We start from the raw sequence: 115,061 nt of genomic DNA on the forward strand, positions 1-115,061 counted from the left end.
CTAGATTTCCAGCCGTGGTCCATTCATCCCAACTTAGTAAATTTTCATCCTCTATTTACCAATTCTGCATTAGAGTTCTAAAATACTACTGCAAAATAGCATGTTTGGATCATCACAGTAAATTACTCCCATGCGGGTGTTTACAAGTGAAAACTGAAACAACAATTTAAATGCTTTTTTTCCTCCTTTCTTCTTTGATGCAAGTGCTACACTGCTTGAAAACAATGCCAGACTTAGCATTGGATGGAGTCCTCCATTGCGTAGAGACCAAATCATGGGAGAGGTAACAAAAAAATTTCAGTCCCTTGATAAATTAAATCCTTGGGCTCTCTGCTCAAACAGCCAGCAAGGATCTCAGCTAAAGCCAAAAATAGTAGCAGAGTTTCTCTGTGATGAACATTCATCTTCCTGATCATCTGGATCAAGACCATCTAAGATATTTTCAGTTAGCTACAAAACGAACGTTTTGAAAGAAAAGAAGTCAAACTGAGATGAAAAAGGTCAATAGATGAAAGAACTACAACACAGTCCCTGCAAGAAAAAGCATGGTTTCTGGAGAACTTGAGAGCTCATCAGCCTCTCCAGTGACTTGGAAAGCACCTGAATGATGTGAAGTGGGTTAGCAGTTGACTAGCACCATTCGTAAATGCGTCAGGAAGTTGCTGATAAGTGAGTAGTAATTTTATCACCTAGAAAGGTTAAAATAGGTGGGTTGTGGGGGCAGAACTTTACACTGTACCGGTGTGCAATGCTTGCACTGAACTGACCAGGTTTCTCCTCTTTTGATATGCAGATGAGAAGTGGACTTCTGCACCGAGATCTGTCCACATTATCCCAGGAATGAGTCCTCCTGTGGGAAATGCCATTTTGACATAGCTTTTACTGAGATCCTTGCTTTGCAATGTCTCCACTGACCAACTGAGCCTCAGGCTCACTCTTCTGAGTACTAGTAACCTTCATGCCGACATATGGAGACCTCAGAGGGGATTAATAATGAGAGAGCAGTCAAGATCCATTGATGTCTGATAATCTTTCTTTATTGGAAAAGGAGGTTTCCTACAAGTAAGCTCATTGCTTTGACAGATCATGTAAAGCCAGTGGAGGGTAGGGAGTATGCAAACTAGGCTGCTCCCAGTTGAAGTATATGAACAAAAGAACGACAGAGACTATGATAAAAGTTGACCGTGTGAGCAAAAAGGCCAAACCACTACCACATGCCTGATGAAAATGCAGGAAAGATGTTGTCCAAACCAGGACTCCCAGGAGAGATGAGATCACACTAAGCGGGGGAGAAGGGTACATACAGGATGTTGTTTTGTAACTGTCTAGTGTTTTCCAGAGTAAAAGTGATTGTGGCTTGGCTAAGGCCAAGTTCCTTTCCTGCTTGCTACTTTATCCCTGAAGACTAAAAACAAGAGCTCCACCACCAGGTAGGTTCTCCGGAAATGTATCCAAGCAGGATACTGGAAATGCCTATCGCCAGCAAAGTCTCTGGAAGACCCAACCCCTCTATGCAGATGGAGCTGACTGCCCAAGAGTTGTAGTACTGCCTCAGAGTCCTGAGGCACAGAACTAGACTGCCCAGTACCCAAAACCCCAAAGTTCAGTCAAACTGATTTTGTCATCAAAGGTCTACTCTCACAGGGAGGAAAGGGCTTCGCCATAGCATTCTGCTTCCAAGCTAGGTCTTCATTCAAAAGAAGTGAACTCATCTTTCTCACTGAACCTACAGGCTAACAATTATGTCACTCTGAGTCAGGAGCATTTTTACATAATATTTCTAGTGGTCCATAGTTTGCTAGATTCTTTATTTGTGCTGATTTCCTTGCAAGGGCACAGCTTTAGAAGAGACTTTAGCAATTTCTAGCTTTTCTGGCAGTAAATAAATCCAGGCTGCTCCTAGAGGCCCTTTTCCTACCTTTACTGACTTCTCATCTCTCATGCGCTAGCTGCTCTCCTGGAAATTCTGTTATCTTAATCTCAGAGTATTCATTTCATTTGCCAGTATTGCTTTTCTTATCTTTTACATTCTCGACTTCACTATGTAATCATTCTATTTCTCCTCCGCGTTTAATGTTTGGTTCCATGGCTGTATCTCCTCCTTGCTCTGGACAACTTTTGCTAGTTCTGTTTCACAGGGTCTTCTAGTTTGTTAGTTTTTACAGAGTCAGCTCTCTTGAAGCTACTCAGCCTCCAGTTCCATCACTATCAATGACAAGCTCTGGCATTCTACTCAGAGTATGAGGGCCAGCATGCACTGATGGTTATGTCAATCCTCTTGATAACAATTATGCCTTTATTCTACATCTTCTGCTTATCCTTTCGAACATTTTATTCCATCTTGGTAACTTTTCTTTCCTGCTACTAAACTTTCCTCTAGCACAATGTAACACTCTTGTTTCATTTATTTTCTTGTCTCACTAATGGCTTAATTATAAGTCTAGTTAAGTTCTAGAAACAAAGCAGTCTTGTACTCTCTCTTACTAATGGTTCTACTTGACAGTATTAGGAGAGCTTCTCACTTCAGTTGGAAAACTGTATCACAAAAGTGAGACAATGATCAGCTAAAACAAATTGAATATCACCTATTTTGTAAGCAAACTGATTAGCTTGCCTTGTATAAAAGATATAACCCTCTGAAACCTCTCTGTTCCCATATTTTCTAAAGTTGTTACTACACATTCTCTGATAACATAATGCATTAAGACTAGTGTAGGCCTTGTAATTAGGCCTTTGAAGTCTGCAAACTTAGAGACATCTGCGCATCAGGATTTACGATTTCTGTCTTTGTTTCTTAGCCCAGTTTCCTATAGAGACAGTATATACTACTAAAAGCTATTTTCCTTTTCAATGCTAGTTCTTACTCTCTTTCTTTCAGGGTTCCACCCACCTCTTGTTACTTTTCATCTGTAAAGGTTCTCATCTGTCTCTGCCTGAATCATGTATTTTTTATTTCTTTGCTATTGATGCAACTTTTGTAATTACAACATGGGAGGAAGGCATTGTATTATTTTAGTTTATGAACTGAGCTGCACCAATAAAGTATCTGCCTGGAAAAAGTCGTTTAGGCCAGAAAGTGTCTTACACTTTTCTTTAACTTACTATATCAATTTATTTCTATTATGCGAATTCAACCAAATTACCAAACACTTTCAGTTATAACAGCTCAGTGATTAATTGCTTGGGATAATCAGAGATCTGAGAAAGCTATTCTGTTTTCTCACACCCTATCCACAAAACAGCTTTTAACAGTCATCACACACAGCCTACCAATGTTTAAAAGCATCTCCAAAGTCCACTAGGATGATCAGTTCCTTAAGTTGCCAGGAAGGTCTCTGAGGTCCTGCACATGACGTATGCCATTCTCACTGCAATCCTGGTATCTGTTGACCTAGGGACCAGAGAAAGCCTAAGGATGAGAACAAAACTACTCAGTGTCTTGTGTCCAGCTCTTGCCATTCTACACCAACCGGAAATTAAACGTCACTTGGCTAAGGCATCAAGTTCATTGAGGGGGCAGGAGCATCAAGAAACACAAGCTGTTTTTTATCCAGCTGACTTCCTAAGAGCATGAAGAAATGGAATAAGTGTTTTGCTAGCAAGTTATATCCAAAAGCAGGTCATCAAGACATACAGAGTGCATAGAAGGATAGTCTGTATTGAAGAACAGAGTACTGTTGACATCATTAGGACCACATTATACATGTAATCACCTAAACAGGTGAATGAAACAGCACAGCGGAATCATACAAATATTAACTAACCCATACGCATTTTTTTCTGGTTGTGTCTGGACTCTTTGCAACAAGACTCCAAAGCATAGAGTCATCCAACAGAAAATGCACATAAAAATCATCACAACTTATCTACTGCTCTGACTTAGTCATCTGAAGGTAATTTTATAGTGCCATAATAATCCTTTAGATTTATAACTGAATATTTTTGCCAGACAGTACAGCAAAGAGAAAGTATTTGATGAGCATTTATGGGCACAACAGCATGTAAAAAGGAACAGGCTGCAAATCTCAGAGTCATGTGGTATTACACTGCGGTGAAGATTTTGCAAACATCCAAATCAAAGAACGCAGCTCCCTTGGGCAGTTAACAGACATACCCAAACTGGAAGAAGGGCTGAGGAGGAGCAGCATGTTTTCAGTAACAGGAGTCATCTTCCAAATCCATTATCAGCTGTGACCTGTATTTTCAGATTTTCAGTTCCCACTGAAGTCACAGGGGACAACAGAGCTGCAATTCAGAGCCTTTTACATGCTGATGGGGCAGGGGAGAGAGAGGGAAGAGGAGCATAGAGGGAGAGAAAGGAGCTTAGAGCATAAAGTGGATTCCTACCCTTTGTCTTATTTTTCACTACCAACATGCACAAATAAACTTTATTGTTCATTCTTTGAATGCCTCTTAATGCCTAATCAAGATAGAACCCCATTTTTTCCAGTGTCGGGGAGGGAGTGCATAGGGTCTGAGTGAGCAAAGGGCAGGGAGCATTCAGACATACTGTGCTGGAAGGTCACTCACCATAGGCCACCAAACAGGAGAGTGACACTGCTGAGGATAAACCTGAACATCCCAGCTCAGTGCCCTTTTCCACACCATGGGACATCCCCGAATTAGTTTAGTCAAGCTTTTGACACAAGAGGGCATTTAAAAATGAGAAAATATATCTACAAGAACAATGTAACTTTCTTGCAACCCAGGCTCTAATGAACTCCTTTTTTTAATCCTGAACTGAAAGGTCAATGTTTTTATGTCTAAAAACTGGCTAGAACATCTTGCATTCATGCAAGACTAACATTTTTACTTTATCTTTCTTTAAGAGAAAAGCATATACCAGGAATTAAACTTAGAGATCTTAAAGTAGAGAGAGACAATTTTTCCAATAGGGCATGAAAAGAAACTATCACCACAAAATTACTTTATTTTGAAGCAGGATAAACAAAGATTCCATTTTTTTTATGATCACATTTTTTAATGATGGACTTGGTAATGTTCTGTACTAACTGTTGTTAATGGCTACAGACACAATTTTCTACTTTGCTGGATGCCCGTAAAATCAGTGGCATTCATTCAAAGACAGCCACTCAAAAGCACTGCTTTACATTCACACAGCCCGTAGGCTACCAGGTTTTTTGTCCCAGCTGCACAGATCTCCAGCACAGCTGCGACAGCTACCAGTAAGAGACACAGCATCATAGAAACCCTTGATTTCACCATCAGTTTGCACTTGTTGAAGACTTGTTTCATCCTACTTTGGAAGAATTCCCTAGTAAGAAGTGAAGCCAGTTGTTCTTTTGCTTATAAGTCACATCATGACATAAAGCAGGAGAGGAAGTCATAACTGATAGCAAATTATTTCCACAGATGTGATCAGCAAAGTGAGCAAAGACAGAAGCCTCAGTTCTCAGTGACATTGTATCTTCACTGATCTACATTTACCTCCCATGGACACTGACAGGTTTTCACCTAAAAGAGTGGTATTCTTTTGTACTACATGTCCTCTTTAAGTTATGTGAGCTGCTGTATGTTTCTAATGCTTTGCTTGATAACAAGAGAGTTTGCAAACAAAAAGTCTTTTTGGTCTTTACAACATACTGTGCATTTTTCTTTCATCTCTGGATGTCTCTAAAGAAATTGAATGAGCAAGGCAAAGCAAATCAGCAGAGCATAATATGGCCATTAGCCTATCCGCTGTGGTGTGTGAGTTTATGAACCTGTCACTCAGAGATTAGACTAGACTTGTTTCTCTCATCAAAGGCTTCAAAGTCAAGTCCGAATACTGAACTGACTTTCTCAAGACGGGATTCTCCTACTCTTAAAACAAACATGTCCTTTCTGTCTGTGCTGGAGAACCCTCTCATATAATGCCACATCAAGTATAATTTGTTGCATTATTGAATCCAACTGCTCTAGCATCAGATTCAGCATGGCTGACTCGATGCCTTGTAATTTGCTGACAGAAGACATTCAGGCATCTCTTCCGTATGCGTTAGGACTGCTCTGAGTTCATTTCCAGTTCCAGTGAACCGTAACCTAGTGCAGGCTAACAGCTTAGAGCGTTAACTGGAGAGCTGTATTTCTAGGGCAGGCACTGGGTTACTATATGACTTTTGGCAAGTTGCTTAAAGTTTCAGATAATCTTTCTTCTAAACTTCTAAAACATTGCTATATTTACTGTGCTTACTTCACAAGAATTTTGTAAAGCTCAATTAATATTTATAAGTATTCCGGCTTAGATAACAGGCCCTGTTAAAATGCAAAGTATTATCACACCTATTAAAGCTGCTTCACAAATCACCATTTACAGCTATATCTAAAGTAGTGTTGGAATCATGTTTAGGCACTTTTTAAATCTTGTCAATAGAAGTTAGAATGTTTGCACAACAAGTAAAACTACCAGTGTGATGAACTTTCCTGCTTATAGGTCATGAAGATTCATTCTATATTTTAAAATGCGGCAATTTTTTTTCCTTCAGCTCACAGCTTATTTAGGGCGAGACAACGCTTTTCATCAGTTAGAAGAGAAATTCCGTTTTTATTAGTAAGGCACAAAATATATTCTTCTCCAGCTTAGTGGAATGTTCCCCTGTTTGGATCCCTCTTCTTACTTCTGTGTTTGAAGTTCATGCATAAAGTCAAAAGATTAAGTCATTGGAGGTGTGACATACAGGAAAAATGTTACAGGCTTTAGCTGTTCATAGGACAGAATACAATGTTAGCAGTGATACAGTAGCTAACACTACTATGACAACTTTTACAAGATAAATTTTATCCCCCTTACCAAAGTTATTTCCTATTGGAAAGACAGAGGCTAACAGCTGAAGGTGCTTGACTCCAGCATTGCCCAGATAGTCAGGGACTGAAAGTAGTAACTCAAGGCAAATGATTAATTCTCAACCTGTGAAAATTCCTGCCAGAGAAATAAAAAATAAATAAGTGTTGATCTACACTCACAGACCTCAAGATTGATTCACTTCTATGATAAATTACGGGTAAACATCCTGTCTTACCTTTACTGTCTGTTGTTAGCTAAACTAACATGTCACACACATTCAGCTCATAATCACAAATGATAATTAAAAAGATCATTTTAGCCTCCAGGTGGGGGGTAGAAGTACCTAATGATGTTAGCTGATAGGAGTCAGAAGACTCTGAGTTCCCATTTCATTTGTGAAAGGCAGTGATAAGCTTGCGAAGACTGGAAACAACTGCATTGCAAATTCCTAGCAAGCTCTCTATAAAACTCGCAATAGTAAGAATATCCAAAGGCACATGACGAGCACAATCCAATGTGTCCATCCAGTGTGATGGATGCAGTCGGTAACCATCTTTCTTGTTTATAGACACAGTGCAACGTTCCAAACCAGTTCATCATTTGCACTTTGAGAATATACTGGAAAATCAGCTTATGCAGGATAGCCATGTATGCACCTACTTCTGCAGTATAGTTTGTGGACTGACAATTAGTAGTATTTCATCATAATATAACAAAACTTTTAATCCTAATTTGTGATTAAGAAAGAAGGTAAGGAGAAGGTAAGGAAACTCTATTTGCAGTTGTAGGCGTTAATGGCCCTAAGTAATCCAAACAAAACTCTATTGTTGTTCTTATCTGCTCTCTCATAGCATTATCAGCTTGCAGAATTTTATCAAGAGTACTCCAGTACATTATTCTCTTCTTAGAATCCCAGTTCATGAATAATCTGTTTGTGGCTTTCAAGCAGAAGCATTTGGTGCTTACCGTAAGCACTCAACTTGCATGGAAACCCAAAACCGCACAAAGAATCCATCCTGCCTGCAGAATTTAAGCAAACAGAACCTCTCTCTGCAGACCTCCAAAGACACCTCCTTCTCTCCCTTGAGAAAGGGATCCTAGAGGAGTGTCCTGATGTGGTCAAAATGAAGACACAAGTTAGCTGGCCGGGGTACCAAACGAAGTTTCTCATGCTGAGGTTTGAAGATGCACATCACCTCTCTAAAAATTCAAAGTCCAAAGGCAAAGCATGGTACGTTTTATGACAAGATAAATCATGATTTTTAAGTTGTCCTCATGATTTTTGAAGTCTGATTATTTAATATCCAGAAGCACTGCATAGACTCTTGGATAAATATGGTGGCTCTCAAGTATGGCCCGTCATGTGTCTTCCTCTTTAAATGAAGCCCAAGCAGCTTCCTTCGCTTTCTAGCATTAATGGCAAGCATGCAAAAGGCTGTCTGAGAGTAGTGAGGGCTGTGTGCGTGCATTCATGCACCCTTCAAGCTGAAAGGGAATTCAGTGTGTTTGGATGAGCTGCAGTGGTTGATATTTATAGCCTGTACTGTGTGAAGAAACAAACTGTGCGTTAAATACAGAGGAATTTTCTTTTGTAACCTCAGCGTTGATGATAGGGATTGCAATGCTGCCATGTGGCTGACCAAAGTTTCTGCTTATTATGAGCGTGCATAAACAAAAATGCATGTATGTGATGCTTTGCAAAAACCCTGAGCAGGGATTTCGTTTTACAAAAGTCAGTAAACTCACAGGTGCACCTTAAACTCTTCTGAGAGTGTCTCTGCTACTCAGTGCGTTTTCAGTACCAACAACAGCTTTATGTGTTTTGCCTGCCTTGGTCATAAAGTCCCACAGTACAAAGGCCTAGAATCTCCCCATTTTATGATGATAAAATTGAACTGTCACAAGAAACTTTGGTATTATCAAACAGGGAAACTGTGGAGGCACACAGCTTTGAAGTAGCCTGGAATCTTTTTTTGCTGAAAAGCCACGGTGTTTGCAACAGTGAAAACAATAGAGGGCTGTGGCTAGGAGGAAGGCACAGAGTCTGCTGCAGCTTCAATACAAAATATTTTTTATCCAATTCTTTTCTTTTTATAGTTACAAAGGTTTCTCACCAATAGTCTTGAACATCACAGAGAACAGCAGTGATTAGAAAAAAAAAAAAACAAAACAGTGTGCTAGGAGCCTTGAAAGGAATTTGGAACATACTGTTTACTGGATGTTAGCAGCTACTTGAAATTGAACTTTTTCTGTGTGTATACATTACATCCTCCAATCCCACAGGAATTATACACAATTATCCATCTCTACTGATGGAAAACATGACAGGGTGCATTTGGCAAGGATTTTTCATTCAGAAATGACTTCCCTGCCAGGAGGTTTTGAGGCTCATGCAGCATTTTTCATGTGGCACCTACCCTTCTGCAAACCATCTTGGTGTCTGAAAAGGCTTCCTGATTACATCACTTCATTTCATTTTCTTACCATTGAGTAAAAGTTTCCTCTGGTGAGAAAAAGGTGGGATTGTTTGTATCAGCCACATTAAATAGTCTCACACAACCTCCTGTCCCAATTAAAACAGATTCATTGGCAAAAGTCATAATGTGAGCAAGAATGGCCCATAACAGTGATTTTTGCCTTTTTCTACTTCTGGATCTTCAACATTTCTGCAGGACATGTGGGAGACATGTATAGCAAAGATAAACTGAGCAAAGCCTTGATTTCATTAGCAGTCTTTCTCAGTCTCCTCATAGAAAAACACTGTCCTAAATCATTACATCACAGAGTTTAGTTTTTGCAGTGTTTGCTTCTACGAAGCCAGGAAGCTAGTTCTGTGCAGGATTACTGTCCATGATTTGGCCCATGATGCCTTTGCAGCTAACTATTCACAAAATCTATCACACAATAAAGGAAAAGACCTCTTCTGTGCAAAACAAGACATCCGTCCATGTGACCACAATCTCAGAGTACCTCATAGTCTGTAAGGTGTATATGCATGCTGTATGTATGCATAGTGTACTCATTTTTAACAGTGGCAAATTAAAAAGCAAAGTAATACCTTTTCTGGTATATTCAGGTACTTAATTCCAGAGGTTTTTCACTTCACAGTGGAGAGAAACGAGCTTCACAAGGTGTGATGCAGAGCAAGATGCTCACATAGGTATTGTCAATACAGTACAGAATCCTGTATTGGCCCATGGATGACCCACACTGCAGCAGGAACACCCCTGTGGGACTGCAGCCCACAGGGGATCCACAGAAAGACAGGGACACCTCTCAGTGACTACAGCCCACAGGCAACCCACATCAGAGGAAAGGTACTAAGAAACAGCATAGCAAGAAAACCTGAAGAAGCAAAGAGCAGTAGAGAAGATGAACGAGAAGTAAATGGCAGCAGAGGAAAAACAGTAAAAAGCAAAGTGCAGCAGAACAAAATAAACAAGCAAAGAAAGAGGCAGAAAAAACAGTTAGCACACAAACCCAGACCTCCTGTGTCACCCGTCACCTGACCAGAGTAATAGGGACAGAGTGAGTTCAACTCCCAGCCAACACAGGGGAAGTGGAGCCTGTTAAAGAGGGAGGGAAAAGTGTTTGGCTGAAGTGATCTTTTGATTGCTGATGTCCTCTTCTTTCTCTATACCCAAATAAATGTGATCAGAAGTTGGTGCCACTTGGACATAAATTAAGTAAAAATACCCTCAGTAAAGATGGTTTGCCCATGGCGGGTGCTCAGACACTCTTGACAATAAGGTGTGTGCTTCCACAGGTCAGCTCAGCCCAGCAAAACTCCTGTTCCTCCTTGTGGGAGCACATATCTCTCTCCAGTAAAAACTGACCAGGACCCACAGTGCCTGGCTCCCATCAGTTGTCCCAGCCAACTACAGCAACATAAAACATCATAAAGAGCTTATTAATCAGCCAAGCCTAAAGCTACAGGAGTATTTCAAAATATTCATTATTAAGTTTGGAGGGAAGGGGGAATAAGGAGTTATATTTGGTGGTAAAGAACTACAGCCCAATATTAAAAATAAATTAATTAACTAATATAGATATTATTTTACACACAGTTAGGTGATTGTCATGCTACAGGTGAGGTTTTAACGTTCAATTTTTCTTTCACTACGGTCAGTAGTAAAACATGCTTTTACTTCAATAGGAGGGGAATGGAGCCATTAAGTGGAGTTGAATTGTTAGGCCATATGGTCTCTCTCCTTGTATTTTTTTCCATGTTGCAGGTATTTGTTTCTGTTTTGTGTTTGTATTTACATTTTCTTGGCCCTTTTAGTGCCCTAAGGAGCCATTTATAAATAGTCATAACACAGTAACCAACAAAAATACATCCCTATAAATGTTCCCCTCAGGGATTAAAAGAGCTTGGGAAAATACAAACACAGACAGACTCAAAACTTTTATTTAACAAAATGTAGGCCATATTGGGGTGGGCTGGTGGGAGCAGAAATCATAATTTCAAAAACTGGAAAATTACTTGTCTTATAGACAGATGTCATTTGCTGGGTAGCATACAACAAATATAAGAACTAGGCCTTCCTTAGCTTACTGGATCAAAACTGATGTTTTTATTAACGGGGAAAATTAGTTTTATATGAAAACAGTGAATATTGCTAAATGACAGTGTGCTTACTTATCACAACATTTACAAAGTGAAGCACTTAAAGACCAGGAAATGAACAGAACATTTGAAATCTTACACTTGCCACATAAAAAAAGAAAATACATTGATGGCCTCTGTTGCAATGGTAACCTAGAGTATCACACTCATTCATACATTTGTTCTCAAAGCTTCTCTCTGAGTCAAGGAGATTGTATTTTTAATCAGTGGGAAACTGAGGCACAAAGCAACAGATTTGGAAAGATACCCAACTTTGCAGACCCAGTTGGGACACGTGACTTCTCTTAGCTTCTACACCAAAGGGAGTCCCTGAAGTGCCATAAAGCTATATTTGAAGACCGTATGAGTACAAGCAAGGGGTTGATGAACACACTTGTGTTCTCTGACTGATTTCCTCATGCAGGTTCCTGGAAGCAGAGCATGCATAGCTCAGAGATGCACAACCATATGTTAGGCAACAGCTCAGGATAGGCCCAGGCCCCATAATTTGGGGATCCACTCAATAAAAGACCCACGACCAGTTTACATAGTGTCTATCATATGATATTTTGATAAGCACAAGTGTAGCCTGGACCCAAAGCATTCTGCCACACCACTGAGTCCCCCAAAAACTTGGCAGCTGAACCTGGGCATGTGGCCAGATACTCCCTCACTCATACTGAGAAACAAGAAGTTGCATGAAAATCTGAGCACAAGACCAGGAAAGCTACGACAAAACTTGGCTTGCAGATTGCCAGTAAATTCAACTATAAATTCTCCTCAGAAGTTTCCCAATATGCCCTACCCTACTTAGCCTGTCAGATTTGGCAAGATCCCATAAGAAGGTGGTGTGGCCATAGGCAGTTTCCATTTTAAGGTCTAGTCAAGTGATAGTAGTTTCTTCATAAGAAGATTTGGACTAAAGATGTAATCACAGATCACTTAGCACTAATGCTTGCAAGAAGACGAATGTCTCCATGTTAATCCCAGAAACAATAACAACAAGAAAATGCCTCTGTCAGTTGTTTCCAAACTTTTTTTTGACCTTTTAGTCCTAGAGATTATGAATTTCAGATGGATGTACTGGATGCCAAATATATTAACTCAAATAATCAGTGCCCTGGGGACCCACCTCTCTGGGAGACTGAATTCATCAGTAGACTGTGCTGCAGGACCCGATTCTGGCACACACTAATATGAAATCAAGCAGAGGGAAAAGAATCTTAGAATTCACTTTAATATTTTATGGACTAAATTCATGGTTATACGTTGTTTTTCTGGCTACAGTACTGCTATCATAGGGTTTGAGGAATGTTTCTTTCCATTTTTCTTGTGAAAGGGATGAAAAGTGGCTGAGAAACCATGTTTTTCACTATGACGAGTAAGTGAAGAGACAGGACTTCTTCTGGAGACATAAATGGAGCTGTCTGTCCACCTGTGTTTATGGGGAGACTCTGCAGGGTAATATGCTGGGGTATGTTAAGTCTCCACAATCTGCAAAGAAACATCTCCAGCTCATGTCAGTGCTGAAATAAGGCCCAGAAGAGCAAGGAAAAGATACATCGCAGTTTCTCAGAGAGAAGGCTTTGTGCAGAGCAGGGGAAAGACGGGCTGCTAAGGAGCAGATCTCTGCTGAACACACCTCTCTATTAAAGCACCGTGCACGTTTTTTTTCTGGGGCATAACAAAATTTCCCTCTGGCTGTTTTTCCAGAAGTTACAGATAAATTGTTCTCGCCCATAGAAGATTTTCCTGACAGGGGAGAATCATCAGTTCAGCCTTGCTAGATGCTTTGGTTATATTCACAACAGGCCCGGAACTGTTTACTGACCCTGAGGCCAACCAGCCATGCACAGAGCACATCATGTGTGTCCCCTTCCCCTTCCAACAACAAAACCAGGGTAGCAGCACCCAAACTAGGTTCTAGGAACTGGCCCTGTATGATCTCATGGACAGGCCTCCTCTGTGAATGTACGAGCTGGCTTGGGCCACAGCCAGGAACTACACGAGCAGCTTTACTAACACAGCTATATATCTTACTAATGTAGCTATAGCCACCTAGAGCAAACTTGGACCTAATGAAGGAAAACCTGATCTACTTAAGACCCTGGTTCTTATAGACATAGTACTGTCCTCCTCAGTGAGATAAAAAAATCCCCTTAACCATCCCATAAAATTTTTTTCTGAGTCCAAAGCAAAATTCCTTACAGAACATTTTGTTTCTAACAGTAAACAATCTTAAAACTCAAGTTTTTACATTCACAATAATGAAAGGTTATGGGCATCATAAATTTTATGACATTAAAACTTATAAACCTGTTTTCATATTGAGTGCAGATAGTGCCCAAGTGCCGAGTATACATTTTACTGAATATTTTCATAAAAGAAGTTATTTCAGCAGATATGAATTATCAACATTTGACAGCTGTGAGTTAATTTTTGTTTGTAAGGGTATGTTCAGTAAAATTCACAGAAAAAAGATGTGATTTACTGGAAACTGTACATTGACAGCTTTAAATGACTGCTTTCATTGGAGAGGTTCCATAAAGAAACTAATCAACAGTTGTCTGAAACTAGAAAACCACACGTTATTATACTTTGTAAAGAAAAATTAAATTATATATGAAGTAATATATTAAAATTAAAACCCTGAATTCCGAAGTTCTCAGAACAGACCTCCATTAACCATTTTTAAACTAAGTTATCAGAATATTTAAATTAGTGTTTGTTTTATTTGTCAAGTGTCAACAACCCATTTTGCATTATGCAAAATAAAACCTGAAAACAATCTAGTCCCCAAGGAGATTTCAGTCAAAATGCTGGATATTCTCACGCTACATAGATTCTTACAGGGAAGCACATTGTGCAAGTAGACACAGCAAATACACTGCTTTACTGGAGGAATATGCACACAAAAAGTTGATTTATCTCCAGAGAATGGACTTCATTTAGGGGTTACCATAGAGAGGCAAGTGCATGAATTTAAATCTTTCTAACTTGAGTTTTCTGATTTCTATCAGAGTTTTCACTGGCAGCAGGAGCATATGTTTCAATTCTACATCCATCCTAAACCCGAACGCTCATCAGCCTAGGACAGCTAAGGCAATCTATAGGTAAGACCACAAAGCAGAGCATCGTATTTACTTGACTTTGCTTCCAGCAGCTTGTTTGGCCACTTGCATGATGAGGCTTTCCTGCCTCTTACAGAAAAGTTGTCTTTGGCCCTCCAACCTCTGACGCTCTACCTGAAGAATAAATTAATTGTTCAGAAGAGATTCAGTTAAATACTCTTAACATTAGTGTGGAATCTCCACTAGTCTGTTGGAGGAATATGCCAGTTGGCTACTGGAAAGAGATGAGTACCTGGACTGCACATGCTAGCTGTCTCAACCAGTGCCACGGCTTTAGAGAAAAATGTTCTTGAAGGCTATCCCTAGAAAATGGTTTCTTTCCATTAGAAAGTTATTACAGCTCAAAGCATGTGACTCAATTTATGTAAATAATTGGTTCCTATGTCTGGGTATAATTTTAAGATGATACTGTCTTTCATTCATGGCAATAGTTCTACTGACGAAGACAGGAGTTTTGTAGAGAAATCTAATACCAACTCCTGCCTCAGTTTAGAAAATACGGAATTTAGTTGCTATTGTGAACTGCTCAGTCCCCAAATGCTACGGGCAATACAAGGAGAATCATCGTTTCACAACTCACAGTTATTGGCATTCTTATATATTTCTTATGTTTACATATTTACATTTTTTCTTTTTTCTTTTCACTATCCTTTACCATCCTCTTCTTATTCTCTGTTCCCATGCCTTCTCTGTTCTCCTCAACTGAGTAAAACCTAAGCTTTTTGTGTGTGTGCTTTTCTCCTTCTAGTAACAGTATAAACAGTACCCTAGTCTTACTTTAGCTGAATGAGGGTAACCATATTTGAAACAGACAACATCCAAAACATGAAAGAGTTCACTGCCAGCAACCTTAATTTAAAACCTGTGAGCTAAAGACTTCATTTTCAACCTCTTCATGTTGTATCACATTCAATCCCAAGACAGGTTTAATCTTTTGCTTTTGTTGCAAGACAGTTTTCACCAATGGTTGTATTTCAGTACAAAATAAACCCATTTTATTGCGTTCTTTTGAACTGCCCTTGAAGAGAGAAATCTTGCAAGCACCATCCTGTCCTGTGATGCAGTCTGATAGTACTTTCTTTGCAGAAGTTACATTCAAACTTTCTATTTCAATACTTCAGATTTCAACAACAGTCATTATCCAAGATGACAATAAAATATACAGGGCTCTTAGCAGGCTGCAAAATGTTCCATAAGAGAAGATACAGCTCCACAGCCCCCTTACTCCAGCCAGTTCTGGTTTATATCTACCCGACATTCTTTATTTGCATGCACTCTCTTTTATACATTGTTTAAATATACAGTAAGGTTGCTGCTTTTGTAGCCGTGTAAATATACAACCTAGAGTAGGTAGTCTCAGCCTCAATTCATTATTCAGTTGCATACACTGGATTAGCACGGGATTTCAGTCAGCAGCCAAGGAGTCAAGGAGCATTTTACAAAGAACTTTTTATCCTCCTTTAGTGATGATTTATAAATGAAAGAAGGAAAGTAACGTCTTTTTTAAGGCTTCATTTTAAGCAGCATTTTGAGACTTGGATTGAATACACAGTTCATTCAAAATGGTAAAATTTTACTCAAAGGGTACTTCTATTTCTAGTGGCCCAGTTAGGTTTTAAGGGGTTTTTGGCTTTCTTCCATTGTCAGGAAGTATTGTTTCCAAAAATTATCATTTATTAGAGCAGTAAGTCTTTAAAAAGTACAAAGACAGGCAGAGAGGTGAACACCATATCCCTTTTAAAAGTCTTCTAAAGAGTAAAGGGAAGGTAGTTCAGTCTCCATCATCATGCCTGGATCTATATTCCTTACTTACAAACAGCTTTATTGATCTCTGTGTCGTTTCTCCCAAAAGAACTACTTAGGTGCCTCGGAAGACCTCTCATTATGTAACATGCCATAACTTCGAAAACATGTAGGAGAATAGCTGCATCATTATGCAATGTACAGTACATTCTGTGAATCAGGGCTCCTTTACAATGGCAGTGCTCACAACCGTTTGTTTTAGTGTCTTCTGTAGTATCTCTCTGCTGGTAACTAAATATTTTAGAACAGTTTATATTGACTCCAGGGACAGCTGTTGAGGAGAAAATTCCTTATTTCAAGCCAAATATGGAGTTCATGGCTTAACTCAGGAATTGGACAGTACCCAAGAATTTGTTAGGTTTTCTTCCCCTTTGCTCTGAATTGTCCAACATCCCCCCTGCCTCTCCCTCCCCCCAAAAAACCCTCTACAATAATAAAATTTAAAGCATATCCAGAGTGCTTACTCTATGCTGACATTTTCTTAAAGGGACGGTGTCAGGATAACTTAGGCCTAAGTGCTGGATTTAATAAAATCTTTTTAAACAAAAACATAAAGTTAATACAAAATTTAAGATTATTTTAAACTGTCTCAACAAAAAGAGCAATTCATATTTTAAGAGGCCTCTAATGTTGTTGCATTTGTAAGAAACGTCTCACTCGATAAAAGCTAGTAAGTGAAACCAAATAGATTTTTTAAAACTCCAACACACTGGTCTGCTCTCACTGCCTAAGGAGAGAAAAATGCAAGGAATAAAATAACCCTAAAATATTTTTGAATTTTCATTTTGTAATGCTTTGTCTTATATCAATCAGATACCATAGAGATACTAGGCTTTATTACAGTGCTTACAACCTGGTAACGAATAGCCCTTTAAAAGAAAATATACATCTTTGTCCTAACACTTAAGTTACAATTGGTAATGAAAACAGTAATGTATCTTCCATTTCCACTAGCCAAAGGTCTAGCTACTTCTCCTATGACCAATAACAAATATACCAAGACAATTAAAATACAGGAAATACTGACCAAATTCCTCTGCAGAACAAAAGGAAATACGTTTATAAAATGATACATATTTGTTACAGGAAACATCTCCATTTGAACTTGCTGCACAAAACCTGTGTTGCACATTTCGTTTCTGTCTATTTTTAGCTTCCTTCTAAAACAGGACAACATAAGATAGTTACAAATTCCACAAGGTGTTTGGAAAATGCAGCTTGTGAAGGTAATATTATCCCCCACAGCTAACACCTACAAAGGTTTTCTCTGAATGACAACTTATGTGTCAGAAAAACAATGTGACAAGTCTTTTGAGAATGACATGATATATCAGTGCCAACAGAAGAGGAACTTGTTAGCAAGAAAAAAATATTTTTTTTCAATAAAGTAAGGCACTATCAAGAGTGAAATCAAACCTGTAACTGCTAACCTCCAAGGCATAGGTGATTCAAAGCAAATAACACTTAATCCTAGTGATATGCAAAGTATTTTGAAGATTTGCAACTGGGAACAGTTGAGGAGTTACGATCTTAAAAAAAAACTTTTCTTGGGTTTTATTGAGAATTCTTGGTGGAGGCGATGCACCTGTGGGATGTTAGTCCAGCAATAACAGCTTTATTGTGACCACTCATCATGGCCAGACAGGTCTGCCGCCCAAAAGGATGAGTAGCAGGGGCAGCTCAAAGTGCTTTCCTTGGCCAGGTGCTGCAGCCTCAAAGGCTGCGTTCAGCACCCACTGTAACCATCCAAATTGGCAGAAAGGCTCTGCTCCTCTGGGAGGAAATGAATGTCAGCCCTTTAGGCAACAAGCAGTGACAAACAAACCTGCTGCCCAGAGCTCTGCACAGTGAGGTATTAAAGAAGAACGGTTACAGAACTACAGCGTCCTCATGCAGGGCACCTGTGGAGGATGTAGTATAACGAAGCCTTATCTTGGACAAATGGCTACAGCTTAGCTTTTCAAGGAAGATTTTTATGATGCTAAAACCAGCCTACCTCTGGATGGATTTGTACTTCTGGATGGATTTGTATTTCTGGGCAACTGTAGGGCTAGAAAGTACTTAAAATTTTGAAGTCCAGAACTTCCAGACTGATGTTTCTCTAGGCTGGTCACTTGAGATGCTTTACCTTTCCTCAGGGTATGCCTTATATATGTTTATTTGCTCAGAATCAGTTTAGGATATCTCCAGATATGGCCAGCAGAAGCAATAAATGTGATTTCAGCACTACATTCACCAAAGGAGGAGAGGATCCAGTTCACTCCTCTTAACTGAAACTTGTCCACCGCTTTTCTAAAAGTCTGTGCCTGGTACTGTTAAAGAGTCAAGATTAATTAAAAATAGGAAAAAAATAAAAGATGTTTTTTAAGTCCATGAGTTATGGAATTTCTTGGACACATGTCTTAGTCCTCTGAGGAAGAAGATGTCTGCTCACGGCTTACACCCTCTGCTTCCAGAGTCTGTGCTCTGAGCAGCAGGTTATTTTATACAGGTTATTTGCTGACACTTTGTATGCTAATCCTGTTTTAAAATAAAGTAGCAGGGAATTGGGGTTATTTGAGATTTGGCTTCAAATGTTTTTGAATTTGGTTCCCTGATGCTAGTTCTGCCTCTCTAAATGAGGGACAACAGAACAGAGAATTAGCACCACCTTCAGTGCCAGGGCATAGGATGTCATCCCTACGTCCACATCTTCCTGGTGACCCTTGGATATGCCACCAAGATAAAGAAATCTACAGAAGTATTATAACCTCTGTTTGGAAGAGGCTGGCACCTTTTTTTTCCCCCCCAGCTGGGGAGGGTGGGCTTTAAAGAAGATAAAGAATTCATTGGTAGGCAGTAACAGAATTCTTGGCACAATAAATGTTAGGAGGCTTGCTTTAAGCATAACAGGCCTCTCAACGTTGTTCTGTTATTCTGCAAAAAGAAGGGAAACAATCAAGGCTGGATGTGTTTCATGGATCCCATATTCCCACATTCACATCAAGCCTGAGCTCCTCAATCCTGTTCTGGACTACTCTTCTAACACGGACGTGGTAAAATTTTATTTTCTCTGTAGTGCTCCTGTTTAACAGAGTACTTTTCGTAACATCTACAGGTTATCACCTACTAGTGCTTTGGCTTGTATAAGCATGGGGCCATGATAAAAAGGTCACAGCTTACACATCAAGGAAAATAAAAACATGTAAGTGTTAGCGCAGTTTTTTCTAAAGTGGAGTCCTGGAAAAATTCATGTAAACTGTGCGTAGCTGTAATGTGAAAGGGGACATTTGTTTCTTCAGAAGAAATTACTGTGCTGCAAGAATTGTCTTGGCAGATAAGCAGGACGTATTTGCCCAGTGTGTAAATAACTTTTTCTTCTGTAAAACTTTACGTGAATAAGTAAATTTTTGAAAGGCAAGAAGACTCTTTCTCTTTGTCTTCTGTACAGACTTACCTGTTCCTTTAAAAAAAAAAAAAAAAAAAAAAATTTGAATTCTACCTTTTGACCTCAGTGGTTTCAACACAAGTTTCAAATGTCAAACCAAAGAGCATTACTCATGAAAAGAAATCCGCTGGCAAAGGTAACTCTCCTATTGAGGTCACATTCTAGAGTTCAAAGTGTGGGAAAATTGATAGGTTTTTTCCCCATTTTCCTAAGAGATTAGTCATATAAATATTTTCTAATTACAAAAAAACACTACATATGACTTTGCTATTGAAATGTATTCATTTGAGTGTCTATTACGCAGTTTCACTAGAAGGAATGCTTGCCTTTCGCAAATTGCATGCAAACAGGTCCTTCCCTATTGGCTGACCCAGGGAGGAATGAAACCTCTCCAAACCGTATCTGCTATTTGGACAGAAATTCCTCTTGAGTTCAAACCACGGGAGGTCTGTGCTTCTGGAGACACAGTATGCAAATCTAGCATTACAAGTTTTTCAGCCATGGACTATTTCTAAGCAGCAGCATATTGGCCGTGTTAACATCATATGTTAAAGCCAGGCTGAAGCTCTCAGCTGGACCTGCTCTGTTGACCCAGAGCCATAAAGGTTTTTGCCTGGAGAGGGGTCACTCATACAAACGTCAGAGAGTTGATGCCAAAATCTGCCTCACTGGAGGGAGCAGGGTGGGGAGAATAGAACTCTGTGCAGCTCAGGCAAGAATTTACCCTTTTACACTAAACTATGGTCATCTAACCAACCTGTATCATTTTAAGACTCAGACAGCAGATGCTCAGACTCCAGATAAAGACTTTTTTTCCAATTTCATGGTGAGTCTATCAGGGCATGGAACCCAGGGCTCTCCTGGGTGTTAGCACGGAGCACAAATGTGCCCACTATTACACCGTGAGTCATTTTGCCATTTTCCAGAACTCAGCAAAAAAAGTCATGTCTTTTTGCCCCTTCTCTTTGGACAAAATGACTTCCATCTACACTATTTTACCCGGATTTTTTTCTCTCTACTCATTTTGCAAGTTGCCAATGGCAGGACTGTTTCATTATTTGCTGTACATGAAAGGAAAAAAGGTTGTCATTTACAGCTTACTAGGAGCTTAAAGTATACAGGCACACAAGTTTTCAAAAGAATGAACAAAACGAAGCCTAAATGAGTTTTTCTACCATTTTTAGACAGATTTTGACACTCAGCAGGTTGGAACTACTTAGTCTTCTCTCATGATTCACAAGTAGGTCTACCATACACTTTAAAAGAATGAATGAATGAATATATCACCCTGCGGAACACTAATGCATGCATTATTCATTCTGCCTCAGCTTGTTTGAAATGTTTGCACGAAGAGGAACTCTAGTAGGTACTGTTTCATTTCATCACTTACAGTGCCTGCAACCTGACTGCAGTAAAATTTACAGCACTGGACTCTCATGTAATTAATATACTACTGCCCCAAGAATCTGCTATGGCTTTGGTACCATTATACACATGAGTTTCTGTTGGATACCAGTCTTTGTGACTTCACATATCATTAATTTAAGCTGTCAAATGTTTCCTTAAAGTATGTTTTAATCTTTGTATACCAGACTTAGGAGACATTCCATGAAATTTGCAGAAGACCTCCTTTGGAAGAAGCTGATACAATTCAAGCTAAGCGAGCAACCTAAGATTAATCTGCTTGTGTCTACTCATCTGTAATTTAGAACTAGACAATTCCTCAAAAATACCCTTGGGGCTCCTAGACAAACAAATAAATTAAAACACCCAGTGAGGTCTCCCTCGCTTAGTTATCAGGCAAAGCAAGGGAGAGATGGAAACTCCACAACATACATCCTGACACCTCCTTTTCACTCTTCTTCTTGGAATTCCTCATCATATGAAGTAGAAAGTGGAACAAACAAATGAAAAAAAAAAAAAACAAACACCCTGCTTGGAATGGCTCGTTTGTGGTGGAATCCACACTGCTCAGAGGACAGAAGGAAAATGGGGAAACAGGACACGAAGCCATAATACATGCCATTGGCTACCTGCAGCAGCCCTCTGCCCTCCTCCCCGCATGTGAAACAAAACACCAGGCAAATACTAGTGGAGTCACAATAGAAAGCAACGACCTATGAATATGGCTTCTTCTGAAAACTGGGATGGAGACCTACCTCCATGAACAGCCATGGTGGAAACAGCTGTCTCCTTCCTTGTATGAATTCTATCGGGAACATTTGAAATTTCATGGTATAGCTGTCATAAAAAAAAAAATTTATTGATGTGTACAACAATAAGTTAAAGGTGAATTTTTTATTTCTTTTCATTTTTCCATTCCTCACATGTGTGTGATTACAAAAGCTCCAATCATATTTTTAATTAAAATGTTCAGCTCTAGAAAGCAGCTGACAAACAGCTTCAGCTCTTGTAATCCGTAGCACAGTCCTTTAGGGCATCATTTGCCAAATTTGACCAATATGTTTAACTGTTAAAACAAAATTAACAAGGGTTTGTATTACACATTGCTTGAATTGTATGTAGTTAAGAGTAAACAAGCTCTTTTGTCTCCATTGGTATCTAACGTGGTTTTATAATAACCAGATAGAGGCAGCCTTTGCTGTTAGGAAATTAATTCTATATAGAGTAATGAAAAATTGGGACTGAAAACTTCACAGTAGAGTTTTAAGGTACAACAGAACTGAACAGGCAAAACTTTTTTATAAAAGATGTGATCAAAAACCAAACATGAAAACACTCAGATTGACTAAAAGACCCTTGGAAAGAGACCATTCTTTAACAAAAAAGCCTGTAGAGTTTGTAATCAGCAGCCAGCTGAGATCCCACCATGTAGTGACCCGTACTTGAGTTATAATAGCAGATGATATCAGATGACAAAAACACAACTAGAAGGGAAAAAAAGACTATCTCAGTTTTAAACACACTAATGAGATGCTACTGTAAAAACTGAAGTTTTCCAGAGCACTAAATAAACCTTTAAGACAGTAATTTTCCATAATAGGTGAAATATAATGAGAATTTGCAAATAAAAACATGTTAAAAATATATTAATGTATGCTGCAAAGACACTATCACGTGTTTATATCATAAATTTCAGGGTAATGACAAGTGTGAGAAAATTGTTAACAAAAATTGTTAAGTTTTAGTTTGGATCCATGCTTGAACTTCTACTATTTGAAGTCAAATGTACAGGATTTTGTAAGATACAACAACAGGTTTTTCATTTTGAACAAAAAGTTTTGGTTAGAAACAACAATTAGAACTGATTTTTCACTGGATGATTTTATTAAGTGTTGTTTCCCAGATGACAGGGGACAGTTCCGTTTGGGTTGTTTGGTGGGTTTTTTTTTTCAAGAATACCATAGGACCTCAGAACAACTCAGTACACTGGGAAAAACTTGTTCAATCTGAAGTCCTTGGAGGAAGCAGACCTCGCTTCACTAAGGACAAGGTGTCGTTCTACATTCTAAATATCAGCAAAATTTTAAGAGCTGACAACTAGACAGGAAACTTCTCAGTAGGAAAAAAAACCCAAACATTCTGACACTACAGCAAGTCTGTATTATTAATATTGTAAACATGGCAATGACATCAACTCATAAATTATGGGATTTTTTAATATATTGCTTATATTATGCATTTTATCTATTTTATATTTATTTTACGTATTTTATTATTGTATTTGATTAATATATTTAGAACATTATTTATATTTTACACATTTACTAGAAAGATGATAATTTAGCCCAGAACAGAAAGGAAGTGATGGGACAGTGTGCTCTGGCTGAGGGTTACCTGTGTATGCACTGATTCGTAAGTGAAAAAGACTTACCACAGTTCTCTGTGGCTTAGTCAAAAGAAGACCCTTCTTCCTTTTATTTCAGTCTTTTGACAATGCTGCCAGACACTGCAGTTAAGACTGACATAACAGACAGGTTGTATACAATTCTGTACACATGATCAGATCAAGTGTAACTACACACATCAATACACAGAAGGACAGTTAGAATTTGACTGGTGTTGACATTACCCACACGTTTTTTTTTCAAGATGCGAATTTCCTCAGCTAGATATTCTGCAGTGAATGGTCACTACCTCAAGAAGAGAGTACTTCCTCAAAGGTTTTGTTCCTTTCTGTATTTTGTCTCTTTTTTTTTTTTTCTTGGCTGCATCTTTCCTTTTTCTGCCTTTGATGTATCTTTCTCTACATCCACATTTTCATCTTTAAGACAAACCTACAAATGCGCAGAAGATCAAAAGCACTATTGTGAAAACCACATTTCTGTTGACTCAAACCGATGGTGCAAGTCAATGCTTACACTACCAGAGGGGATGGAGATCAGCATAGTAGTGGTAGAAATAGGACCTTCCTGATGGCTGTCTCATGGTTACACATTACAGGAAAAGCCAACGTCTAAATCTCACTTAAGAAGCATTACAGGGTAACATTGGCAAAAGCCAGCCACAAGCAGCTTGTGCTCCAAGGTAACAAGATGTCACTCCAAATTAACCTCTCCTGATTTTCAGATGAAAAAGTGTAAGGCAGAGAAAAAAAAAAATCTGCTGCCTGTGCTCAGCTAGGCACCACTTCCATGTTCACAACAGGCATGCAAACTGTTTTCTCTGATGCCAGACTAACTTCTTACACGTATTTATGTGGAACAAGTGACATCCAGTGGCTGGTACAGTCAATTACAAGTCAATTCTAGAGCCAGGTGCTTCAGCATCCGTGTCCTTCTCCCTCCGTTCTTCTGTTCCCTGTTTACTCCAAGTGCCCATTGCAAGTCAACCAGTCTGAGGAGAACTTCTTCAGGACCCTCACTAAAAAAAAACCACAGGGAAGAATGACATACGGATTAGGGAGGTAGACAGGAAGACCAGATCAAATTTAAATGACAATTTTGATGCTGAGGTTTGCAGTGGTAAAGACGTTTATGTTGCAGCTTATCTTAATCCTCAAAAAAGCAAAATTAAAATTGTTTTCCTAAAGGTACTCCAACGAAATTTGCTACCTCTCTGATATACACTGAATCTCAAAGTGCTGCATAGAATAGTCTCTAAAAGCACATATTAACAGATGAATTGAGTAAGCATATTTAGAAACTGTTTCTGAAAAAACCCAGGAAGACTCTGCTAGGACTGTGAAAGGAAACACAGCAGCATTATAAATTTTGGCTGGGTAATACTGTTACAAATATCTGATATCCAAAAGTCCTTTCACACTTAAAAACTAAATTGAACCTCATTTTCATGAGCTCAAAAAAAAGCATGTCCATACTCACTGGCTTGGCATAGATAGTGTTACATAAAGATCCGGGAAATCATCTCCTTAACCTGTTTTTACTGAACACTTCTCACAGTACCATCACATGGGCAGAATTTATACGTCAGGAAAGACGGGGCTGGGCAGATGCCCAACTTGGACACTCTGGAATGATCCCAAGAAAATGGGAGATCTCCTATGACAGTGTTAAGCATAAAGCCTAGTGATAGCATTAGGGACTTACCAGACCCTGCTGTTGTTCTTATCACTGGTACCAGAACTCACTTAAAAAGGACACAGCACAGAAAAGAAGCTTGGGTCCCATCAAAACACAGCCACTGACCATTTGTGTAATAAAAACTGCTATAATTAATATATTCTATGATTACAAAACAGCTTTGGGAGAGAAGGCATTTATTTTACTTTATATTATTTTATTTTATTATCAGTGAGCAAGATACAGACTCAAATCCAGTTAAGTGATAAGACAATGCTATAAACTATGTAATTGTGTAACAGACTGAAGTATTTTAGTTAATTTTAAAGAAGTATTTTATAAAATATTAAAATCAAGTACTCTGAAAGACATCAAATGCTAGAAAATACCAGTGGTTTTTTTAATTGCTTTTTTTTTACCTTGAAATATCCTCTATACTTACCATGCCTGTATAAATTCTTATATTTGCTGTAGCTTAAAGTAAAATGCTTCATTTTTTTGCTGTGTTAATAGTAATATTTGCATTCTATTTTAAATTCTTGTCTAAGAATTTTCAAGATTTTATGATTTAAAATGAGAAGGTTAACAAACCTGCTAGACAAAAAGAAAAACAGGCAAAGTCATTTAAGAACAAATGCCAGAAAAAGACACCAGATAGCTTTAATACCACATAAATACTTAACAATTTTAGATCTCACAGCAATAAGAAATGTTAGAAGGTACAGGTTCACCTGACATACCACAGAAAATAAGTTTCACAAGAAGAATGAATGCAAGATCAAACCACCATAGAACCATAGAATGGTTTGGGTTGGAAGGGACCTTAAAGATCATCTAGTCCAACCCACCTGCCACAGGCAGGGACACCTCCCACTAGACCAGGTTGCTCCAAGCCCCATCCAGCCTGGCCTTGAACACTGCCAGGGAGGGGGCAGCCACAGCTTCTCTGGGCAACCTCTTCCTGTGTCCCACCACCCTCACACTAAAGAATTTCTTCCTAATATCTAATCTAAATTTACCCTCTTTCAGTTTGAAACCATTACCCATTGTCCTATCACTATACTCCTTGATCAAGAGTCCCTCCCCACCTTTCCCATAGGCCCCCTTTAAGTACTGGAAGGCTGATAGAAGGTCTCCCTGGAGCCTTCTCTTCCCCAGGCTGAAAAATGCCAGCTCTCTCAGTCTGTCTTCATAGGAGAGGTGCTCCAGCCCCTGATCACCTTCATGTCCCTCCTCTGGACCCGCTCAAGCAGGTCCATGTCTTTCTCATGCTGGAGGCCCCAGTGCAGGACACAGCACTGCAGGTGAGGTCTTACCAGACTGGAGTGAAGCCCTCGACCTGCTGGCTGCATTTCTTTTGATGCAGCCCAAGATGCAATTGGCTTTCTGGGCTGTGAGCGCACATTGGTGGCTCATATTCAGTTTTTCGTCTACCAACAGCCCCAAGTCCTTCTCCCCAGGACTACTCTTGATCCACTCATCACCCACCCTGTATCTGTGCTTGGGATTGCCCCAGCCCAGGTGCAGGACCTTGCACTTGGCCTTGTTAGACTTTATGATGTTTGCATGGGCCCACCTCTCCAGCCTGTCCAGGTCCCTCCGGATGGCATCCCTGCCTTCCAGTGTGTCAGCCACATCACACAGCTTGGTGTCATTGGCAAACTTGCTGAGGGTGCACTCGATGCCACTGTCCATGTCACTGACAAAGATGTTATACAGCACCAGTTCCAATACTGACCCCTGAGGAATGCCACTCAACACTGGTCTTCAGTCAGACATTGAGCCATTGACTGTGACTCTGAGTGCAACCGTTCATCCAGCCAATTCCTTATCCACCAAGTGGTCCATCCAACAAATCCATGCCTCTTCAGTTTAGAGACAAGGATGTTGTGTAGGACAGTGTCAAATGCTTTGCACAAGTCCAGGTAGATGACACCAGCTGCTCTTCCTTATCCACCAACTCTGTAACCCCATTGTAGAAGGCCACCAAATTTGTCAGGCACAATTTGCCCTTGGTGAAGCCATGTTGGCTGTCGCCACTCACTTCCTTATTTCCATGTGCCCTAGCATAGTTTCCAGGGGGATCTGCCCCATGGTCTTGCTGGGCACAGAAGTGAGACTGACTGGCCTGCAGTTCCCTAGGTCTTCCTTTTTCCCTTTTTAAAAACGGGGGTGATGTTTACCCTTTTCCAGTCAGCAGGAACTCCACTGGAGTGATACGACTTCCCAAATAGGAGAGATAGTGGCTTAGCAACTTCATCGGCCAGTTCCCTCAGGACCCACGGATGCATCTCATCAAGTCCCATGGACTTGTGCACCCTCAGGTTCCTTAGGTGGTCTTGAAAAAGATGCTGAGAAAAGAAACAGACAAGCTTTCAGGCTAATGCACACTTCAAAGCGGACTACAAGCCCATTTCCAACTGGAAGAAGAAAATGAGGTCTGAAAAATGTGACTATTTTTTTCTCCAACTACATCAGTTGCCTAATAAAAGATGTCAACTCTCTTTCATTTTTAGGCTGTTATGACAACAGGCCACCAAACAATAGCAACAACCAACCCCCCGAGAAGGAAAGGTCGTTTTCAGAAGGCAATGTTATAGCGGCTCCATTACACATTCTGCGCAAGGATTATGTATCAGTGGTAATGGGAACGCAAATTAAGCCAAAGAGAGCCAACTTTGACATTTCTGGAACAAGCTTTCAAAAAACTCTCTAAATGCACAACCAGGCAGCAGAGCACATAGAAGTCTTAGATGTTCAAGCAAAATCTGTTTGCAAGATAAATATCAGCTGAAACCTACACTTTGACAACTCAAATTTACATATAAACAGAGCTTTACCCCCACTGTTTGGATGTCAACAGTATTTATTCCTACAGAATTTTAAAAAATGACGGCAAAACAGTAGCCTTTAAAGATGTTCTTATTCTGTGGCAACACATATTTGATACCCTGAACACTTACATAATGCTTATCGTGACAAAGATCCTAAGTCCTCTTATAAAGTAGAGGTATTACCATCACAGGGTTGTCACGAGGCAAACTGGGACTCCCCTTCTCAGAGTATCAAACATTCTCTGGGACACAATGGTCTGTATCATATTGTTCTTCAATGGGCTTTCTTTTCAATAATCCCTTATTTTAGGCCCCCAAAGAAATATAATCCAGTAAGGGGACAATAGTTTATTTTCTCTATACTTTAATCAGAAAACATTAATTTTGTATTCCAAAGACAAAAATCTCAAAATTTACATTTCTTAAATGCCTTTTTTTTGACAGCTTGTAAATACTTACATAAATCACAAATAATTCCTATTAGGAGCACTGAAAATTGTGGATACAGCAACAGACTCCGGCTGGATAAAGTATCTTCCTGAGTCTTTATTTTGATTAAACTTTAATATACAAAACGTAAAATTTTTGCAAAAAACCCATAAAAGCTGCTTTAGAAGCCAAGCTCCTATTTATCTCTCTCCCCTTCCTATTATCTTTGTATTCAACACAATTCAATGCTTGCAAACCATGGTAATTCTTCTCCACATTTCCACTCCTATTAAACATGGCCATCACCTCCAACTCAAAATGCACAATAAAGAAAATAATTGAAACTAATTTTCACCTGTGAAATGAACCAAATAAAAGTTTATACTGCAAGTTCATCAGAGTAATTCCCAAACCAATTACAACTACTCTTAAAAGTAAAAAGCCATGACAGAAGCAATTTTTGGAGCTAACTAGACAAAAGGGAGTTGATACTACCTCTGCTTGGAAACGGAAAAATATTAATGAATTTATACTCTGGCAGAATGCTTTGGTATTTCCTGCAAAGAACATAACTCTTCAGGTACGGTAAACTTAATGTCAAATTGATCAAAACCTGAGCTACTTCCCTGTCCTAACCTAATATATTATTAGTTAAGTCTGGCTGAGAGTCAAATCAGTATATTTTGAAGATAAAATAAAAAAGATACTGGTTGGAAACTAAGGCTCAAATACTGACTTTTGCACAATATCAACATGCTTTTTTGAGGCGGGGGGTGGGGGGGCCGTAAAGTATCACCTGCAGGAACAATTCTAACAAAACACCTTCTCAAAGACATATCTTCCAAATACTAGAACCGATTTCTGAATCAAAGAGACAGGCTAAAATGTTTTTACAGCTATTTGCAATGAAATGTTATCTTACTCATGGAAAAGTAATGGCAGAGTATCACCTAACAAACACAAAAACCAACATGGGAGAAGTCTGGAGACCATGTGTTCCAGGTTCTGGCTGGTAAAAAATCCAGTTTTCTTCTTTTTAAGAGCTGACAATTTTAAAGACAATTATCTTGATAAGAATCCATGCACAGAAACAAAGTGTTGCTAAGACTACTACTTATTTTATTTTAAAAATGGTTGCTGTTTGTAAGCCATTGTACATTGCCCGAGATGGAAGGATATCACACCCATTCAAACACTGAGATTTAACTGTTCAGCCCAAAGCCACAGAGCTGGTTCCTGAACAGAATGAAAGAGAATTGATTGTTATAAAAGTCAAACTCACCCTCTTTTGAAAATTTTCTCATTTGTCATGCCATCAACAAAGGACATAAAATTTCAGATGCTGCCTTCTTATCCAGAGAGTTGCATTGCTATTCATCAGGAAGACCAACCCAGCATTATCTGCAGGACAACCAACATAAGTCTTTTTACCTCCAACATTACACCAATTGTTACACTGAGCTCTTTGAATGGTATTTTGGTCTTCACTGTCACCTCAGCTTCACCTCAAGACTGTTTTGCTCAACCTTTTAATAAAACCCTTTTTAATACATCTGAGGAATTGCAACATGTGTCTAACATGAGGACTACGGTAATCTCAAGGCAATACGCTAGGTTATGTTTCCAAACTAGAACTGAAGTTTCTCATTCATATCATCTCCCATTCAGGCCATATTCAGATCTTTAACGAACATAAGGGATTTACAGCTACCTTAAAGAGCAAATGAATCAGACTCACGGAACAGTTTGGGTTGGAAGGCACCTTAAAGACCATCTAGTTCCAACCCCGCTGCCATGGGCAGGGACACCTTCCACCAGACCAGGTTGCTCAAAGCCCCATCCAACCTGGCCTTGGACACTGCCAGGGAGGGGCAGCCACAGCCTCTCCGGGCAACCTGTTGCAGTGTCTCACCACCCTCACAGTGAAGAAAAATGAGCAGGTTTATATTTGAAAACAAATGTTAGAGCAGCAGAGTAGCACTTCAGGACCAACTACAATGGTCAGTCTACAGCAGATGGGAAGCTGTCTCTCTTTTCTAGCTTGCCAATGGTTATAGATACAGGACAGTAAGTTGGGGCTACTGTATGGTTTCCTGTAAGATCAACTCCACAAAAAATGCAAAGGTGATTACCTCCGGAGGAGGACAACAGAAATTAGATCCTGCAGCAAGAGTTAGCATTTAAATATCAAACGCCAAAATGGTTTCAAACAGACCAAAATAGCAACAAAGTAGGTAAAAAGGCAACAGACACCTCTTGCTCCATTGCCCTGAAGAAAAAAAATAGTCCTGAGGTCTAGACAAAATTCAGCAGCTCTATGGGTAAGCTTAACACTGTTCACAGATCAAATTGAGCAGGTAGAAAGAGTGGTTTATGATATCTCTGAAAGTTTAAAAAAAAAGAAGACAATGTTACCTCAGGAATGTAACATGAAAATTATAGCAATAGTTAGCACATTGCACTGTTAATTACAATTCTCTGATTTTAACATTAAAATATGATTAGATCACCTTATATTATATGGTTCACTAAACTAACTTTCAATGGATACATTTGGGGACAGAATGCTGATGAATAATAAGGACTGTTGATGTGCTTACCAATTAGAGAAAAGCCAACTTCCTGTGTTGTGTCCACACATTAACAAATTCTCCATAAAACACTTGAAAACTTCAAGTTCATTGTATCATGGCCTATGACAACAATGAGCTGAGAATGTAAAATCAGAAAACCAAATGATTTTTCCTATCCACATCTGTAAGATTTTAATACGGAGAATGGGCAACTGCTAGTTATTACTGCATGAGACAGCTTTAACATCTGCTGGAGCTTTTTATGTTCGCTAGCTGTTACTTTCCATTCTGCTAGGGATTTTTTGAATTATGGGTTAGACTGACCATGTAATAGAATAACTTAATTTCATGCTGCACTAGAGTTCAACCGCAATCTTCTTTCAGAAGACACTTCTTACTGAGTGTGAAGACCCCTCAAGCCCTTTTGTCCTTCAGTTCCTTTGTTGCTCCCTTCCTTTAATAGGGAAAGATTTGGATAATAACCAGTTTTATGGGTTTTGTCAACAAGGGACAGGAAAAGAAAGTCAAAAGACACACAGGGCCTCTTCCTGGTCTCACACCTAATTGCAAAATATCACACCGTTAGTAAATGTCATATTCAGCACATCTAACAGAACTGCATCATGTATAACCTGATTTTCTAAGCTATGCTTGCATGTGAAGTAAAGGTCTATCTTTGCAGCATGATTACTTCTCTGACATAAAATTTCTCGCTCGTCTTGTCTGACTCACTTTGACCCTATTTTCAAAACACGTAACAGATGTATTTTCTGCCTCTTGTTCACGTAATACTCCAAAGACAGCTGTAGTCGGTAAATAAGGTTTAATAGTTATCTTCCATAGCCTTGTCTAACTGAAACTACTTCGCAAAATTACAACCTACACAGTTCAAAAAAGAGTAACAGGTGTGAATTTAAAAATTAGCAATGTTGAATTCAGAGAGCCATTTCTTTAACATGTAAGTAAAACCAGGTATTAATTTATGCTGTGCAGAAAATTGGACTCTGGAGTGCCAGGTTTCAGAACGATGTACAGGGCTACATGCAGTCTTGGGAGTACACGGGGAAAAATAAAGCTGATCAACTGTCATTAAGGGAAGAACACAAACTACCTATGCATATGTTCAGTTGAAGACTATGATCCCACTCATTCTCAGGGAAAATCTGTCTCCAAGAAAAAGTGAAATAGAGAAAGCAGAAGTTATGTTTCTTCTAACACTTTTTTCAGTTCACTCTCATTAGCTAATATTTCTTATTATCTTTGCAACTGGAGAAAAAGTTCTTTCCTTAGAAGTCATTATGATGATCGCCCTGGAATAAGGGCCATAATTAGTCCCTTAATTTCTCAAGTAATACCTCAAACTAATGTTTTAGGACTATTTTTACTACTTGAAAACATCACCTTTTGGGAATTTGGAGCTTCAAATATTACTAAAACCCATTTATGAAAATGTGTAAGTATGTAATTTCCTTTCAGGAAGAACCTCATATCACATTAGTCTAACACAGATAATGTAACATATCCTCTGGGGTTGGCTTGTTTGTATCTTTTTTTTAAAAACAAACAAACAAACAAACAAACGTACTTGTTGGAAAAATACACATTGCAAGTCTTATGAAATGAGTATTTGAACCGCACTGCTTAGGTACCTAAGAGAGTGCCCAGACCTCCCAGTATTCAGATTCCTTCCTGTAAAGTTTTCCTGCAGAATCTGAAATCCTACACAAAAGCCTACGTGTCCTAGTGAAGCAAAAAACTTTTTTTGGTTTGGGGTGTTTTTTTGGAATTAAATTTTAAGTGAAGTTATTACAAATAATTAAGCCTTAGAACACAATAAAATTTACACCCTCTCATTCTTCCTTATGCTCTGGAGATCTGGAAGCAATTATCTTGGCACAACAGAATCAAACCTGGCAAACAAGGCATTCTGTGATGAGGATATGAAATCCACTTCTTCATGTTTGACGGTGTTCACGTGTACTATCCTTAATCTCATCCTACAGACTAAATGTTCATTCACAGCACTAACACATCTTCTAGTTTCATTTCAAAAGAATCCAAGTTTATGTGCTCCGAGACCATTCTGCAACAGAACCCAAAACTTAGCAAGTGGAACAAACCTGTGATTCACTGCAAAAGCCAGCTTTTTATTCAAACTAAAATACAAAACCAGGTTCAGTCTCCAATTTCCCTATTTGAATGGACCAGAACTAAGTACTTGCTACAAGCAACCAACACAGCAGGACACAACTCATTAGATTATGATATGGTTTCGAAAATTCCAGACTAAAGCAAGGGTCTGAGAAACAGACTGACAGATTGATATATCATAACTGCAAACTCGCTATTTTGTAATCAGCGAAATTCCCCTACTTGCAAAAAGTTACAAAGACACTTTACTGACACAAAACAAAACTTCATATTTCTCAGGACAGAGAGTAAACAGTGTATTTGCCAGAAACGGGAGCTTTTACAAAGTTGGGATTTAATTTCTGATGTGAATACTAGGGAAACAGGCCAGGCAGCCTAACCTTGACCCTGGGAAGGTTACATATCCGACTCTCCTGGGAATTTCAAGAAAGACAAGGCAACTAGGAACAGGTAGTACAATTTTACCGTGGGCAAATCAAGCCTGACCAACCTGACTGCCTTCTGCAGTGAGACAGATGACCCTGTGGACACAGGAAGGGCAAAGGACGCTACATACCTTGATTTTTAGCTATGCCTTTGACAAGGTTTCCCACAGTAGCTGGGCACATCAGTGACAGAGTTTGCACAGGTGGAGTATCAACTAGGTGGAGTTATCGACTAGACTCAAATGGTTGTGACCACAGCACGAAGTCCTGCTAGTGGTGAAGCACCAGCAGCATGACGGGATCAATACTGAAGTCAACAGTCTTTAAGGTCCTTATTACTGACATGGATAACTGGAAGGAAAGTACTCAGGAGATCACAATTTTAGCAAATTGCAGGAACAAACTACACAGCCAGAGGGACCTCAGCAGCCTAAGAAACAGGTTGACAGGAATCTCATTAAGTTGCAAGGCAAATGCAAAGTCCATTACTCAGGATGGAATAACCCCATACAACAGTACAGAGTCGGGGCTGACTAGCTAGAAAACAGCTCTGCAGAAAACAAGATGGTCCCACCAGATCATCATGAAACAGCAGCACAACCTTGCAGCAAGGGCCAACAGCATACTGGGCTGCATCAGTAAACATATAGCCAGCAGGTAACAGAAGCAATGGTTGTCCTGCACTTTGCACTTGTGAGATTGCATCTGGATTAGCATGTCCAGTACAAGAAACCACTGACGTACTGAAGTAAGCCAAACTGGGAGCCATCACTCACAACACAGAGAGAAACACAAAGAACCGGGTTTGTCGGCTTTACAAGGATAAGCGCAAAATCTCCCCATTGTTACTTCCATGAGATGGTGGTGAAAAGACTCTTCTCAGAGGGGCACAGTAACAGGATTAGGCTAGGCAATGCACACAAGCTGCAACCTACTAAGATACACCCCAAAAAAATTGTTCACAATGGGACAAATCAGTGTAATGGGGGAACACAGAGGCTGTGGAATCTCCACCCAGATGTTCAAATGAAAGCCTGTAGCAATCTGGTCAAACTGGATTTGTTTTCAGCAGGGAACTGGACCAAATTATCTCTAGAGGATCTTTCCAAACTAAATTCCTCTGTAACTACAGTAGTGTAACAACTTGTATTAAAAACTAAGATCCAAGGCATATCATGGCCATGCACACACACTGTAAACTGGGAAAGTTCCACCAGCTAAACAGAGATTAGTGTCCTCCTCCCTCTCCTTCTGTTCTTGCTGCAGTGCTTTGCCATGATCTGATCAGAAGATTTTCATAGCCTGCTTGAGGCAGGCTAGAGTAAATACCTCAAATGCTATGTGCAGTTTTGGGCCCCTCACTACAAGAAGGACATTGAGGTGCTGGAACATGTCCAGAAAAGGGCAACAAAGCTGGTGAAGGGTCTGGAGAACAGGTCTTGTGAGGAGCGGCTGAGGGACCTGGGGTGGTTTAGCCTGGAGAGGAGGAGGCTGAGGGGAGACCTTATCGCTCTCTACAACTACCTGAAAGGAGGCTGTGGTGAGGTGGGGGTTGGTCTCTTCTCCCAAGTAACAAGTGATAGGACAAGGGGAAACGACCTCCAGTTGCACCAAGGGAGGTTCAGATTGGGCATTAGAAAAAATTTCTTTACTGAAAGAGTGGTCAAGCATTGGAACAGGCTGCCCAGTGAACTGGTGGTCACCATCCCTGGAGGTGTTCAAAGAATATGTAAATACAGCACTTCAGGACATGGTTTAGTGGGCATGGTGGTGTTAGGTCAATGATTGGACTTGATGATCTCAGAGGTCTATTCCAACCTAATGATTCTATGATTTACTAGAAAAGCTCATAGTGAAGTTGCTAAGGCCAGGTGACATCACTCACACCTAGAATGAATATTTTAAAGAACTATTAAAATTTTTTAAAGAAGAAAGTAAGTATGCATATTTCACTATGATTCTTCACATTCTTCAATCTCAACATGCTTTGGTGGCATTTTGATCTTCTAACCCCCAGAAAGAATCTCAGATTACTTACCTACTCAGGAAGCAAACAGGAGAGAAAAGAGACAGTAATCAGTAAAGAAAAATAATCGACTTTTTATTAGCACTTCAGCAATTACTTGGTGTTCCATGGTAACACACCATTTTAAAGATAACACTGGTACTTCTGATCCAATGTAACAGTATGAGTTTTTCTCCAAATACAATGGGGAGAAAAAAAAAGTGTTACCATCCTGGCTTGTGGGTTTTTGTTTTTTTTTTTTTTTTAAGAAAAGCTTAAATCTTTTATTAGCTACTTATAAGAAGAGGCATGTTGCATATCGCAGTAAGATACTTCAAGTTTGACAAGACAAAAATTAATGCTTTAGGACATTAAATCCCTTCAAATCCTTTTTTTGCTTAGTTGGGAAGGAGAGAGAGGATTATTTCCTTGTCTTTCCCCTTCTCCCATTTCTCCTCTATTTTTTGCAGGCCTAAAAGTTGAATATAATGAAATCAAGAGGCCATATATGCTACATTCAAATATAGCTGCCACAATGTTTTAAATTAAAATTTAATTACAAACCTTTTCCTGCAGTGTATGACATTAATGCTTACACCACAATTCTTATTTCAAATTATAGAAAAGATTTTCAAGAAGGGCAGCTTCATTCATACATTGCAACATTTCTTAATTCATTACCTGTTCAAAGTCTGTGTTTTAAGTGATGTTCACATAAAAACGGAGGTAGCTAAGTAGAAATACTATATTTTACAAGAGGTCTCTATACATGATGTAACAAAAAGTTTGTTCTACCAATCAAGATGGATTAATTTCAAGACTTACTTCGTAATAGTTTGTCTTCCCCAGATATGGATGCTTTCTAACACAAGTATAGCTATTTCTATTTAGCCTTTGTCACCACGGACAGTTGCTACATCATTATGGAAACATGATGAATTCATTTTATTAGGCAAATATTTGAGTTCCACTCAAGTACATTTACCATAACAAAACCAAACAGCAATCTATGTCATAACTTAGTTTAATTCTTTGCTGAAATTATTACAGTAATTTAACAGTGCTTTTAGTTAGATTAGGGAGAAGTCAAATAATCAAAACACCGCATTTTAAGTTTCGTATGTTCCTGTGCTGTCCAAACAATAGCTTATTTATTTAGAAAAATTCTAATAAACTCCAGCATCTTAAACATGTTCAAAAGTGCCTTTTCCAGCATCACAAAAATGTTAATTAAGAAAGCATAACTAAATTTTAAAGTAGCAAATACAGTTAAAAGTCTAAGTGAACATAAACTGAAACACTGTGGCCCAAATTCTGTGAACAGATCAGGTATGCAAGATGGCCTGTCTGTGCAGAACTGGACCATATGTTTCCTCAGACACGTAAAAAGGCAATGACTGGAAAAGATGGAGAATTTAGCAGCTGCTTAAAACAGTTAAGCAGTGCAAGTAAGTAGATTTCCTTGTTAGGCTTGAAGATCACTCAGCGGGTCCCTGAAATCCTGTGTTTCATTTTACATAATTAAATGGGTACTACAAAAAAAAAAAAATGGAACTGTATTTTAAAGAACTTCCCTAAAGTGTTTCACAGTATCCATAAAATCCCCAAAAGAAACAGAACATTATGTTCAGAATCTCAAACCGTGCAAGCATCTATTTGCATTCGCTTGCATCTGTTTGTAATTTTGCTTTAAGTTTTGATGAAATAAATAGTTGTTCTGCCCATACTGGCCAAACAACAGCTTTGATGATAAGACAGAATACAATTTTGGCACAGTATTTTTTAGTGAATTTCCATGACAGTACAGACAGTAAGAAGGAGGAAGCCAATAACTGCTCAAAGATGATCACGAGTTACTAGTTCCCGCTTCTAACAGCTCAATGTTAACCTTAAAAACCACAGTTTTGTTCTTTAATGCATTGTCTCATGGGAGATTTAGTTTGAAGGGCTAATGTGCCCACCCTGTCATAAAAGCCTACACTCCCTGACTGAGCTATATCTCCTAGGAGTCAATGCAGTATTCTCCAAATGCTGGCTGCATTATGACAGTATGAGATTCTTCTAACTCTCGTTTTCTGTGGCCTCTGTGACAAAATTGTAGTTGCAATCATGAGTGGAATATAAATGAGTATTTAGCTTTGATACGACTCTCTGACTTTAGCCTGCAGGGCATCACAAGTCTTCTTAGCATCTCCCAACAACATGGCAGTATTTGCCTTGTAGAATATTGGATTGTCCACTGCTGCGTAACCGACTCCCAAAGATCTCTTCATTACAATGACCTGCACATAAAGAGTTCATGTTTGAAACAGCAAAAACAAACCACCATCCCCCGCTCTAACACAGACAACATGAAACCAACCACCACAAATGAAGAAGAGGAAGAGAAATCCCTGGCCAAAACAGGGTGCTCACTGCTACAAAACCGTATTTCAAATTTTAATATAGCAGACGATTTGATATCCGTACAAGTTTCAGAAACATTTTATTGTTTAACACAATACCACATGTCAGACGAAGAGACTGTGTACACCACATATGCATATGCTTTTACTTTATTCCATGTAATAAAGTCAAAGCAAGGTGGGCACTAATGATTAGTAACATAGAAGGTTTCTGAGGCTTTTTTATTTTTGAACTATTTTAAGAACACAATTCCCTCAGAACACAATTCAGACGAGCATTCACATCAATACTTGGTGAAATGCTTTCTGAGACTCCTCCAGACTATTACTCTGTTTAACTTCACATATGGGATTTTTAAGCAAAAACAAAGCCAAAAAAAATCCCAAACCAAACAAATCCTAAATTTCAGCCAGTTTTAGCTATTAACCATTAGAATTGTTAATGACAGCACCTTCAGCGGAGAATCTGTGAAGCTTACCAACTTTAACACCATACATGTATGTTTCTCAAATTGCAACACAGCTACACACAAAACACTGACAAATGTATATGCCTATGACTGAGTACTTGAACGGCTAACTCACAGAAGAACTGAGCCTACGACTAGGTTCAGAACAAGCAATCAAAGATTTCACATCAAGGAAAATCAAGCACACGTGCTTTAGATCAGACAACACTGCTTTCAAAGAGCAAAGTGGTGAGGTAACTGAACAGTCAGTTCAATCTGAACAGACTAAGCCTTCTACTCAACCCAGCCACTCATTGATTGGTTTGTTCGGGTTGTTTTTTATTTAAGCGTATTATTCATTTTTGTGTTTCCACCTCAATATTAAAGTTGTCAATCAAATTTCCTAGAAACTTAAAAATGCAGCTATTTGTACAGAAATGCTTCAGGCCTGCAGATGTGAGCAGAATTTATTCTAATCACATTTTTAGTAGAGTTATTTTAATCATTTTTTAGTAGAAGCACTTTCATTGGCTTTTTCTACAGCAGTCATCATTAGCCTCACTAAAGCACTTGCTGGTGATTATAAAATCATGAACAGCGCATCACGCTTGCAAAGTACTGTTTTGTTGGACAACTTGCAGAAAAGCTTCTCATGGAAATCAGAGGAGTAGGAGAATCTTGCTAGCTTATCCTATAAATCATGTTTTTAAAAGCATGCTACCTAAGGTAGGTGCTAACGCAACTCTCAAATCTCACCTGCTTGGACTTCCAGACCTCAAGAACTGGCATTCCAGCTATGATAGAGTTTGGATCTTCCTGAGCTGCTGAATTAACTGTATCATTTGCTCCAATTACAAGGACCAAGTCAGTTTCTGCAGCAAGACAAAGAAAATAAAACTGATGAAAAAATATCTGAGATCTGAACACTTAGGTTGATACACATTTTGGTGTTAAATTTGATGTTTAGAGATAGAACCACCCCATATGGTAAGGACTCTACAAACATTTATGGTGACTTCATTCACAAGTATTTTACAAACATATCAGGCAAGTTATATGTGAAAGTCCAAGTGCGCTACCAACGAGCTCCAGCAAACTGCAAGCATCCACAACCCCATTCAAAGAGACTCGTTAGACCACTCTGCCATACAAAAATGAAATAATTTGCTATTTAAATATGGTTTCATACACACATTGTATCATGACTTTCAGATTCCTTTGTGCCTCACTTTTCCTCTGAATATTCTTTTGAAAAACCTTCTACCAGCAACTTTCTGATTTTTAAATAATGATGTGAGAAAGCAAAAAACTGTCTGTACAACGCTATACTGGTTCACAAGACATGACAGGGTCAAGTCATCCACAACACCCAACATAAAGAAGTAACAGTAATTTTCCTGTATGGAGCAGTAACAGCGATAAAAGAGACATAGCATTTGTCACTTCTTGCTCAGCTACAAGTAATTAAAAAAAAAACAACCCTGTTATCTTGGTTCTGGAGGAAACAAGTTTCACAGGCCTATTTTCTGTACTACTGCATTCAACATTTCCCTTTGCTTTACCTGTCTGTACTCTCTCCTTCTCAGTTTTCTGCTTTTGACTCAGGACATTTCTGTACTCCTCTGTGCTCACTCACCATCAGCTGGGAGAGCACTCGGATTGCAAGAGAAAGACCTCTGCTCCTCTGCAGTGGTATCCCAACAGGCACAAAGAGAAACTGAATGGCTTGACTGAGATTTTCTACTTTTAAAATCCTTGTGTGATGTAAAAACAGAACCAAATAAAAACTGATAGATCAAATCTAATCTACTGGAAACTTGTAGCTCATATGCTAACCTGGGAAGTCTTCATTGATCTCATCCATTTCCAGTACAATGTCATAGGGAACACCAGCCTCTGCTAGGAGCACATTCAGCTGACCAGGCATACGGCCAGCCACAGGGTGAATACCAAACCTAACAGAAAAGAAAGTCCAACACCATTAATAAGTACTGACCACTCTGTTTATACAGTAAAATTGCCACCTGTGACCTACAAGGCTGAGAAGTTCATAAGTATAAGCAGACATGTGAATTAATAAAATGAAACGGTTAAACCTTAACATCATAATTACTTTTCCAGTGTTCCAAGGAACTGCGTGGGTGGGAAAGGGAACAAGGCCCATAGATTTCACTTTTCACCTGGGCAGCAGCTGTTCCTCTCCTGCAAATTTAAAAGTATGACTGACACAATAGCTATGAAAAAGAATATGCTCATTTCCCAGTAAAACTAAGGAAGCTAGGAGTACATTTTCAATCTTTCCATCACAGTAAGACTCTTTCAGGAAGTTGTTGCACCTGCGAAGTGGCTTTGGAGGGCCTGCTGGACACTTCTCATGACAACACAGAAGGAACTCATTGCCAGAAATGCCTGCGAACACATCACTGCAAGATGGACCAACAGAGTAAATTTCCTCCCAGCAATGGCTTATACCAACAAGTGTTTCTTCAATTATTTTTGCAAGTAATAGTACTATTTTACCCTTTCATCTGTCTACAATCATCAGCCTGAGCCACATCACACAGAGCAAGCATTCGCATCCACCTTCCAAGCAGTACCATATTTAAAACCTTGTGATAGGTTGCCTTTGTTTTTTTGTGAATAAGCCTTTTTGCTGCAAAATGGCAACTCACATTAAACACATGGAACAGCTCATTCTGGCTGTTACCTATAAGCAGGTGGAGGAAAAGAAGATTATCAGGAGTAGTCAGCATGGATTCACTAAGGGGAAATCATGCTTGACCAATCCACTCAGCCCTCTATGATGGCACGATTGGCTGGGTGGATGAGGGGAGAGCAGTGGATGTTGTCTATCTCAACTTCAGCAAGGCTTTTGACACTGTGTCCCACCACATCCTCATAGTGAAGCTTAGGAATTGTGGGATGAGTGGACGGTGAAGTGGATTGAGAACTGGCTGAAGGACAGAGCTCAGAGAGCTGTGATCAGGGGTGCTGGGTCCAGCTGGAGGCCTGTAACTACTGGTGTTCCTCAGGGGTCAGTACTGGGTCTGGCCTTGTTCACCGTATTCATCAACGACCTGGATGAAGGGACAGAGTGCACCCTCAGCAAGTTTGCTGACGACACACAACTGGGAGGAGTGGCTGACACACCAGAGGGCTGTGCTGCCATTCAGAGAGACCTGGACAGGCTGGAGAGCTGGGTGGAGAGGAACCTAATGAGGTTCAACAAGGGCAAGTGTAGGGTCCTGCACCTGGGGAGGAAAAACCCCCATGCACTGGTATAGGTTTGGGGTTGACCTGCTGGACAGCAGGTGGAGAATGACCTGGGAGTGCTGGTGGACAGCAAGTTGGCCATGAGCCAGCAATTTGTCCTTGTAGCCAAGAAGGCCAATGGTACCCTGGGGTGCATTAAGAGTGTGGCCAGCAGGTCGAGGGAGGTTCTCCTCCCCCTCTACTCTGCCCTGGTGAGGCCACATCTGGGGTGCTGGGTCCAGTTTTGGGCCCCCCAGTTCAAGAGAGACAGAGAACTACTGAAGAGAGTCCAGCAGAGAGCTATGAAGATGGTGAGGGGACTGGAGCATCTCTGTTATGAGGAAAGGCTGAGAGACCTGGGGCTCTTTAGCTTGGAGAAGACTGAGAGGGGACCTTATCAACACTTAGAAATATTGAAAAGGCAGGTGTCAAGAGGGTGGGGCCAGGCTCTTTTCAGTGCTGTACAGTGACAGCACAAGGGGTAACGGGCACCAGTTGGAACACAGGAAGTTCCACCTGAACATAAGGAAAAACTTCTTTAAAGGTGGCAGAGCACTGGAACAGGCTGCCCAGGGAGGTTGTGGAGTCTCCTTCCCTGGAGATGTTCAAAACCCACCTGGACGCGTTCCTGTGCAACCTGCTGCAGATGAACCTGCTTTAGCAGGGGGGATTGGACTAGATGATCTCCAGGGGTCCCTTCCAACCCTTACCATTCTGTGAGTAATATGCTTTGCAGGTCCCTTACATCATTGAGAAGTGGAAGCACCAGACAGCAAATGAACTAGCCACAGTATAACACTCTTCATGAAAAGGCCAAAAGACTGTGCAGCCTTCCTGAACCAAAATCACTCCTAGATCTACAAATGCCCTTGGTAAATGACCTCTTTGACTCTGGTATCTCTAGAGCATGCAAGGTTATCACAATTTAACACTCCAATTCAACAGAAAAATTAGCAGGGACTCTACTTCAAGCACAAGACAATGTTTTGCTGAATTAGGTTAACATGCCACTTTCTTCTCATGAATGATCTCAGGAGGAAAAAAAAAAAAAAAGAGGAGGAGTGAGAAGGTGAAAGGTGAAGAAGCTATACCAGTTTAAGCATAACTATTTAAGAAATGTTTTCAGAACAGCTCAAAAACAACTTAAGAGAAAATACACTGGTTATGAGTTACTAAAAATTCAGAAAGACACACAGGGTAGCAGCAGGGGGTGTTAAGGCATGCATACAGTTCCTAGGAGTAAAAACCTGACAAAATTCAGAATGGAGATGTTAAACTGGTTTAGCTGCAACTCCCAAAGACATATTTTGGTTAGAAGCAAATCTATTTCTTGTGTGCAGATTGTACTCTTCTGTTCATCTACTGGCCCTGAAAAAACTAGGCATATCAGTGTCTATTGTCCTGTGTATTTTCTGTCTTTCCAGCTCTGGAGCTATCACCAAATGTAATGCTGACTCAAGATGAATGTTACATATGGCTGAAGTCAAATGTTCAATAAGGAAGCCTAAAAGTACTTTGGAAGGGACAGAAAATACCCAAGAGAAAACAGTAAATTCTTGGATTTCAAAATATAATTTTCTAAGCAGAAATCCAAGACAGTCAGGAATGCAATAAAAGGACTTCAGACTTCTTTGGAAAGGAGGGAAAGACTGATAAATCAACTTGCCACGACAGATGGATTGTCACTTATTTCTATTTTCAACTCTACTGCGATGGAAGTGGATAACACATCGCTGATGGTCCACAAGTCAGTCTAATCAACACAGATTACTTTTAAATTTAACATTGTACAAATACATCCTTAAAAGGGCAACTGAGCACTCCATCAGCTAGACAACATTAAGACAATGTGAAGATGAGACAATTGAAACTCCAGCAACAAAATTAAGGACATATGATTAATCCACATAATACTAGATATACTACAATTTTAAGCTCTAGGTCAAACAACAGGTTAAAAGCTAGCTTTACAAGGAATGCTTTTAAAGAAATGAAAGAGAATAGATCGTATTCAGCTAGTAAACATTTGGGATCTTGTTATAAAGGATAATACCTAGAATCAGAAAAAGGAGAGCAGAAACACAGGACAAAACATTTACATCTTACGTTTCACACTACTCAGTAATATAAGCCATGTGTAGTACTGCAGCTAGTCCTTAAGTGTACCAAATTCAATCACTTACAGTACAGTAGGAGAACTCTTATTCTGAAGTACACTTGAGAAATCCCATCACTCTTCTGGCAGTGAAAATAAATTTTCCAACAAAATTCTCTTTTGTTTCTAATAAAATTACTTGAGTGTCTTTGTGACTAAAGCTGCTCTGGCAATACACAAAACAGAATACTTGTGAGGTTTCTATTAAATACTATATGCACATACAATTTTATTTCAACAGCTGGAAAGCCAAAATTTAAGTTGCCAAGAAAATGAATGTCACCTTTGACTTCACCATTCATGGCAAGAGGCAAAGAAAGACAAAGAGGGGCAAATTATCTGCGTTCAGGAAGAACTATGGCATCAACCATCAGTAGTTAAGAGACTTCTTAGACTCTGCTTGAAACCACACACTCTGTATTCACAGTTTGAGAAAGCTGCTCATACAAAAGGTTTTTTGGACAAATATTGAAGTGACTTCCAGAGGCCTGCTCCTAAGAGCCTGTTAACCAAATATGACAGTAGCCTGCCAGTACCTCTTGAAACTGGATGTGCAAGTATGTCAAAAAGAATCACTAAAAATACGTGGCTCTCCAATGCTTTCATTATTTCACAAGATAAGATCTACATGTATCTGGAGTGAAATTAGCCTGTCCCACAGAAAGCAGAATTCAGGTAAGCATGGAAAAGAGATAGCTAAAATCCTTGATGGCTCACAACACATCTAATAAAAGCTGTATATCTTGCTCCTGACTCACAATAGCAGCAGTTCTTCACAGCTATAGGCATTACAGCAGAAACATTTTGTGACATACGCCCTTCTAGATGTTCAAAATATGAACCTCATTAGTACTAAAATCATTCGTATGTTGAATTTTTAAAGAGAGATACGTGTTTTATAACAAAAATGTTGTAAAGTGGAAAAACTGCAAAGTTTTTTTGATATGCTTTTAATACCAGTTACACAAGAACTCCCTTAAGTTGGCTGGTTTGTTTTTAAATCAAGCAGAAATCTGACACTCTTTTCCACTTTCTCTTTACATGACATTAAGTTTTTAGTCTACATATACTTTACCCATAACAAAGATTCGCAATCATGCTGTGTTTGACTTGAAACATTACTCTGATGGTTCACTGAAACAGAATTCACCAGGATTTTTTTTCTCCTGACCATGTAACATGGGGCTTGCTTAACACCTCCAACTGCCAGATACACTGAAGTGAGTACACACCTCCTTGCTTCTAAGACTTCACACCTAAACAGCATGAGTACCAGGCAAAGATAATCAGCCTTTTTAACCAGGCTATTTAAGATACTTTTTAGCTTTAGAAAGACAACACAGCACACTGAAAGATGAGTTCATATTTCTAACTTTTTCTTGTAATACAAAGAGTGCAACATTTTCTTTTCAATTTAGACTAAAATTTGAAAACTCCTGACATACATATATCTATGACAGCACTTTCAGTACAGAAAGCACTTAAACTGGGGAGCGGAGGTACTTAAAGTAGTCAGAAGTTAATTATAGTAGTAATGAAAAAGAAATTATTGCATAAAAAATAACTGAAAAAATCTCAAAATGGAAATTACTTTTTATACAGTTCATAAAGTCAGCATCTATCTTTACTGTAACTGGTTAGATAACATTCTTGTAACCGATACTGAAAACCTAGCACCTACCTAACCCAATGCAGAAATGTTTCAAGATCACTTCATCTATGTAAAGACAGAATTCCTGTCATTGTGCCAAAGCTGGACAGAGTGATGTAAGTAAGTAACATCTGGCTGGCGCCTTATTTAGCTTACTCAACACTGTAGACGCTGTATATACAGAGAATAATTTGCCCAAGGGTTTTGCCTCACCTCCTCTTCCCCCCATCCCATTCACTTTATTTGTGTTTTGACACCTCTGTTTCCAGTACAAACAATAATCTGTTATTCAAGGTAACGGAGGGGGGGGTGGGGGGGTGGTCGGGAACCCATGAAAAAATAGATGAACTGAGAAGTGCATCGCTCGGATATTCCACAACTTGAATCCTGTCATATAACAGCAGCTCCAGTTTAGCATGACTTGTAAGTATCACAGTATAATGCTCTCATCACACCTTATAGATGACTATGTAGATTACTGGCATCAAAGGACATAAAACAGCTTAGCTAGCTTAGGCCTGATGTCATGCCTGAGACAACAACATATTCCCCAACACAGTACTTCAGCATGGACTAAGCTCAGTGGCTCTGCTGGGGTCAGGTCAGCTAAATTTAAACTGAATTAAATTAGGTAAATTAAGCATCCTTCAGTGAGGGTTGGTGCTGGCTCCCTACTTCCAAGCGCTACAGTTTATCACAGCAGGGACGAGATTCAAACACATGGCATGGACCTCAGCTCAATGCAACAACCCTCCCAAGAACCCAACTGCAGGGAAGAAAGACAGGCCTGCCATCACAAACTAACCTAGTGAGGTCACTCAGAGCTGACCTGACCATTATGGAACCAATGGCATACCTACAACATACACCCAGGAGCACACAGCCAGAGCTGCATCCTTGCAGAAGTGGATCAGGTATAGCAAGGTTTGCTAGGTCTCTCTAGCTAAACCAATAGGGCACTTGAGCCAATGGATCTGTTGGACTCCATTTGTCCCTTCATCTGCAGCATTAATAATCCAGAACCCACCCAGCTGATTTGACTATAAGAAACTGAGAACTGATACACATGTACACACTTAGTGTCTTCCTAGTAAGCATACTTCAGCTTCCTAGAAACTTCCATCAACACACACTGTTCTTATGCTACCATTCAGCAGCAACAGTAATTTCCATCTTAGACACACCTGAGCTACATAGTATGTCAAGATTGGTTGGGACAGCATCTTAACAGCTAATCCTTTGAAATTCTTCTAGCTTTTCTTGTAGAGCAAGAAAGAACAATGGCTGTAAATTGATATGATTAAACACTTGAAGTTAATCAGTTTTATTTATTAATTTTTAGGTAAGTGTGTAAGTGGTACCCATCCACTTACTCCCAAGCAATTAAACAATGGAGAAAAAAAAAACAGAACTCTGAACACATCTGATTAGAACTCAGCCATAGAGGTAATAATAAAAATTTAAAAATGCAGGTCCAACACTAAATCCATGCTATCACATTTTCAAAAATGTAAGAAACCCGTGCTTCCATGTGCTCAAAAGTAACTAGATTCTACAGCATCAGAAGACAGAAATCCAAATACTTCAAGATATCCACCTACAAAAAAAATTAGGTTAAAAAAAGACCCAAACCAAACACATGAGCAACTAATCTGAAAGGCTCTTAAAGAGGTAATCTGAATTCCTCTCACCTGTAAGCTATCAGAAAACCACCATATTTAATTATGAGTTAGATTTAGAAAGTCTATACAAAGCACAATTTTAAGAGTCCTTTCGCCCTGCAATAGATTTTCCTTACTATGCAGGAAAACATGGCACATTGATAGAAAAAGTCTCAGAAAGTCATTCTGTGGCAAAAGCTAAGATTGTTAACTTGATGTGGACATGGATAGTGTCAATTACCCATGCACATATAAGAATGCATGCAGTTTTAAAGCATACTACACTACTATAGAATAATTCTATATCTACATATAGAATTACTACAGAATATCATTTAATTACATAGAGGCAATCAGAATTTCACAACTAGGGGCCTAGAAACAACACAGCATGTAGCTGAAGAACTTTGGCAAGGCAAGAACTTTCGACAATTTACTCAGTTGTAACTTTGCAGAGACACCAGTGGTAGAGTAGACACTTTCTCTCCAAGGTCAATGGATTTTGGGGACTACAGGATCTAGCCTATGAAAAGTTTTGCTGTTTTACCCATCCATAACAAGCGAAAGCTATAACGGAGGCTCAGCAATATCCAGCTTTCTGTGCTATCTACTAATGCATTAAAGATGTGACTTGCTGCAAGACCATCTCAAGTAAGCAATGATGTTAGCTATGCAACTTAAGAAAACAGTCTGAAGTTTCCAAACTCTCTGGTATTTCTACATTTAAATCCTAGTCAATGGTTATGCATAATGTTATATAATTTGTGCTCTTCACTGAGAATGTTATGGCTATAGGCAAAGTAAATGAAAACAACAGCTCCTCTAGATCAGTCATCAGCCATGAAGCAAAAAAAGACCGTGTGACAGATGCAATTTTTCTTGGCATGGTATGGGCATTACAAATTGATGACAATCGTATGTCCATGCTGGCACCCCTCCACAGCGGATGTGTGAGACTGTCACTGCATCTGGATGGCGAGTGTACTAGGGTCCCGAGGCACTCTAGGCCTACTGAAACCAGAGGGACAGCAGCTGCACTCAATGAACACCGTGGGAGCTCCACAAAGTGATGAAAGGCCTGAATTACCACAAACTGTAAATACAGATTTATTTCATTAAAATACTAGGTAACCACTGCAGTGATCCCTTCCTGAAATCGACTCATTTCATGTATAAGCCAGTTATTTCAAGGTTTCATTCATGCCTCTCCCCTGCAAAGCCAACATAAAAGGCAAAACCAGTAATTTTTTATTTCACCAAGGTTGATAAAAAAAATAAAGCTCACCCCCACAGAAGCACTGAAAGGCAAGCCAAAAGCACATGACACTGTCATTCCATTAGCCAAGAAAGGTTCTTTTGTTGCACAACTAACAGGTCTTCAAAATTTTTAACGCAATTTAGACACACATAGAGCCTTTGCTAAACATGGAGAAATAAGGTAGGAAGAGAACTGCTCCACAAAGCTGATACACCAGCACACACCCTCATTTCTCATGTATGAATGAACAAATACAACTATGAAGCAATTTTTTTGCAAAATTGCATCATTCTGGGTAAACATTAGCAAGTTACTGCTGCTAAACCCTGCTGTTATCCATCACAATACATGCTGTAAAACACTGCAAAAACTTCTCTGTGACTTTTCAATAAGCTTGGAAAAGTAGTGGAAGAAGAAAAACAAAATGAAAAAAATCACTAACTGCTAGCGTACTGATCCCAAAGGAAAGTCACCATCTCATTGAAATAAACACATGTAAATTAAAGAATGAGTGTGGCTAACATGAATTTGTCCAGATATCTTGTTTCAAATGAAAACTGAGCCTTGACTAATTTAAAAATACTAAGTGACCATAATTAGAAAACAGTTTCACAATCAGCAAGGAAGGCATGATATTAGCTTTCCAGTACTCAATACCTATAAGGTCTATAAAAAAAAAAAGAAATAAAGGCCTTGAGGCCAATACAGGCGCCTAAGAATTATCTCTGCTTAATAAATAAAACAGAATCAATCCATGGGACCGGCTACATGCACTCCAATAATCCTTTCATGCAATACTCAAAGAACTCTAATACCAGTCTTGCTTTCAATAGCAGAAACTTACGGGAACCCAGTAAGAGTACGTCTAAGTTGCTTAACTGATTGGAGTATCTGTCACAAGAGGAGAAGCTAAGAGCTGGGATTCTTCAGCCTTCAGAAGAGAAGGCTCAAGGGCATCTTATCACTGTGTATAAATATTGATGGAGGGAGTAAAGAAGAGGGAGACAGATTCTTCTCAGTGGTATCCAGTGAATGGACAAGAGGCAGTGGCCACAGATTGAAATACAGGAAAAACCTGTTTTACTCTAACGATGACTGAACATTGGAAGAAATTGCCCAGAAAGGCTGGAGACTAGATATTCAAAAGCCAACTGGACAAGATCCTAAGCAACCTGCTCCAGTTGACACTGGTTTGAGCATGAGGGCTGGCTGAACTAGACAGTCTCCACAGATCTCTAAACTTCAACTATTCTGCAATTCTGTGAATCTTCAGGTTACATTAAAATAGTGACAAAAGGTTTACATGCTCAGACCTCCCCGTGTTCACTGGCTACTTTCTTAACAAATCAAGACTGTAGAAACCTTCAAAGCATGGCATAAGAAAATACTACAGTCCTAATGCTTGGAAAGGATATCAGGCAGTGATATGTGGAAGCTGAAGTCCTGCTGATAACACAGACTACATGGATTGACTTATGAGGATTTTGAAGAACATAACAGACAGACCTACTTTTAACAGAGGCACTATGAGCAGCACATAATCCAAAAACAGGAGCTCTTGGGCATCTGCAAGACACCTCTCAACAATACACACTAAATGTCTTTAGCTATTCCAGAGTGCAGAAGGGATTAATAGAAGAGTAAAAATGCAAGGTAGACTGCAGATTTTTAACCTCTGAAGGACAGCTAACATTACAGTGTAGTTAATTCTTTTCAGCATTGTTTCAAACATGCCAATCAGAATTGGATGTTACTGTCTGTATTACTTTTTTTTAATCTACACAAACGTTGCTGTATACTAGTAAACACTAATTCTATTAATGCAAGTCAGTTAACACAGGAATGAAGTCCCATGTTCTTGGTGCAGAGACTGCTACCTGATCTACTCTTCCACTTCATATCAGACTGACCCCAGCAAACACTCTCGTTTCTTGCCTATGATCCTCAACTATTCCCATTGCATGCCTTTAACTATTCCCCAAGCAGAGGGGTCCACTTACTTAGGAAATTAGGACTTAAAAATATTAAAGCTATTTTAGCCTAGTAAACAATCACCCTTAACTGAGGTTTCTCTAGGAGGCAATTCAAAGCATTTAAGTTAGGCCTGTGCTGTCTCCCTGTTGACTACAAGCATAAAGAAAAACTATTCTTCCTGCACTAATGTCAGCTGCTGTGATTACTTCTCACAGTAACGTATTTCCACAAAGTGGTTGCTTTCACAGAGCTCTCCAACTTCCCCACCTTTAGAAAAGGCTAACTCTTCTCCTGAACACAATGCAAAAAGCTACATCAAACTTTTATTTTACAAAAAACTTCCCTGCTTGTTTTGTAGCAAAATACTACTATATCCAAAGGAGCTAACTTACCTTCCAAAAAAAGTAATATCTTGTTGCCACAATAAAGTATTAAATTTTAAAGCCATTATTTTTAATTTCACTTTAGCATGACACCAAACCAAACCAACAACAAAAAATTATTCTCAAACTGGGGCTGGGGGTACTTCCAAAACCCAAATTTAAGAAGGGAGTAAGGGATCTCTTACACTAAAGCATGATTTCTAGATATTCAGCTACAGGTTAATAAGCTTAGAGCATTCCTCCAGCTAGTATTTCTGAGAAAAAGATCAGCCTAACAACAACTGCTCGAAGAAAAATTAATCCAAAACAAAAACTTTGCGGGGATTTTAATGGAACAAAAAAAACGAACCAAACAAACCACAAACCTGTAGTACTTTTCATCAAGCAAAGTACTTACCTGACATTTTTCCCTTGTTCTCTCAACATCTTCACCAGATCAGCTATAGGGTATTGAGCTTTTGCTGCACACAAACCATAACCTGAAATAATTTCCAAATTTTAAGCTACTTTTCTGTTTCGGTGCAGACAGAATAGTTACAGACAATACATATACACAGCAGCTCTCATAATTAAAAAATAAACAAAAGATATTCATATATTCCTACCCTGACCACTTTAATTCACCTCTTCTTTTTGGTCTCTGGACCACCCACATTATAGTGGTTTGACCTGTCAAACTACACAAGTAACTTATTTCAGCTTCTCAAAAATAGGTGTTCCTTTCTCTATCAGAAAAGAATGTTTCAGACGGGTACACTGAAAAATTGATCAAGAGGCTACTATCAGGTTACTTCACCGCTGATATCCTCAACAAAATTTTGGATTTGCATAATGCAAATCTAGTAGCTGAATATGGCTTTTAGCAGCAAATAATCTTTTCAGTCCTTCTGTCTGAATTAGTTCATCAGAGCAACAATGCCCAGGAAGAAAACCGAGAGTATAAATTATTAATGGTGTCCTCATCCTCGCCTCCACAGGAGCAAGAGGCAAACTCCTTGAAGATGTTTGCAAGCTTCGTTGGAAACAAAGGTAACTTCCCAAATTAGAATCCTACCTCACTGATGTTTTAATTTAAGTTGAAACAAAATAAAAGATGACTTTGTTTTTTAGCATTCTTCTCATTCCAATGCTAAAGTAAACTTAACACAATAGTTGTGCTGTTCTGTTGAAGGAAAACAAGTCTTCAGCTATTCCCTACCTGACCCCTCCTAAGACAGAATGTTCTATTGAACCATATGAGCCTATAGCCAACATAATAACTTCAGACAATTCAGGGTTTTGGTTTCCAGGGTTTTTTCTATTTTAATTCCAGTATTTATTGTACACTAAGTTTTAGATGTTTTTCTGCCCTTTTTTTAATAAAAATAATGCAGAATTGGGCAAATAGATGAGAAACATAAACAAAATCCTTTCTTTCAGTAACTTACAGACAGGTATTTTGTCATTGGTATCACCAGTACTGTAGTACTGCTTGGAAACTCACGCGACAGCTGTACAGAAAATTAACTGCAAACATAATTTACAGAAGACAGTCTTTGTCTTGAAGACTTTAAAATCTAAATAAACAGGACAAAGTTCAAAGAGATACACACAAGGAAAAATTAAGTGGCATACACACATTTACACAGAAGAATGATGACTGACCTGGGATCAAAAACACAGCCCCAGTCAACATTTGACATGCTACTCCTAAGTTGCAACTGCAAGACAGGCTACACTTTTGGTTTTGGTTTTTGCTTGTTTGTTTTTCTACTAATAGATCCTCTGATCATCTTGCTGTATGAGTCAATAGCATCTTACCTGGAGTAATAATAATAGTATTGGCTTCCTTTATCATTTCAATTGCATTGTCCACGTTGATTTCTGTGTGGGTTCCAGTAATTTCCATGGGCTTCCCACCAGCTGTTGATGTGGTGCCATAGCCCCCTAGAATCACATTTGCAAGGGAACGGTTCATAGCCTGAAAAACAAGAGGTTTTTGATCAGCTAAAGACGAAATCCAAAAATAAAGGAGAGATGTCCACAAAGAAAACTGGTGAAAATATTAAAGCCTTCTTGGACATAGTCTTTGTCTGCTGGTTTTGTCTGCTTACAACGCAAAACTTCTTAAAACAGGCTCCTTAAGAGAGACCCAAATTACACCGCAACAGCCAGACATCAGCTTCCAACGCGTTACATTACACATGTAATGAGAGCAGCAGCATTTCCCCAAGACAAAGAACAAAACAACACAAATAGCAAATCTTGGTCTCTTTTTGTTCTTGAAAGCGAGGGATGTAAAAGAATGTATTTGATGACACTTTTTTTTTTTTACATACATATATACACACACAATTTTTGCAAGGTACTTTAAGTTCTTGAGCAATTCAACATGCAAGCACAGAACTGCTACATGAAACCATGGAGCTCTTACAGGTAGTACAGAAGCAAAGCTCCTACATCAAGACAGGAAAAAACACAACAAAGCTAAGTAGCCACAAAAAACTAATCAAATGCTAACTCAAAACAAATTGTAATGAACTGAAGGGGGCCATTAACTTACTGGCTGAGCATCAAAGGGGAACAAGAGATCTTAAACTAGGAGCTTTAACAGGAGAACACATCCTGAAAATTTGGCTCTGTTAGATACATAGCCGGGAAAAGCCAATGGCTAAACGCTTTCACTGGCACGTCTCCTTGTGAGTGTGGTCCCAAAGTAGTATCTGCCAATATCTGGAAGTAGGCAAAACTTGTAATTGCAATAAGCAAAACTTTAGAAGGAAAGGAACAGGATAAATCGCTTCTTTAGTAAAACATGTGTGTCATGCATCTGCTGTGCTAGCTCAGAAATCACAGCAAAATTTAAGAATGGATCTGGAGAGGCACATATACAAGCGAAAGGAAACATCCCCACAAAAGTATGCTTCCAAGTGTCCGTTTTCCACTGGCATTTCAAATCGTGAAACTCCACAATACTTTTTGCTACAGCCCGAGAAGATAAACCATTCTGCAAAATTAATCACCTAGCAAACAAGCACAACAAAGATGTTAAAAGAACTTGTGTTTATCCTGACAAATCATCACTGTTTCAGATACTGTAAGGAAGGCACATGAATGCAGTGAAATCAGCACCTTTCCACTGTCTGCAGGAGGCAGAAGTTCATATCCTCTAAACACACTGCCTTTGACATGTATCACAATATTAAACCATGAAGCAGAAAAACAGACTACTTGGTGTATTACAGTAGTTAAGTATCAGGTAAGACAGCCTAGACAGAAGGATACCCTCTGTAGATGTTGCACACACTAAGCTTACAAGAAGCAAAGCACTTTCTACACATATCTAAAACAAAAGTCCAGAGTAAGACCAGACCAAAGTAAAAAAAAAGTTCAACTATTATGAGAAATCTGAGAATCCACACAAAGTAAGCATGAGATTGAAGTCCCTGTGGTGGGTCCCCTTGCCTAGCTCCACACTAAAGAGCTGAGGAAAGAGGAGGGAAGTCTGGCAAAAACAAAAGAAAGAAAAAAAAAAAGGGGGGGGTGGTAGTACAGAAGGCTTCAGAAATGAGCAAAGACCTCATCAAGCAACAACTCAACCGCCGCAGCCAAGACCTACTCAGGACAGGGACACTGTAGAAACTCTTTTATAACCTCTTTCACCTTCTTTACCACTATAGACCACAAACATGCACGAATAAAGTACAGGCTGCACCATTCACAGATAACCCAACCACTAGCGAAAAGCCCTCTACGCTGGGCATACCACAGGTGATACTGGCCAGAAAGGCTTACAGCCCAGGGAAAACCAAGCCGTTGATCCCTGAGAACTCCAAGAGTTTCCACTGTGCCACAGAAACTGCAGAGCTAGTACAGGTGATGGGTCAGCACACAATTTATAAGACTAACACAATTTGTCCCTTCTCTTGCTCTGTTTCAACACTCTAAATAATGGTTCCTCTTCGATTTGAAGCATGTTCCCCATCCGCAAGTATACTGATTCTAATACTACAGTTGCAATCATCAAATATTCACTTTGCAAATAGAAAAAAAAAAGGGGGAGGGGACATTGCGTACACAATCGAGTGTTCTGAAGACAACACATGGGGTTGGCGTTTTAAAAGAATTCACAATTCACAGATGAGAGTAGTACAGGCCTTTGCCTTTTTGTTTTTAAGTTAAATTCTTTGTCCTTAATTCACCCTACTAATAGGCACAAAAGAGGGATGGGTGGAAAATCAAGCAGATTCAAGTACAAAAACTAAGTAGTTATCTGAACATATGTTGGCCAATTTTATCAACTCAAGCTTTAAAATTAAGCCACAATTTTATCACAAAAAGCAATTGGAAGTGTTGTAAAAAGAAGGTTTCAACTATTAAGATGCTTCCACAAACACCTCATCTGTACTAGATAAGCACCAACAAATGTACTGCTTTGGATGGAAGTCATAGTGGCAGGGGTGGGGTGGGGCAGTGGGGGAAGGAGGGAAAAAATGTTGCTTCATTAGCATAGGTTGCAGCTGCCTAAAGCCGAGTCTGTTGAAACTCTTGAGCATTTTTTCTCCTGATGCAGCTTCAAGATGGTGATACTGAATCCCCTGACTATAATAATGCTTTTAAAAGTAATGATTTCCATTAAAGGAAGTAAAGCAGAAAAGAAAGAAAAATGCTCAGCTAGAAACAAGTTATTCTGCTTATTGTGCAAAAATTATACAAAATAACTTTAATTTTACTGGCTGATCAACTTTAATTGTCTAAGCTTATGTAAACCAGCACAAGACTTCTGGAATACCACCTCAAAAACTAAACTTCCTGAAATTTGAGAAATACAGAGAGAAAAGCCACTCTGTCACTGCATAACTACTTTACTAGTTACTTCCCCAGGCTTCCTATCTACCTAGATTCCTTCAACCAACAGATGCAAGTATCTCAAAACTCTCTTGTGAGTGCTCAGAAGAGTTAGCAATAAAATAAATTTTAAAAGGAAGGGAACAGTAAACAAAAAATGAAGGTATAGAGTAACTATGCCTACTGGTAAATATGTACCAAAAAGATCACATTTTCACCAAGACTTACAAGAATTTGATCTTTAAAGAACATACTTTTCATACCTGTGTTGCCCAGAAGCATCATCTTTCTACTGATATGGACTAAGTTGCTGACTGTATACAAATATATATGTACACATGTTTATATACAAAAATATGTCCCCTGAGCCACATTATCTGATTTCCTTTTCATAAGGAGATACAAAACATTCAAAAAAGAACAAGACTCTTTACAATTCATACCTGAGATTGTTCATTTGAATTTACCATCAAAAAGCTACACAAAAATGCTTTTTTTAAGCTTCTGAAATTGTTCCTCAAGAGAGATGAAAATGAATGATAATGAATATTACTAACATGGTAACAACACTATTTATCAGCAGAGACAAAGTAAAAGGCAGGGCTGACCATGGGAAAATACCAGAACAGAACAGTGACACTGATCATACAACACAAGAAAAGTGAAACAGAACTACACAACAGAGAATCCAGAGGTTAGCAGCCGTTGCACTGTGAACATTTTTCTTTTAAGTCATTACCTCTCCATCTTTGAAAACAAAAAGGAGACAGACATGGGAAAACATAAGAATTTTGTACAAACGTTTCCACAGAAAAGGAGACCATTACTAACAATGCAATACTAGCTTCAAATTTGCTCTGGCAGACATTAGTATCAGCAATACATTAATGCAAACCTGCTGCCACCCCGTGGTACTTCAAAGTACTGCTCTGAAGAAAGCACACTTTCCTACACTCCAAAACACAAACTAAATTACTCTCTAATCGAACCATTTTTTTTAAAGACACTTAATACTTAAAGTATCTCCTGCTGATTAGGTTCATCTTAAATTTAACAACACCGCAGAGTAATATGACTAAAAAACCTGCTAAGCATATGTCATCATACCTATTTGAGCCCAGATTCAACACCCAAGTCAATGCAAAGGCTTTCCTCAGTTCTGAATCCAAATCAAAGAGAGATGACTGACATCTAGTCCCAACAGTTTCAATCAAGAATTTTCTAGTCTGTGAGCAGTTTAGTCTTCCAATTGCTAATCTTCCTAACAAACATGCTGAATAAGGTTTTTCTTTACTTGGAAAACAAGCACAATTGCTGTCGATTTCTTACCACACACATGATGTAAGAGAGGATGGCCCCAGAGGAGCCAATGAGTGCACCAACAATGGTCAGCAAGTTGTTGTTCAGTAGGAAGCCCTCAGCACACAAAGCCCATCCAGAATAACTGTTCAGGACAGTGATAACTACAGGCATATCAGCACCTCCGATAGCTGCTGTTAAAGTGACACCCTGGAAAAGGAAAGAAAATACTTCAATATAACGTGTGACTAAGGAGAACACGCAAAGAAGACAGTCTGCCTGCAGCACTGAAAAATAAAAGATCAATTACTTAATAACCTCTTTGAGTATTTTCAATGTAGGACACATCAAGCTGTGGCCTAAGGACTGGACTTACTGGTTCTGCCTTTTAAAAGGGGACAGGAAGGCACTCCACTGTCCTCATCCTGTGCTTAGTCACAAATTTTTACTTGCAAAAATATCCTGCCAGCACCACGGTACTGCTTGTACCATTAAGAGATTTGTGCTAAGCAGTCTTTGCAAGACTGTTTACAGAATGGTAATATTCAGGGTAAATTTTGCAACAGCTGGTGTGACTGAATGAGGTAATTACACCCAGGGATAACCTTACTAAGTTATCATGATAACCTGCAGATCCAGTGCTCTTCTAAGTATTTTAAGGGTAAACTTTCCAAAAAGTCTTTTAAAATACCAGCTTGTCATATAAAAGGCTCCATTAAGTCACAGATGCAAAAAGTAATTATATACATACATGCTGGTTCTCCAGAACAGTTCTGGTTTACAGCTAGGATTTAGGAAAGCCAGTTCCTACTTGCTACTGCAAGTTAGCATACAGGCATCATGACAATTGTGACCGAGGATGGTAAAATGCAATCATTCAGAAGGAACTTGCAAAGCTGAAGCACAAACTGCTTGTTTAATTTCTTTCAGCTCCTACAATTCCCAGACTTACCATTATGGCTGAGAGCGCTGATACGGAACCTAAGCAAGTAATTCCTGTCGTGTAACTAGGATCAATCATGTATGGAACCATTCCACCAACGCTGGCAGCCAGCAGTCCTGCATTCAATGCATGTCGACCAGGCAAGAGCAGTGGTGCAGAATTCAGGATACCTGCAATCAAATGCATATTCAAAGATTGATGCAGAGACTGATTCAGACATAGATGTAGGAGAGCCTCTCTCTTGCTTATCAGAGAAGACTGAATACCTCAGCAAAAAAAAATGTCAAAAAAAGAAAAAGGGAGGGGGCAGAAGACAAAACAAGTTAGTTGAAGCCGAGACTTTGTGCTGACTCAGTATTGCAACACATTCAAACTTACTCTAGGTTCTCAAATACTCCTGTTTAAAATCATTTTACTCCCTAAGCTCACTGAAGTGTTTCACAATAATCACAAAAATTTCTTCTCCTCTTGAAAAGCCTTTTTTTTTTCCTTAAAAAAAGCATACTTTCATTCTGTCCCCAGATCTTTGCATATTACATATGATGCTCTGTATTAGAAAGCTTTTAGCTGGAACTTCTTACTACAGGTATTATTTCAGTTTCTCAAAAGCTGTGTGCTTCGAAAAATATGACTACGCAGATAACAAATATAAAACACTCCTGCTTCCAAATCCTTTAATTTCACCAGTAGCCTTAGTCACACAGACTTCCCACATTGGCAGAGACTTGAATAAAACAGAGGGTTCAGTATTTATGTGATTTTGTTTAAAGAGACAATTACATATTTATTTTCACCCTAGCCTTTTTTTTTTTCTCCGAACCACACCACAGAGTAAAAATACAAGTTTATCCGTTTCTTTTGGTGTAAGTAATTACTTACCAAGTGTCTCATTTGATTTTAGCTGAATTCAAGAGAAAGAATGAACTGATGGACTCAAGACTAGGAGTCAAAGTGTGTGACGTATTACCTCTAGTTCAGTAGTATAGACAAGCTTATTATTTCATATCATGCCGATACAAAAATGCAAGTGTGAAAAAAAAAAAAAAACAAAACCAGGAGTGGGCTGAAGCAGGCAAGTGAAGTTCACCAGGATCATGCGCACAAATCACTGAGGAGGTAGAGCGGGTAAGATGGAGAAGAGAAAAAAAAATAACTGAGAAGAAATAAATGAGTAACTACCAAGCATAAATACATCCGAAATATATACTACTGACAAATCCTTCAAAAGATTATTAGAGAGGACAGCTTTCCATCCATGTCATGCTTCCTCCTTCAGTGGCTGGTCTCATAAATACTGAGGAAAGCAAACAGATGTTTCCCAATGGAACCACTGCAAAGCTAATTAACAAGATTAGTGGTAGAAAGCTCTTAGCTGGAACTTCTTAGCACAGGTATTATCTCAGTCTCTCAAAATCTGTGTGCTTACAAAACCAAAAACAAATGCCATAAAGAAACCTTCACGTGCATAAGAATCAGGAATGAGTGAGTATGTAATTTAGAAGGCATATTTACTAAAACAGTAAGAGGTATAGAGCATGGAGTTTGCACAGTAGGTAAATAAGTCAGTGACTGAATGGTTTAAAAGTGAGGCAGTTTCAACAGATACTGAAAGCTACATACCTACATGAAACCTGCAATGCTAAGAACAAAATCCCATAAACACTAGCAGTGCTCACCGAGTCCAGCCATACCAGGGTTTCAATTAAAATGTCTGTTCAGGAATGCAAAGCTGTGATCATAACTGTTCAATAAAATCAGTTAGAGAAACAATGTCAGGTAGTGCTTTATAACACTAAAGCAACACTTATTTCGAGATAAGATGAATTGAGTGAAGCTTACATGACTTCATAATTACTAGCAGTACCATGTCCAAACACTGAAAACAAACGTTTCATAACTAAAGCTGTACACAAACTAAATAGAATTACAAAGAAGAAAGTACACATGTAAGAATTAAACACAAACTTTTACCTGATGCAAAATGCAACGTTTCTTTCCAATTACACAGCAGTCTAAAGGCAGAGCTAAACCATGGGATTAAAAAACACCTTTAACAAATACTTAATTCTGAATGGAAGGTCTCACCTTGCAGTTTTCCGTAAGCAACAAGAGAGCCACTGAAAGTCACTCCACCAATGTACGTGCCAAGGTACGCCACAACCTTGGTGAGGTTTGCAGCTGGATCAGTGGCAAAGTGAGGATATTCTATCATGTATTCCGCCACACAGGTGAGCACAGCAGCCAAACCAACCAAACTATGGAAAGCAGCCACTAGCTGAGGCAGATCTGTAATCTGGATGCGTTTAGCAATTGTCAAACCTATTGAGTTGAAGACAGAAGGAAAAGTCTTACAAAACACAACCAATCTGTATAGTTAAGAAATTAACGTATCACAGTTCAGTGTGGAATGAATACATGCGCACACATGCCTGTTTCAAAGGAAAAATTTGTTCTACACAAGAAATTGCTACAGCATTTAACTGAAACTGCACATGCGTATTTTGTGCAATGAGGATATCACAGAAATTATGGAGAAAATTAAAACATACCACGTTTTTAGAAGCTTCACTAAATATTTGGAAATTCAACATTTTCTGTGATGAAAGTACAGTGTGAAAAATGGATTTGGCAGCATTCAGTCAGGAACTGAACAGAATGGGCAAGTTCATTCACCTCTGTAAGCTCAGTTTCCCTAACAAAGATGATGTGCTCCTGCTTTCCCACCAGTTTCGCCATTCTTTACCACATCCTGATGCATTAAGAAAAGCCCTGGGACTTACGATTCTTTGTTCACATATTTGCAAAATAACATACGCAAGCCATAAATGTAAGTTAGTCAATTCCTGCGAGCTATAAAGTATGTTGTGTAAACACAGCTTGCATAAATGCATGTATAGAGCATATATTGTTAGTTTACTGTATCATACACATACCTATGGTACCACCAAGTGCCATTGCACCCGACATCTGCGCCAACAATTCAGGTGAGGGTTTAAGGCCTCCAAGAGTTGCTGCTAAGCCTCCTGCAACACCAATCATACCCAAAGCATTTCCAAGACGAGCTGTTCCTTGGGTGGATAGACCAGCCAGGGCACCAACACAGCATAAGCCTGAGCCCAGATACATCATCTTTAAAATAAGAAAAATATCAATATGCATAAATGAAGTAGAAACAAACTCCATAATCATTATAAAAATCTTTCTGAATCAAAAGGGCTGATTTCTCCAGGATGTGTGTAAATCAGAGTTCTTAACTGAAGTTGAAACTCCTGACTGTGAGAAACTGTTGTACAGGATGTGATTTTGGCCAACTAAAACGTAACACCTCTTAGAACTTCTTTCACCACTTCATGGCCTTTGTTTATCTGCACTGTGAACAGTAAATTTGAGTCAGGCCAATTTTCCTCATCAGTTCAGAAGCAAGTTTTCCTTTAGTACAAACCCAACGCTAAGCAGTCCTGTTCAATTCTGAATAGTTTCAGAATTTGCTCATGGCACATCTGAATTCCTGTTTTCAAAAGGTATAAGCAAACTTAAATGAACTGAGCTGTACATGTCTAGATAACTGAGAAAACTCAAATATATTACAAGCCCCTGGCATGAAGGTATGTTTGCAAAAAGTGAATCCAAACATAAAAGGCAATCCACATTGATTTTTCTTACTATCAAAACACATGCAAACAAAAGTTTACCATAAAAGTTGCTATAGGTACAATCCTGTATATCTCTCTGTGCTAAAGTCTCATCCCATTCAGATGTCTTACCTACTTTAACTGTCATGTCAAGCTGAATTTTCAGAAACATTTAAACCAAAGACTGATTTCTGTAGGTGCTCTAATATTTAAGCTGTAATTTAGGAAAATTGTCCAATAAATAACAGAGTACCTACTGCTTTACATGAATTAAAAAAAAAGATAGAAAGCTTTTAAAATTTGCACATTCAGCATTTGGTATAGGATTGCAAGCTTAAAGTTAATTAACTTCAGATTTGCCTTGTGGGAACATGTAGTTGACAAAAAGACCATAGCTAATTTGCTATTTACTTCTCAACAGAGTAAACAGTGAAGAAGCATACCATGCTGTGAACATGGGCTAAGAGCCACAAAGCTACCTTCTTACCTGTTCAATATTATAGCCACCATTGAGAGCAGCTGCATAGCCTCCTACAAATATGCCACCAGGAAGTAGGTACAAGTAGTTGTATTCAGGAGGATCTGTGGGACGTTTGAACATATCCAGCATTCTCTGTGTAACTAGAAACCCACCTGGCCAAAGTAAAGGAACAATTTTACAAAAATAAAATCTGAGACTAAGCCCTGTTACTACATGAAGTTAGCAACTGACACCAATAAAGCCTCTGAAAAGCTAGTAATCTGGAAAGCCACCAGGAAACAGAGGTGTAATCAGCGTGAAATCCTATTGTCTTTTTTAACCTTTGGAGGAAATTCTTAACAGCAGGAGTTGGAAAGCCTGGAGGACTTGCTCTGGCTCCATACTCTATGCTGACTGTAGGATACAGCTTAGTTTATGACGGCACCCTTTTCCCTATCTACTCTAGGAAAAAGCAGTATTTATAACCCACATTGCTCATTTTCTTATCTTCTTTACTTGTGAAGCTGGGACTTACAAAATTCATGCTTGAAATTTAGCCTATGCCACTGTGTATTTTTCAAGTAGGAAAAGAAATACAAAGACAAATGCAGCACCATCTTGGGATGTACAGGAAAAGGTATTTCATATAATCATCACTCAAAGGATACTGTAAAAGAAAAATGCATATTTAAATGTCTTCCTTAAAAATGTTACACAACGGGGTGTGCAAACTATGAAAATTTAAAGGGGGGGTCTTTATTGATGGATGTTTTAAAATCCTATTCCCATAATACTATTTCCAGAAGCTATACAACTGAAGAGCTAGAAGAAATAAAAGAATTACACAAGTGCTTTGAAGTTACCCTCAGGAGAAAACCTAACACTCATACCTGCAATATTGACTGAAGAGATAAAGGCCGAAAGCACTGCGAGACTTTGAGGAGTGTTTTCAGGGAGATAGTTTCCCCCCATCAATACCAGCCCACCAACTGCAGTTAGTCCTATTTAAAAGAGGAAAAAAGTGTTACTGAACTTTAAAAGGCCTACGCCTATAGCAAGTTTCCTTTCAGCTGTCAAAAAGGATACCAATCAACTCAGATTTTGACCCCTACTCTACACATTATTATCTAAACAAAGGCTACCATGGTCTTTTTCAACAACACAAACATGTTTCAAAAGAAAAAAAATTAGTATACAGTTTTGAAGTACAGTGCCTCAAGCACAGAGTCAGCCTCCGAGTACTTGTTCAATAAAATAAACTTTGCTGTTAACAGTCCAAGTAGCTCAGACTCATGACCTGTCACATATATACACACAGATACATAAAATCTCACATGTTTATAGAGTTATCAATCTTGACAGGTCACTTACAAATTTTTTCTTTTTCCCCTCTTTCAAAACACACAGTTTGAGGAGAGGGGAAAAAAAGAATGCAGAAAATATGAAAGACAAGTTGTTTTCAGGGCAACACCTTGGAGAGATGGGAGAACAGATGTGTTCTATCTATGAAAGGAGAGGCTGCAGCACTCCAAGTAAAAAAATTTTAAAACAAACAGGTTAAAAGTGAAAAATTACTTATAAGAAATAAAAATACACAGCGTCACATTTGCCCTCCTTTTGAAAAAACATAGTCTCAGAATGAGTATGTTTCAGGTGTCCTTGCTATCTATGAAAGTAAACTCAGGCATGCCAAGTAGACTCTTTGTCATTTCGAAAGGCATATAAAGTTCAAGTAAAAGGAGCTGCACCTACTTCAAATAGAAAATAAGTAGTCGTGCAATAGCTGCTTACCTGAGATAGCATTAGTCACTGACATGAGTGGAGAGTGAAGAGCAGGTGTCACACCCCATACTGTATGGTACCCCACTATTCCAGCTAGGCCAAATGTTGTCACCATCTGTGTGAAAGCACTGTTAGGAGATATAATGCCCAGTCCTAACATGCCAGATAAACCTAGAAGAAAAGCACAGCAAAACATTTTTATGTAACTTTTTAATAGTTCCTTACATTTAAACTCCGTACAACAAGAGTCCAGTATTGGGCTAAAAGCAAAATGAAGTTTTGTGTATGGACTTGTTTCAAGATCAGCTGGATCATTTTTGTCAACTACAAGGCTCTCTCCATTCTAGTGTTTCTTTTACAATAGAAAATAAAACCATAAATATAATACACACACCTTTGTTATGCATGCACATAAAGCAGCAAAGATAGGTTTCCACAACAACACTAAATCCTGTCACTCTCCTGTTCTATAGCAAAAATGTAGAAGAGTCACAATCATTCTGAGATACTACTTGGAAGACTCAAAGCGTGCATCTGAAGAACAGGGGTTAAAATTTAGAATACTCAATTCATTAGTTACCTCATGCAGAAGTTCTGACGCACACAGGATACCAAATGACAAGAGCCAGTATTTATTTGTTAAAATAAGCCAAATGATGAGCACTCTACACTGATTCTCCAGCTCCGGAAGTTGCCTACCTGCGGCGTATACAGATGCACTAGTCATAGTTTTTCTAAAAGGTGTAATAGTAGCCGCTTTTTCCGCTTCCAGCTCTGCTACAGTCTTCTGCTTCACTGGGGCTCCTTGAGGAATGTTATTTGGTGGAGGTGCTGGGAAAATCACCTTGCCATCCTAACAAGAGATATTTACAGTTATCCCTAACATGGCAGATGCTTTATAGTTAGAGGAGCCTACTCTTTGTAATCCTGCAACTCAAAACAGTCTTCAGATCCTACAGCCACGCCACAGGAACATCTTCCTTTTCTGCATCAGCAGAAGTTTGCAAGGCTGGGTGATCAGAACAGCCTGACCAAGTTAAGCACACTGGTTTATGGAATTTTCAAACAAGATTTAATATCAACGTCCAAGAGCACCTGACAAACACAGCACAAGGCTTGAAAGCAGAAACCAAAAACCAAAACAAAGAGGTAAAGTTCCTTAAATGGAAAATATTTATGCAAAATAAAACAGGGTCTTGGAAATACCAAAATCTGCTACAGATCTGAGCTGTAATCAGAGCACGCCCAGACCTCAGCTAGGTACCAAGCATGAGGTTGCACATTTCTTACTGTTCTCCAGGCCTCTGCAGAAATAACCAGTGGAGCTGTCAGACCCGAGTTGTACACACCACTTCAGTGGTCTGGGAGAGCTGAAGTCAATGCAAGCCTCCTCCAGAGTAGGTATTATAAGCATTACAAAGTCTCAGCAACATTATGCAGCAAAACTCAACAGAAATTAATACCTCTTACCTAAACTGCAAATTATTATTTCCTAATAGTTGCAGGAAGAAAGTCCATACTAGCCTGTGCCCTAAGTTTGTATTTTATTATTTCCTAATAGAGCTTAAAGTATTCCGCACATCATAGTTCAACCAGTTTTTTCTGAAGTTACACATAAGAACCGAAACATGTATTTATTTTTAAAAAAAAATAATGTTTTTCTTGTCCTATAGTAATGTTTTCAACATGTTTTAAATAACTATGCTTTTATCACATGAATACAACATACAAATTTAATCTTTTTCCTATTTTTCAATAGTAGACGTTAGGTATTTGTTTAACCATGACACGACAACAAAAGCAAAGACGTTTCCCTTCACAAAAAGGGACAGAAGAATATTCAGCTGTATACAAACACAACTGCCCACAATGTACATCAAGCCACAACTGAATTCTGGCATGCAGTATCTTTGAATGCATTTTAAAGAGATAAAACACTGATAAAGGTATGTACTCGAAAATTAAGGAGAAAATATTTACTGACTTACCTTCATTACTACAGTTCCTCTAATAACATGATCCAGAGTCCCATAATCAAATTCATCTTTTGGATCAAAGTAGAAGTTCTCTTTGTCAGGACTAATAGCCTTTAGGAGTTTGATAATGTTATTAGAATACAGAGTACTGGCCTGAGTAGCCATTCTGCTAGGCAGGTCTGTGTAGCCAATGTGTGTAACACCCTGAAAAAAAAAATCCAAGTAAAATATTAACGATTAGTAACATCTCTGAAGAAGCAGCATCTCTTCCAACGCACGTATGGCAGGTGCACCCGCCCACCCCCAGACCTGAAAACTACCTGGGCTCACTAAAGACCAGGTAACAAGCAGGTCTTTTAGGTGACCAAAGACACAGAGACACGGGCTCCCTGGCCGTTGGAAACTTTGTTACCTTGTCTTCTACTGCTGGCACCAACTTAATTAGAAATGATGACAGACCAGACTTGACTTGGGTATAAATGGGGTCCTGCAGAAGAGCCAATTTGAGTCACTCCTCCTCCAAGCAGCAGGGCTGCAGTTGGGGACTCTCCCCTTGGGTCAGGACCCGCCTGAGGGAACTCCCCAGAGTTGAGTGCCCTCACCCCATCTTGGGTGAGCCCTTGTCCTTTTTGGTGAGTGATTATAGCTTCTGGGTCCTATTCCCTTGAGAGAGAGATCTTCCCCCTTTTGTAGGTGAACAAGGGCACATTTTGGATTGTTTTCCTAACAGGCCTGTTTGAATAACTTAGAAATTCATAAGACCGCTGTGTAGTAATACATTCCCAACTGACATCCAAACCTTATTTTGGAAGTTGTATTGGTGCAATAGCTTGTCCTCTCCAAATCCTACCATTCCATCAGAATTTAGCTTCTTAAAGCAACCAGGTAACAGATTACCCTGTCCAATGCTTGGCATCTTCTCAGTCCTTCCAGAAGGCATGCACTGGAGGCAACTTCGTACATGACAGAGGAGTGAAGGGAGACTCCTCAGAGTTACCTAGCTGTGCAAGCAATACACCCAGGTTCCCATCACGTAAATATGTAACATCATATATCCACACTGTTTAAAGAACAAATGTGAGTATACCTGGCTACCAGGATCTTGAACTTTTGGAAGGTATGGGAAGCTGAGGCTGGCATGCACTCTCCATGTTCAAGCAGGCTTGCATTAAAACACTGCTCCCGCAACTTACAGCTAAAATCTGTGCATGCTTCCAGGAACTCTGGCTGCTTAATGCAATGCTCCAGCACACTACCAACAGTTCTGCGCTGCTACTCTTTTCTATAGCTCAGTGCCAGTACACTATACCCAGGGGTAATACTCCTCTGACTATAAGCACTCCATATAAATCCTTCATGCAAACATCTGCTTATTTCTGTTCTACATACTCTAGTTTTAGTTTTTAAGCAATGACATCAAAAGCCCCAGAAACCCACAAAGCCAAATACATGTGACTCACCATATATACACACAGTCCTGCTTATATTAATGACAACCACGGCAACAATATGACCCACAGGCTTCCCTAATAACAGCATTCTTTCCTTACATTATGAAATAACTGCCTTGGAAATCTACTTTAAACCTCATCACCCAAGTTTCTGTAACTGCTAGTAGATTTCTCACAAGTACCAAAAATAAAACCAAAAAAGCAGAAAAACAAGTTCTCAACTGAGCCGATGAACACTGGAGCCAAACCAAAGTAGTCAGCTCAGTCTACAGCAAAATTGTTTAATTAGCCAATTCATGCTAACTTCTAGTTTGGGTTTCAAGTGGTTGCATAGTCTAGGGCAAACAAACTAATGTAGGTGAAGCTAAAGACAACACCCTCCTGAAGCTGAAATTGCATTGAGCTAAGCCAGAGACTTTGCACTGAAGTAAACACTGAAACAGTCTGAACCTGTTTAGCTTACCTATGGCAGGCACTATAAACCTCCAGTTGTGGGAGGTGATGAGCAAGTCAAAGAAGCTATTGCTACTGCTGTCTCTTTAGGCAGACCAAGAACAGACATCAAACCACACCGTCAGCTCACCAGAGACAAATCACTGGAGTTGGAATCCTCAGTAATAAGACATTCCATACTTAACAACCAAATTAACACTATACAAAGGTATTTGCTTCTTTAAATTGTTAGAAAGATGACTAGTGACCAAACACGAATCTAAAGAATTACTTAAGCCAAAATAGCAAAATCAGCTACTCCTTTTCAGCATACAGTTTACAAAACACAACGCGAATTCATGCCAACTGAGAATAATCCACAGATTAAAATGCTTACCTTATGAACATACATTTCTCCAGGCTTTGTAGTCTCAATGTTTCCCCCTGCTTCTGCAGCTAAATCCACAACAACTGAACCTTCCTTCATTGATTCAATCATATCTTTCTTAAACAAGATGGGAGCTTTTTTGCCTGACAAGGCAAGGCATAGTAAGTTAAACACAAAATACAGCTTTTTATTGTAGAGCTCAGGAGGTAAGTTCTCCCCTTCTCTCTATATATAAACCTTATTTCAGCAAGCAAAATTTTCAAGTAATTGGTATCTAGGATGAAATGTCACAGGTGTGTTTATACAGGCAGAGAAGAGATGCTGCAACATCCTGCTCCCAAGCACACTGAAGAGGTATGCATCGGCAGTCTACCAAAAATGCTGGCAAGTCCAATTTTGTCCTCAGTGAACCGACAACATCCAAACTTCTATTGTAAGTCATAAGCAAAAAAAATAAAGGCCACATCATAAGTTATTAAAAAATACTGATGTTGTGCAAGACAAAGCACTAAAAGCTAAGTTCTACCGTACTATGTTTCAATTACAAAACACAGTACTGTTTCAACTGGACTTGTTTCAGGGCACAAGCTGGTTAGCAGAAGTAGCAGTGATGCAATAAATATGCAAGATTATATATTCTTACTTCATTACTATCTACTCCTTGTTTAATAAGAAAACATGATGACACAGAGTCAAAAGAGTACTAGATCAGGAAAATAAACATTGTAAAAAAAGACACACTTTAAAAACAAGCATGTATCAGGGAAGGGAAAAGGTACATGCTCACACAGATAGAATTAATCAATACGTGTTTTCACTGCAGGCACAGCTCCAAAACATGCTTACAAAAGACTAATGAAAATTAGCATCTTGCACATAAAACATACCTGGAATAAGTGCTGTAGTGATGATAATATCAACGTCTTGGCACTGCTTGGCAAAGAGTTTCATTTCAGCTTCAATAAATTCTTTGGACATTTCTTTAGCATAACCACCTTGTCCCTCTCCAGATTCCTTTAAGTCTACTTCCAAAGGCTCAGCACCAAGAGACTTGAACTGTTCCAGCGCTGCAGCTCTAGGAAAAGAAAATTGCAGGGGAGGAAACAACCACTACGTTAAAAATCCATCATGACTTTTCTGGTCTTTTTAGTAGCAGTCTTCAGACAAGAGATTTAATACTTATTCAAGGATTAAGGAGTCTATAACTAAAGTTCTGAACTTTCTGTATTTAGTGAAAAAAGTAATTGCATCACTAACTTTAGGTCCCAAATGACGGCACTTGGATAAGGAATAAAGGCAGCCTTCGGTTTCCTGTATAGTCAGCAAAGTTGCTCCAAGAAAAGTCTCAAAGTTGGGAGTTTAACTGTCGACTAATTCTGCTCACCCATTTCTCTTGTCATGACTATATATATGTAAATAATTAAAGTATACAGGATGTTTAAGACAATTTTTAAAAGGTTTAGACAGATTTTGATCATGCTTTTAAGAAAAATAAACTCTTTCCAGTTTGTTTTAAGGCATATGCAGATTTTTTTAATAAACCAGAGCAAAGGCTTTTTCATACTGCACATCATAAATCTGGAAATACACTCATTTTTATTCTCCCATATTAGATACAGCTAAGCAGCACTAGATGCCACTTCTCTATAAAACTAAACATTTTAATTTAAGCCATTTTAATGCAAATACATTATTAAGCACACAGAAATTCAACATAAGAAGGCCATTTTACAGAAAAAAAATTTAATCAAGTTTGCAATTCCTGTAGCTGTAAGAAAAAAGTTTGTGCTCTGTAATTTGCCCAGTCCATTTCTCTGAAAAAAAAAAAAATGGCTATAGGACAAAATAATCCTTCCAAACATGAAGAAGAGACCCAAGAAAAGCAGCATTTAAAGCAGCTTCAGCTGCAGTTTCTGTTCCGTCATCCTGAGTTTCATAAAAAAATAACTTGATCTCTTTCTCTCCTTCAGCAGATTAAAAGAAGTTGGCTCCTCTAGGATCAGGAGAGTAGAGGTGAATGAGAGTATGCAGCTATGAACCTGGATCAAAGAAACTATAAATTTTCCCTGTGTCCCCAAGAAGAACAGAGACATGAAATTCTCAATAAAAGCCCTAACTTTCTCATTTTCATAAAGCAACAAATTTTTATTCATATAGTTCTGAATGATTTAATGAGAAAGACTCTTTGGAAGGTTTGGTTGTTTTGAGGTATAACAAACGGAAGAGTAACAATGGAATAAAAATAGTAAGAAAGGAATTGTGATTCAGTGCAGCACAAGTGCTTTCATTGTAACACAGCCACCAACCACTTAATCTTAAAATAATTTCAGATTGGTATTACCATTTTCAAACACCTACCTAGTATCAAATCCACGAACAACAGCACCCATCGATTTAGCTGCTCCTGCAGAAGCCAGGCCAGCAACTCCTCCTCCAATGATCAAGACCTAGAATGATATACCATCAGCATGCTTGGAGCAAAAACTAGAACTAGAGCTGGTTAGAAAAGCAGCAGCATTGTACAGCTTTCACAACTGCAGATACATCTCATTAACCAGCCATTTAAACAAGTTAAGTTACCTTAGGACACTGAACCCAAAATTACTTCGGTAAAGCTGCCCCATAAATCTAACAGTTTAAAAGCTGTAACTCCTAACTTATCTGAGAGCCAACTCATCTGTAGCTAACAGTTTAAGTAAGTCCAGGTTTTCTCCTTAGTTTATCTTCTTTTTGTTCCCCCTTCCTCAATTCTATTTTCCTTTCTTTTCAACCCAAACCACCTGCAATCCTGTCCATCACAGCCTTCAATGCACCAGAAATCCCAACATCTCTGACTTCCTTAACTGCTTCCTACCTCTTCCCATCTGGGAAAATAAAAATCCATCCATGTGTAGCTAGTCTGATATCTAAAACTAAGTAAACTTAACTAAAACTCAAATCATTCTATTACTCCTCCCCAAAAAAGACACTACAGATAGTGAACAAACATTGCTATAGGAATAACTACAGGGATCTCCAATGCCCCAAGAACTAGCCCCAAGGCAGAAATCAAAGCCTTTTAGCACAGCATCAGCAGTGGTTAGCTGTGCTCAGGTACTCACATGGTCTTCTGCCACAGTATCTGTTTAACTGCACCTACCTTTGCTGGAGGAACTTTACCAGCAGCTGTGATCTGACCCGTGAAAAATCGACCGAAGTGATTTGCAGCCAGTACCACAGCCTTGTAACTGTCAATTAAGGATGAACACATATCAGCGTCTTCCCAGGCTCAGTACAATTCTACTCAAGATAGCAATCAAAAGAATGAACTTTTGACCATAGCACATGTAGGACAAAGCAACTGTAATATTTTACTATTGAGCACAAGATTAATTGTCTGTGTTCGTATTTCTTGCCTTTTTTTGTTTAAGTCATGGAATGCATTTTCAGACAGAATTTTTGGACTGCAATACACTCAGTGTTCACAACTACTCACTCTCTCAAATAAAATTTTACGTGAACAATAAATGCATAACTTGCCAAAATTTAACTCCATGGCTTCTGAAGCTACCTTCAAAGGCTGTAATCTAAGGCTTATTAGGGAAGGAAACATGAACAAGCAATTGCAAAACCCAGAGTAATTTTGCAGTAAGCTCACTTTGACAAGCAAGCACACATTCGAAAAAGATACTCTGACCCTAACTCTGCACAGCTATACAGCTTAGGGCACACAGCTTAACCTTGCTACTTCTTCTGCCTCATTTGCTTTGTAGCCATCTAGAACAGATGGCTGGATGCCTGGTGTGCATCAGTAGAGCTATCTGAAAATGCAGATTGATGTGTGATTATGTCTTTTCTTAACAACACTGCTTTTCTTGCATTTTTCCTAAGTGTTGTGGTTCCACAGTGCCATTTCACTCTCCTGTCTCACAGAGGGACACATGGGGATCTGCATGCTGTAAAATTAGTTCTAATTTGGAATACAGCTCGCAGATTTTATACCATTAAGTACATTACTAATTTACTGTATATTTTAATAAATGACACAGAATGAAACCACAGAGAAGTAACTAAACATGTATGAGGATGTATACTGCTGGTGTCCACAAAATCTGCCAGCCTTCTCCAAGGCTTATGATGCCTCACAGACATCATCTAAGTAAAAAAAAAAAAAGGCAATAAAAAACCACTAATAGAAGTCAGCTTGATGACAACAGTATTTGATTCATTACAATACCTCTAATATCAAAAAGCATGAAAATGTCTGGGAGTATTTGGTCTTTTGTTTCTATCTGCCACGGCAATTGCACTCATATTGAGTGCTGTTCAGGTTAGCTCCCAACATCATCAGATCCCAACGACAGACAATTTGTGTTCAAGCCGTCTTAAGATATCTTCGAGTCTGATCTACTTCAGATCAAAAAGGCACTAGACAAAGTAGTCCAGGAATTCCCAAAACTGAAGGCAGGGGGTTTTTTTTGGTTTTGGGGTTTGGTTTTTTTTTTTTTTCCAAAAAGCCTTGCTCTGATCTGCTGCAAAGCTGACCCATTAGAAACTTGTTTGGCACCTCCAACAGCACCACTGTGATTGAAACAGTTGTATGAAAACATAGATGCAGAATTGGTTTAGATATACCTAATATCAGAGCACATAGCTTTTAATCCAGCTATAGTTACTCAAGGTAAAAAAAAAAAGAGAAAAAAAAATTAAGTATGATTCATACCCAGCGATGTTGGCCATGGAGCTAAGCGCATCATATCCCTGAGCAATGGTGACCCGTGGAACTTGATCCATAGCCAATACAGTAGTTTTTTTTTCTGCAAGTTTTTTCAGGAGGTCTGGATTTTGTGCTGGGTAGATAAAACTAATCAGTGTAGCCGCCGTCTTAAAAAGATCTGCCTCATGTACACCTAGAGCTGAGTTATATATAGGAGCCCTCACCTGAAGAAAGAGAGAAGTTTCAAAATTAATCAGAGGAAATAAATCAGGACACACTCCACTCCCTTTCTGCCAGCTTGCAGTCTGCCCATTCCCATCCACCAAGTACACAAGGAAGGAAGTATATGAAAGGCAGTTGACACAACTGAACTGCCTAACTGTACTACTTAACTCCAGTGCATATATTGGAATTAGGTGGATTTGTAACAGGGCAGTAACAGTCAGTCCACACCTTCAGAAAGATCTGATGGCTTCTAACCAGTAGTTACTGCCTTTTATGACAAGACAGCTGCCCCAAAACCCACCATTTTTAAGCAAAATGATTACTGAACAGATGTACCAATTAAGGTCTACTGGCTAAGAATCACCTATTAGGATGCAATGCACTATTACATACAGGGAATTTCAAGCATGAAGTCCAGCAGATACTCATCTTGATCTGTATTCACTACTTTTGAGTTTCTCACTTTTCTTCAAAAAGAAACCTACTTAAAAGCGTTGTTCACAAACTTGCTCACAGAAATTTTATGTTCAATCCTGACAGAGTATCTTTGAATAAAGCAGTTAAAGGAAGCCTCAACATCAAGCTTAAGGTCTTTTTCTTTTTTCCTTCAGAACTCTGCAAAACCTAATACCTCTCAAGCAATTCCACCTTTAGCAGTCTTCCCAGATCAGCTAAACTCATCTAGATACAAATACTTTTGAAACACACTGTTGGTGTGGAATTGTTGGATGTCTGACTTAGAAAAGTTAGAAACTTGCATTTTCAAAATTCCAAGCAATTCTCTCTACTTACATACAACTCTCTCTGCAACTTGAATTGTATGCTACTAATTTTGAAGTGAAAGTTTCTTGGAGCAGGTATCTCATCTGATTAGAGCCTGGAACTAGTCTACCTGGCTCTAGAAAATACAACTTTTCCAACATAGTTAAAAACTTGATAGGAAATTATCCTCGATTTTTTTCAATGCTGCCATTTACTTATTTATTACTGTAGGTGCACACCTGAGCTACAAAAAAGAAAAAGAAGACAGACTAAAATTGAATCAGTACTTAAATTAAAAATATTAGAGAAGCTTACTTACTGAACTTTTAGCAGACTATTAGAAAAAAATTACCTACACGTTTCTCCAAAAAGAATGCAATAGGAAATATAGTAATAAAGCAATTACTTTGACAACCAAATCAGAAGCCAGGACTTCCTTGGTCCCCTGGATCTTTGCTCCAACTTCTTTGTAATGGTCATCAGAAAATTTGGAACCTTCTCCAGCACCAGATTCCACCACAACATTGAAGCCTTGTTTAACCAAGGCTTGAACTCCAGCCGGTGATAGAGCCACTCTCTTCTCATTCTCAAGTATCTCCTTAGGGACACCTACAGTCAGCTGTTTATAAGGAATTCCTGTAAGAGTGGCAGATAAGACAGCATTAGTTACACTAAAGACTAATGAATTGATATTAATGGCACTCTTCAGTGTTGTACAGATACATGCAGACAAGTCACACTTAGCAATTCTCCCTCCTAGGGGAAGATGAAGCAAAATGTTATTTCCTAGCAGTGTAGTTCACATTTCATTAAATTACACCATCTTGCTAGAGATCCCTACCATCTTGCTAGAGATCCCTACCATCTTGCTAGAGATCCCTACCATCTTGCTAGAGATCCCTACCATCTTGCTAGAGATCCCTACCATCCTGCTAGAGATCCCTACCATCTTGCTAGAGATCCCTACCATCTTGCTAGAGATCCCTACCATCTTGCTAGAGATCCCTACCATCTTGCTAGAGATCCCTACCATCTTGCTAGAGATCCCTACCATCTTGCTAGAGATCCCTACCATCTTGCTAGAGATCCCTACCATCTTGCTAGAGATCCCTACCATCTTGCTAGAGATCCCTACCATCTTGCTAGAGATCCCTACCATCTTGCTAGAGATCCCTACCATCTTGCTAGAGATCCCTACCATCTTGCTAGAGATCCCTATTCTCTCAGGAATCATCAGGTCAGTGCTATCAACCACACAAGCAGTAACAAGTGTTTGGTGCAATTCATACCCATACTAATTTATACAGTTCTGACTGTGTAACTGGCATTTTGATTTATACAATACATGGTGATCTGGTGATAACACATTCTACCTAGGCTAAGAAGAACTTAAATCCCTCTCTAGTCACTTTGACTTTATTTTGAAGAAATAAACAAATGAGCTTGAACAGCTGAACAGCATTTTAACTGAACATGTTTTTAATGTCTATCAAATTACAGTTGTCTCAAATCACTATTAATGAACGTAACCTACATACCACAAAGTACATTGAAAGGCACATCTACATCTATAAGGTACTCTAAGACTTGCTGTAGAAATGAAAAATGTGAATTCAGGAGTAGTTGAAGAATAATGGATTATCCATCTACCAGTTTGTTCAATTATACTTCTCTGCAATGTCCATGTCTTAATTTGTTCGAAGGTCTACTAAATAACATCAGGAAACTGCTGAAGCTGCAATTTATCAGTTCTAGCTTAAGCTTTCAAATTGCAAAGACCTAACTTTGTTCATGTACAATTTAATGGCTTCCAGTCTAGTATCAGAGTCTCAAACTTCTCCAACATAATACATATTTATAAAACTATCAAGTATTTAAAGACATTATTTATAAACACACAGACTCAAGCAGAATAATCACAAATCAAACTACCATACTGCTTTAACTATACTAGACAGAATGCAGTCCAGCACACAGGCCCAGTTCTGCACCAGCTTTCACTAGCGTCTACCCAGAATGTAAACCTGGATTGTGACACTTATATAGAAGGCACTTGCACCACATATATATTTTATATATATATATACACAAATATATATATGAAATATAACTTGAACAGCCTAAGCATTCACTCATATTAAAGACCAAGCAACAAAAAAAAACCAACCTCAAACCCAGAAAAAAAAAATAAACACAATAAACCCAAACCAGCCAGCCAAAAAAAAACCACCCATCACCCGAAATAACAACAAAAAAACCAAAACCAACCAAAAAAAAGGGGAAGCAGGGGGGTGAAAGGCTTGCTTTAAAGTACAAATCTGCTTCTACTTTGGCCACCCATACTATGTGCTGTACTACAAAAATTGTACCAGACTGTGGGGGATTAAGGGCACACACTCGGATTGGGGATAAACAGAAGACCTTTATTGTTTGCTACAGCACCATTATATACTTTTCTCTACTAGCACACGTGCCACTAAGTAAGTGGTGATTGGTGCCCAGGCATTGTCCACGCACCACTACCGCTAACCCCACTGGCCGCTGTCCTGCAGGCTTGCCTTCCTCTCTGTCTAAGGGTCTGCACCTGTTTACCTCCCTGCTATCTTCCTTTACTCTTGTTCAAGGCTCAGGGCAGGAGCCGCCTGAGTCCTGTTAACTCTTTCCATCCCTTCTCTCCTTGTTCCTCCTCACCAGACTAGTAATGTGTTGCATGTTTTAGGAAGGCCTCCTTTTCACTTTCTTTCCTGTTTAAGACACAAACAAGCAAAACCAAACAAAACATAGGACCCTGGAAGTGCTTTGAGGAACTGAACTATTTTGATACTTTAAAATCTATCTATAAAATAAAACTGGGACTATAAGGTGCTTAAAGTTGAACAACCGAAAATGTTTTAGATTAACAACTTTCAGATAATATCAATTTACAATGTTCTGAAAATAGAAGACAGAGTTGATAAGAACTAGTACTTAAAATATCCACCTGCACTTGCCAGTCTTCTCACCTATTAAGTAAACATGATTGAACACACCCAACCAGACAGAATGAAAGATCACCAGACAACATAGTGCATTACTTCTAATTATTAACATTTTATTTATTTTAGCTTTCTCTTTGAAATTAAACTAACAAAATGGTAACACATAATTCGAAGACATAAGTGTTTTGATGTTGTATATGTTGGAAAACATTTAAAATCCTTTAGATTACAAGACAAAAAATCAAATTCAAAAAAACATTCTGTAAAGGAACATAAAGTCACAAACAGCAGCAAGAATGCACATCTAAAACAACAAACCCATAAAGGTAACAATGCTTTGCAAAGATTTACTTCATCAGCACACATCACATCTAAACATCACTGTGCAACTCAGGGCATCCCTACCACAGCAGCACTAAGCACCTGAAAGCTAGGGTAACTGTTGCTGTCACTCATACAAATTACCCTTGCCATTTGAAAAGAATTTTCTCCTTATCTCTTCTCCCAATTACTACACAACAAAGTCCCACTTCTGATGTTCACTAAATTAACTCAATGGAAATGAGCCCTCTTGTGTTTTAGAAGCAGAAATGAAACCTAGAAGACTGAAATTTGTTAGAATAACAGAGACCAACCATAATCGCAGAAAGGAAGTAGCTCTAGGATACAAGGCAAAAAGCTTTTCAAGCAGCACTGAGAAAATAAGAACTGAAGTGCTACCTGCACTTTCTCCTTTTGGAAGTTTTTGTAGCACACAAATGCAGAGGAAGGAAGAAATAAATGATAGCATTCAGGGAATAGAAGGATGACTGCAAATTTAAAGGCATGCAGACACCTGACTAAAGCTTATACATTTCTCAGGCAAAAAATTTAGATTTTACTTTTTTTAGCTTCTAAGGCTCAAATAACAACTGATGCTTCTGATTTCTTTTTGTTCACTTGCTTTTGTGTGGGTACCTGAGTAGAAGATTTAATAGCTAGGGAAAGATGGAACAGGAATATGCACTCACTGCATACTAGATATATTTCCTCATTTCTTTCACGTTGTTACATCTTGCATGCAATAAAAATAAGTAAAACATTTTCAGATAGAAAGTATTTGCACCTTATTTAGTAAGCAGAATAATCAGAGACCAATATTGAGGACTATGCCCTCCTCCTGTGCTTTTGGAGATCAAATCCAAAATTAACATTCAACAAGTCTCATTTGCCTCTCAACTCCTTTTCTCTTCTGTCCCACTACCAAGTATCTAGCAACCAGTGGATATAGAAGCAAATGAATATAGAAGCAAACAGGTGTTGGTTTGCCAGCCTTTAACTAGAGCAGGTATATGCTATTTTTGAAGCAGACTACTCTGAGCTATCACATCATTCAGCACCAAAACCGAGTAAGTGTCTACCACTGCAAAGCAAAGATCTATGTTAAAACTTCAGACAGGGTATGACAAGTATGTGTTTGAAGGAAACTGTACTATGAACACTGAACACACAGTATAGCATGTTTGTTGAACCCAGCAATTTCATCAAACTCAGTTTTGAAAGGCTGAAATCCAGAATTAGAAACTTAAGATCTTGATTTAGGTTTTATTTTGAGAAAGCATGTCTGCTGTCCTTGCCATGGGTTTAGAAGTGCCTGAAAGTGTGAAGCTTCCAAGTTGCTTTTCTAAGCCTCCACATCAGATAATCTCTTTTAAGAACTGCCTCGAATACATTTCAGCAACCAACTTACAGCTTTATCACATCAAGAATATTTTCCAAAACAGACTGATAATCACATAGCTAGAGCACCTTTAAGTCACATGAAAATTTTTAATGTATTGTTCACTGAGCAGGAGACACACGGTACTTTGATACAAAGAATCTACACCAAAAGGATGATGCTACTATCAAAAGCAGAGCCATTAAATTTCGCAGGCCTTGGAATCTTAGTATGGAATGTATGCAAATCAGAATTTAGAAAAACTAGTAAGAAGCCACTCTCTTATCCCCTTAACGTAATCTCAACTGTGTAATGAGAACTTATTCAAAGCAGTCTCAAACTTCAAGTAAACAAAATAAGTATGTAGTCTACATCTCCAAGCCTCAGAAATCAAAATCAAAAACAACTATAAAAGCTATTTTCTTCATTTAACTTCCATCTACAAACTGGGTGTTTAAAGAAGATCCTAAGTTAGAACTATCAAGAAAACTCATAACATTGTATGTAGAGAAATAAAGCAAAGTACATGTTTTTATCTATCTCCTTAAATTGATTTCAGAAAGTAGTCTCTAGCAAAATAGTATCAACAAGGATTAGAGACTGATTTTGAGAAAAGAGAAGTTTTGACTATATGCCACATGTTCTGGGATGGGAAAGCAGGATACATAACCTGCCTAATTTCTCAGTTACTCTAATATCAGCTTTAAACAAACCATCTCACCTGTTCTGAAGATGATGACATATTCCGAAGAACAGCCATGTGATGTTGGCAAAAAGAAAAGAAAAAAAAAAAAGAATGGTACAGAAGATTAAACAAACACCTGATGCCTCTTCTTACACAAGCACGGAGACATAAAAAGCCCAAGGAAATTAAAGAGGAATATCTATGCTTTATAAATAACGTACAGCTTATCTAGAGAATTAATTGACAGGTTTCAGGTTTAAAAGTTCTGCAAGATTTAGAAACAAAGTGAGAAATTTTAACAAAGAAGCACCAAAATAAAAAGGACATTAAAACATTAAAAATGCCAAGATACAGAGGGTTAAAAGTCACAGAGCTGTAGGACAAACCGACCTGGAAGTATATTGGAAACCTCACAGTCGGTCACTCCATAAACACCCTTCCCAGGGCTTGGGAAAGTTTTGCATCTGATTCTGAAGCATCTGGTGCTAGTGACTATTTGAGGTTATAGGAATAGTTGTTTACTCCTATATGAAAATTCCTATGTCTCTAACAAACAAAGAAAATAGCAGCAAAGCAAAAAGCAATAAGGAAAGCATCCATCCTCCAAGTTTGCTTTTCAACTGACTCCCAATCTCTTGACTCGTCAATCAGCTGTTACTCTTGTACTTAACATGCCCTGGACTAAATGAAAAGCTAATCTGAGAGAACGGAATTAGTAACTACAGGCTTAAGAAGAATTACTGTGACATGAGACTTTTCAGAAAACTTACTCTTCTTAGTATTACAGCAATTTTTACCAAGTGGCACTACAATCAAAGATAACTTCTAAAAGTAAGAATGAAATGTAGTTACTTTATAAGCTGCTAAATTTTGATTCTGGGGCACTTAAAAAGTATACAGAGGCAACAGTACTGCTACGAGTTTGTCATTCACTGGCTGTTTTATCCTTGATTTGTCCTCTACTGAATGACAAATCTCATGTTACCAAAATGAACTATAAGGACAGCTTAATTATCAACCAAAAGACTTACCGAACTTTTAATTCTCAGCGTTAAATAACTGCATTGCATGAATATTACTCGCCCTTAAATAACGGCTTCCACACAACAGATCCAAAGGGACAGCACTGAATGCTTAAAACCATGACACTAATCTAATTCTCTGTCCTTGTGGAAAATTTCTGAAAAGTGATTCATAAAAACAAGAAAATGCATACACATGCAGACTAGCATACTGATTTCAGTAAAACCAAAGAGATCTTTCAGTTTCATGATCAAATTTGTGGTCAAAGTCAAATACAAAGATTGATTTGAAACTCAAACAACAACAAGGGCACTTACCTGGGACATTTGAGAAAGAACTTTGAACCTAGTTTCCTATGTCCCAGGTTAACACTGCCAACCAAGGGACAATTTGCCGTATCAAGGCAGACAGATGTCTCTTTCACTCAGATACTTAATATGGAAAAAAATATTTGGAGCATCACAAATCTGCCAGTCAGAACAAAGAAATTCAGGTTTCACCATACAACTGTGGTAAAAAGCCATGTGATACAGATTATCAGGAGCCCTCCGACTAAATCAGAACTATAAGGAAACTCTTCCTCACATCACATGTCTTCAAAAGCTCCAAAACACTGCATCACCAATTTGAAAGGACCCCAACATGCACAAGCCACTGTTGCATTGCCAGAAATCCCAAGCAACAAAGGCTTCTCACAGCTATACAGTCTAATCTTACATCCTGTGTTTTCACCATCAGACACTTTCACTCATAAACAGCACTACCTTTCTAATACTCTAAAATATCTGCTGCAGTTACCTACTGTATATGTTTGGAAGACCCGAATATCACATGCACAGCCAGTCTAACTCTCCACATTAATCTGCTGTGGACTGAGAAGACCCTGAATCTGCACTGAAGCAGGGTCTCTAAATTCCTTCAGCGAGATATGACCCATGCAGAATAATGTGCAAATATATCATCAAACCAGTTTTATATATTCTCCAGTCTTCTAGCTGTCAGGCTACACACAGCATAGGATAGAGGAAAAAAAATATCAGTTGTGATGTTCATACACAAGGCTAACATCATAAACGGGAACCAACAATGCCCCCATTCCCCCCTCCTTTTTTTCCTGAAAATACTTCAACCTGTCCATTACCTGCACTAAAACGTAATTAGTGCAAAATACCAAAAACCCCACATGTGAAGATGCAGATCAAAAGTTTTTCAAGGTGGTACAACGTAAGAGTTTCCTGAACAAAGTTAAGAGATTCTTTTTTTAGATGGTATAATTACATCTATGTAAGTCATGCTTGCAGATGCTCTCTCTCCAAGAGGTGTATTTTCCCCTACAAGCACACAAAGAGTTGCACTACCAAAACTCATGAGGAACTCAGGCTTTAACTAAGAAAAGCATTTGTTTCAACACTTTCCTCAAGCAAGGCAAGTGTCAGCAGGAACTCTGAACCCCCACCTGTAAAAACTATTTGGATTCAAAGTGTTCATAATAATCTCAAACACCTTTGGCATAAACCCTTTAAAACCAGTGTAAAATTGTACCGTAACTCACTTAAGTACACTGCTGACATGACTTCGAGTGTTCTTTATATTTTAAGTCATTTTTGTACTAATACATATCTGAAAGAAAAAATCAAGCTGTCTTCATGTTTCAAAATAAAATGATTATTTACAACAGTTTCATCAATTTACCTGGCTTTGGAGCTGCCTGAGACATGAGCATCTGGTGGGTTCTAAACATTCGCAAACATGGCATCTTTGCGGAATGCACCTTAGGTGGTAACACGTTGCCAAAAACAGGAGTTGAGCACCCACTAACAGCAATTCGCAGAAGGCTCGCCATTTTGCCCAGAGCTCAGAGCAGACTCCTTGCCACGTATGGAATTCCTGCTGCACATGGAAAAACAAAGTCAAAATTATTAATGATACTAGACAGACGGTATGTAAACTTGGCAGCTTAAGCCCAGCCGGCTGCTCGTAGCCATGAGAGGATCACTTCGTCCCACCTTTTCCTTCTACCTAAAAAACAAAATCAACTTTTCAAACTAAGACAGCTACCAAACTAAAGTAACCAGCCCATGGGAGGACTGACACTACAAGTTGACCTAGAGATGGTATTTCTGACTCATGACCGTGTTCTCTTTACACCGTTGCTCTAAACATGCAACTCCGACACGTGAAAACCTCCTGTGCCCCAAGCAACCAGATAAACAACTCAAACCCCAGCAGTCACCCTGAGCGGGACAGCAGCTTACAGGCGCTCAGGAGACACGCCACAGCAGGCACTCGCAGCGGGGCAAGCGGGGCAGCGGGCAGGGGAGCCGGGCCGCCCTCGCTAGCAGGTGGCTACCGGGGAAGGGAAAGGCGCTTCGCCTGAAATCTCACGTCCGCCCGGCTCTAACACACTGTCCCGTCCCGTCCTGTCCCATCCCTCCTGACGGCGGCGGCCCACCGCTCCCCGCCAGCCCGGCCCACAATGCAGCGGCCTCGTTTCCCTCCCGCCGCTATTTATAGCCCGCGGCCACTGACTGACCTTGGGTAGGCGGCTCGCCCTCCGCCGCCCGGGCCCGCCGCCCTCCCCGCCGCCACAATGGCCGGCAGCCGCCGTGCCCGCCCGGGGGGACGCCCGCCGCCGCCACCTCTACCTCTCCGCGCCCCGCCTGGGAGCCCTCCCGGGGCCTCTTCCCACGCCACCTGCCTTCTCCACACGCCCTTCCTCCTACACGTCCTTCCTCCCGCCCGCCCTTCCCGCCGCTGCGAGAGCGGGTCCCCGAAGCCTTCCCCTAAGCAACGTTCGGCTCCCGCCCGCGCCGGGAGGAAGCAGAGCTCCCACCGCCGCGCACCGCCGCGCACCTCTGCCCACCCCCCCGCAGGGAGCCGCACCCACCAGCCGTGCCGCCGGCGCCGGCCCGGCTGAGGCACTGACCGACCTTGGGGCGAGGCGGCGCGGCAGAACCGGCGCGGGGCGGGGCGGAGGGCGGGGCGGCGCGCAGCGGAGCGGAGGGGCCCTGCCCGCCAACCCGGAAGCACTGAGGAGAACGCGGAGGTCAGAGCGGTCGCGTCACGGAACGTCCCCGATCTGGAAGGGGGCGGTGGGGGAGGGGGGGTGTCCGTCACGTGGCGCCTGCGTGCCGCCCGCGGTTTGCGCTCATGCCCGCGCCTCGGGCGCCCGCGCGCGGCTGAGGGGCCGCCGGGCGGCTTCCGCAGGGGCGGCTTTGCTCGCCGGTCGCGGCTGCGCGCTGCCCGGTGCGGCGGGTCCGGCGAGGTGCTCGCGAGGGAAGGTGAGGGACCGCCGTCGGGGCTGAAGGCGTCGGAGGAGCCCGCGGGTGTCGGGCGCCAGCAGCAGGCGGGCGCGCTCGTCGCGGAGCCGCGGCGGGCCGCCCGCGCCTGGGACGAGGGGAGGCGGGGGTCGGGGCTTGCAAAGGGACTTCCTGGAACGCGGTCGATTCGCGTGGGCGGGCGCCACAGCGTACGGGTCGCATCGTCTTTGTTACTCCCGCTGCTTCTTGACCTGTGTCATAGAGCGGCGGTCCGGTATACGTGTCGGGCTGGGGGCGGCAGATGCCGTTCGGGAGGACGGCAGGAAGAGGAGCTCTGGCGGCTGTGCCAGTAGCGCAGGAGTCGGTCGAGAGAACCGTGTTACAGAGGATAGCTTGCCAGGTTGCCCACTGCCTGCGTGTGTTGTCCCGTTTCGCACGATCTGTAGTTTATGAGTTAGGCTATTTTTTTTTAATCATTTATTTGCGTCTGTGTTAGTGTTCGTGCAAAAATACGCGTCGCCGGAGGTGTCACACAGCTTCCAGTTACGGCTGCTGAATTATGACTGCAAGTGAAGTTAAGCACCGAAAACATGAGTGTCTGAGGGTAATTAATAGGACGGCCTACTACGAGATCCTCAGGCGGCTACCATGCTTTTTAGATAGATTTGTGGGAAAGATTACGTGTAGTGTTACGGCTTGTGTGCTGATGTATGTGCGTTGTTTTAGGCTCAGTAACCATTGACTAGCGCTACAACGTGCCTTATCAGTGTGATAGGGATCAGCGTAATTCCAGTTGTTAATAACATACTCGGTTCTAAAAGGTAGAAGCAGCCCTCCCCGTTTTTCTAATTAGAAATATGTTGTCAGCATAAAAAGAAAAAGTGTAAAAGTACTTGTGTTCTGAATAGTGACAGAGTTGCAGTTTGTGGTTTCTCAGCACCAGGCACTGCAGGTGTGTGCAGTATTGCTTCTGAATTAAGTTTTAGACTATTAGGTACCATGCTTAGGACAAAGCGGGTAACTCCTCGAGTGGGTATTTATAAGTGGTCATAACTGCGTTTGGTGAAAGTTTTAGTCTAGTCACTGGGTGCTTAGGCTATGTCTTGCTAGCTTGGCTGTCTCGAGTTTTCTGCTGTTTGGTCTCAGAGGACTGAAGTAATCGGCAAGACTTCAGCTACTCAGACCAGAACATTCTAAGCAGAATTTTAGGCGTTGTCTAAAGGGATTGACTATTGTAAGTAGTATTTGGGGATTGTAATTTTGGATCTAACTACCTGAAAGATTCTTTTTTTATTATTTTTGTTTTAGGTGTCTGCGTTGGGGAGGAGAACTTGGGTTCCCAGCCAAACACGACAGCTCTTATGCGAACTTCAGTAGCACATCTGTAACCAAAAGATGGATCGGGGATCACATTCCACTCAGAACGGTAAGTAGTTACCAAACAGTCGTTGAATTAAGGTGATATAGAAAGCCTGCTGAGTGAAAAGAATTCACATTTGTGTCTAAAGGTGAAAAGGTGTCTGGTTCAGTGACAGAATCATAGAATATCTCAAGTTGGAAAGGACCCATAAGGATCATCGAGTCCAACTCCTCTCTCTGTTTTCCTAGAGGACTGTAAGTTCTTACAGCATAGCAAAAACGTTGTCAAATCTTTTAGGCACAGTCTTTGACCAAAATTTTAGTAGAGGACTTTGGAATAGTTTTGTTGAAAGCAGCCTGATTTTCCTGTGAGGTTTTGAATACATTCATATACAGGAGGGAAGATAAATCTGGCTCTTTTCTCCTGAATGAGAGTAAATGTAAGATTTTCAAGAAGGGAAAGTTTCGGGAGGTGAAGGGAAGAGAAACAGCTTAACTGTTGTGTTCCCTGGAAATACTCACAAAATGAAGTAATTCCTGTGCCATTTCTAAATAGTGATAGCCTGAGGCATTTAGTTCCTCATAGATGTATACCTTAAAAAATGAGGTATGCTTTCTTGAAGGATTGTCATATTAAAAGGTGATGCCAGTATGTAATGATGGTTTTTTTAAAGCTTCAGGATCCTGAGACCAGTTATTGAGAATCTCAACTTCCTTTTTTGTGTTAATATAAGATTTTCATTCTCCTCCTGGTAAGGTGAAGTCTATAGGTGTGACCAGAGGTCACAATATAGGTTTTGAAACTGGACCTGAAATAACTGAATATTTTTAACACAGTTATTTCAATAGCTAATTTCTGATTTTAAAGGATTGTTAATACAGCTTAAATCTAGTTTTGACAATTGTTTACAAAGGAAAGTATTCCAATTTCTTTGAAGACCCCTCATAATCTCCTACATTTGCTCCCATTTGAGTTGCAGAGTATGGATTTGTTCATTTACCAGTCTTCACTTTCAGTAAGGGTTGCCTGGGAACAGTTTTCCCATGAGCCTAATTAGTTTTAACTGTGTCGCCTTTACTGTCTGGCCAACTTTGTCTGTCACCAAGAGTCGGTCCAATTCGTGCCTTGGGGAAGTAACAAATATTTTACACCCTACACACACCCCCTTAATAATTAAAAATGGTAAAATGTGGTAATAAACCTAATAGGAACATCACTTCTAAAGGCGCCGTTTTACAATACAATTAGATTTTTTTATATATACAAGATGATGCTGTTCTGATTTTTTTTTTCTGATATTTTATACGTATTTGCATGTTTTCCATCCCCTCTTGGTGCGTGAGCAGTTTGACTCGACACCACACAAGGCCTTGACTTTGGCTGTGGAGAGAGCCGGTGGTGAGGCCAGCACCGTCAGGCTGTTCAGGGAGGCGAAATATGCACATCCCCAGCAGGTTCAGCTGGGGCGTGCACTCAGCACCCCAGACCTCGTTTACCTCCCTTACCTTGAAAGCTCCAGAACTGTGATCTGGAGTTCACAAAACAAGTAGAGCAAGACTCTGGACCAAAGTTGGCTGAAAACGGTGAAAAAAAATAATTTTCACAATGAGAGCACTCAGCCATAGGAACAATCTCCCCAGGGAAGCGGTGCGTTCCCCAACATCAGACACATTTTAAGGTTCAGCTGGACAGGGTGCTGAGCCATCCTGTCTAGACTATGCTTTTGCCAAGACAGCTTGGACCAAAAGATCCTTGAGGTCCCTTCCAACCTGGTATTTCGTGATTCTGTGAATTAAACTGTAAATGACGTGCGAATTGAATCATTTGCAGTTAATGTGACAATGTTAGCAAAATGCATTACATGGACAGTCTCCTTCAGTTAATTCTTGTTGGCATGGAAGGTTTTAAAAATTTGATCAGGAGAGCTGATGTTTGTTATCACATCGTGCATAATTATACATGAAACTACATTATTCTGAACAAACACATTTATATTAAACAGCCCTAACGGTGCAGTAGCACTGTCACGTTGGAGGCTTTAGCTTTGTCGGCTTAAGTTTAGACCCGAGCCAGCGGCTTTCCAGTCTCGGCCCTCTGGCGTCACCTCACGCTGCTTGCTCCTCTGGGCAAGCAATTACAGGAGAATACCGACTTTTTGAAAATGCCGTTTCCGAGCTTCCGTGGTTTGCGAGGACACCGTGGCTTGGGTACGTCCCGCGGCCCCCGCGCCGGCTGCTGACACAAACCGGCCCCGCGCTGGTCGGTGGCTGCGAGTCGATCCCGTGCTCGGCGCGGGGAACGCCGTCTCATCCGTTCCGAATACGCGAGGTTGGCACGGCGGCCCGAAGTCCGGGCCGAGGGCCCTCAGCCCGCGGCAGCCCGGCCGGCCTCCCCGGCGGCGCCAGCTCCCGCCGGCCCGGGGCGGGGCGGCCAGGGCTCCCCCGGCGGGCCGCGCGCCGGGGTTGCTATGGCGACGGGCGGGGCCAAGTCGCGAGGGGGCGCTGTCAGCCGCGCCGGGCCGCGACCATCGCGGCGGTGCGTGTGGGCGTGAAACTGAAAGTGAAGGGCTGGGGCCGCGGGTGGGTGGCGCCGAGCCGCCGCGCTGCGCCCGGCGCCCCGGGCCCCAGCCGGCAGCCGCGCCAGTCGCCGGCCGCCTCCCATGAGCGCTTATGAGCCGCGCCGGCCTGAGCATGTCGGAGAGTTTCGACCGAGCGCTGGGTGCCGGACGGGGACGGGGCCGAGGAGGCGGCGCCCCCCTCAGCGGCGCGGGCGCGCTGGGCAGCGGCAGCGGGGCCCGCCTCGGGGGCAGCGGTTCCCACAGCTCGGGGTCGGCCGAGGAGCAGCAGCACCAAATGGGCGGCCTCTTCCCGCAGCAGGAACCATTGCGGCCTCCGAAGACGGCGCCGCTGGGCACCGGCATCGCAGGTACGGGCCGCCGCGCAGCGGCCCCTTACCCCCCGCGCCCTCCCCCCCTCCAGCCCCCGAGGCCCTCGCTGTCGAAGGTGTGGGGGAGCAGCCCCCCGAAGCCTGCCGCGTCGCGCTTGTTGCCCGCGGCGTGCTGCCCCTGCCTCGCTTGTCGCTCGGGCTCCCCGCCCCCGCTCCCTTCGCCATCCCGCTGAGGCTGGGGCCGCGGGCCTTCCCCTCACCTCTCTCCGGCCTGGCCGCGGGGAAGCGTCCATTTTCGCACGCCCACACCCAGGGGCTGAGAGGTCGCTGCGGCCTGAGGGCCACTGCTCTGCGCCCCCTGGTCACCTGTCCGGCCCCTCTCGGCACTGCATGGAGATGAGCTGGGTAGGGGCACCTGCGCCTTTCCTCAGGAGTGTGGTCGTATTTCTGGGTGATGGGCCTGTGCCCATATAAAGGTGTGATGTTGTATTGCAGCCGCTTGCAGCACCTCTCTGTCCGTTTGCCCCTTTCTGTGCCCTCACGTCTGTATGTGCATTTTATCCGTTTGTTAATCTGGCCACAGATGGTCTTAGCCTTCCCCTTGATGAAGAACGCTAGCCTAACGGTTTGCCAAAAAATAACCCAACCCAACAGTAACACAAAGCATTGTTTGTTGGTTAGCTTTTTCAGGTAGGTATCAGGTTCTGTTTTCAATAAACTTAGGAGCTAGTCTATAAAGATACATTTGGATAATGTGAAAAATATGGTTTTAAAAACACAGTTTCATTGTATTTTTTGGCAAATGGTGTATGAGAACAATTATAGTTAAGTGTCTTTGGGGATTATGTTCAAAGTTAGTGTTGTTAAAAATTAGTGATGTCTTCCGTTTATTGACCTTCAGAGTCTTGCATTTGTATTTGAAATTTATGAAAATACCACACGGTGAGCAAACATACCATAAACAGATTTACTAGTTTCTCATGTTAGCTCTTTTAGAAAAAATATTTTAATGGGGAGGAGAGAGCTCTTTTTTTTTTCCTCTCTCTCCCTTTTTTTTTTTTTGGCTCATCTTTACATGAACATTGTGTTTACTTTCTGTGATGCAGAAAGATATCTAGAGTTTGCTAAAGAGAAAACTTTATCTATGTTTAAGAAAAGCAATAATAATATTGTGTTTGAAGTTAACGCAGAAGTATATTTATAGTTAGAACTGTGTTTAAAGTCCAAAAAAATTACGTATTCTGTGTGTACTCATATGTGAATGCATAGTAGTTTAGCCATTTCTAAGGAAAGCTGTTAACAAAAACTTTTCAGAACACCTGCAACAGACGGGAGTTCCATCGGAATCACAAGATAAAGTTTCAGCTCCTGATTCTGGACCAGATGTGGCTGAACCTCAGGTGGCTATGGTGGTAACGTCAAAGTTGTCTGTTAAAGCACCTGAGTTTTATCCATCAGGATACCACCAGAACTTCAGTCAGAACTTCATAGTGAGTGTTTATCTTCTCTTCTTAGTATTTATTATACTATGTTTATAATTTTAATTGTAATTTTAATTGTAATAATTATAATTTAGTTATATTCAAATTAACAGTGTTTTCTTGAGATCTTGATAAACTTGAATGTTGCATTTGCTGAAGAGATTCCAAAAATTCTGACAATAACCTCTAGAGACAGTCAGAATGTTAAGTGATAGTGGGTGAATATTATGGTAGTGTGGGGTATCTTGCTAAAGCTTGCTGCAGATAACCACATTCCTTGTTGATTACACCAAGCATTGATTACGCCCAACATGAGAGTAAGCTGTCTTTTTGGCGACTGCCTCTGTTGTAGTTGTATCTACCCTGCATTTTAAGTAAAGGCTTAGCTGCACTTTTATGCAGATTTCAGAGGTTTTTGAAGTGTGGGAAGAAGGTTGAACTTTAGCTTATCTGAGCATAGGCTTTACCTTTCCTAAGCGTACTTGGGTATTATTGTCCATGACTGCCTAACTCAATGTGTCTTAGTTCCTTCAGTGGTAAAGGAATTGCCAAAGGGCAAAAAGGTAGCAGTTCCCTACCGCATACCTAATAAGAAATGTATTTGCAGCCAGAACAAGGGTGATCTCAGATCGATATTGTAGATGCATCATGTAATAAAAGTTGGTGGTACTTACTTTCTACTCCATTGTCTTACTGCTTTGGTAATTCTACTCTGGGGAAGATCTATGTGAATTCCTGGAATATCCTTTTGTTACACAAGCAGCCAAACTCTAGTACTGTATATGAACACGTGGGAACTATTACTTTTACAAATGCAATCAAGTGATAAAAAAAAAATTATATTGAAACAAATGGATTTTGAGTAACTTACAGAAAAATACTGAATTTGAATGCTAAATATGGTGTTTTGAAGTATTTTCCTCACCGGTAAAATTGGGGTTGTCTTAATGTTGCCAGCTTTGCCAGCTAACTGAATAGAATTACTGTCCTGGATAATACAAGCCCATAGCCAATATACAACTGTTAAAATGCCAACACAAACATGCTTCAGTGAATGGATAATCTAGGGGGAAAATAACTGCTTTGCCCCAGTACATGTTACGTGTTTTCTATAAATAAAGTATTTTGGTTTCAAGACCAATAAAAAGCTATTCAGAATGGCACACATAATGCATACTTATATTTACAAAGTTTTGAGGCGAGCAGTGTTGCCTTTCAGCTTTTCTGCAAAAAGCACACAGGCACGTGGGAGTTTTTGGTTGCTATGTTGTAGGAATATGCTATGAATGTGACTCATCTATTAATAAAAATACCTCTTAAAAGCTAGGAAAACCTAGAACATTTATTTGGAAGTATGTTGCAGGGACTTTAATCTAACCAGAATATACTAGCCATAGAATAGTGGTGTTTCAGACTTTTGTCCTTCACTATTAGAAGATTTAGGGGTGGTTGTTTTTGGTTTTTTTACTTTAATAACTGAATTAATTTCATAAATTGGTCTCACTTGGATTAAAAATAAGAAATTTAGCACACAGTTTACTATTACATAGATTTTGATGATGAGTTTTAAAATTTAAATAAAAACAAAGTTTTGAGAAGATTCTCTTTTTCTGACTTAAAATTAATGCTTTAGCTATCGTTTATAATGTTCCCTGGAATTTTTAGATCTAAAATCTCACATTTCTCTTACAAAGTACACAGTAGGCTTCCTGTTAAGCATTTACTGTTTTGAAAATAAAGTGTTGATTTCTTGTTTGATTGTAACATTATTGTAACTATTATGTGTGTCCATATAACATTTGATTACTAGATTAGTTAATTTCCAGTTAGGTTTGCGTATCGGATCTATCAGTTACCAGTGAAGATAGTCTAATGGTACAGCATACGAGGCGTACTAGAATTTTCAAAAAAACTTTACCAGGACTTCAGAGAAGAGAGACCTCTCTGGCATTCTCTGTTTGCATACGGCTGGCCATCTCATTGGAAGTTGTGGACGTCTGCAGTAGAATCGGTCACAGGAAACGTCAGACTTGTTCTCTGGCATGGGTGTATGGCAATAATACAGCTGTTGCTCCATCAGAAGGGCATAATGATGTTCTCACTTCATAGTTTTACGAGTGAGATTTGTATTAACTTAGGTGGAATCCCCCCACCCCATGTTTTCTTTTGGGGTTTTTTCAACTTAATGTCCAAAAGGAGCCTAAGCAGCCTTTGTGTTGGTTTTACATGTTCAGCCAAGCATGAGGGTGTCACACTCATGCAGCATGGGTAGATGATTTTGTATATATGCAACAGTCTTTGTACTTGTTTTTAATAACTTTACAATAAACTTGTTCAGTGCATATGATCTGAAGGGGTGGAAAAAAGCTTATTCCTAAGAAGTCTGAAGAGAAATCAAATCAATGATAAATTACTGGTGATTAAGTTCCTAAGGGGAAATGTTGTGAATACTTATCAGGTATAATTACCACTTAATTAGCACATGTACAGAAACAGAGCCCAAGAGCAGACTTGGCTCATGGATCTTTTCTATAGACTTTGATTTTTATCCTTATGTAAATCTGAGCAGTTTTAGTATCTATTTAGCCTTTTCATTGTCATGTATTGAAACTCATGAACTGACCCTTAGTGGAAGAGAGGCAAAGGTATAATCTTTAAATTGGTGACTCTCCTGTTGCAAATAATCCCGGATCCCATCCTATAGCTATCAAATATAAAGGAGAAGGATTAGACAATGTTGGCTTGACTGAAAAATCATTGAAATCAAGGCAGAATTTCTAGTTGACTTTCATGGCTTTGAATCATAAATTTATAATGAATGTGTAAGCTTATAGCCTACTGTTAGACAGCTGCTGTTTAAAAATAATCAAGAGGAATTTGCTTTGTTTTCCTTCAGTTGATACAGTACATGGTGCTGTCTTCTCTGTTAAATCCTAGAATCTGGCAATGAGAAATGCAAGAGGTTTAGGCCTAGAAGTTACTGAGCTAAATTTAATTAGTTTCTTAAAGTATCGAGTGTTACTAATTTAGCAATATACAACTTTATTATAATGTTTGAATTATTCATTTTTCTTTCTGTTCGTTCTGTTCCCTGGCATAGTTACTAAAACCTAGACTGTCTTTGGAGTTGCATATTTAGTACGGGTATGAATGGTACAGAGTTTAGCCTCTGTGTTTAGCTGTTAAAGAAATACGGTCCAAACGCTACGTTTCCTGAAGCAGAGTTTCAGGTATCAAATTGTACAAAAATAAATAATGTAATAGAATGGTACAGCAGCAGGATCAGCCCACAGAGAGAGACCCCAAACAAAGAAGTGCCTGGGCATTTATACCCTTATAAACTGTGCAGCCACCCTTCACGTGCTGCTCATACGCCCTTTGGTCCAACGCTGGTCCTGGGCTCAGATCCTCTGACACCTTCTGACCCCTTACTGGATTCCTATTCCACTGTCTCCAGGCAGGCCCTTACTTTGGCTAGTTGCACCTGCTGTTGATGGTGGCAGCCTTGAAGCCTCATTACCTTCAGGTTTGTGCTGACTCTGGAGGCCTTGTCTTGCTTGAATGGATGCAAGCTCCATACACATCCAGTAGATCTAGGTGAAAGTTTACAGCTTGCCGCCGAAGGCTTCAGCAAATCTGGCTACTCGTGCTAAGTAAGGCTAAGCAAACAGCGTACTAAATCACACAACATTCTAACTCAAAGTGGTTCGTTCTGTTTAAAATGAAGCTAAATAGCTAATAACTCTTAATGTTAGCCTCTTCATTATAAACCAAATGTTATTGGGGCCTCTTCCAAAACAAGGACATTCTCATGCAAGGTTGAGTTCTTACCGGGTGAGTGTGAGAGGAAGCCACCTTCCCCTGCTGAATGAGTATCTCTTAAAAACCTGATGGCTGTCAGAGCAGCCTCTTGTACTAGTTACAGCAATTGCATTCCCTGCAACCTGGCTGGAGAGTTTTTCAAACAGGTTGTTTGGAGAGGTGCTAGTTCAGGTGTATTGTGGGTAAGCTGCAATTGCTGCACAATAATGTCGTGGTCTCGTGGAACAAAATAGTTTAAGTTTATTGTACAGAACTTTTCCTAGGCTATTTGAAATTGCTTAGTAAAAGTAGAGTTCCTTTAAAGATATAGAATATTTAGCAAGTTACACGTAGGCCTGTTAGCTTTTATTCTTTGTCTTTACATGCTCCAAAGCATTAGAATCATAGAATACTTTAGACTGGAAAGGACCTCTGAAGTTCCTCTGCTCCAATCCCCAGCACAAAACAAAACCAGATCGGATCAGTTCATTGAGGCTTTATCCTCATGAGTAGTTACAACTTGCTACCATTTCCATAAACCCTTTTTTTTTTTTTTTCCTGTTTCTGATGGGCAACATTAAGTAACTGTCTTCAGTATAGTTCACTGGGCAAACATTCTAGTTACTTAAACATTTCTAGTTTTTCTTCTGTTGTACTAATGTGTCCCCCATTACCTTAAGCTGTATCCCCTTATGACATGGGTCTTTGAAGAATGTTGGAAAATCTGTGGTTTTCCCCACACTTTCTTCACAGGTCATGAAATTAATGTGAGTACTTTATTTTCACCAATGTATATCTGTCTTTCTCCACAGTTCATATCCAGATAAGTCTTCCACAGATCCGTGTTGCCTCACAGTAGAGTAGAGACTGAGGCATTTTGAAGACAGAGAGTAAATAACATACCCTCATTTAGGGAGGTGTGTTGGAGATACGGAGAATGTGATTATAAGCTTTATAATGTATTTTTGTCCACTAAGTAAAGAAAAAGCGTTGCATCATTTTTAGCTCAATTTTTCATTACAGTAGATATATTTTAGATCTTTTTCTTTTTAAATAGTAGATCAGTTGATAATTCTGATATTCAGTGTTACCCTTATGTCTTGAATCGCTAATTAAAGTAATTTCTTTAACAGTCCCTCTTCAGGCTCCTGCTTGCACTTCTGAAATCTAGGAGATGCTTTTCACAATCTTTCTGTGGGGTGACAAAGTGAATTATTTGTAGTGTGCTATTGCTAGTGACATCACAAAGTGTGCTGCTTTCTTTGCTATTCCCCTCATATACTAGCATTATAATCATCCAGAACAGTATTGACTTTAGAGACTGTTACATACATTCATTTCTGAATGGACAAACTTAGCAGCTTTCTGTTCTATCAGCAGGAGCATAAACATCGATGAAGTCGTATTGTGCTAGCTCATCCTTTCTTTAGGGAGCGGGTGTGTTTACTGTCTGGTTTTTAAACTCAGTAGCTCCAAATTAATGCAACAGCATTTGAATAGTTTCATTTCATGCCTTGTAATGTTTCATCCATTGCCAAGAGGTGCAAATTTGCTGACTTGATCAGTTTTCCTGGCTATACTTTCTACATCAGAACACTAGATTGTATTTATTGTATTTCTGTAATTTCTCGCCCTTATGCATTTTTTGGAACGGTATACACACTGTGTAAGCCCAGAATACTTTGTTTCGAATTTTCGGTTATTCTTCCTTCTACAGTTACATATCTGCAGCACAGTTTGTGTGCATATCAGGAATGCATGTAGAGCCTCAGTTTGGTAGTTTTATTCCTAACCTATGTACTTACTTATTAGTTTGTTAGTTAATCTTGCACCCAACTTGGCAAACTGATTTCTTTTTAATGTGTCTTTTGATGTATTTTGCTGGGAGAGCCTAATTTCTGTAAAAACATGTTACCTGGTTCTTAAAGTGGTAGAACTAATGGAGCTTTCTGATGCTTTGAGGTCTATGCTCTCTAAAACTCTTGAAGTGAACCATGTAATAAAGATCACTATCAAGTATGCAAGGACTCACGACTATGGTTACTTCTGGACATAGTAAGTGTAACAACATGATTTTGGGTTCTTTTTAAATTCTTTCACTGCTGTAGGATTCTTCCTTTGAAGATAGAGATGATGGCTATCTGACTTTGGCAGAGTATGTACAAGACTTCCTAAATCACCTCACCGAGCAACCAGGTTGTTTTGAAACTGAAATAGAGCAGTTTGCTGAAACACTGAATGGCTGGGTCACTGCCGATGAAGCTTTACAAGAACTTGTTGAACTCATCTATCAGCAGGTAGCCGGTGTATTCTGTCATACAACATGGCTATTATGTCTTTGTTACCTAGTGTCCGAGATATGCATACCAGTATTTGTTACGTAATTGTATCTACATGGGATCTTAATGATTTGAAGTTTTCTTTTTAGACTGAAACATACAGCGAATGATTTTTTGCTCACTAAATTGAAATAGTAGCTCAAGTGTGGGATACCTGGATGGTTGATAAATTTCCCCAATCGACTCTTGTTTCCTTTGTTGTGTATTTGGATCTCCTGGAGAGAGTTCAGCTCCATACTAGAGTTGCAATTACAGCACTTAAATAAAGGGAATTATATTTTAATTGCTGTATTTATATAGTGGAGATTGAAGAAACTCTTAAGCAATGTTAAGAGTTGTACGTTTTTATTGTATCCTGCAAAAAAAAAAAATTCATAATACTAAGATACATTTAATTCCTTCGTATTTTAAAAAATTAAGTTTATGCCTACTGTACACATCACCCTTTGGGAAATGCTCCTTTATTGGCAGGCTTTCTTCTTCATTTGGAATACACCTATTTCAGAACAGTATAACTGGAGGGAAGGAAAGCTTGTCTAATGGTAACTAGGTCCGGTCCCATTGATGGCTGTGGAAATGAGGACAGAGACCTTGAGTTGAACTCTGTACTAATTGGGGGAGCCATTGGAAAGAACAGCTTAATATGTGTTGCTTGGCAAATGAGTGGCTGTTACTGTCTTTTGGGGTCGCTGCAGAGAATGAAGTCACACTTGTGCTTGCTATTTATTACATTGGGTGTCTCACTTTCCTGCGTTGGTTGCTTTCAAATTCTACCTTGAAGAGTGCAAACACTGAAATCACCTTTTAAGTTCAGCTACTGCAGAATATTTTAATCTGGCGTATGTAGCAACTGCGTGACTGGTTGGTCGTTGTAGAGAGCTGTAGAGTCTCTTCTTATTATCACGCAGAATTGATGCACATTTAATTCAGAACAATTTAGATATTGTCTATGCTGTGTTTGTCAGCGTCATTTTCCCATCCTTTATTTGAACACATGGAGGATAGTTAAAAAAAAAATTAACATATTTGTTATAACTCTGTTGGACCAGACAAAGGAGAAATTTTTCCCATTTTTAACTTCATGTATGTTAAACATATTGGCTCTTGTTTAAGGTCTTTAATGTGGCCTCTTCCTCTCTCTCCCTATTTAAAAACAAGTCCAGTGTGGGGTTGGCTGTGCCTTCCTCAGCTGAGAAGTGTTTAGTGTTACCAGTCTGAAAGTATGTGGGAAATAAAACTTAGCACAAAACAGCTGTGCTAGTATCCAAAAGCATCACATTTTAGTTTTGTTGTATGTTGAGATAGGATAGTGTTTGAGTGTAAATCAACTGTGCTTATTATTCTTCTGTCTTGGCCAGAGGCTCAAGTTTGTTTCCAGGCTTATCACAAAACAATTAAAGTTGCTGAAGTATGTTTATAAGCATCTACTTTGGTGATGTTAATTTAACCCAAGAGGCAGACTTACAGATGCTAGGTTTATGAAGGAAGAAGACTAAAATGAAGGAAACCAGAGTGCTGTGCAGTCTTCCCTTCATGTGTGTCAAGTATTCTAGCCTATCTCTGTTAACTATATACTTCCCTGTGTTCTTAATACATTTATTTCTCTGGACAGAGTAAAGTACCAGTTCTCCTGTTTTCCGAAAGTTGATCACTCTCACTTCATAGCTTGAGAATCTTGACCATTTTGTAGTTATAGCAACTAATATTTCTCAAGATATGTATTGGTAGATCCATGATTGGATTGTGACTTTTTTGAGTCTGAGATAAACTGGGATTGCCAGCAACAATAATTCAGGGAAGATGATACTGCACTTTAGTGATTGGTTATTAAGAAGGTGTGGATTTTTTTATACCAGGTCATAATGCCTAAAATTTAATTGTTCCAGTATTCGATGCAACCACAAATACAGACCAACTAATTAGGAGGATAATGTTTAGAAAATACAGATGAGGTTTGAAGAATTTGTATGTGTGTGTTTAGTTTGAGGTTTTTTTGTTAGGAAAGAGAGCTTTAATTTAAGCAATGTATTTTGCCTTATATAAAAGGGGGCACCTCTTCTTCTCCAAGCAACTGATTGAACCAAAGCACCAAAAAGCTCATTAGCTATTTTGTATGCCTCTTACTGGAAACTAGATTATATTTGATTATCTTAATTAAATTTCTGTCTTCCAAAGACACTTCAGTTTTTTCCCGTGACTTTATGCACATAGTACAGTTACATTGAGTACATATTTTTCTCTGACTGTAGAAGGTAACTAGCTATAATGCATTGACATGCTAATGGCAAGATACTTTCTTCAGACATGTTAGAAGCAGAAGTGTGCAAGCACATCTATAGTGCTGATAGATGATCAAGATGTAAAAGGAATGTTCAAAGATGATAAAGCTGTATGAGAAGTTTAATGAATTCTTAGTATCCCTGTTTTCTTTTTAGTAGAGCTGATGCTTTTCATAACCTCTTTTCACTGAGATTTATCTGAGAAATAATCTCAAATTTAGGTGTTGTTAAAGAGAGTTCAAAGCAAGTGAACAGTAGTAAATTGACAAAATAAGGGGATGTTCTGCATTAAGTTCTATGAGAGATTGAATGTAGACACTATTGAATTCCCAATTACTTCAAGAATTTCAAGAGGTGGAAAAAAGTATCAGCTTTTAAGCAAAATATTTTTCAGACAGTGCATAACTTACATTGTGGAATTTCATTGCTACCACCTGTTTTTAGATGACAAGTGTAAGTGTTCCAACAGTAACAGGACTTTTTTTTTTTTTTTTTTAGAAAAAAGGAGCCATTAAGAGCTATTAGCTGTAATGATACAATTTTAACCTCTGAATCAGGGGTTTGCTATTCTGCAAATTGCTGGAGCATGTACAGGAGAAAGTATGCATCTTTACTTGCCATGTTCTTCTGCTCTTTCTCTGGGCATTCACTATTGCCAAAAATAGATTCTGGGATAAACAGCTCTTAGTCAGAATGAAGGCAACTTTTTTATATTTTGTTTTAATGTAATCATTGCTCCTCGAAAGAGTGCATGCCCCTGAAAAGTTGTAAACAGTTCGTAGGTGACTTTCAGACATGCTTTGGTTGTAGATTATAATGGAGAAGTACAGTTGAGGACACATGGCATAATGGTGGTGGTTTTCTTAAAGTCACAAAATCACCGTATGATGACCTTTTAAGTGCTGAAATGCATATAGCCAAGTGTTTGAGATGCAAAAATTAACATGACAAATAGTAATTACTAATCTTCTGCTCTTAAGTTGTCTAATCAACTGTGTTAAACACAGTTTTCAAAAAATATTTTAAAGATATTTCCTGATAGCCCAATCATTAGTTCTATGAAAAATTTATTTTTCCACTTTTATTTTGAAAGGCCACATCTGTTCCAAATTTTTCCTACATGGGAGCACGGCTGTGTAACTATCTATCTCACCATCTAACCATTAGTCCACAAAGCGGGAACTTCCGACAGTTGTTACTTCAAAGGTCAGTATCAGCACGTCATTTTAAGCCTATTACTTTCTCAGGTTACATGTCTTCCTATTTTGTATGTAACTCTTAACGTTGTGTGCAGAGAGGTATGTATTTACAGTAGAAGTTTAGGTTGAGGATCATTAAAGTACAGGTACATGCTGGATATCAAATACATGTATTTTAAATATGGAAATAGGACTTCATTCGCAGTTCTGTAGGCTCTTTTAAACAGAGTATCTTAGGCTGATCCCAAATTACAGGGTAAACTTGAAAGCTAGTCAACTTTAAAAGTATACTAAATGAACGTACATGTACTGTCCTTGTCCTATGACTCTTGCCAGGACTTACTTCATTGTGTTTTTTCTTTTAATTACTTTTCCAGCTGGAGTTGCTTATTCATTGATCAGTTAACTGACTTTGTATCTGTGAAGTAGATACATAAAATCCAGAAGGATAAATTTCTTCAGTTTTCAGTTACTATAGAGTTCTGGGGGCTTACGGTTAGATTAGACTTTGTAGTTGACAAAAATGCAACGTTTTTTAAATGGGTATATTTCCTTTTAAATCTTACTGCATGACTTTTGAAGGACTAGTACACTCTAATTCAGAATTCTTTAGAAATCAGCCTTTTTTTCTTTAAGGACTTTGAGCTTTCTAAGCTTCAGGCTTGCTTCTTATTTTAAAAGTTTTGCTTATTCTACCTGCGTTTAGGAGCAAAATCACAATAAACTTTAACAGCAGTGCATTCTGATGGTCTTTTATTGGGAGTGGTACCTTATGAAGATGCTGAAAATATTTTTTTTCCCTTGTCCCAAAGCAGATGAGCCTTTTTGCTATCAAAATTATGACTTTTGTCTTCTGGTTTTTTAACTATGTTTGTAACTTGAACATAGAGGAAATCATTGTTAATGTTGGATTATCTGGTTACTGTTATTTAAACCAACCCAATATATAATGTTCTTTTTAGTGCCCTGAAGCCATGAATTTAAGGTTGCTTTTTTTTTTTTATTATTACTAATATTGATGGAATTGAGGGGTGGGGTGGGTGGGCATTAGCAGCCTAACAATATGACCACAGAGACCTCCTCTTCTGTTTATCAGCCCAAGTTTCTACCTTGGATTTTGTATTTCAGCTCCTTAGATTTTTCAATTTCTCCGCTGCATCTTAATCTGTTACATAAACATTGAGAATACATTAGAAGTTGTCTGGTTTTCACTTTATCTCATATTTTTTAACTCTGCTTTTTAACTGCTCTGTAAACTTGTATATTTTTGGCACAGTTGTTGAATACTAGAAAAATTACCTCACTGCCATGTCATCTTAATCCTCTGTATTTGTATTTATATCTAAATTGGAGAATCACAGAATGGTTTGGGTTGGAAGGGACCTTAGAGATCACCTAGTTCCAACCCCACTGCCATGGGCAGGGACACCTTCCACTAGACCAGATTCCAGCCTGGCCTTGAACACTACCGGGGAGGGGGCAGCCACAGCTTCTCTGGGAAACCTGTGCCAGTGCCTCACTGCCCTCACAGTGAAGAACTTCTTCCTAGTATATAATCTAAGTCTACTCTCTTTCAGTTTAAAGCCATTGCCCCTAATCCTATCAGTACTCATCCTCCCCACCTTTCCTGTAGGCCCCCTTCAGGTACTGGAAGGCCGCTATAAGGTTTCCCTGGAGCCTTCTCTTTTCCAGGCTGAAAAACCCGACTCTCTCAGCCTGTCCTCATTGGGAAGGTGCTCCAGCCCCTGATCATCTTCGTATTCTTCCTCTGGACCCACTTGAGCAGGTCCGTGTCTGGGCACCACAGAGCCATACACAACACTCCAGGTGGGGGGGTCTCACCGGAGTGGAGTAGAGCGGCAGAATCACCTCCCTTGACCTGCTGGTCACACTTCTTTTCATGCAGCCCAGGATGCAGTTAGCCTTCTGGGCTGTGGGTGCATTTTGCTGGCTCCTCTTCCATTTTTCATCCACCAGCACCCCCAGTACTTTTCCTCAGGGCTGCTCTCGATCCACACATTGCCCAGCCTGCATTTGAGCTTGGGGTTGCCCCGACCCAGGTTCAGGACCTTGCACTTGACCTTGTTGAACTTCATGAGGTTTTTACAGGCCCACTACTCCAACCTGTTAAGGTCCCTCTGGATGGCCTCCGTGCCCTCCAGCGTATGGACTGCACCACTCAGCTTGGTGCCGTGCATTATTTATCACTGTCACTTAAAATGGTGAGATAAAGAAGTTATTGAGTGAGTGCACAGGCATCTAAGACAATGTGGCCAGCACCCTGAAAGGGGGAAAATGTCTTTCAGAGTATATCCACTGTATTTCTGTGGACATTTGGCTGCCTGTGTTAAAACTTCCTGGACCCATATTCTGATGTATAAACTGTGTAACTGTCTTTTAGTTTTTACTTGTTGTAATTTGGTCTATTAATTTTGCTGTCTTAGATGTATTAGTACTTGAAAACATCATCATGTAATCATGTGTATTCATCTAAAAGGACACAAATCCACAGTGCCTTTGTGGAGTCCTCTCATTTCCTTCACAAATCATACTTCCCAGCATTCAGTTCATAACTTCTTAGCATTCTGTTAAATAAGTAGCATGTTGCATATTTTGGGATGCCTACAGGTGATATGATTTTGTTTTAATGTTTACAGGTGTCGAACAGAGTATGAAAATAGAGATGAAGCTACTAAAGGGAATGAGACTACTCGGAGACAATTTCACGCCTTTGTGCTGTTCTTAGCTGAACTTTACCTTAACCTGGAGGTAAGAAGGAAGTTGCATGTCAGGTAGTGCTTCATTAATTTTTTGTTGTCTTTAGGTAAACGCTGAAATGGAATATAATTTGAGGTGTTATGCTAAAGGGAGAGGGAAAGATTTCATCTTCTTCAGGACACTGGTCGACAGAGTCCCTTGCGAGACAGTCCTGAAGGGCAAAGGGGTCCAGGAAGGCTGGGCATTCTTCAAGAAGGAAATCTTGAAGGCGCAGGAGCAGGCTGGCCCTGTGTGCTGAAAGACGAACCGGTGGGGAAGATGACCAGCCTGGCTGAACAAGGAACTTTTGTTGGAACTCAGGAAAAAAAAAAAAGGAGAGTTTACCACTTCTGGAAGAAGGGGCAGGCAACTCAATAGCACAGGAATCTCATTAGGTCATGCAGAGAGAAAATTAGAAAGGCAAAAGCCCAGCTGGAATTCAAGATGGCCGCTGCCGTAGGAGATGGCAGAAAATGTTTTTACAAATTCATTAACAACAAAAAGAGAACCAAGGGGAATCTTCATACTCTGTTGGATGTGGGGGAGAACATTGCCACCAAGGATGAGGAAAAGGCTGAGGTACTTAATGCCTTCTTTGCCTCAGTCTTTAATAATCAGAGCAGTTATCCTCAAGGTAATCAGCCCCCTGAGCTGGAAGACAGGGGTGGAGAGCAGAATAAATCCCCCATAATCCAGGAGGAAGCAGTTAATGACCTGCTATGCCACCTGGACAAGTCTATGGGGATGGATGGGATCCACCTTAGAGTACTGAGGGAATTGGCAAGACCACTCTCCATCATTTATCAGGAGTCCTTGTCAACAGGGGAGGTCCCAGATGGCTGGAGGCTTGCCAATGCGATGCCCATCCACAAGAAGGGCCGGAAGGAGGATCTGGGGAACTACGGGCCTGTCAGTCTGACCTTGATGCCAGGGAAGGTTATGGAGCAGATCATGTTGAGTGCCATCACATGACATGAGCAGGACAACCAGGGGATTGGGCCCAGCCAGCGTGGGTTTATGAAGCTTAACCAACCTAATATTCTATGACCAGGTGACCCGCCTAGTCAATGAGGGAAAGGCTGTGGATGTTGTTCACCTCTATTTTAGTAAAGCCTTTGACGCAGTCTCCCACAGCATTCTCATAGAGAAGCTGGCAGCTCATGGCCTAGACAGGTCCACACTAAGCTGAGTGAAAATCTGGCTTGATGGCCGGGCCCAAAGAGTGGTGGTGAATGGAGTTCAATCCAGCTGGCGGCCAGTCACAAGCAGTGTTCCCCAGGCCTCAGTACTGGGGCCAGTTCTGTTCAATATCAGTATCCCCCTGGATAAGGGGATCGAGTGCACCTTTAGTAAGTTTGCAGGTGACACCAGTTGGTCTGCTTGAGGGCAGGAAGGCTCCACAGAGGGATCTGGCCAGGCTGGATCGATGGGCTGAGGCCAATGCTATGAGGTTCAACAAAGCCAAGTGCCGGGTCCTGCACTTGGCTCACAACAACCCCACGCAGCGCTACAGGCTTGGGGAGGAGTGGCTGGAAAGCTGCCTGGTGGGAAAGGATCTGGGGGTGCTGGTTGACATGAGCCGGCTGAACATGAGCCAGCAGTGTGCCCAGGTGGCCAAGAAGGCCAACAGCATCCTGGCCTGTATCAGAAACAGCGTGGCCAGCAGGAGTAGAGAGGTGATTGTGCCCCTGTACTGGGCACTGGTGAGGCCGCACCTCGAATGCTGTGTGCACTTTTGGGCCCCTCACTGCAAGAAGGACATTGAGGTGCTGGAGCGTGTCCAGAGAAGGGCAACAAAGCTGGTGAAGGGTCTGGAGAACAGGTCTGGTGAGGAGCGGCTGAGGGACCTGGGGTGGTTTAGCCTGGAGAAGAGGAGGCTGAGGGGAGACCTCATCACTCTCTACAACTGCCTGAAAGGAGGCTGTACTGAGGTGGGGGTTGGTTTCTTCTCCCAAGTAACAAGTGATAGGACAAAAGGAAACAGCCTTCAGTTGCACCAGGGGAGGTTTAGATTGGATATTAGGAAAAATTTCTTTACTGAAAGAGTAGTCAAACATTGGAACAGGCTGCCCAGGGAAGCGGTGGAGTCACCATCCCTGGAAGTGACTTTTGGTCATGGCAGTGATGGGTTGATGGTTGGACTTGATGATACTAGAGGTCTTTTCCAACCTTAATGGTTCTATGATTCTATGAATAAAGTAAAAGAACTTTAGAACAGTTTCATTGTAATGTGTGTCCAAGAAACAGAGAAACAAAAAAGACAAGACCATTAGAAGTGTACAAAGATTTTTTTAAAAAAAAAAAAAAAAGTGTAAGAATTCATAAAAAGAACCCACCATAAACCACCTTTGGAATTAAGCTTTTCGTATTTTCTTGTAATTGGCAAAACCCTCAGATGACTACACTTGACCCGTATAGGAAATGTTCCCACTGAGCAGGAGCAGAATGGGATCAATAACCCATGTAATTCAGTATTCAGCCACTAACAGGAGCTATTATCAAACCCTTGAGGAAGATGTGGAAATCATTAAAATGAGCGATTAAAAATGCAGACCTTTAAAGATACTCCTTCTGAAGGCTGAGTCCTTGGCTTATGCCAAGCATGAAATCTGGGATTTAGATTTTTTTTTTTTGGTATCTCTGGTATGTACAAAAAAAAAAGTCTCTGTTCATTTAAAACTTCTTTGACTTTTATACTTGTGCGTTCAGTAAGTTCGCTAACTGCTGTAGTTTACTTGAAAATATATTTTTGACTGGATTATTTCAATAGTTGGATTTAAGCAGATGCTATAAAAATATTCTGTGGCATGAGGAAAGAAAATAATTCTCTGATTCTTCCATTTCTGTTCATAAGTGGGCCTTGAAATGTGCTTCTCACTTGCTAGAAGTAAAAAGGAAGGTTTGCAAAAGATTTGCGGAGGGGGAGGTGTCCAGTTCTGTAGAGTATACCATTTATTTTTAAACTATTTTCTATAATTTTTTTAATACATAAAGAGTGCCTTCTAGAAGTGAGCCACTACAGCTGTAGAGAATATGTAACGTTGTATGGGAAAGAGCATGGGGTTCTGGGAATTCGGCATTTTGTGGACCATTTGCTAGGCATTTGGTAGCTTTTCTTAGCAATTTTTTAGCAAAGAAACAAAATGCTGGACGTGCGTTGTCAGAACTGTAAGGATATTACTCAAAGTCTGTGTTCTAAAATAGTTACAGTATTTGGCATGTTCTTCCAACAAACAAGCTCAGCTATGTTTATCACAAGCAAATCACGCAGTGTTCAAGAGAGGAAAATGTGTCTGAATTAATTTCTAAAACCTAAGTCTCTTACTTTTTTTTTTTATATATATATTTTGCAGATTAAAGGAACAAAGGGACAGGTAACGCGAGCAGAAATTCTTCAAGAAGGCCTTCGGGAATTACTAAATGCGCTCTTCTCTAATCCTGTGGACAGTAACTTAATATGTGCAGTGAAACTGCTGAAGGTGAGACAGTAGTTCTAAAAGGAAAAGAAAATTCCTTCCTGTCTTGGGGAGGAGTGGGGGAGACTGCAAGTGAGAACGTGTTTATAGGGTTTTATGCATTACATCATTAGCAGAGCAAGCTGTACTTTTTTTTTTCTTAGTACAGTTAAGAAATTTAGCCCACAAAAAAGTAACATACTGCTTTAAAAGCAAAATGTGAGGCTATTTGTATATATGCAAAAGCAATAGAGCTGAAGCCAAGGTGCAAAGGAGTAAGCAGTCCCTTCAGGTCTCCTTTTGCTGCTTCTGGTGTGGGAGAAAACTGTAACCAACTCGAATGAATTGTGGGGTTTGAGGTTTGTTCTCTGTTCTGGAGGACACTCAGTAGTTTGGGTCTACCACTTTGCAGTAAAAGGTTCTTGATACAAGTTATTTCATACTGTGTTGTCTGTATTGTTACTGCTGTAGAAATAGATGTATTTCTCTTTCATGATGAAACAAACTGCTTTGCTCATAAGTATTACTTTGTCTTAAAAAAATTGTTAGCCTCTGTGCTAACCCTCTGTGCTTTCTAAAGGGAGAAACTTTTATCTTTGCTAGCCATGGTTATACTCACAGTTGGGAAAACAGTATTTTAGGAATGAAGGTTAAAAGCTAGATTATTTTTCTGGAGTTTTTTTCTGTTTTTTTGTGGTAGATTAGTTGTTTTTTCCTCATTCTTCCCCCTTCCTCCCACTCCACTGTTTTTCAGACTTCTATATTGAATTCCAATTCTGGCAGCTTCTTTTGATATGATGAATAGGGAAGAGAGGTTTTACATTTTCCAATTTAAACCCTTCATCTGAAGCTTGGATATTTAAACAGTTCATAGCAATTATGAGGTTGTATTCAACGAGCACATTCCTTATGTGGGCAGTGATTCCCTGAGACAAGGCCAACTGAAGAACCTTTCAAAAAAAGCAGTGCATCAATCAGGAAGCTTTCCAGTGCTGCTGATTTTTTTTTTTATAGTAATTCTCCAGAGAAAGTGAAGGTCTTACTATTTCTGTGGATATTCTTGGAATATTTATTTGGCCTCACATTCTAAAACAAAAGACTGTGATCTAAATTATTTTATGACATGTTGCTAAATCTAAAAGGTGTTACAGAAGAGAGGTGTGGGGTTTTTTTTAATGCAGGTGTTTTCTGATGTCTTACAGTATCTACAAATGTTGGAGTGTATCTGTAGCTAGACTGGCTTCACTACTGAAACAATAAATGTCTCCTGTTGCCTTTTAATGTAGTGATAGTACAGGTTTTTCACCTATTTGCTTTGCAATATGTTTTGTTAAACCTTCTTGGTGCTATTATCTAATTATCTAGGATCAAGGTAGCACTGCTGTAGAAAACTGGGAATACCAAACAAGTGCTGACCAAGATACTTGCTTTTATCTTTGCATTTTATTCCTTTGTATCACCAGGTGCCAGTCCCAAGAATTTTGGATCGTGTAATATTTATGCTGAATAGATCAGGAATTGCTATGAACTTCGATCATAGTGGCAAACTAATTTTTTCCAATTTAACTCCTACTGTGCAATTATTGGGCAAGGAAGTACCTATTCTTAACATAAAAGGCTTTCATCCACAGCAGTTCTAGAGTGCTGCTAAAGCTTTCTTGGCAGCAACTTCAGCCTAATGGATTTTATGTATTAAAATTCAGGCTGGCTTGGTCAGATAATTCTTGGCTTCTCTTCCATACACCCAGATGAAATTCTCTGGCATGTCTGATGCTAGCTAAGTTGACTGAAGTGTTTCTGAAGTTTATTAAACTGTTTGTTATGCTCAGGTAAGCTGGTGGCATCGTCTGCAAGAATAAGGTCTCTGAAAAGAAAGAAGTGGCTGTGAACTTCTACATAACATAAACATTAGACATAGAGCTCTATCGTACTGTCTGTAGTCAAATTAAACTATTTACAAGGTCTGTGAATCTGTTTGGCAAAAAGATGTCGGCAATTGGGAATGTCAGCCCTCAGGTAGTCACACAATGCTTCTGAATGTTATGAATTACTACCGAATGTCTTCTGTTGACAGCTTATTAAAGTTTTGTCATTTTCTTTAAAAAAAAAAAAAAGAAAAAAAAAAAAGAAAACAAAAAAACTAAGCCCTTGTCTTTTAGTTGGCAGGCTCAGTTTTAGAAGATGCCTGGAAAGAAAAAGGAAAGAATGATATGGAAGAAATGATTCAGAGAGTTGAAAATATTGTCTTGGATGCAAACTGTAGCAGGTGAAAAGATAAAGTGCAGTGTTTTGTTCTTATATTAAACAGCACACCTTAAAAATGCCCAAAACATTTATCTTAAAAACTTGTGTTTATTAAAAGTAAGGTGATGTTTGTGTCGCTTCCCAGGTTAAAAAAAAAAAAAAATCAATTGAGGGTGTTTGGGTTTGGGTTTTTTTATCTTTTAGGAGATGCATGTTCCACTCTATTTATTTTTTTTTTTTAATTAACCTTTTGTGTCTTGAAATCTTCCATAAGTGCTTTAGGCTCTAAGAGCAAGTATATAGAGAGACAGACAGTAGTGGCAGTGTCTCACAGTTTGTGCTCTGACATCTGAATTTAACAGTATTACATGTATACAAATCACTATAAATGTAAAGACAAAGTGGAATGTGCTTTGTGTTGGGTTGGTTCGTTGCTTTTTTTTCTGGAGGGCATACCTTTTTGGCAGTCTTACTGCAGTCTGGAGGAAAAAAAAAATGAGTGTTGGCTACTGTATTCTATCTCTCAATTTGCAATCAACTGTATCCATGAGGTTGTCTGATTCTGCTGTACTTCATCCTCAGCTTCTTGCAAACTTGGTAAAAACCTATAGAGGATTTATACACTTGTGACCTGATCTTGTGCCATATGGAGGGAGGCCATCGGGTGGCTCATAGCATCTGTGGGTTGTAATTCAGCTGTCACCAGGGAGGATGAGCAAAATTTTGCTTCAGGAACCAGAGAAAATTGATAGTGCAAGCCAAGGCTTCAAAGACACAGAAGCACAAGGTTATTTTAATAGAGAATTGTTTATTTATCTATTAATGAGACACTTCTCCGTGGTCTTCCTTAAAAGAAGAAAGCAATTTCTCCATTTTAGGGATGAAATGTGAAGTGTTGTGTAATGTATTGGACACATTACCTCTCACTGTTGACTGCAAAAGTTAGGAGCATAAATGAGATTATTAAAATACAATTTGAAGACTATTGCCCTGTTTTTCCCAGTACTTTCCTTTTATCAGAAAAGGATTTGTTCCTCAACTTGTGCTCCCAGTTTGGTATCTTGATTAAAAAAAATGTAGCAGTTTCTGTTTCATATGGGCTGCTTTACCACAGATGAAGTGGAGAGGGTGAGTATCTCATAATTGACATATAAAGCATCTAGACTTGCAGGGGAAAAAAATTAACTCAAAATTATCTGCAGACTGGGCCAAATTTTGTTCCTTTTAGAGCTTGTGGGAGGGATTTAGCTGTCTAGTGTTTGCAATGTAAGAGAAGCCGAATTTCTTGCTTAGTACAAAACATTCTAACTTTTCTAATGTTTCTCTTTATTTCAGAGATGTGAAACATATGCTTTTGAAACTAGTAGAACTGCGATCAAGTAACTGGGGTAGGGTTCGTGGAACTTCTCCGCCTACAGAAGCTACCCCTGAAAATGACCCAAACTATTTTATGGTAAGAATGTACAGACACTTCAGTTCCTTAATGTGAATTTAATTTGATTCATAGACAGTCACATTCCTGAAAACTGCAAACAGCGGTCTCTGAATGCATATAACTTTCTGTATAACTTTATTCTTAGAATGAGCCAACATTTTACACTGCTGATGGCATTCCTTTCACTGCAGCAGATCCAGGTACGTCACAAGCTTAGTATACTAGGCTTCTCAATCTTCTTTAAAAAGTTGTGATTAAGTTTATGTCCTGTTGAAGTACACAAGAAGTTGTTCTTCAAGGGTCTGAAACTCCTACAACTTTAAAAGACAAAATGTCACGGTTTGAGGCTGGGCTGGCCACTGACAAATGACAGACGCTCTCTGTTAACCCCTCTCCCCTCCCAGAAGGGAAAAGGAGAGAGAACAAGGGAGAGAGACTTTACTGTTTGGAAAAGAAAACTAAACCAGCTTTGATGAAACAGTAACAATAAAAGAAAAGATAACAGTAAGAATAAGGAAATAATGAAATATATACAATATGTACAAATAGATGCAAACCAATACCGAACCAAATTCCCCCCACCCTGATGACGATACGTTACTGCTGGTACTGCAGGGCTGGCACTGGGGCAGTCCCAGGCTGGACTGGGCAGCAGACAGGGACGGGATGCAGGAGCTGGACTCAGGCACTGGATTCAGGGATCAACGACAGAAGAACAGACAGAGTCCTCCTCAGATGTCATCCATCAAAGAAGAGAGCGAGACCCTTGTGATCCCTCAGCTTTATACTGAATATGCCGTGTATGGGATGGAATATTCTGTTGGTCAGGTTTGGGTCCCCTGTCCGGTTCGCTCCTCCCTGCAGGTGCGACCTTTTATGTGCTTGAGACCCTTTTCACTCCCGGCTCCCCAACACGGGGTACAAGATTTAGCAGTGACCTTGGTCGCCATAAGAACAAGTACAAGCAAGGGCCTCTCTGCACACCATTCCTTGGCACGAACTATAAACATCAGGCCTGATCACTGCTGGGAGCAGTCACTGTCTGGAAAAACGTGCTGCTGTTTCAGAAAGTGCCGTTAGTTGGAACAGACTTAACTGAAAAGTTAAAGCACTGAAACAGAATTAGTTCTTGTTTAGCCCAAACCAGGACACAAAATTATGCCAGAATTCCTAGCTTTGTGTAACACATGCCTTATTCTGCATTAAAAGATGGTAAATGTTTGAAATGGACAATAGATATTTAAGTTCATGTAGTTCAGAAAATTTTGTGCCATAGCCCTCAGCACTTAGTCTTTCCAAGAAGCCAGAAATCTCCAAGTCATCTTTTGTTTGTCTGTTGTTAGCAAATGGATTTGTTTTTTCCTTGGTTTCTTTGTTTTTTGTAATCTGAGCACAGTGTGGCATGACATCATTTGAGGTAAAGACATCTGAGAAGTTCTCTGAGAAGATAGGTATCATTCTTCAAGGTCGATTGATGTCCTGAGAAAAGGCTGTAGCAGGAGTTTTTTCTATAGTATGTTTCATGCCATTTATGGCTTCATTAAATAAACTATTTTCAAACTGCATAGATGTATGTTAATTTAGAGGACTAGTCTTATATATTACTCACTCTCTTTATTACTTTGCCAGATTACCAAGAAAAATACCAAGAGCTGCTTGAAAGAGAGGATTTGTTTCCAGAATATGAAGAAAACGGAACAGATCTGTCAGGACCTGGAGATCCGTATGTTCTCTTTTTGAGTGATAGGGCATTTTTTTTAATACTAGTTATTTTTACTGCAGACTTAGGAACCCATTCTTGACAAAAATTAAACTAAATAATGTAATTATTACTTAGCTCTACAATGGGAGTTATGTATTTCATAGAACCATTACGTTGGAATAGACCTCTAAGATCAAGTCCAACCATTGACCTAATACCACCATGCCCACTAAACCATGTCTACAAGTGCTACATCAACATGTTTTTTGAAGACCTCCAGGGATGGTGACTCCACCACTTCCCTGGGCAGCCTCTTCCAATGTTTGACTACTCTTCCAGTAAAGAAATTTTTCCTAATCACACAATTTTGAAACAAATTTTGTCTTTATCCAGCTGAGTAGGGTAGTTAAGTTTCAGGTATTTATGCATAAGTAAAAATGTACTCTCTTCTCCATTTTAAAAAAAAAAAAATAGATTTGCAAGCAAAATGAAGCACCAGACCTTCAAGTGTTGGTAGTGAGGCAACCTGAATTCATTTGACTCATGTGCATGCGCATCCCAGCTAGAGATGATTACTAAATTTTCAGAGGGAGGAGGTTGTTAAGTTTCTCTCCTCAGGATAAGTCATATTCCCTCAATTAAATGGCTATTCAGTATTCCTGGAGAAAATTAAAAGCAACCTAATGGCAAAGGGGGAAGCAATAGATGGCAATGTGGTCTTTCTGATGCAGATTTATAAGAATTTAATAGGAGTAAAAGAAATACAGTCTAAAATAAATTGCTCTGAGCTTTGTGCTCACCTGGTTGAAGGAGGACTTTCAGATTATGATTTGATATGTAAGAACATTTTCAGGGTTCTGTTTATATGTGGTAAGAGTGCTGGCCTGGATTAATATTTCAGTTAGTAAATTAGAAAACTCTTAGACCGTGCCTAGCTGAGGGAGGTGGCAAGAACTTCATCATAAATCAACAAGCTCATACTGAGGGGGAAAAAAAATATCCATGTGAACCTCTGTGCTTAGAAGAACAAATTAAATGCAAAATGGAGACAGCAGTAAAAAAATAGAGCAAATCTGAAGAGTGACATGTGGAAGACTGAGTCAACCTGTGTGCAAGATGACTGTAAAACCTTCTTGGAAGGCTTAAGAAGAGCTCAGACAAATGTATGCTGATCCTCTGTCAGCTATTTCTCATGACTGATATCAGGGAGAAGGGTTCCTGAGTCCTTTCTCAAGTCCACACTTCTGCAAGAAAGAAGGAACAAATTAAATATGTAGACTACTTCTCAATGCACAATGCTGAAGGAAAAAATACTTTCCTTGTACGTTTCTGTGGCATTTACTGTGGTTTTGTGTGAAACGTACTATTTATGGCTGGCCTCTGTGCAGATGAGATGTGCCAATTGGAACTAAGGCGCAGAAGATGATAAAACTGAACACCTGAAATCAGTGCACACTTTTTGAGAGTCAATAGCTGCTGGTTTTTTTTAAGGCTGTTTAGAATTATATACACTATCATGTTCAAGCTGCAACTCCATTTTCCTAGTTCATAGTGATTGAACGCTCCAGCTGGACCTCGAGAAAAGAAGAAACACATTACTTCCCAATAACTGTAGGGAGAAAGAAAATGGTGCCCATCACTTCCCAGGTTTATTTTGAAACTATGGTAGTCTCCGCTGTGTGCAATACTTATTATCGTTAAAGAGATCCAGTCTTTTCTGTGACCTAATACAGACAGATTATATTGCGTATAACAGAAGGTAATACATTGCAGGTGCAATAGGGAGGTGAATTAAAGTTAACTTCTTTCACATACCAACAAACAGAAATGCAGGTTTTTTTTTTAAATAGATTCTTTGACTAATGTGCACCGACGACAGCTGATGCAGTATTTGAGCTAGGATGTTGACCAACCAAAAATTACGCTAATACAACACTAATTATGTTGTTTTGCAAATAGATTGGTACAGATGCATTATTAAATTTTGGAAAACCTGGATTACATTACTGCATTTTCTGTCATCTCAGGAACTACTCCTTTTAAACTGTGGACAGCATAAGATGATCTAACATGGTGAAAAACACTGTAGCTGTTGTATATATCTATGCTGCTTTGAGGTTTCTATTTATTTGTTTTCCTAGTATCCATGATTTTTTCTTCTTCATTGCTTTTAAGAAAATGTCATAGTTAACTGCTGTTTATAAAGCATGGATTTATTCTTGACGTTACATAAATGTTTCTGAAAATCTGTACATAAGCTTAACATCTTTGGTGTTCTGGGTTTTTTTTTTAGGTATTTTGATTACATTGATGATGAGATGGATCCAGAAATTGAAGAAGCATATGAAAAGTTCTGTCTAGAATCAGAACATAAGAGAAAACAGTGAGATGTTTCACATTGATGTTAGCTTATTAAGCTAGTTTAAGTATGGTTAAAATACAGGGGGACACAAAACATTTGCACCAAAATAAGGAACTTGAGTTTCTCCAAGTACTAAAGTTATAGTTTCCATTTTGTTGAACAGAATCTGCCAAAAATTGTAAACTTATGCCCTGTAACCTAAAATCTTGTGTATATATCATAGTTTATTTTATGTACAGGTATATGAACAATGTTTTGGCTGCAATAAAAATTATTTTAAAATTATCCTAATTGAAATTAAAGTTTAATGGGAAAATGTCCCATAAAATCTCCCTTGAGAGAGAAAAGGGAAGAATAACTTGATCTAAATTTCATGGCTTGCTTGCTTTTTTTACTTTATATACGGATTTACTCATGCTTTTTACCATATAAGAGATATATGGAGGGGGTTTTGGGTTGTTTTGGGTTTTTTGCTAAGGAGAGTATGATACAAATACACATTTTTCCTGTAGATCATGATCACGCGAAGTGGTTTGTGAAGGTTTTGTTTTGCGTAGCGTTTTTTAGGGGGTTTATTTCCTTTTTCTTCCTTTTCCAAAAAACATATTTTTGGAATATGAGGTCTGGACTTTTTTTTTTTCCTGCAATAAGCATGTTATATGTTGATATGTGAAAAAGGAAGCAGTGTTCTGGAAGTCAGGTGCTTGCAAGATCTTTGGTTCAGATAAGCTTATGTTCAACTTGTACAAGCAAAAACTATGCTTTGGTTTGTGTTCTTCAAGACTATATGAATGTAGTTATGTTTTAACCCATGCTTCTCAAGAGTATGCGCAGTGCTTGATTTTTTTTTTCTTCTTTTTTTTTTTTTAATCTAACATGTCTAACCTTCAGGCAACCCTCGTAACTTTATTGTTCTAATTTTATGTAACTTGATTTAATTTTGTAGTTGGAGAAAATGCCTACATTTCATAAATGCTAACATTCTGAAGCCCACTACTCTTTTTTGACCCCATATAACCAAGTTAGTTTTCCTAGGATACTCCGTTGTTACTGTTGCCAAACTCAGCTGTACTGTTTGCTGTTATCTGTTACTGGCTAGGCTGAGTAGAGCCCCTTACCAAAAACAAATGGAAATATTTCCCCAAAGTTAGCTACTACAAAGAACACGTTGTAAATACGCATGTAAATAATTCTGTTAATATTTCACTGTTATTTGTTTGGTTAAATAACCTGTGCATCTGCTAATAGAGTGAGCACTGACTGTTTTCTGGATGTTTATTTAACACATTTATCCAGGTTGGAGTTTTGGAAAATAAAATTTAACTAGCTTTGTTTCCTTTGGTATAATTTTACTACCTTGTCTTTTTGCTTTAAAAAAAAAAAAAAAAAAAAAATTGTCCTTTTATCTCCTGTTCACCTAACACTCCTTTTTTTTTTTCTTCAGATTACACAGTTCCAGAGAGAATTATCTTTTAATATTCATTTGGAAAAATAAAATTTATCAGAGGGCAATATGGTCATAAGAACTATATTAGCATTTCAGAGTCTCTAGATTAAAATCCAGAAGCTAGCAAAGTGAAAACTACACACATTCTCTAATGTTGAGCATATTTTTCATGCAAGACTTGTAATCCAAATACAGGTCAGGCTTCCTGGTGACTTCACAAGCAGATGTCTATGGAAAATGCATTTACTCAATACTTTTAGTCCCAAGGAACAAGCATTCGTACATGCATCATAGCAAAGTAATAGTGTCTTCAAGAGGCTCCACTTTACATGTTTCGATTTTGCATCTTTTGTAGTGTGTCTTTTTTCTGTAAAGTAGCTGTCGGACTCCAGACGTGTATATGTACTCTGTCAGCTTGTGGAGACAGTATGTCTTATGCGTAGGTAAGAAATAAGCAAGTCATCCTGTACAAAAGGGTTGTGAACTAGCAACTGTAGATACGAAGCCATTCAGGTCAAGGTTTGCAAAGTGAGCTTTGTCCTCCACCAGAAATTCTGAAAAAATCATAAAGGCAGACTTCTGTGCAAAGAAGTGGAGAAGTTTGTGGTCTCTGTATCTGAAGCTTTGTAAGAGCTTTAAGCCTCTACTGCAGTGAAGAAAAACTTGTTTTATCTCTGTTCCACTGAGTAAGGAAGACAGGACATTCTTTCCTTAAACACTTAGCAATCTTGCCTACTTGTCTTAAATCTCGCAGAAGTCTGATACACATTAGTGATGGTGGAATGTGATCTGAGAGCGTGAAAGAAAGCAGCAGGTTTCATGCTGTCATAATCGCCATTTGCTGTTTGTCTGCCTGCTTTTAACTGCTGATAGTTCTGTGTGTGATAGAGATGAGTCTTGAGACGTGTAAAGATCATTTCATCTGAATTTTCGCATTTACAGATTTTAAGTGTG

The 115,061-nt window shown here is 39.6% G+C and overlaps 2 protein-coding genes across 4 annotated transcripts; one reads left to right on the forward strand and one right to left on the reverse strand.

Moving 5' to 3' along the window:
* Positions 1–37,190: 37,190 nt before the first annotated feature.
* On the reverse strand, positions 37,191–81,943 carry NNT (nicotinamide nucleotide transhydrogenase). The gene is made up of 21 exons (XM_009946777.2): positions 81,793–81,943; positions 74,122–74,351; positions 72,735–72,952; positions 71,172–71,259; positions 70,391–70,479; positions 68,920–69,107; positions 68,042–68,175; positions 65,774–65,965; positions 64,485–64,638; positions 63,795–63,956; positions 62,894–63,004; positions 62,031–62,176; positions 60,845–61,040; positions 59,997–60,230; positions 57,921–58,081; positions 56,999–57,178; positions 52,643–52,802; positions 51,240–51,321; positions 40,345–40,463; positions 39,265–39,380; positions 37,191–37,936 (listed from the first exon to the last, which is right to left on the reverse strand). The coding sequence occupies exons 1-21, from the start codon at positions 81,941–81,943 to the stop codon at positions 37,787–37,789; spliced, it is 3,261 nt and encodes a 1,086-aa protein (XP_009945079.1). The 3' UTR covers positions 37,191–37,786.
* Positions 81,944–83,123: 1,180 nt separating this feature from the next.
* On the forward strand, positions 83,124–113,992 carry PAIP1 (poly(A) binding protein interacting protein 1). 3 transcript variants are annotated; one of them, XM_086479285.1, is made up of 12 exons: positions 83,124–83,146; positions 84,669–84,786; positions 88,921–89,096; positions 94,997–95,185; positions 98,600–98,712; positions 101,363–101,474; positions 104,816–104,941; positions 107,077–107,183; positions 108,497–108,614; positions 108,742–108,796; positions 110,226–110,319; positions 112,592–113,992. In XM_086479285.1, exons 2-12 carry the CDS (start codon positions 84,756–84,758, stop codon positions 112,683–112,685), a joined length of 1,215 nt encoding a protein of 404 aa, XP_086335411.1. In that variant the 5' UTR covers positions 83,124–83,146; positions 84,669–84,755; the 3' UTR covers positions 112,686–113,992. The 3 variants fall into 3 exon arrangements, with proteins under 3 accessions (XP_086335411.1, XP_086335410.1, XP_086335409.1); XM_086479284.1 differs by lacking the exon at positions 83,124–83,146 and adding an exon at positions 83,352–83,381; XM_086479283.1 differs by lacking the exons at positions 83,124–83,146; positions 84,669–84,786 and adding an exon at positions 87,411–87,645.
* The last annotated feature ends 1,069 nt before the right edge of the window (positions 113,993–115,061 follow it).

Source organism: Leptosomus discolor, chromosome Z, assembly GCF_034619465.1.
Source record: "Leptosomus discolor isolate bLepDis1 chromosome Z, bLepDis1.hap2, whole genome shotgun sequence".
Taxonomy (NCBI): domain Eukaryota; kingdom Metazoa; phylum Chordata; class Aves; order Leptosomiformes; family Leptosomidae; genus Leptosomus; species Leptosomus discolor.

Bases quoted from the DNA above. Each gene is read 5' to 3' on its own strand.
- NNT (XM_009946777.2), bottom strand. From the start codon at position 81,943: ATGGCGAGCCTTCTGCGAATTGCTGTTAGTGGGTGCTCAACTCCTGTT. The intron at 57,179-57,920 runs GTAAGTCTGGGA...TTCCTTTTCCAG, and splicing joins CAGCGCTCTCAGCCATAATG to GGTGTCACTTTAACAGCAGC. The intron at 40,464-51,239 runs GTAAGTACTTTG...CTTTTCTGTTAG, and splicing joins GAACAAGGGAAAAATGTCAG to GTTTGGTATTCACCCTGTGG.
- PAIP1 (XM_086479283.1), top strand. From the start codon at position 87,411: ATGTCGGAGAGTTTCGACCGAGCGCTGGGTGCCGGACGGGGACGGGGC. The intron at 95,186-98,599 runs GTAGCCGGTGTA...TTATTTTGAAAG, and splicing joins TTGAACTCATCTATCAGCAG to GCCACATCTGTTCCAAATTT. The intron at 108,797-110,225 runs GTACGTCACAAG...TTACTTTGCCAG, and splicing joins TTTCACTGCAGCAGATCCAG to ATTACCAAGAAAAATACCAA.